This window comes from Oncorhynchus mykiss, chromosome 13 (assembly GCF_057628025.1).
Source record: "Oncorhynchus mykiss isolate SJ-2025 chromosome 13, ASM5762802v1, whole genome shotgun sequence".
NCBI lineage: Eukaryota > Metazoa > Chordata > Actinopteri > Salmoniformes > Salmonidae > Oncorhynchus > Oncorhynchus mykiss.
The window spans coordinates 23781519-23903154 of NC_143034.1; the positions used below are offsets into that span (position 1 = coordinate 23781519).

The 121636-nt window shown below is 42.8% G+C and overlaps 12 protein-coding genes across 15 annotated transcripts; 4 read left to right on the forward strand and 8 right to left on the reverse strand.

The window, feature by feature from the left end:
- Positions 1-528: 528 nt before the first annotated feature.
- LOC110487292 (girdin) lies at positions 529-31537 on the forward strand. 4 transcript variants are annotated; one of them, XM_036940399.2, is made up of 29 exons: positions 529-1333; positions 1441-1532; positions 3922-4027; positions 6267-6336; positions 7174-7232; positions 7468-7551; positions 9827-9946; positions 10572-10741; positions 12087-12168; positions 13345-13503; positions 13847-13993; positions 14340-14484; positions 14732-14916; positions 15094-15601; positions 15905-16178; positions 18022-18148; positions 18462-18592; positions 18843-18984; positions 19148-19321; positions 21201-21362; positions 21797-22074; positions 24045-24188; positions 24432-24618; positions 25346-25491; positions 26402-26494; positions 26669-26901; positions 28638-28883; positions 29183-29248; positions 29674-31537. In XM_036940399.2, the coding sequence occupies exons 1-29, from the start codon at positions 1271-1273 to the stop codon at positions 30852-30854; spliced, it is 5574 nt and encodes a 1857-aa protein (XP_036796294.2). In that variant the 5' UTR covers positions 529-1270; the 3' UTR covers positions 30855-31537. The 4 variants fall into 4 exon arrangements, with proteins under 4 accessions (XP_036796294.2, XP_090051934.1, XP_036796295.2 ...); XM_090195808.1 differs by having other exon boundaries at positions 18846-18984; XM_036940400.2 differs by lacking the exon at positions 28638-28883.
- Positions 31538-32913: 1376 nt separating this feature from the next.
- Positions 32914-35541, reverse strand: LOC149978786 (uncharacterized). Its single transcript, XM_090195810.1, has one exon. The coding sequence runs from the start codon at positions 34910-34912 to the stop codon at positions 33413-33415; it is 1500 nt and encodes a 499-aa protein (XP_090051936.1). The 5' UTR covers positions 34913-35541; the 3' UTR covers positions 32914-33412.
- Positions 35542-39255: 3714 nt separating this feature from the next.
- On the reverse strand, positions 39256-47033 carry LOC149978787 (uncharacterized). The gene is made up of 4 exons (XM_090194325.1): positions 45331-47033; positions 39792-40136; positions 39462-39761; positions 39256-39324 (listed from the first exon to the last, which is right to left on the reverse strand). The coding sequence occupies exons 1-4, from the start codon at positions 46402-46404 to the stop codon at positions 39256-39258; spliced, it is 1788 nt and encodes a 595-aa protein (XP_090050451.1). The 5' UTR covers positions 46405-47033.
- Positions 47034-50747: 3714 nt separating this feature from the next.
- Positions 50748-62672, reverse strand: LOC149978788 (uncharacterized). Its single transcript, XM_090194326.1, has 5 exons — positions 62546-62672; positions 56779-58315; positions 56117-56286; positions 51629-51879; positions 50748-50816 (listed from the first exon to the last, which is right to left on the reverse strand). The coding sequence occupies exons 1-5, from the start codon at positions 62670-62672 to the stop codon at positions 50748-50750; spliced, it is 2154 nt and encodes a 717-aa protein (XP_090050452.1).
- LOC149978789 (uncharacterized) lies at positions 62577-64262 on the reverse strand. The gene has a single exon (XM_090194327.1). The coding sequence runs from the start codon at positions 64260-64262 to the stop codon at positions 62832-62834; it is 1431 nt and encodes a 476-aa protein (XP_090050453.1). The 3' UTR covers positions 62577-62831.
- Positions 64263-68283: 4021 nt separating this feature from the next.
- On the reverse strand, positions 68284-74265 carry LOC149978790 (uncharacterized). Its single transcript, XM_090195811.1, has one exon. It carries the CDS (start codon positions 70142-70144, stop codon positions 68783-68785), a length of 1362 nt encoding a protein of 453 aa, XP_090051937.1. The 5' UTR covers positions 70145-74265; the 3' UTR covers positions 68284-68782.
- Positions 74266-75306: 1041 nt separating this feature from the next.
- LOC110485742 (methyltransferase-like 26) lies at positions 75307-77781 on the forward strand. Its single transcript, XM_021556899.3, has 6 exons — positions 75307-75679; positions 75933-76095; positions 76249-76308; positions 76694-76761; positions 76858-76936; positions 77170-77781. Exons 1-6 carry the CDS (start codon positions 75486-75488, stop codon positions 77224-77226), a joined length of 621 nt encoding a protein of 206 aa, XP_021412574.1. The 5' UTR covers positions 75307-75485; the 3' UTR covers positions 77227-77781.
- On the reverse strand, positions 77602-80690 carry LOC110485741 (WAP, Kazal, immunoglobulin, Kunitz and NTR domain-containing protein-like). The gene is made up of 2 exons (XM_021556898.3): positions 79985-80690; positions 77602-79766 (listed from the first exon to the last, which is right to left on the reverse strand). Exons 1-2 carry the CDS (start codon positions 80291-80293, stop codon positions 78219-78221), a joined length of 1857 nt encoding a protein of 618 aa, XP_021412573.3. The 5' UTR covers positions 80294-80690; the 3' UTR covers positions 77602-78218.
- Positions 80691-83530: 2840 nt separating this feature from the next.
- Positions 83531-91333, reverse strand: LOC110485744 (ras-related protein Rab-40C). The gene is made up of 6 exons (XM_021556900.3): positions 90610-91333; positions 90361-90421; positions 90209-90269; positions 89999-90076; positions 88197-88419; positions 83531-86319 (listed from the first exon to the last, which is right to left on the reverse strand). Exons 1-6 carry the CDS (start codon positions 90761-90763, stop codon positions 86012-86014), a joined length of 885 nt encoding a protein of 294 aa, XP_021412575.3. The 5' UTR covers positions 90764-91333; the 3' UTR covers positions 83531-86011.
- Positions 91334-99427: 8094 nt separating this feature from the next.
- On the forward strand, positions 99428-104698 carry LOC110485746 (zona pellucida sperm-binding protein 3). The gene is made up of 9 exons (XM_021556902.3): positions 99428-101476; positions 101659-101771; positions 101917-102017; positions 102096-102264; positions 103771-103882; positions 103992-104080; positions 104159-104238; positions 104434-104538; positions 104631-104698. The coding sequence occupies exons 1-9, from the start codon at positions 100931-100933 to the stop codon at positions 104648-104650; spliced, it is 1335 nt and encodes a 444-aa protein (XP_021412577.3). The 5' UTR covers positions 99428-100930; the 3' UTR covers positions 104651-104698.
- Positions 104699-105632: 934 nt separating this feature from the next.
- Positions 105633-108784, reverse strand: LOC110485745 (inositol 1,4,5-trisphosphate receptor-interacting protein). Its single transcript, XM_021556901.3, has 2 exons — positions 108544-108784; positions 105633-108127 (listed from the first exon to the last, which is right to left on the reverse strand). The coding sequence occupies exon 2, from the start codon at positions 108111-108113 to the stop codon at positions 105783-105785; it is 2331 nt and encodes a 776-aa protein (XP_021412576.3). The 5' UTR covers positions 108114-108127; positions 108544-108784; the 3' UTR covers positions 105633-105782.
- On the forward strand, positions 108702-118301 carry LOC110485747 (calcium homeostasis modulator 1). The gene is made up of 3 exons (XM_021556904.3): positions 108702-108841; positions 116571-117166; positions 117371-118301. The coding sequence occupies exons 2-3, from the start codon at positions 116615-116617 to the stop codon at positions 117896-117898; spliced, it is 1080 nt and encodes a 359-aa protein (XP_021412579.1). The 5' UTR covers positions 108702-108841; positions 116571-116614; the 3' UTR covers positions 117899-118301.
- The last annotated feature ends 3335 nt before the right edge of the window (positions 118302-121636 follow it).

Below are 121636 nucleotides of genomic sequence, written 5' to 3' on the forward strand. Positions count from 1 at the left end.
ATATCAACATTTTTAGTAAGTTTTATTATAGACTATTCAAGTTGAAATTACAGCCTAGGCTTAGTCGTGTGGTAAATTGTTATAAACATGTAATGGGGCCTATCGTTTGATAGTTTTTTCCCCTCAACTTGCATTATACAATGTTTTGCACTTTTTCTGTCCAAATTATATTTTGTTATAAGGGAATAGCCTTTATGTAGCCTATGGTGGTGATATGGAATGGGAAACGTGCTTTCCATTCCTGCTTCTTCTAGTGAAGAGTTGCGTGGCTTTAGCATTATCCCTGTGTTGTTTATGGTCGCTTTGTGATGAAAAAGGACCTGCCCCTCCCAGCGATGATGAGAGGAGGGGATGGAGAGGGTGGGGTGGGCGGGTGCCGTTGTCAGGGCAACAGATTAAGGTCAAAGATATTTTAGACAGCTCTATTAGCACTTTTTGCTCCTGCGGATTAGCACCAACTCAGGATTATTTGACATGGGTGGTGGCATCAGGGATGTGCGATGGTTTGACTGAGGTTAGTGTGTTATCAGTCTCGTTTTGTCATGACACAGATACGGACCGGTGCACAGATACGATGTATTCAGTGAGAGATCATTGTAACTTTTTTTGCACACTTAGTGTAGCTACTTTCCCGGCACTGCGTCACTCGTAGGTTGAGTGTCCCGCAACAGAACGTCAAATTGTAGCTGGTGGATACTGATACGCGCGTGCATGTGTTTTTGTACGGGAAAGAGAGTGAGGAGTGGAGAGAAAGAGGGAGGTAAGGTTAGGTATGTGCCACCTGACTGCCTGCAGATGCCTTTGCAGCAGCAGGGAATGGATCTTCCAAGGGATGTAGGTGACATAATACATTTGCGGGGGAAATGCCAATGGAATTTTTTTTGAACAATGCGTGTCCACGGCTACATATCGACATCTTTTCAAAACAAATGATGTAGCATGTTAGTTTGTGTACTAGCGACAAAAGTGCGTACGGGGTTATTATGCAGTCTCACTGCGGCTGCAGCAGGGAGCTACTTGAATTCTCAAATAGTTTTACTAAAGCGACGGGATCTTTGCCGACCACAAGAAATGCTGCAGGCTTTCCCACGGTGACAGTGGCTGTGTCCTGCGTTTCATTCACCTCTAGGGATAGGACGAATGTTTGAATAAAGAGTGTTCTCTGTTTATCAAGCAAACGATCTCTCTTTTGACGTCTACAGAAGTCATCATCAAATCCAATATGCTTTGCTGAATAAGGATCGATCAATCATCAAGGACACCGATCAAGATGGCAAGCGAGGTTTTTCTTCCCCATCTGGAGCAATTTATGCTCAGCCCGCTTGTCATTTGGGTAAGTACCCTTCTGCATGTTAAAAATGTAGCTATGATAAATGTCCGTGGCGTTGATTTTCCTATTAATAAGCAAATCATTCTGTTTTTTTTTATTTATTTTTTTAGGTGAAGACATTTGGGCAAAACGATGCGAACATGACATTGGATTATTCCGAGTTACTGGATGGGGTCATTTTGAACAAGATCATGATTCAAATGTAAGTTTAGTCTGTTTTTGTTTTGTTTAGTTGCACATTTTGCCCTATGCACTGCAGCCAATAAGGAAGTTGGCTCTATGCCGGCCTGGTGTAGCCTAATCCAAGCCAATGAGCAGCACTGTCCAGATAAAACAGTTAGTGTAGCTGGAATTTGACACATTTTGACCCAGTAGCCCACGTCAATGATTGGCTTATCACCCGCTTCTGTTCATCTGACCGCAAGCTACAGTGTTGCTCACAATGTTGCTGTGATCATCCATGCTAATAAGGAGAGACGTTACATAATAATAGGATATTTAACTTGGTTGTATTTTGACTATAATCTGAGTGCCAGTTTCTCTGCTATCATGCTAACTCCTTGTCAGTAGTGGTCATGTTTGGTGTGACAATGACATCAGTGGAGTTAAGAACAGATCTGGGACCAGGCTGTTTTGACACCATTTTGACTCCATTTTGACTCCATTCTGTACAAAGTGATATAACACTTAACTTGTTTGTACTCCAGTCCTCTCAGAATTTAGCTGCATTTTAGGAATGCTATTTTTAGAACTCTAAGTTGTGCTGGGTCGGTCAGGGTCATTCTGCCTGAAATTTTGTGTTTTCAGAATGAAGTTGTGTTCTTGTCTGTTTCTGCGTGTTGGCTAGTGGATACAGCTGTTACTAATACAGCACAGAGCTGCTGAAGTTCTTGTTAACTAGATGCTGTCACTCACTTGCGCTGAAGGAGTTCATTGTTGTCTGTCTGTCTGTCTCGGTCAAGAATATGTACTGTAACGTTTCTAATTGGTTTCCAGAAAAGGTTGAGTCTGAGTCCCAGATCACTTCGTGCCGTCTTTCCAGGTCCCATTGCTGATGTGACAATGACGGCGACGAAGTTGACAAGACATTACGAAACAGATCTGGGACAAAATAGGTCCATAACCATCAAAGTCTTAAAGGAAGTCTTCAAGAGCTTACTGAGTAGCTTATTGTTGGGGTACCTTATGGCTGGGAGAATTATCATCATCACCCACCTAATCATCACAAACTGATGTCCCCTCTGACAGACAGTCATCAGTGTGGCGGGGGGGGTTTGTTAGACCCAGGCTGTCCAATGAAAAGGCACTATAACCCCATAGAACAGCTTTTATTATGGGTAGACATAGCCTAGTTCTGAACCCGAGGTACATGCCTTTTTGGGTGTGTAATATCCATTTCTAGGACTAATGTGTTTTGTTTGAAGGGACCCAAATAACTAGAGGTTCAAACAAATATACATATCCTGTCTTCTTGGGGATAAGAGCGTCTGTCACAGTCTGGCTAAAAAACAATACACCTCACACACACACACACACACACACACACACACACACACACACACACACACACACATACATACATACACACACACACCACACGCATTAATTACACACACTCACATACACACACACACAATGCTGGGGCATGCCGGTGGGTTAGGTTTAGGATAATCCCTTGGATTGCATGGAGACCCTCTGGATTAGGGGCTTGTTGATAGTGTTTAGTTTTATGTGGAGAGCGAGACAGATGGCAGGGAGGGAGACAGTAGTGGCTCAGAGACCTACAGGAGACTGTGGGGTCATCCTCATTAGGGCTCACAGTAGTGAAACATTTTGCAACGGGAATCGAACATATGTGTTTCTTATTGGACCAGTTCAGGTAGTCCCTCCCTGTTTTGGAATGTTTGCTTCCATTTTCTACCTAATGAATACAGCCATGGACAGATACCAGGGTACATCCTACCTGTCACAGGAGGCTGAGGCCAAATAGGTTTAGGTCACTGTGTCAGTCAGATTGCCAGTCGTTGGGGAAATTGAAATGGCTGGGAAGGGAGTGGATGAGTGAAGGGAGGGCTCTTTTAGGTGCTAGAGTGGAGTGTTGCTAGCCTGGTCCCAGATCTGTTTGTGCTGTCTTTCCAACTCGCACGTGTCAAGGACCATAGGAGTTAGAAAAACTGAGCAAACAGATCTTGGACCAGGCTAGAGTGGAGCAGGCTGATGCTATGGCTAGAGAGCAGCTACCATTTGGCTGTGAATTCATCACGCCATGAGCCTGACAGAGGGAATGATGTAATGGGGCAGAAAAAGAGGGAGAAACAGAGAGAGCTAGAAGCAGGTTTGATGGGAGTTAAAGCCAAATTTAGTCAGATGTACTATATCTTTATAGCACCTGGCTTACCACATAACTCACCACCTCTTTGGCTGTAGAAATAGCATCTAATACATCTTAGAAATAGCATTTATATTTAATGTCATTTCATTTCCTTCAGAAATCACACGGGTAACACTTTACCATCTTTGTGGCTGTAGCTGAAATACGTTGTTGTAATTAAGTTGCTATAACGTTATTATAATGTTTTCATTCTCCCCAGAAATCCCAAAGCGACTCTTCAGAGCGTCAACAAAGTGAACAACGACCCCAGTCAGAGGATTCTGAACCTGACCGTTCTCATCCGTCAAATCAAAACCTATTACCTAGTGAGTTACAGTTATGGATGTTCCCACCATTAAACATTCCTCCCTTTTATACTGTGTGGAACATTTGAGTTTGAAAGATTGGCAAGTCAAACCACATTCATTCTAGGGAAGGGACACGCGCACACACACACTCACAGTCTCAAGAAATGCATGATGGGAAGGGTTAATACCCTCTAAGTGAGGAGAGCAGCTCTCTGCACATCTGGTCCACGGCCCTGGCCTGATCTGGTCGGCCACCAGGCCACCCACCAGACTGTCAACCAGGCTCTTCTTAAGACGACTGCCCTAAATATCACCACATCCATCATGTAAACATCTGTTCCATCAGTGTGTGTCGTTAGGTAGGCTACAGTAATGCCTGTGCCATCAGTGTGTGTCGTTAGGCAGTCTACAGTAATGCCTGTGCCAGACCTACAAGGCTTTGGAATGACCCATTTGGGTGGGATCACGACAGAGAGCGAGAGAGTCCCTTTCAGTCACGACTGTCTATCTGTCTAATGCTGCGGTTTGGATGTAAAAACAGAGCAATTATACAGACATAAGATCAGTAGGGATTGGGAAATAGAGAATTAAGGTTTTCTTCCGGTGGGTTAGAATATATAGTACAGTGTGAATGTGTGATAGCCCCGAGACATACTTTATATTGTTATATTTCCAGTAAGGAGATCATTTTGAAACCGAATGTATGTAGCTAGTTTGTTTGTATGAAACACAATTATTCTAGTGTGTATTTATTTACAGGGCATGCATTTGTACAAACCCTCATCACACAGCACACACAGTGTGTCATTACAGTACATCATCTAGAAAAATACATGAAGACTGATAGTCTTTTGAAATGATATTGTCGTAGTTTATACGTAAAAGGGTCTGTGGTGTGTTTACCAGCAATCTACTTTCCCAAGGGTTTGATTTGGATTCCGGAGGGAGAGTTCAATCACTTCTAATTCTTGCTCAGCAAAAAAAAAAAAGCAGGAAAGAAACACCAAGAACAATCAAGATATCTAATGAATTCCCCTCAGAATTCCCTATGGGCCCCGGTCAAAAAGGAGTGGATTGAAATTTGGGAGGTATGCTAAGATGGCAAATGAAGACGGCAGCTCTCCTCTCTCTGCAGTAATGTAGGCTACAATGCTTGATCAAGAGATCAAATGGAGTCTGTTTCCCAGACACTATCATTTCAGGACAGATTCAAATTCTGTCATATTTAAACATAATTATTTTGGGATGGAATTGGCCTAGTTTGTGTTAGTCTTAGATTTGTGCATTTTGTGACAGGATTTTTAAAGCTATATTATTTTTTGTCATATTCAGCTGCAATGTTGCAGCTGTAATCTCTATGTCAAATTGATCCAAGTCTTATTTTGTGTGTAGTGCACCAATCACTGGTTGAAGAGATGATTTTATCTCAACTCTGCTATAAACCGCAGTCAGAAAAATTGACTTCACTTCATAATCAGATTTTAGCTCGAGGGGGAAATCAAAGTGACCCCAGAGCCCAGTCCCTTGAACATTCCTCACTGGAAATGGGTCGCGGTCACTGGAAAAATTTACTGGTTGGTTGGATGGCAGTGGTTGATTTTACTGCATCACAGCTGCATGGCTCGCCAGACTGGAACTCTCTTACTAGGGACTTTACTAATTGTTTCCTGAACTGAAGAGGGGGCCTGGTTTTCCCAATGGGAAATTAAACACTGCATTACACATTCACACCACATTAGCCTAGCTAGCCACTGTAGCGACCAACAAACAGACATGGGTTCAAATAGTATTTAGTGTCTTTCCAATACTTTCGCTGTGCTCGATTGAGCTTACCCTGGAACCAATGGAATAGTCCCTAAAGTGCAAACCCCTCCCACCTGGCACTCGACGCAGGCTAAATAAAATGTGCTACATATTTGAAAGAAAATACAAAATATTTTATTTGAACTCCGGGTCTGGTCAACAATTCCCCAGACTGGAAAGTGCCTTGGCACCACTGGCATTATAGGCTGAAAGGTTTATGTATAAAGAACCACCAAAGAAACTGGCCATTTCTTACAGCCATTCTGGTCCCTCTCCGTCTGTTGGCACCAAGTCGACATATTTAAATGCCTGACTATACAATCCCAACCCTACTCATTCAGATAGCATTGGCCAGATCCCAACAGTGTTTTTTTTGTCCTCCTGTCTCACTCTTTCGTTGTCCTTTTCTGTACCCATACTCCCTCTTTCATCCCCCCTTTTCTCTCTTTCCTAGGAGACTCTGAGGCAGCTGATCATGATGCCCTTACCCAGCGTGTTGGTGCTTGGCAGGACTCCTCACTGTGGTGTGTTTACCCACCATGCCCACACCGTCTTACATTCTGTTGAGAAACCCAAAGAGATAACAGTACACCCTTTGAATTCTACCGGTGGCCGTTGAATTCTATAACTACAGTAGTACTATAGTTCCACAGATGTAGCATCTTGATTTAATCACCCTGTTGTTGCCGGAAATGTCAAACTTTTATTGTATTCAATGTTTAAAAAGGCTTTTAAAGTTGGTCATATCCACTTAAAATGTCCGACTTGATTTGCCCCAACATTTTTATCAACCCCTACAAAAATGTTCATAAATTATAATCCACACAATAATTCACATTTCCTGTTGCTGCAGGATTCTTTTCCTTCTATGAGTAAGTGGTCAAATGACGAACGTACCTGTAGACTTGGTTTGCCAGTCACACACGTCTGTTGAGAGACTAGAAATACCAACTGTATCTGTGCTGCATAGTTAAGTACAGTTTGTAAGATGATTGACACCATCTTAGCGTTTGCAGTATCATCCTTCCATTTGTTGTCCATGACATACCATGACATAATATAATTATTCAAATGAGTAAACTGAACTCAAACCAGACCAGTTAATTTGCAATGCTGCCCTATAAATTGACCTCAAAACTCTTATAAGACAGACTTTGAGGGCCTTCGCTGTCTGTATCTTCAGCAGATGTGTAATTCAATAGCACACCATCAGTCTGATAGATGTGCTAGCCTTGGTGACAGGCTCTGGCCTGATGAGTGACCCAAATTCACACAGCAGCCTGCATCAAGTTAGACTACATCTGAATCTCCTTTAATCTGAATTTAATGTAAGGGTTGTATTTTGGGGGTTTTCTCCTCAGAGCAAAGTTTGGAGGAAATGAAGAAATTACTTCTTCTCTTATTGGGATGTGCTGTCCAGGTAGGAGGAGTTGGAGGGGTGTGTGTAGTTGTGTGTCACTGTGTGTGTAGTTGTGTGTGTTTGCTTGCTTTTATTTGTCTGAAATTCAAATGGAAAGATGTTGTTTTAGCTGGCTCATAATTGAGGATTTGAGGGGGACCCCTGTTTCACCTCACCAACAGGATGTCCGTCCCCCAGGCTAGGCTACACACACTCATTAAGACCCTAATCTACTATACCCACTGTGTGTTTTCAGTGTGAGAAGAAAGAGGAGTACGTCGAACGCATCCAGACCCTCGACTTTGACACGAAAGCAGCAATAGCCGCTCATATCCAAGAGGTAGAGTATCTCGTTCCACGTTGCGCTTGTCCCTGGTCTGTGCGTGACAATGACAGCAGTAGAGTCGGCAAGACAGATCTGGGACTCAGGCTAGCTTGTTCCACATTCAGTAACATGCATGTTTCTCTTATGTGGAAGTATTAGTCATCGAGGCCATGATAAGGGCAGGCTAGCCATTTGCAAACTGTTTATAACAACATGCACCAAACTGTGTTGTGATTTAAATAATGATCCTTTTAAAAAAAGCATTACAAACATTCATTTTACAATAATCCATTAAAGGTCCTATATAACCACCAGGCTTTTAGTAATTAACAACAACATAATAAACCCATTTGGCATGTGTAAATACATTTTACATGTGGGTGGTCCCGGGAATCGAACTCAATACCCTGGCATCACAAGCACCACATACCAATTGAGCTACAAAGGACTACATGGTTAGCTTTTATATCACATTTATCCCACATGTATTTATTTAGGAGCACATTGTATTTAGTTCATATTAGAAATTACGTTATTATTTCCCCCAAGTAATAGAAGTTCACATGGAATTTAAGGTCATAGGTCATTTTGTAATTTTTATTAGGATCCCCATTAGCTAACCCCGTAACGCTAGCTAATCTTCCTGGGGTCCAACACCAATTAACAAGACATTACAAACAATCACAATCAAGTCTTCACAAACATTCAACAAGTAGACAATACAGACAATTCAAATACCTGACAGGAAACACATTTAACATTCAGTTGATGCTTTCTATTTCCTGTCCAGTCATATGGTCTATCACATTAGATGTTATTTTATTTTATTCTTGAAGGTGGATTTACTTTTTGCCTGAGAAATATGGATTGGTAAAGAGTTCCATTCAGCTATGGCTCTATATAAAACTGTAGAGTTAAGGCGATTTGTCCTTGGGTTAGGTTGTTTTAGCTGCCCTGAATTTGCCTGTCTGGTTTGGTGGTTATGCGTGTTGTTAGTATGTAATAACTGGACTGAAAAATGCAGTATGTTTTTAAAAAATAGAACATTCCTAAAGAAAATCAGAAGACTGGATAGTAATTTGTTTTGAACGTGAAGCCATGAGAGATTCTGATGCATTTGGATAATATTCATACGGTTAGATCAATGAAGAGAATCTGGCTGCCCTGTTAGGAGCCATTTGGATAATTTTTAGATCTTTCTTTGCTGCAGATGACCATATAACTGGACAGTACTCTAAGTGTGATAGGACCAGGGATTGACCATGTAACTGGACAGTATTCTAAGTGTGATAGGACCAGGGATTGACCATGTAACTGGACAGTACTCTAAGTGTGATAGGACCAGGGATTGACCATATAACCAGACAGTACTCTAAGTGTGATAGGATCAGGGATTGACCATATAACCAGACAGTACTCTAAGTGTGATAGGACCAGGGATTGACCATATAACTGGACAGTACTCTAAGTGTGATAGGATCAGGGATTGACCATATAACTGGACAGTAAGTGTGATAGGGGACCAGGGATTGACCATATAACTGGACAGTAAGTGTGATAGGGGACCAGGGATTGACCATAAAACTGGACAGTACTCTACGTGTGATAGGTTCAGGGATTGAATCACATGATTCAGTGTGCTAGATGTTACATACTCTGAACAGGTCACGAGCAATGCAAACTAAATGAAAAGGCTTTCGGATTCCCCAGGAACGAATACCAAAGGAACGTTCTAGCACGTGTTGTCTTGTCTGCGTGACAACAATACACAGTGTTCTGTCACTGTTACACAGCACGATCATCAAGCGCTTATTGGGTACAGTGTGCAATGAAAAATGAAAAACTGGCATTGCATTGCCAGTCTTCCATTGTAGCCAATCTAGTCACAGAGGCACTCCTACTTGGTTGCCAATAACATGGTCCAAACATTGTCATTTGAAACACATGTGCTGGGTGTTTCGCAACATTAGAGGATGTGTCTAATAACACACATAGATGCTGCTAAAAGACCTGCACAATATTTCACTATACTTGACTACACACACTAACATGTTTTTAGGGTAATTTATTATGGAGTGGTACCTATGTACAGTATCATTCCACGTACTGCTTTGAGGTACATATATAGGGAGAACGGAGTGAATGGAATGGCGTCAAACCATGTGTTTGATTTATTTGATCAAATTCCACTCGTTCTGCTGCAGCCTTTACCACGAGCCCGTCCTCACCAACCTACGCTGCTGTAAATCATTGTGACCGCAACTCTCTGTTCCTCCCTGTGATTGGTCAGGTTACCCACAGTCAGGACAGTGTACTGGACCTCCACTGGCTGGAGGCCAGCGAGCTCTGTGCTGAGGACCTGGAGACCCTGTTCAGGCGCCTGGTGGACCAGAGAGACACACAGCTGGAGGTAGGGGGTTATAAATGGGTTATGGAGGGGTTATGAAGGGTTATGAATGTGTTATGTTATCCTTATGTAGGCCTGGTGGGCCAGAGAGACACACAGCTGGAGGTAGGGGGTTATAAATGGGTTATGGAGGGGTTATGAAGGGTTATGAATGTGTTATGTTATCCTTATGTGGGCCTGGTGGGCCAGAGAGACACACAGCTGGAGGTAGGGGGTTATAAATGGGTTATGGAGGGGTTATGAAGGGTTATGAATGTGTTATGTTATCCTTATGTAGGCCGGGTGGGCCAGAGAGACACACAGCTGGAGGAAGGGGCCACTGTTGACACACTGCACAGTGTTTATAGGTTTGACCTTGCTGAGTCATACAAGATATTGCTGTGCCATAAAATTCTGTAATTTGACGATAATGTATTTCAATGGAATATCTTTGAGCATTGTCTTACTAGGCTTTTATAGCAGTAGTTACTGATTGACTTTTTATATTGATCTGTGATGAAATGGAGGAACTTGAAATGGAGGAACTTGAAAGGGAGGAAGTTGCACTTGAAATGACAGGTGAAGGAGTGTCATTTCCTGTCCTATTTTAATCTTTCCTCCCTCTGTTCTTTTCTCCTCCCCACCCCAGACTATTTTAGAGCTAATGCAGGAGAGAGAGTCCACCCCGTCACCTTCTCCGCCCAGCGCCCAGTCCCCCAGTGACTGTCCCAGCATGCAACAGCAGGCGGCCTCCCACCAGCACCTGTCTGTGGAGCTGGCCGACTCCAAGGCCAAGGTCAGACGGCTGCGCCAGGAGCTGTGAGTAGTCAGATAAGGACACTCCCAGTCCCAACCCTCCCACTCAGTGGTCATAAAGTAACCTGGGCATGACAATGACAGCAATGGGGTTGGCAAGACGACATAAACAGATCTTGAATGCAGGCTAAGCATAAATGTATTTGAAAGGCACAATCTGTCATTTCAACAGTAATGCAGTACTGCTTCAGGACTTTCTGAGTCATCTTCCACCCAACTGCTCATTGTGTTTAGAGGATACATATGTCATTTCCCTAACCCAGCGTTAGAGGATATACTGTATGTAAGCCTTCTTTAAATACCTCAAAAGCACCCTAGGGCACCTTAATTCCTTGTTTTATATTCTGTACATTTGAAATAGCATGAATAAGACCAACTCGTTTTTTAAGAATTAATTGAAAGCAAATTCTGTAAGTGCTTTTTTTTTTTCTCAGGTTGTCTCCACATATGTTTGGAGGTTAAACAGTTGAGCTGGGAGACAAGGCAAACGGTCGAGAGAGAGAGAGAGAAAGAGAGAGAGAGAGAGTCTTCCTGAACGGATACAGGAGAAGGTGTCTGGGGATAGTTTGGCCCAGATTCTCTCCCTGGCCTGCCTTGGCATGAACCTCCAGGGCCTTGCATCGCCATTGTCCCACATTCGCCCTCTGCCACCCCCCAGACCTGATTCAGCCCTCCATCTCTCCTCCTCTTCTCTCTTTTATCGCTTTCATTGTCTAACTGGGATATGCTGACTCAAGCCCCCAGACTGACAGCAGTATCCTCATAATGCAACCCAACACTATCTGTTCTGTCCCTAGAAATGCTTTAGGTTGTAGTGCATACTTGATGTCAACAAAGTGATAGGTTTGTGAGAAAACATGTACGAGAGAAGCTTTTCTCCTAGGGTTCTAAAAAATAGTAATGGATGGGATGCCGTAGTACTGGCCAGTATGTTGCTACTTCCCAGAGAAACTGGGGGTGGAGGAAGTGATGGTCTGCGTGCTGCAGTGTGTGGTGGAATGTGGCCAAGCAAGCAGGAGCCAGGCATCCCATATCTGCACTCTTTAAAAAAAAGGGTCCCAAAAGGGTTCTACAGGGAACCAAAAGGGGTTCTTCAAATGGTTCTCTTATATAATATTAAATTGAACATGTTAAATGTCTTCTCCAAGAGCTGTATATAATGGCTGTATGACTTGACCTACTGTATCTGTCTGAGTGGATGGGGGGTAGAAGTCGGGACTGTGCGTGTGGCGTGCATGCGTTTGTGCGGCATCATTAAGAAAAGCTCTGCATACTTACACCATCCCTCTCCATCTCTTTCCCTCCCTCCCTCCCTCCCTCCCTCCCTCCCTCCCTCCCTCCCACTCAGAGAGGAGAAGAGTGAGCAGGTACTGGACTGTAGACAGGAGCTGGAGAACATGGAGGCTGAGTTCAACAGGATTCAACAGGAGGTAGAGAGAAGTGACGCACGCACACACACACACACAGACACACACACACAGACACACACACACATACACGCACACAGACACACACACAGACACACACACATGGACCTCCTCTCTAACCCTCAGTAACATGACACACAGTATCCTTACTGCTATCAGAGATTATTCAGATGAATGTACACTGTGCTTTAGTGTAGATAAAGCCTTAGTGTTTAGCTAGTGACAGTTTTCTACAACAGTACGAAAGCTGCAGCTTGATCTCCTGAGTTCCTAAATCTGTTTTCCTGAAAGGAGAAAGAGAGATTTCCTATTTATTTCCATGCCTAAAACATGGTTCTACATCAACTGGGTTACATGGTCAGGGAAACCTCTCATACATTCAGTGAAATTCAAAGACTTTAATCTTCAAAAGATAAACACAGTGTAGATAGTTTTGTTTAAACTGTAGATTTATTATAAGGCAGGAGCTACTTCCCAGCATTTTCCTCTCCCCACTTGAGAGAACTTTTGCCGTATATTTACCTCACGACGGTGTCCCATGTATGCTAAAACCCTTTCCCGTGTCGGTGTCCGTATATTTACCTCACGACGGTGTCCCATGTATGTTAAAACCCTTTCCCGTGTCGGTGTCCGTATATTTACCTCACGACGGTGTCCCATGTATGTTAAAACCCTTTCCCGTGTCGGTGTCCGTATATTTACCTCACGACGGTGTCCCATGTATGCTAAAACCCTTTCCCGTGTCGGTGTCCGTATATTTACCTCACGACGGTGTCCCATGTATGTTAAAACCCTTTCCCGTGTCGGTGTCCGTATATTTACCTCACGACGGTGTCCCATGTATGCTAAAACCCTTTCCCGTGTCGGTGTCCGTATATTTACCTCATGACGGTGTCCCATGTATGTTAAAACCCTTTCCCGTGTCGGTGTCCGTATATTTACCTCACGACGGTGTCCCATGTATGCTAAAACCCTTTCCCGTGTCGGTGTCCGTATATTTACCTCACGACGGTGTCCCATGTATGTTAAAACCCTTTCCCGTGTCGGTGTCCGTATATTTACCTCACGACGGTGTCCCATGTATGCTAAAACCCTTTCCCGTGTCGGTGTCCGTATATTTACCTCACGACGGTGTCCCATGTATGTTAAAACCCTTTCCCGTGTCGGTGTCCGTATCAGAACTCTGTGTTGCTAGCGGAGGCCCGGTCAGCCCGTACGTACCGTGACGAGCTGGATGCCCTGAGAGAGAGGGCCACCAGGGCTGACAAGCTGGAGAGCGAGGTGGGACGATACCGCGAGAAGCTACACAACATGGAGTTCTACAAGGCCAAAGTGGAGGTACGGTAGCGTACGGAGAAACACATTCAATACTCAGACTATAGCATGATAAACAGCCACAATGAAAACAAAATGCGGTTTTACCTTCAAATGTGCATTTTGTCCACTGTTAAATTTATATCAGAACGTTTCAGAATGCAAAGCACCACAGCTACTAATATTTCAAATCAATTGTTAAGGTTTTACAAATGACTGTTATCGCACTTTGCAAAAAACTTAGCTAGATCTCAAACAATACTTCACGTATTTCATCATTTACCAATTGACATTAATCTGCTGTTATCATGTACCCGACAGGGGTTTCTTTGTTTGTAACAGCCTTGATTTGTATCTCATCTTGTAGGAGCTGAAGGAGGATAACTCTGTGTTGCTGGAGACCAAGGCTGTACTGCAGCAGCAGCTGGAGGGGTGGAGGGCCCGCTCTGATAAACTACACCAGCTAGAGAAACACAGTCTGCTGCTCAACGTCAGGGTCCACGTCATGGAACAGGTAGAAAACATGGAGTATTATGCAGTGGATTACATGTATGTAAACGGTGGTCAATATCAACATTGAGGGGAAACAGGTTAAAGGTTAAGGGAAGGATGGGAAAGGGACTGGTCTTAGTGCAGGGGAGGATGTGTATTGGAAGATACATGCGATGGAACAGGTTGATGGACAAAGAGGATCATACATGCTTGGATTATGTTGGGGACATGTGTGTGCCGTGGTCAAAAGGTCATACGTTCAACGAAGATCAGATCGAGAAATAGGAAGTTGAATATCTTTAGAATAACAACGTCATCTCCCCCTCGTCCTCTCTCTCTCTCTCTCTCTCTCTCTCGGCCCTTCCCAGGAGAAGGAGGTGGACAGGAGGCGCATGGAGGAGCTGCAGGAGGAGAACCTGGCCCTGGAGCTGGCCCAGAGAAGGAGCATGGAGGAGTCACAGCACCTGGGATGGGAGCTGGAGCAGCTGTCCAGGAGCCCCGACAACTCACAGGGTAAAGGCTGACAGACTCTTTCTACCCACTTCCTCTGCCCTGTGGGAGCTGTGGTTCTTATGGGAAGAAAAGTGACATGTGAAATATCATTCTAACGTTATGGGCTATTCTATATGGCACAAAAAGGATAACTTCAAATAGATTATTCAGTCAGTCAGTCATTATCTCACCTGTCTGTTCACAGTGGAGGTTATGTAACAGCTAGTTCGTATTCCTGTCATCCTTTCGGTCTGATGGTTGTGTTCAGGTCAGAAGTCTCTGGGTGAGGAGGTGGTTGACGGGACCAGGAGTCGTCTGCTGAGGCTGGAGAGAGAGAACCAAAGCCTGCTCAGGACCATAGAGGAACTGAGAGCTGCTGACCTCAGCCTGGGACCGCAGCACAACCATAACCATGAGCACACGCGGAGGGACGGCCAGCGACCCAAGAACACGGTAACTAGCCAGGGACCACGACACAAACATGAACACAATAGCCACACACAGCTGCTCAGGGAGCACACATACAACCATCAACCCACACATTCGGATTCCCGGCGACTCTATTGAACTATAGCAGTGAACGGTGCTATTTCCATGTGAAAATCTTGGTCGTGTTTCCTTGTTTATTAGGCTGAGGTGGTTAGAGAGTACCTTGGCAGTTTAGACAACACCTCCTGGGAGCAGTCTGAATTGGTCATCAAAGAGGATTGTGACATTGACATAGACACATCACATCACAGGGACCCAAAATGCAACGGAGTGTCGGATGACCTAGAGGGAGAGATTGACCGACTGGAGAGAGAGAGCGAGACCCTCAAGGAGAAGATGGATCTTCAGAAGCAAGAGAAAGGCCAACTCGAAGACGGAGAGTCTTGCGATCTGAGTGACCCCATGGCTGACCTGGAAGCAGAAGCTAAAGACAACACCCGCAATCTCCTTCAACCAGGCGCTTCAGTGTCTCTGACTCGTGATACCTCACCCTGCTCTAAGAACAAGAGTCCACGTCGGGAGAACAGAAGCACGGGGCTGCAGACGAGGGCTTCCTCTTCATCCACGAAGCACACAGAGCGTCTGGAAGCGAAGTGTAGAGCCCTGGACACAGAGAACCAGCGGCTTCAGGCTGCCCTGGACAACACAGGTTGGTCTTCTGGGAGAATGTTGTGGTACTGCTGTCTCTTTGTAGCGTTTGGCTCTGTTGCGTTAGATACAGGGGCATTGAATGGGCAATGTGATGCTCTTTATTTGTTCAGGGATCCATTTGCTTGTTGATTTTTGTGCTCTGTATGCCAGCTAACCTAATAATTGATGATTGGTGATGAATTATTTTTATTTTTTTATCCACCTACCCACGCGCATGCCCATCCATCCATCCATCCATCCAACCACCTATCCATCCACCCCACCTCCACACCCTTCCATCCATACATCCACTCACCTCCAGGCCGGAAGCTCCATCGGCTGGAGGCCGAGGTCCACGAGCTGGAGGCTGAGAACCAGAACCTGCAGGCTGGGCTGGAGGAGCTGAGGATCTCCTCGCGGCGCATGGAGCAGCTAGGTCAGGAGAAGCAGACCCTGGAGCAGGAGGCTTCTTGCCTGGAGAGAGACAAGAGGAGGCTGGAGAAGGAGAACCGCAGGCTGAGGCAACAGGCAGAGATCCAGGACTCTACCCTGGACGGGAGCAACCTGAGGGTGGCTAGTCTGGAGAGAGAGAACAGGTATGATGCTAATGGTCACCATGGTATGATCGGGGTGCTAGCAACGTCAGGGTTGTGGGTTTGATTCTCGCTAGGATCACATGTACAGTTGAAACTGGAAGTGTACATACACCAACTACTTTTAAACTCAGTTTTTCACAATTCCTGCCATTTAATCCGAGTAAAAATTCCCTGTCTTAGGTCAGTTAGGATCACCACTTTATTTTAGGAATGTTAAATGTCAGAATAATAGTTGAAAGAATGATTTATTTCAGCTTTTATTTATTTAATCACATTTCCAGTGGGTCAGAAGTTTACATACACTCAATTAGTATTTGGTAGCATTGCCTTTAAATTGTTTAACTTGGGTCAAATGTTTCAGGTAGCCTTCCACAAGCTTCCCACAATAAGTTGGGTGAATTTTGGCCCATGCCTCCTGACAGAGCTGGTATGACTGAGTCAGGTTTGTAGGCCTCCTTGCTCGCACACACTTTTTCAGTTCTGCCCACAAATTTTCTATAGGATTGAGGTCAGGGCTTTGTGATGGCCACTCCAATACCTTGACTTTGTTGTACTAAGCCATTTTGCCACAACTTTGGAAGTATGCTTGGGGTCATTGTTCATTTGGAAGACCCATTTGCAACAAAGCTATAACTGACTGATGTCTTCACTATATCTACAGAATTTTCCTCCCTCATGATTCCATCTATTTTGTGAAGTGCACCAGTCCCTCCTGCAACAAAGCACCCCCACAACAAGTTGATGCTGCCACCCCCGTGCTTCACGGTTGGGATGGTGTTCTTCGGCTTGCAAGCCTCCCGCTTTTTCCTCCAAACGTAACGATGGTCATTATAGCCAAACAGTTCCATTTTTGTTTCATCAGACTAGAGGACATTTCTCCAAAAAGTACGATCTTTGTCCACATGTGCAGTTGCAAACCGTAGTCTGGCTTTTTTATGGTGGTTTTAGAGCAGTGGCTTCTTCCCTGCTGAGCGGCCTTTCAGGTTACGTCGATATAGGACTTGTTTTACTGTGGATATAGATACTTTTGTACCGGTTTCCTCCAGCATCTTCACAAGGTCCTTTGCTGTTGTTCTGGGATTTATTTGCACTTTTCGCACCAAAGTACATTAACCTCTAGGAGACAGAACGCATCTCCTTCCTGAGCGGTATGGCGGCTGCGTGGTCCCATGGTGTTTATACTTGCGTACTATTGTTTGTACAGATGAACGTGGTACCTTCAGGCGTTTGGAAATTGCTCCCAAGGATGAACCAGATTTGTGCAGGTCTACAATTTTTTTTCTGAGGTCTTGGCTGATTTCTTTAGATTTTCCCATGATGTCAAGCAAAGAGGCACTGAGTTTGTAGGTAGGCCTTGGAATACATCCACAGGTACACCTCCAATTGACCCAGATGATGACAAATAGCCTATCAGAAGCTTCTAAAGCCATGACATCATTTTCTGGAATTTTCCAAGCTGTTTAAAGGCACAGTCAACTTAGTGTATGTAAACCTCTGACCCACTGGAATTGTGATACAGTGAATTATAAGTGAAATAATCTGTTTGTAAACCATTTTTGGAAAAATTACTTTTGTCATGCTCAAAGTAGATGTCCTAACAGACTTGCCAAAACAAGAGTTTGTTAACAAGAAATTTGTGGTGTGGTTGAAAAACAAGTTTTAATGAATACAACCTAAGTGTATGTAAACTTCTGACTTCAACTGTATAAAAAAGTATGCACTCGTATACAAATGTATCTAATATACAATATAATATACACAAATGTGTGCCCTGACTGTACTGTAAATTGCTTTGGATTAAAGCATCTGATAAATGGTTTATATTTCTATGAAATTATAACAGGGGGATGGGGAAGGAGGTGGAGAGGCTGAAGGAGGTGGAGGAGAGGGTCAAGGGGCTGGAGAGGGATAACAGAGAGCTGGCCAAGCAGGGAGCGATCAACCAGAGGGCCCTGGTCACCCTGAGAGAGGTGAAGCCACTCAGATCAGCATTAGCTTCTTATGTGTGATACTCATGTATTTCAGTGTGCCTGACATGACAGATTTGTACTTTTCCTTATGGAAAAATCAAGATAAGTGAGCTTGAAGTCGTGGAGATTTAGATCACATGTCATAAATATATATATATATAAATTGTTTTTGATTTAACAGCTCTCTGATAAAGAGGTAATTGATAAATAAGTAATTGGTCACAAGAGCTTTACATGGCAGCAAGAGGAGTCACTGAACTGAAATATGTGATGATACAAAAAGCGGATATGTCTGACCGTCGTTCCTCTGTAGGAGTTGGTGAGTGACAAGCTGAAGACCCAGCAGAGGGAGAATGAGCTGGAGAGGCTGGCCCACGAGCTGGAGATGAGAGTCCTCAACCAGGACACATCACCACAGAGTGACGAGGAAACTCCAGACAACAGGTAAAACACTGGACACAGCGAGGTTCATGCAACTGATTTAGTCTACCCCCCACAAACCAGGGTTAGGTGATAGTTACACAAATCTTCAATTAAGTTTGAATGGCTGTGTTATACATATGACAATAGATTGGTGAGTTATTTCTCAAGGAAATCAATTACAATCAGTGACAAAATACAGAAAAATATGTCTACTTTTCCCTCCCCCACGTGTTGTTCTAAATCCCCCTTTATTTTATTTCCCTCTCCCCAGTAGGTTCAAGATGTTGGAGTCTGAGCTGGAGTCGTCTCTGAAGAGGTCCCTGCAGATCAAAGAAGACAAGATGGCTGCCGTTGAGGCTCGTCTGCAGGAGTCCTCCACCCTCAACCAGCAGCTACGTCAAGAGCTCAAGACTGTGAGTCTGGCCTAAAGTTCCTCGGTTTCAAAGGGAAACTATACCTTGTCTACATTCATTCACTTTTAAATTGGAATTCTTTGTCAAAGCATATTGAAGTCCGAAGTTGAAAAATGGCCTCGCTCAGTAGCAATATCTGACCTTTGATCTTGACCCCCTACAGGTACGTCTGAACTACGAAGCCCTGCTGCAGAGGGAGGAGGAGGAGCATGCGGCCCGTAGCCCCACCCCTCAGAGGGAGAGTGACAGGGCGGTAAGCGAATGGCAGTGGGAGAGCCAGGAGGCCACCAGGGAGCTGCTGAGGGTCAAGGACCGCCTCATCGAGGTGGAGAGGAACGTGAGTGGAGAACTTTGTGTCATCATGTTGTGACTAAGCACTAAATTTGATGCTCTTAGCCTGGTTCCTCTCTAGGTTTCTTCCTAGGTTTTGGCCTTTCTAGGGAGTTTTTCCTAGCCACCGTGCTTCTTCACCTGCATTGCTTGCTGTTTGGGGTTTTAGGCTGGGTTTCTGTACAGCACTTTGAGATATCAGCTGATGTACGAAGGGCTATATAAAAATAAATTTGATTTGATTGATCTTATTTCAATTTGTATATTTTCTGACATGCATCTGCCTTGTTTAAAGGCCTCCCAATAATGATTATGGGATGATAGAAATCAAACCTACTTTACATTTTAGTCATTTAGCAGACGCTTCATTATTTCATTACATTACATTGTCACGTTAATACAAATGCTATCCATCTCAACTAGAGGTCGACCGACTAATCGGAATGGCCGATTAATTAGGGCCGATATCAAGTTTTCATAACAGCCGGAAATCTATTTTTTTTAATATATTTTTTTACACCTTTATTTAATCTTTATTTAACTAGGCAAGTCAGTTAAGAACACATTCTTATTTTCAATGACGGCCTAGGAACGGTGTGTTAACTGCCTCGTTCAGATTTTCACATTGTCAGCTCGGGGATCCAATCTTGCAACCTTACCGTTAACCTATCCAACGCATAACGACCTGCCTCTCTCTCGTTGCACTCCACAAGGAGACTGCCTGTTACGCGAATGCAGCAATCCAAGGTAAGTTGCTAGCTAGCATTAAACTTATCTTATAAAAAACAATCAATCAATCATAATCACTAGTTAACTACACATGGTTGATGATATTACTAGATATTATCTAGCGTGTCCTGCGTTGCATATAATCTGACTGAGCATACAAGTATCTAAGTATCTGACTGAGCGGTGGTAGGCAGAAGCAGGCGCGTAAACATTCATTCAAACAGCACTTTGTTGCGTTTTGCCAGCAGCTCTTCGTTGTGCGTCAAGCATTGAAATGACTATCCAGTTAGTGCGCGCTAATAGTGTTTCAAACTTCACTCGCTCTGAGCCTTGCAGTGGTTGTTTCCTTTGCTCTGCATGGGTAACGCTGATTTGAGGGTGGGTGTTGTCGTTGGTTCGAGCCCAGGGAGGAGCGAGGAGAGGGACGGAAGCTAAACTGTTACACTGGCAATACTAAAGTGCCAATACTAAAGTGCAGGTCGTTCTGCCCCTGAACAAGCAGTTAACCCACTGTTCCTAGGCCGTCATTGAAAATAAGAATTTGTTCTTAACTGACTTGCCTAGTAAAATAAAGGTAAAACATTTTTTTTTTATATAAAAAAAAATAAGAACGTCCAATAGTCAAAGGTTAATGAAATACAAATGGTATAGAGGGAAATAGTCCTATAATTCCTATAATAACTACAACCTAAAATTTCTTACCTGGGAATATTGAAGACTCATGTTAAAAGGAACCACCAGCTTTCATATGTTGTCATGTTCTGAGCAAGGAACTTAAACGTTAGCTTTCTTACATAGCACATATTGCACTTTTACTTTCTTCTCCAACATTTGTTTTTGCATTATTTAAACCAAATTAAAAATGTTTCATTATTTATTTGAGGTTAAATTGATTTTATTGATGTATTATATTAAGTTGAAGTAAGTGTTCATTCAGTATTGTTGTAATTGTCATTATTACAAATAAATAAATAAAAATCGGCCGATTAATCGGTATCGGCTTTTTTGGTCCTCCAATAATCGGTATCGGTATCGGCGTTGAAAAATCATAATCGGTCGACCTCTAATCTCAACCATACTGTTACTATGGATCAACACCAGCTTCACATTTTTTCTATGTATTATTGACTTGTCCCTCTTTTCCCCCCCTACTGCAGAATGCCACACTGCAGGCAGAGCGTCAGGCACTGCAGGCCCAGCTCAGACAGCTGGAGACCCAGTCAGACGGCCTGCAGGCTCAGATCCTGGCCCTGCAGAGACAGACCGCTTCCCTGCAGGAGAACAACACGGCTCTCCAGACACACAACGCTAACCTGCAGGTTAGAGGAGCAACATTCCTGATATACTAATATACTCCTAGTATACTGATAAGATACTCAAAATACAGAAATACCCACACACTGATTTAATGCTTCCAAAATATGAACTTTTTTTTTGAAATTAGTACTTTTATTTTGAAGTTAAATCTGTATGCAGATATCCATTCTGCATTGGATTTATCTTGTTTTTATACCTAGGACAGACCCCACTCAAGTTGCCTCCTATAATGCCATTCTAGTAGAACCTGATACTGTAAGGCTGGTGTTTACTTGAAGCAGTTTGAATGCAACTTTAGTTGATTTGTTAAATGTGAACTATAGAGTCCTTTCATACATGGTATGAGTAGTAGTTCATCTTATACAGTATAAACTCATACCTTTAAATTACAACCTTTTCATGCATAATAATCATCTCCACGCCTATCCATCCACAGGTGGAGAAGTCCACTCTGAACTCCCAGAGTGCATCACTCCTGGCCCAGAACGCTCAGCTCCAATGCCAACAATCCAGCACCGAGGGTGATAAGGAGGTGGCCATGCGTGAGCGAGAGGAGCTGCGCGGCATGCACGACCAGCTCCTGAGGGACCACGAGAGGCTGGCGGCGCTGCACGAGAGACAAGCCATGGACTACGAGGCCCTGATGGGAAAACAGGGCTGTCTGAAGAACGCCCACCGCACTTTGGAGCTGGAGCATAGAACGCTGGAGGACAGGTAGAGGAAGGGGACCAGAGACCATATATCATTGTTCATGATATACAATTTGAATGCTTGAGTAATGGTTGCTTAAATTCCACCTCTCAACATAAAAGTACATTTTTTTTGTGTAGCTATGTTATGTTCTCGTGCAACAATGAGGATGGATATCTGTTGTGCCACCAAGTCAAATGGATCTTGAAAAATCATGTGGATTTTAGAACTACAGTATATACAGTGCCTTGCGAAAGTATTCGCCCCCCTTGAACTTTGCAACCTTTTGCCACATTTCAGGCTTCAAACATAAAGATATAAAACTGTATTTTTTTGTGAAGAATCAACAACAAGTGGGACACAATCATGAAGTGGAACGACATTTATTGAATATTTCAAACTTTTTTAACAAATCAAAAACTGAAAAATTGGGCGTGCAAAATTATTCAGCCCCCTTAAGTTAATACTTTGTAGCGCCACCTTTTGCTGCGATTACAGCTGTAAGTCGCTTGGGGTATATCTCTATCAGTTTTGCACATCAAGAGACTGAAAATGCTTTCCATTCCTCCTTGCAAAACAGCTCGAGCTCAGTGAGGTTGGATGGAGAGCATTTGTGAACAGCAGTTTTCAGTTCTTTCCACAGATTCTCGATTGGATTCAGGTCTGGACTTTGACTTGGCCATTCTAACACCTGGATATGTTTATTTTTGAACCATTCCATTGTAGATTTTGCTTTATGTTTTGGATCATTGTCTTGTTGGAAGACAAATATCCGCCCCAGTCTCAGGTCTTTTGCAGACTCCATCAGGTTTTCTTCCAGAATGGTCCTGTATTTGGCTCCATCCATCTTCCCATCAATTTTAACCATCTTCCCTGTCCCTGCTGAAGAAAAGCAGGCCCAAACCATGATGCTGCCTCCACCATGTTTGACAGTGGGGATGGTGTGTTCAGCTGTGTTGCTTTTACGCCAAACATAACGTTTTGCATTGTTGCCAAAAAGTTCAATTTTGGTTTCATCTGACCAGAGCACCTTCTTCCACATGTTTGGTGTGTCTCCCAGGTGGCTTGTGGCAAACTTTAAACGACACTTTTTATGGATATCTTTAAGAAATGGCTTTCTTCTTGCCACTCTTCCATAAAGGCCAGATTTGTGCAATATACGACTGATTGTTGTCCTATGGACAGAGTCTCCCACCTCAGCTGTAGATCTCTGCAGTTCATCCAGAGTGATCATTGGCCTCTTGGCTGCATCTCTGATCAGTCTTCTCCTTGTATGAGCTGAAAGTTTAGAGGGACAGCCAGGTCTTGGTAGATTTGCAGTGGTCTGATACTCCTTCCATTTCAATATTATCGCTTGCACAGTGCTCCTTGGGATGTTTAAAGCTTGGGAAATCTTTTTGTATCCAAATCCGGCTTTAAACTTCTTCACAACAGTATCTCGGACCTGCCTGGTGTGTTCCTTGTTCTTCATGATGCTCTCTGCGCTTTTAACGGACCTCTGAGACTATCACAGTGCAGGTGCATTTATACGGAGACTTGATTACACACAGGTGGATTGTATTTATCATCATTAGTCATTTAGGTCAACATTGGATCATTCAGAGATCCTCACTGAACTTCTGGAGAGAGTTTGCTGCACTGAAAGTAAAGGGGCTGAATAATTTTGCACGCCCAATTTTTCAGTTTTTGATTTGTTAAAAAAGTTTGAAATATCCAATGAATGTCATTCCACTTCATGATTGTGTCCCACTTGTTGTTGATTCTTCACAAAAACAGTTTTATATCTTTATGTTTGAAGCCTGAAATGTGGCAAAAGGTCGCAAAGTTCAAGGGGGCCGAATACTTTCGCAAGGCACTGTAGGTTCTACCCGTTCATATTTTATCAAAGACACTCATCAATGGCTGTGACACTCATTTCCCATCCATGCAACAACAATGAAAACAGCAACCTAGAGGAAAGCTCTCTAAGTAACCACGATGGTGTGTTGCTGTAGGTACAAATTCCTGCTGCAGCAGAAGGCCAAACTAGAGGGTCTGGAGAAGGCTCTGAGAGAGGAGCAGGACAAGATGTCTGTGGAGAAGGAGCAGCACAGGACCACCGCCTCAGAGTGTCGACAGCTCCGGGATGAGAAGGACTGGTGAGGGGCGCACATAGCATAACATACACACACACACACAGCATCTCCTAAAGATGACAAAGACTCCCTCTACACACAGCATAGCTCACCACACACATAAGCTCACAATAAAGATAGTTACAGGCCGATAGCTTTTACCTAGAATTCAGAGAACTTTGCTTGTCTAACTGTTGTTCTTATCAATATGTTTTCGCCTTACTTTGTCAGACTGTTTCTTCTATGTATATTTCTATGTGCCCCCAGGCTGAACCAGACGTACCGTCAGCTGTTGAAGGATCAGGAGGAGCTCCAGGCGGACCATAAGAACATGAAGACCCTGCTGAACAGCACTAAGCTGGAGCAGACCAAGCTCGAGTCTGACTTCAGCAAGCTCAGAGAGCAGTACCAACAGCTAGACATCACCAGCACCAAGCTTACCAACCAGTGTGAGGTATGAAGGATATATTTAAGCAATAAGGCTCGAGGGGGTTTGGTAAATTACCAATATACCCACGGCTAAGGGCTCTTTCAACGCATGACGCAACGTGGAGTGCCTTGATACAGCCCTTAGCCGTGATATATTGGCCATATACCACAAACCCCCGAGGTGCCTTATTGCTATTATAAACTGGTTACAAACGTAATTAGACCAGTAAAATACCCGTGGTATGCGGTCTGATATACAACAGCTGTCAGCCAATCAAAGTTCAGGGCTCGAACCACCCAGTTTCTAATAATACTTTCACCATCCAGGTTAATTTTAGTTATAATTAAAAATATATTTACCTAAAAGCATCCATTTTAATCAATCAAACTTGATAACATATCCAATATGCTGTACAGTTGAAGGTGTTGTTGATCGTATTGTAATGAAACAGTCGGGGAGTGCGGCTCGAACCCTCCACCTTCTGACCCGAAGCCCAGTGCACCATCGACTGTGCCACAGAAGAATGCTCATGTGGCAAAGTCGATTCTCCACCCTTATTAACCCAGGGTCGTTACAGCATTGCTGGCAAAGTAATTGGATTCTGTATTCCCCAAGCACTATACGAAGAGGCTATGTGAGGATATACGCATTCGCATCTGCTCTCAAAGCAGTTTTAGTGCCAGATTGATGTGTTGTAGTGATTCTATCATTAAAGAAGTAATTGACATATACTATGTGCTCTTGTGTCTAGCTGCTGAGTCAGTTGAAGGGGAACCTGGAGGAGGAGAACCGGCACCTGCTGGACCAGATCCAGACCCTGATGCTGCAGAACCGCACCCTGCTAGAACAGACCATGGAGAGCAAGGACCTGTTCCACGTAGAACAGAGACAGCACATGTAAGGGACCCGTCTATCTGGCTGAAGGCCGAGTCGTAGAGCTTTAACCCCTTGCGGTTAATGGACTGAATTAGAAGTTAACTGAACCAAGTGAAATAGATGTTCTACCACAAGCAGCAGACTCTGTACAGTATATCTGCAGTATATAAGAGCAGAGTTTGTACAATAGTAGCTACAGCCACAGTATAGTTCTTCTCATAATGATCGACTTATGGAATGTATTCACATTATGCTAAAACAATGGGCTTCACATAGGACACAAGGCATTCCAGAGCAGCACAAAACAAAAGGCATTGATTCAGCTATAGAGCACCGTTGCACCAAAAACACAGTGCATCCCATCATATTTAGAGCACCAAAACCACTGGGCCTCTTGAGGTTGACAGAGCATGGATTATTGATGTCGTCTGCCATCTGTAGTGCCAGTTTAGAAAAAAAGTTGGCTGACCTAAAGAAAAATCCTCTCTCTGCTAGTGTAAACGTTGGCCTATATGGAATAAATTCCCCTCCATTTTGAGTTTATCTTCTGGACATATGGGGCATACTAAGCTATGTGTAATATGTAGGAAAGTATGGAAATATAACATTCACATTCTTTTAACTTGGGTCGTATTCATTGCGGCATGCAACGGAAAACGCTTTGCAACGGGAAATGGAAATGAGAGTTCCTTATTGGACGAGTACATGTAGTCCCTCACTGTTTCAGTCCATTTTCTTTCCGTTTGCTGCCTAATAAATACGACCTTGGGGTTTGATGGTGTTTAAAGGTGCCGGGTGCGACAGTGTGACGGTTGAGACAGTTCAGTCAGAGTTTATTCTGAGACGTAAACACACCAGCCATCTTTGCAGCAGCGACACCTCTTCTGTTGATGCTACCTCTCTGTGTTTTTCTCTCTCTCCTCTCTCTCAGAGACAAGCTGAATGAGCTGAGGAGACAGAAGGAGAAGTTGGAGGAGAAGATCATGGACCAGTACAAGTTCTATGACCCCTCACCCCCACGGAGGTACAGTGCCGTTTGGAGAGGAAATCAATTCACTTTGACAGTGACAAGATGTATTAGTTTGGATACAGTATTAGTTAGTTTTACCTGTTTATTTTTAAGACAGTTTTCCCATCAGGGATAATAAAGTGTATCCTATTCTATATCCATTTTAACATATCTATTATATTTCCCGAGGCGTGGGAACTGGATTGCCCTGAAGATGAGGAAGCTGATGAAGCCGAGGAGCCGTGAGCGTTGTGGCCCCGCCTCCTCTTCTGACCACCATCGCTCCCTCACCCCCACACGTTCCGGCTCCTTCGAGGCCCTCCCGCCCACCTCCCCCTCTGCTTCCTGTTGCCAGGACAACGGCTCCTTCGTGGGTTCGGACGGCTCGGGTGGGTCCACCACTTCCCCCCGGAGGAGCAGCAGTGAGTATGACCTCCTTATCCCCTCCCATTGGTCCCGTCTGAGAGCCCTGATAGGCCAGTCAGAAACAGGCTGTCCAATCACCCTCCACCATCACCGCAGGCCCATCCGCCCTGCTACGAGCTATAGGCCAAGAAGAGAGAGCGACAGCTAGGCCCCTTCCCCCGCCACGGCCAACCCCGCAGCCACGGCCATCAGGGATAGAACAGAAAGATTTGGGCGGAGCCAGTTACTGCAGGGAACCTCCCCCAGCCACCACTGATTGGACAGGGAGACAGAAGTCACTCAATTGCTACATCTTTATTTGACGGCCCTACAAGACAGACTCTTCCTATTTGTATCAAGATAGAACCGCCTCCCAGGCTCTTTACACAGAGATCTATGAGAAGGAATAAAAATAATCTGTTGGAAGCTCATCTGTTGCTGTGCCATTGTATAGGAGTCTCCTGGGTAGGAAATCATCATACACACTTGACTTCTCAAGTGGTAAGATGTAGGGCCGCTCTGTCTGTATCTACCCTGTATAGCAGGATAACTCACCTCTGACCCTACGAAGTCCCGGAGCCTGCTGGTTTTCTGTTCTACATAGTAATTAATTGCACACACCTGGTGTCCCAGGTCTAAATCAGTCCCTGATTAGAGGGGAACAATTAAAAAATGCAGTGGAACTGGCTTGGAGGGCCAGAGTGTAGTTTGAGGGCTGTGTAGTATACGTGGGTTTCTATGACAGACAGTGCATGCAGAAACACTTGTTACTTAGTGTTGCACTACGGATGTGTCTGCATGTTTCTTTATGTGGATCCTTCCCTCAATAAGGCCAAACTCGTGTTTTGTCTATTTCTGTCTATCCCCATGTCTGTTTTGTGTGTGTTAACGTGTTCTCCCCCCCCCCCCCCCCCCCTCATCCTCCCCTGTTTCTCCCTCCCCTGTCCCTTGTTGTCCCACACTGTGAAGTGTCCACTCTGAAAATCTTTCCACTTATGAGGAACAGACTGAAGGATAAGGACAAAGTCAAGTCCCTCTTTCGTCGTTCCGTGTGTAAGAAACATGATGGGTCGATGTCTCGTGACTACCTCATCTTGGCTGTGACCTGCCTATTTTCTCATCATTAGCGAACTATTAGCCTGGGTCCCAGATCTGTTTGTGCCATCTTGCCAACTTCTTAGGATTGACAATTCCATACGAAGTTGGCAAGACAGCACAAACAGATCTGGGACCCAGGCTAGTGAGCTATGCTTTACCTTATTCTTTAGTCTACCATTGTTTTAAAGAATGCAGCAGAAATCCTCCGAGACAATACTCATGGAATTACGTGTAGAGTTCTGCAAAGTGTGCAGCTTGGCATCCTTCCTATGATTGAGTTCAGCCAGAATATTGCTATATATTGCAATTTTGATACCCATACCCACTCTTTCTCGCTGTTAGCATAAGCATCCGCCACTCTTCTGTTCTCCATGCCGTTCTGCAGAGTTGCCCAAGAGGTCAGGGGAATGCTGCATTGCAGAACACTGGTACTGCAGAATGTTTTAGTTTCTCAGGACCACATTGCTGGAAGGCAGGAAGACTCTGACGGAGGTTGTGAGGCTTAAACCGTAGTTATTGATCAACGTCATACTTTTCAAGTGAAGCGTGTAGAATCTTCTCTCCTTTGAATGAAAGACAGGAAGGGAAAGAAAACATAGGACTTCCCCATTAACCAGAGGCAACTCAAGTCATCTCTCTCCACCTCCACCCCCAGCCCTGAATGACCTGGACAAACTGAATGACTTGGTGTACCCCTCAACCCTGTCTGAGGACCCTGAGCAGCTAGAGGGGTCAGGGGTCACAAATGACAGATCCAGGAAGGAGTCTATGACCTCATCCATGAGCGACTCCATCTTGTCCATCATCAACCATCAACACCAGCCCACCACCACTCCTTTGTTTTATCCCACCACCACGGCTGCTGCCGCTGCCACTGATGGCAATGAGCGATGTTTGACAGGTAGAGTGATTCCACCATCCATATTACGTCCTTCCATTTGACATCTTCATCTGCTATCTGCTAGTTTTAAGAATCATGCTACAAGGGTACATTTGCCAAGGGGTTTGAGCTACAACGTCTCTATAGGGATGTGTTGCTTCATACATCTGCAATTCCGTTTGCTTGAATGAACACTACCACTTCCCATATGCTTCTCTTGCTTTTAACCTGACCAGTTTGACCGCAAACACCCCCTCGCTCCTGGATACCCCATACAGCGTCGTCTCATTTTCTGTCCCCTGCCATTTTGTGTTGCACAGACAAGGATTGTAATGACAGTGCTGTGGCGGCTGACTTTGACGACGGGGATGAACTACAAAACCGCGGTAAGCAACATCCCGCTAACTCATTATTTGAGGGTTCCCAAATGGCACCCTGTTCAATACACAGTGCACTACTTTTGACCAGAGCCCTATAAAGAGAATAGGGTGCCATTTGGGATGCAGACTAATGTATGCAGGTGTATAAGGAGTTCAAATGAAGAGTAAATCGTGGCCTTTTTTCAAGTGAATCTCTTATTTTGCTCAAAGTAGGCATTATTCTGAACAGCTTGATAATACTGCCCTCTATAGGCAGAAATAATGTTACATGCATTTACTAGCTTGTATTGTCACTTATGCTATGTTTATTTGACATGGAAAATGTTTATAATACACTGTGAAAATGCATACATTTTCCAGACAGTTGTAATCAAGAGTGTAGCCTGCTATTGGTGTAACCTAAAGAGACGTTCTCTCTGCGGTTCCCCCAGGTCTGAATGGCGTGCCGAGCCGTGCCCAGAGCCAGAGCAGTGGAGAGTTCAGCCTCAGCCTAGACAACGAACCCTGGTCCAACGGCAGTAGTCCGGTCCAGCCGCCTCCGTCATCCCGCCGCTCCTCTTCCTCCTGCCTTCCGCCTAGCGATACCTCCACCCCGCGACATACACGGCAGAACCCCTCGCCGAACACACACACACAGCAGCGATCCACTTCCTTAACACACACCAGCAGCAACAAACACAGAGAGAGGGTAGGAGTAAAGAACTCCTCACCTATTGCAATAGCAAACACCCAGGGTTCAGTTCCCTATAGGGGGAGGGAGGTGGGTAGCACCCAGGACCCCTGGCCCAGAAGGAGTGTCCTCAGGAGGTGCGCCAGCGGCAGCAGAGCGCCCCAGCGCCCTTCCGATGGGAATGTCCCCAAAACAGCCGTACTACCTCGATCTGGATTAGGTCTGAACAAAGCTCCGGAGACCATCACCACCCGAGCCTCAGCCATGTCCCCGACCACGGTGCTCTATGTCCAGGGTGAATCTTCCTCTGTGTCTGGGTGTCTCAACTGTTTCTCCACCCCGTTGGGGAAGGAGGCGCGTCTGAGAGGGCCATGGTCTCCTGCCTCTCTACCCCGGGCCAGTAGCGTCATCTCAACAGCCGAGGGTTCCTCACGACGATCCAGTGTCAACAGTGACTCTAGGGTGATGGCGAAGGTAGATCCCTTACCTATCATGGAATCTGATGGGAGCCCGAATCAGGAGACGGACACGGTTAATCAGGTTCAGAACAAGCAGAACAATACAGAAGAACCAGACTCTGATAATCAACCACCACCACCGAGCAAACCCCCCAGAGACCCAGAGGTAGCCACCGATCGGCCCAAATCCACCTGCCAGGAATCCCTCTTCGGTGGCACCCCGTTCAATCTAGACTCTGTCTTCTCAGACACTATCTTTAGCGAGTCGGTAGTCACCACCACTACTAGTAACAACAGCAATAATAACGATAAGAACCAGACTTTCCTCTGTCTGAACCCAGAACTGGAGCGTACCGTCAGTTTCCCACCCCTGAGTCAGGAGTCCACTAACGGCACGGCACTGGGACGCATGGACAATGTACAGAGCCAAAATGGAGGACAAGAAGACTGTGAGAGTAATACTGTGGAAATCACTCCGTGCTGATTGCTGATGACAAGCAGTTTGTAGTTGCATGTATACGGTCCTGTATTGAGTTCTGCAATAAAAACAGGGAGTTGTGGATGTCAGTACCAACATAGTACCAACCATTACCAACGTAGAACTAATCATTACCAATGTAGTACCAACATTGTTTAAAAGAGATGCAAACATAATTATTTCCTATTGTGTTGATGCAATAACTGTTCTTCTTCTTATAGGTGCTTTTGAAGTAGTGATGTTTTGGTTTTAGGCACTTTTCACAAGTCATTATAACTCTGTGTTATACAGTATTATAAGATCTCTGTTTCTGGGCTGAGATTATAGACTGTATATAATGATAAGATGAACTGAAAACATACAAAGACACATTCACATACTACACTTGTTTCTCTAATGTACAGATTTTTTATATTTAGTCCAAATGAAGATATAAATAGAATGTACTTTTAGGGAATAAGTTGTTGTTTTCAAAAAAGCACATCGACAATCTTCCTTTGTTGTTTGACAAAAGTTTTCAGTATTATGTTTTTATTAGTATTTATATAAGTCTGTGTTGATATTTGTGTTTTAATTTGTTGTTAATAGGCCGTGTCAATCTACAAATGCTTAAACTCCCTATTCATATGTACTTTTTGTTGTCCCATACAGTAGATCTAGTTATACACATAAATCCTTCTACCGAAAAACCATAGCTCTCTGTCCAGAGTGTTGATATTACATACAGACTAGTAGACAACATGTACATTACATTACCATGTTAGTTCAGAACGTTGGACATTACAGTGAACTTATAATAACAAACACAATCAGTAATCATCTGATTAGGAAAAACGCACCAATATGGTTCTTCGGGTCATGTGTCATGTCACATATCATGTGGGGACTGAGTTTTTGTTTGGTTTGTTCAGTTTGTTAATTTGTTTGCTTTTCATTGTCTCTGCTTCATTGTCTCTGCTAAAATCCGATACTGAGACTGTCCTCAGTGAAGATGGAACCTTGTAAATGTAAATGTGTGCAGGGACTTCAGGAGCCACCGTTGAATAAAGCCCTTTTCATTCCTTTAATATATTACGTTGAGTCGGTTTTCATTTCTGATTCTAGAAGTAATGAGTGAGAACGCATGTCATTCTCAAGAAAATGTGCAGACAAAAATATAAACGCAACATGCAACAATTTGAAAGATTTGACTGAGGTGCAGTTCACATAAGGAAATCAAACAATTGAAATAAATTAATTAGGTCCTGGGCAGGGGTGCTGCCATGGGAGGGCCTTGGATGGCATAGGCCCACCCACCTGGCAGCCAGACCCACCCACTGGGGAGCTAGGCCCAGCTAATCAGAATGAGTTTTTCCCTACAAACGGGCTTTATTACAGACAGAAATACTCCTCAGCCCCTGGTGTGGTCTGACAAATTCGCTAAAACGACATTGGAAAGTTTATGGTAAAGAAATTAACATTGACTTCTCTAGTAATGGCTCTGGTGAACATTTCCGCAGTCAGCATGCCAATTGCACGCTCCCTCAAAACTTCTGACATCTGTGGCATTGTGTTGTGTGACAAAACTGCTCATTTTAAAGTGGCCTCTTCTTTTCCCCAGTACAAGATGCACCTGTGTAATGATCATGCAGTTTAATCAGCTTCTTGATATGCCACACCTGGCAGGTGGATGGATTATCTTGGCCAAGGAGAAATGCTCACTAACAGGGATGTAAACACAACATTTGAGAGAAATAACCTTTTTGTACATATGGAACACTTCTGGGATTTTATTTCAGCTCATGAAACATGGGACCAATACTTTACATGTTGCGTTAATATTTTTGTTCAGTGTAGTTACATTGTAACCAAATGTCAGCAAAAGTTTTCAGTTTTTCCACAATGTTACATGTTTCTGAAGGTCACAGTGCAGTTACTCATTGACAAGTACTGAAGTTGAACTGCTAAACCACTGCATTTGTTGTTGAATTCTACGATATTTGATGATAAATCTAGATGTGTAACATGAGTGACCCTCATTAGAGATGTATTGTGGGTTTTAATGAAGATCCAAAACACATTCAAATAAAATTCTACAAAGTTTACTGAAGATAGAAATGGATGGGGTGGGGGCTTAGGGATCAGGGTTGGGGTCAATTCATTTTCAATTCAGTCAATTCAGTAAGTAAACTGAAATTCCAATAGCAATTCAAATTTACCTCATTGCCTCCTATGAGAAACAATTGGAATTGGAATTTTAGTTGACTTGCTGAATTGACTGAATATATCTGGAATTCACCCCAACCCTGGTAGGGTTTGGTGTGGGGGAGAGGGGCAGGGGTGTAGGTGGCGTTGAGGAGAAACAGAAGCATCATTCTGGATGCCTTCAGCAGTGAGTGAGTGCCCTCAGTGGGTGACTTCAGCATTGAGGCGGTCAACCAAGTGAATGTGCTCCTTCTTGGAAGCCACTTTAGCCTGAAAACAGACAAGTAGACAACAGAGAAAAATATTTTAAAGACAACCATTAACACTGGATATTAGTATAACAATAGTTAATAAATGATAACATATTACAGTACAAAAGATTATATAAGTATATAAGTATTACTGACAGGCATCCTGTTCTTTCTTGTGAACAGTCTCCGTAGAGATGAGACGAATCCGCCCCTTGTTTCCTTCTGATTGGCTACAGCAGTGGATGAAACAATGTGGCCATCAGCGGTAGAGGTAGACATTTTCTCAGCAGAGTGCTCCAGGCTGGTAGCAATAGCATCAACCTCATGGACCGAAGCATTGCAACTCTCGGTTGAAAACATAGAAATAGTGATGACTAGTCTACTTCTCTTGGTTGAGACATCAGCCACATGGACCTCAGGTTGGTTGGAGTCTCTCAGTGTGGAATCATCACGATCCTTCACTCTAGCGTCACTGCTGGACAGAACCTGAGACACTAGGCCTGCAGCAGACTGGATCAGGTTGTCTTCCTCGATGGAAACACTGGTGGACAGAACCTGAGACACTAGGCCTGCAGCAGACTGGATCAGGTCATTCTCCACGATGGCAACACTGGTGGACAGAACCTGAGACACTAGGACTGCAGCAGACTGGATCAGGTCATTCTCCATGATGGTAACACTGGTAGACAGAAGCTGAGACACTAGGCCTACAGCAGACTGGATCAGGTCATTCTCCACGATGGTAACACTGGTAGACAGAACCTGAGACACTAGGACTGCAGCAGACTGGATCAGGTCATTCTCCACGATGGAAACACTGGTGGACAGAACCTGAGACACTAGGACTGCAGCAGACTGGATCAGGTCATTCTCCATGATGGTAACACTGGTGGACAGAACCTGAGACACTAGGACTGCAGCAGACTGGATCAGGTCATTCTCCATGATGGTAACACTGGTGGACAGAACCTGAGACACTAGGCCTGCAGCAGACTGGATCAGGTTGTCTTCCTCGATGGAAACACTGGTGGACAGAACCTGAGACACTAGGACTGCAGCAGACTGGATCAGGTCATTCTCCACGATGGAAACACTGGTGGACAGAACCTGAGACACTAGGCCTGCAGCAGACTGAATCAGGTCATTCTCCACGATGGAAACACTGGTGGACAGAACCTGAGACACTAGGACTGCAGCAGACTGGATCAGGTCATTCTCCACGATGGAAACACTGGTAGACAGAACCTGAGACACTAGGCCTGCAGCAGACTGGATCAGGTCATTCTCCACGATGGTAACACTGGTAGACAGAAGCTGAGACACTAGGCCTGCAGCAGACTGGATCCGGTTGTCTTCCTCGATGGAAACACTGGTGGACAGAACCTGAGAAGTCTGCAGGAGTGTCAGTGGCTCCCACTCATCCAGGAAGAAGCTCTCGACAGAAGGGAAGCTTCTTCCTTTCAGAGCTGGGGGAATGTAGGGGGTGTACCCAACAGTCCAGAGCAGAGAGCTGTCGATGGCATTCTCGTAGTGGTACTTGTCACCAAGTACCTCTGCAAAGCTCTGAACAATTTTCCGACTCTCTGACTCTGGACCACCAAGGGCGTTGAGTTGGGTCACCGTTGACATCCACCCTGACAGAAACACCAACACAGGGTTAACTAAACTGATTTCAGCATTACAATTAAGGGATATTCTTCATTGCATTCTTCATATTCTTCATGCATCCCAATAACATCTCATTTCTGCTGAAGTGTGCACTCATTCACCACTTCCCACAAATCTAAAAACATTCGGCTAGTAGGGGCTAGGTAGAGTTTTAGCCATATTTAATATACCAGTCATTTCCTTTCAAATCAGTAAAGGGAGGTGAACAAGTGCACATTTTGGGTGGAAGAGAGAGAGATAATTGGGACATAAAGCATTTTCATTGGCCAAAATAAAACCATTGTCAGCTGGAAAACTTCATTTCGCATGGTTACATTGTTTGGTAACTAACAACAAACCCCTAAAGCCGTATCTTCTATGTTGTTTTTTATTTCCTTTCCAGTAGGAATTACACCTTCAATTAATATTTGTATTTACAGACGGAAATGTATGTTATTGTTCATACCTGAATTGACTTCGTTGTCCTTAATGGAACAACGTCTGTCTTCAGGGAAGATGAATGAAAAGCTTGCCATAATAATGCTGTCTCTCTCGTTGTTTGTCGATCAAGAACTGACGATTTATTGAGAGTTCTGGACATATCTCTTGGGTTCTGGAGTTCCATGTGAAGCGTCGGCATTGTGACCCTCTCGGTCGCATAGAGATGGAACACGTCATTGCACATAGTTTCGAATCAGAATGGAATTCTAATTCGCTTTACCACAAGCTATAGCCATAAACAAAATGTAAACAAGTTTAATTTCTTATTTTTAATTGATTATAAAATATAGAGTAATCTAGTGTCATAACACCATAACAACGTTTATGCATTACTGCAAAGAGACCGTGCGTAAAAGCGCAGGACGTGCGCACTGTCACAGAAATGAGTGTCCTCAGCCCTGCACTTTTCCTCACCTGGGCAGTGTAGGCGTACCCGCGCCTATAGTCATTTTGCCCTATCTCTCCAGTTCAGTGCCTTGTACACACACTTGCACATGTGTACAAAGCATTCAGAAAACAATAAAAAAAAATTCACCATATTCGACTATTGAGTGAAATAGAGCTCTCAGAAAAGGATGCTACGAATAGAGAATTTAAAGAACTGTACAGGCAGTCTTCTATTACAATACACGGTTCTGGCTATAGGCATTATATGATGGTTAGACAAACAGAAGGACAATTTGATATACGCTTGAGTCCTATTGTCTGTTATTTATCAAACAAAACTGACATTCACCAAGAACAATCAGAAAATACTATTATTTTTGACGAAGGCTCAATACTTTCTGCCAATTCAATGGTACATGACTGAGGCTCCACACACATGTGTAGTAGAGTTTTTGTTCAGGTAACATTGTACTGTGATATATATGAACATTAGAGAGGCTGCAGTATGGAGCCAGTCATTTTTCCCGAGTTGTCCACTCACTGCTGATGATGTAACAGAGCATCTACATGATGTAGCCAGCACAACATTTCAGGTTTCAGGTTTCAATTTCAATACCATGACTCAGTCATGTCTCAAAGGAGATCACCGCAATAAGCCAGCAGAACAAGCAGAACAATTACAGAAGAACCAGACACTGAAAATCAACCACCACCACCAAGCAAACCCCAGGAGACCCAGAGGTAGCCACCGATCGGCCCAAATCCACCTGCCAGGAATCCCTCTTCGGTGGCACCTTGTTCAACCTAGACTCTGTCTTCTCAGACACTATCTTTAGCGAGTCGGTAGTCACCACCACTACTAGTAACAACAGCAATAATAACGATAAGAACCAGACTTTCCTCTGTCTGAACCCAGAACTGGAGCGTAACGTCCGTTTCCCGGCCCTGAGTCAGGAGTCCACTAACGGCACGGCACTGGGACGCATGGACAATGTACAGAGCCAAAATGGAGGACAAGAAGACTGTGAGAGTAATACTGTGGAAATCACTCCGTGCTGATTGCTGATGACAAGCAGTTTGTAGTTGCATGTATACGGTCCTGTATTGAGTTCTGCAATAGAAACAGGGAGTTGTGGATGTCAGTACCAACATAGTACCAACCATTACCAACGTAGAACTAATCATTACCAATGTAGTACCAACATTGTTTAAAAGAGATGCAAACATAATTATTTCCTATTGTGTTGATGCAATAACTGTTCTTCTTCTTATAGGTGCTTTTGAAGTAGTGATGTTTTGGTTTTAGGCACTTTTCACAAGTCATTATAACTCTGTGTTATACAGTATTATAAGATCTCTGTTTCTGGGCTGAGATTATAGACTGTATATAATGATAAGATGAACTGAAAACATACAAAGACACATTCACATACTACACTTGTTTCTCTAATGTACAGATTTTTTATATTTAGTCCAAATGAAGATATAAATAGAATGTACTTTTAGGGAATAAGTTGTTGTTTTCAAAAAAGCACATCGACAATCTTCCTTTGTTGTTTGACAAAAGTTTTCAGTATTATGTTTTTATTAGTATTTATATAAGTCTGTGTTGATATTTGTGTTTTAATTTGTGTTAATAGGCCGTGTCACTCTACAAATGCTTCAACGCCCTATTCATATGTACTTTTTGTTGTCCCATACAGTAGATCTAGTTATAAACATAAATCCTTCAACCGAAAAACCATAGCTCTCTGTCCAGAGTGTTGATATCACATACAGACTAGTAGACAACATGTACATTACATTACCATGTTAGTTCAGAACGTTGGACATTACAGTGAACTTATAATAACAAACACAATCAGTAATCATCTGATTAGGAAAAACGCACCAATATGGTTCTTCGGGTCATGTGTCATGTCACATATCATGTGGGGACTGAGTTTTTGTTTGGTTTGTTCAGTTTGTTAATTTGTTTGCTTTTCATTGTCTCTGCTTCATTGTCTCTGCTAAAATCCGATACTGAGACTGTCCTCAGTGAAGATGGAACCTTGTAAATGTAAATGTGTGCAGGGACTTCAGGAGCCACCGTTGAATAAAGCCCTTTTCATTCCTTTAATATATTACGTTGAGTCGGTTTTCATTTCTGATTCTAGAAGTAATGAGTGAGAACGCATGTCATTCTCAAGAAAATGTGCAGACAAAAATATAAACGCAACATGCAACAATTTGAAAGATTTGACTGAGGTGCAGTTCACATAAGGAAATCAAACAATTGAAATAAATTAATTAGGTCCTGGGCAGGGGTGCTGCCATGGGAGGGCCTTGGATGGCATAGGCCCACCCACCTGGCAGCCAGACCCACCCACTGGGGAGCTAGGCCCAGCTAATCAGAATGAGTTTTTCCCTACAAACGGGCTTTATTACAGACAGAAATACTTCTCAGCCCCTGGTGTGGTCTGCCAAATTCGCTAAAACGACATTGGAAAGTTTATGGTAAAGAAATTAACATTGACTTCTCTAGTAATGGCTCTGGTGAACATTTCCGCAGTCAGCATGCCAATTGCACGCTCCCTCAAAACTTCTGACATCTGTGGCATTGTGTTGTGTGACAAAACTGCTCATTTTAAAGTGGCCTCTTCTTTTCCCCAGTACAAGATGCACCTGTGTAATGATCATGCAGTTTAATCAGCTTCTTGATATGCCACACCTGGCAGGTGGATGGATTATCTTGGCCAAGGAGAAATGCTCACTAACAGGGATGTAAACACAACATTTGAGAGAAATAACCTTTTTGTACATATGGAACACTTCTGGGATTTTATTTCAGCTCATGAAACATGGGACCAATACTTTACATGTTGCGTTAATATTTTTGTTCAGTGTAGTTACATTGTAACCAAATGTCAGCAAAAGTTTTCAGTTTTTCCACAATGTTACATGTTTCTGAAGGTCACAGTGCAGTTACTCATTGACAAGTACTGAAGTTGAACTGCTAAACCACTGCATTTGTTGTTGAATTCTACGATATTTGATGATAAATCTAGATGTGTAACATGACTGACCCTCATTAGAGATGTATTGTGGGTTTTAATGAAGATCCAAAACACATTCAAATAAAATTCTACAAAGTTTACTGAAGATAGAAATGGATGGGGTGGGGGCTTAGGGATCAGGGTTGGGGTCAATTCATTTTCAATTCAGTCAATTCAGTAAGTAAACTGAAATTCCAATAGCAATTCAAATTTACCTCATTGCCTCCTATGAGAAACAATTGGAATTGGAATTTTAGTTGACTTGCTGAATTGACTGAATATATCTGGAATTCACCCCAACCCTGGTAGGGTTTGGTGTGGGGGAGAGGGGCAGGGGTGTAGGTGGCGTTGAGGAGAAACAGAAGCATCATTCTGGATGCCTTCAGCAGTGAGTGAGTGCCCTCAGTGGGTGACTTCAGCATTGAGGCGGTCAACCAAGTGAATGTGCTCCTTCTTGGAAGCCACTTTATCCTGAAAACAGACAAGTAGACAACAGAGAAAAATATTTTAAAGACAACCATTAACACTGGATATTAGTATAACAATAGTTAATAAATGATAACATATTACAGTACAAAAGATTATATAAGTATATAAGTATTACTGACAGGCATCCTGTTCTTTCTTGTGAACAGTCTCCGTAGAGATGAGACGAATCCGCCCCTTGTTTCCTTCTGATTGGCTACAGCAGTGGATGAAACAATGTGGCCATCAGCGGTAGAGGTAGACATTTTCTCAGCAGAGTGCTCCAGGCTGGTAGCAATAGCATCAACCTCATGGACCGAAGCATTGCAACTCTCGGGTGAAAACATAGAAATAGTGATGACTAGTCTACTTCTCTTGGTTGAGACATCAGCCACATGGACCTCAGGTTGGTTGGAGTCTCTCAGTGTGGAATCATCACGATCCTTCACTCTAGCGTCACTGCTGGACAGAACCTGAGACACTAGGCCTGCAGCAGACTGGATCAGGTCATTCTCCACGATGGTAACACTGGTGGACAGAACCTGAGACACTAGGCCTGCAGCAGACTGGATCAGGTTGTCTTCCTCGATGGAAACACTGGTGGACAGAACCTGAGACACTAGGCCTGCAGCAGACTGGATCAGGTCATTCTCCACGATGGTAACACTGGTGGACAGAACCTGAGACACTAGACCTGCAGCAGACTGGATCAGGTCATTCTCCACGATGGAAACACTGGTGGACAGAACCTGAGACACTAGGACTGCAGCAGACTGGATCAGGTCATTCTCCACGATGGAAACACTGGTGGACAGAACCTGAGAAGTCTGCAGGAGTGTCAGTGGCTCCCACTCATCCAGGAAGAAGCTCTCGACAGAAGGGAAGCTTCTTCCTTTCAGAGCTGGGGGAATGTAGGGGGTGTACCCAACAGTCCAGAGCAGAGAGCTGTCGATGGCATTCTCGTAGTGGTACTTGTCACCAAGTACCTCTGCAAAGCTCTGAACAATTTTCCGACTCTCTGACTCTGGACCACCAAGGGCGTTGAGTTGGGTCACCGTTGACATCCACCCTGACAGAAACACCAACACAGGGTTAACTAAACTGATTTCAGCATTACAATTAAGGGATATTCTTCATTGCATTCTTCATATTCTTCATGCATCCCAATAACATCTCATTTCTGCTGAAGTGTGCACTCATTCACCACTTCCCACAAATCTAAAAACATTCGGCTAGTAGGGGCTAGGTAGAGTTTTAGCCATATTTAATATACCAGTCATTTCCTTTCAAATCAGTAAAGGGAGGTGAACAAGTGCACATTTTGGGTGGAAGAGAGAGAGATAATTGGGACATAAAGCATTTTCATTGGCCAAAATAAAACCATTGTCAGCTGGAAAACTTCATTTCGCATGGTTACATTGTTTGGTAACTAACAACAAACCCCTAAAGCCGTATCTTCTATGTTGTTTTTTATTTCCTTTCCAGTAGGAATTACACCTTCAATTAATATTTGTATTTACAGACGGAAATGTATGTTATTGTTCATACCTGAATTGACTTCGTTGTCCTTAATGGAACAACGTCTGTCTTCAGGGAAGATGAATGAAAAGCTTGCCATAATAATGCTGTCTCTCTCGTTGTTTGTCGATCAAGAACTGACGATTTATTGAGAGTTCTGGACATATCTCTTGGGTTCTGGAGTTCCATGTGAAGCGTCGGCATTGTGACCCTCTCGGTCGCATAGAGATGGAACACGTCATTGCACATTGTTTCGAATCAGAATGGAATTCTAATTCGCTTTACCACAAGCTATAGCCATAAACAAAATGTAAACAAGTTTAATTTCTTATTTTTAATTGATTATAAAATATAGAGTAATCTAGTGTCATAACACCATAACAACGTTTATGCATTACTGCAAAGAGACCGTGCGTAAAAGCGCAGGACGTGCGCACTGTCACAGAAATGAGTGTCCTCAGCCCTGCACTTTTCCTCACCTGGGCAGTGTAGGCGTACCCGCGCCTATAGTCATTTTGCCCTATCTCTCCAGTTCAGTGCCTTGTACACACACTTGCACATGTGTACAAAGCATTCAGAAAACAATAAAAAAAATTTCACCATATTCGACTATTGAGTGAAATAGAGCTCTCAGAAAAGGATGCTACGAATAGAGAATTTAAAGAACTGTACAGGCAGTCTTCTATTACAATACACGGTTCTGGCTATAGGCATTATATGATGGTTAGACAAACAGAAGGACAATTTGATATACGCTTGAGTCCTATTGTCTGTTATTTATCAAACAAAACTGACATTCACCAAGAACAATCAGAAAACACTATTATTTTTGACGAAGGCTCAATACTTTCTGCCAATTCAATGGTACATGACTGAGGCTCCACACACATGTGTAGTAGAGTTTTTGTTCAGGTAACATTGTACTGTGATATATATGAACATTAGAGAGGCTGCAGTATGGAGCCAGTCATTTTTCCCGAGTTGTCCACTCACTGCTGATGATGTAACAGAGCATCTACATGATGTAGCCAGCACAACATTTCAGGTTTCAGGTTTCAATTTCAATACCATGACTCAGTCATGTCACAAAGGAGATCACCGCAATAAGCCAGCAGAACAAGCAGAACAATACAGAAGAACCAGACACTGAAAATCAACCACCACCACCAAGCAAACCCCCCAGAGACCCAGAGGTAGCCACCGATCGACCCAAATCCACCTGCCAGGAATCCCTCTTCGGTGGCACCTTGTTCAACCTAGACTCTGTCTTCTCAGACACTATCTTTAGCGAGTCGGTAGTCACCACCACTACTAGTAACAACAGCAATAATAACGATAAGAACCAGACTTTCCTCTGTCTGAACCCAGAACTGGAGCGTAACGTCCGTTTCCCGGCCCTGAGTCAGGAGTCCACTAACGGCACGGCACTGGGACGCATGGACAATGTACAGAGCCAAAATGGAGGACAAGAAGACTGTGAGAGTAATACTGTGGAAATCACTCCGTGCTGATTGCTGATGACAAGCAGTTTGTAGTTGCATGTATACGGTCCTGTATTGAGTTCTGCAATAGAAACAGGGAGTTGTGGATGTCAGTACCAACATAGTACCAACCATTACCAACGTAGAACTAATCATTACCAATGTAGTACCAACATTGTTTAAAAGAGATGCAAACATAATTATTTCCTATTGTGTTGATGCAATAACTGTTCTTCTTCTTATAGGTGCTTTTGAAGTAGTGATGTTTTGGTTTTAGGCACTTTTCACAAGTCATTATAACTCTGTGTTATACAGTATTATAAGATCTCTGTTTCTGGGCTGAGATTATAGACTGTATATAATGATAAGATGAACTGAAAACATACAAAGACACATTCACATACTACACTTGTTTCTCTAATGTACAGATTTTTTATATTTAGTCCAAATGAAGATATAAATAGAATGTACTTTTAGGGAATAAGTTGTTGTTTTCAAAAAAGCACATTGACAATCTTCCTTTGTTGTTTGACAAAAGTTTTCAGTATTATGTTTTTATTAGTATTTATATAAGTCTGTGTTGATATTTGTGTTTTAATTTGTGTTAATAGGCCGTGTCACTCTACAAATGCTTCAACTCCCTATTCATATGTACTTTTTGTTGTCCCATACAGTAGATCTAGTTATAAACATAAATCCTTCAACCGAAAAACCATAGCTCTCTGTCCAGAGTGTTGATATCACATACAGACTAGTAGACAACATGTACATTACATTACCATGTTAGTTCAGAACGTTGGACATTACAGTGAACTTATAATAACAAACACAATCAGTAATCATCTGATTAGGAAAAACGCACCAATATGGTTCTTCGGGTCATGTGTCATGTCACATATCATGTGGGGACTGAGTTTTTGTTTGGTTTGTTCAGTTTGTTAATTTGTTTGCTTTTCATTGTCTCTGCTTCATTGTCTCTGCTAAAATCCGATACTGAGACTGTCCTCAGTGAAGATGGAACCTTGTAAATGTAAATGTGTGCAGGGACTTCAGGAGCCACCGTTGAATAAAGCCCTTTTCATTCCTTTAATATATTACGTTGAGTCGGTTTTCATTTCTGATTCTAGAAGTAATGAGTGAGAACGCATGTCATTCTCAAGAAAATGTGCAGACAAAAATATAAACGCAACATGCAACAATTTGAAAGATTTGACTGAGGTGCAGTTCACATAAGGAAATCAAACAATTGAAATAAATTAATTAGGTCCTGGGCAGGGGTGCTGCCATGGGAGGGCCTTGGATGGCATAGGCCCACCCACCTGGCAGCCAGACCCACCCACTGGGGAGCTAGGCCCAGCTAATCAGAATGAGTTTTTCCCTACAAACGGGCTTTATTACAGACAGAAATACTCCTCAGCCCCTGGTGTGGTCTGCCAAATTCGCTAAAACGACATTGGAAAGTTTATGGTAAAGAAATTAACATTGACTTCTCTAGTAATGGCTCTGGTGAACATTTCCGCAGTCAGCATGCCAATTGCACGCTCCCTCAAAACTTCTGACATCTGTGGCATTGTGTTGTGTGACAAAACTGCTCATTTTAAAGTGGCCTCTTCTTTTCCCCAGTACAAGATGCACCTGTGTAATGATCATGCAGTTTAATCAGCTTCTTGATATGCCACACCTGGCAGGTGGATGGATTATCTTGGCCAAGGAGAAATGCTCACTAACAGGGATGTAAACACAACATTTGAGAGAAATAACCTTTTTGTACATATGGAACACTTCTGGGATTTTATTTCAGCTCATGAAACATGGGACCAATACTTTACATGTTGCGCTAATATTTTTGTTCAGTGTAGTTACATTGTAACCAAATGTCAGCAAAAGTTTTCAGTTTTTCCACAATGTTACATGTTTCTGAAGGTCACAGTGCAGTTACTCATTGACAAGTACTGAAGTTGAACTGCTAAACCACTGCATTTGTTGTTGAATTCTACGATATTTGATGATAAATCTAGATGTGTAACATGAGTGACCCTCATTAGAGATGTATTGTGGGTTTTAATGAAGATCCAAAACACATTCAAATAAAATTCTACAAAGTTTACTGAAGATAGAAATGGATGGGGTGGGGGCTTAGGGATCAGGGTTGGGGTCAATTCATTTTCAATTCAGTCAATTCAGTAAGTAAACTGAAATTCCAATAGCAATTCAAATTTACCTCATTGCCTCCTATGAGAAACAATTGGAATTGGAATTTTAGTTGACTTGCTGAATTGACTGAATATATCTGGAATTCACCCCAACCCTGGTAGGGTTTGGTGTGGGGGAGAGGGGCAGGGGTGTAGGTGGCGTTGAGGAGAAACAGAAGCATCATTCTGGATGCCTTCAGCAGTGAGTGAGTGCCCTCAGTGGGTGACTTCAGCATTGAGGCGGTCAACCAAGTGAATGTGCTCCTTCTTGGAAGCCACTTTAGCCTGAAAACAGACAAGTAGACAACAGAGAAAAATATTTTAAAGACAACCATTAACACTGGATATTAGTATAACAATAGTTAATAAATGATAACATATTACAGTACAAAAGATTATATAAGTATATAAGTATTACTGACAGGCATCCTGTTCTTTCTTGTGAACAGTCTCCGTAGAGATGAGACGAATCCGCCCCTTGTTTCCTTCTGATTGGCTACAGCAGTGGATGAAACAATGTGGCCATCAGCGGTAGAGGTAGACATTTTCTCAGCAGAGTGCTCCAGGCTGGTAGCAATAGCATCAACCTCATGGACCGAAGCATTGCAACTCTCGGTTGAAAACATAGAAATAGTGATGACTAGTCTACTTCTCTTGGTTGAGACATCAGCCACATGGACCTCAGGTTGGTTGGAGTCTCTCAGTGTGGAATCATCACGATCCTTCACTCTAGCGTCACTGCTGGACAGAACCTGAGACACTAGGCCTGCAGCAGACTGGATCAGGTTGTCTTCCTCGATGGAAACACTGGTGGACAGAACCTGAGACACTAGGCCTGCAGCAGACTGGATCAGGTCATTCTCCACGATGGCAACACTGGTGGACAGAACCTGAGACACTAGGACTGCAGCAGACTGGATCAGGTCATTCTCCATGATGGTAACACTGGTAGACAGAAGCTGAGACACTAGGCCTACAGCAGACTGGATCAGGTCATTCTCCACGATGGTAACACTGGTAGACAGAACCTGAGACACTAGGACTGCAGCAGACTGGATCAGGTCATTCTCCACGATGGAAACACTGGTGGACAGAACCTGAGACACTAGGACTGCAGCAGACTGGATCAGGTCATTCTCCATGATGGTAACACTGGTGGACAGAACCTGAGACACTAGGACTGCAGCAGACTGGATCAGGTCATTCTCCATGATGGTAACACTGGTGGACAGAACCTGAGACACTAGGCCTGCAGCAGACTGGATCAGGTTGTCTTCCTCGATGGAAACACTGGTGGACAGAACCTGAGACACTAGGACTGCAGCAGACTGGATCAGGTCATTCTCCACGATGGAAACACTGGTGGACAGAACCTGAGACACTAGGCCTGCAGCAGACTGAATCAGGTCATTCTCCACGATGGAAACACTGGTGGACAGAACCTGAGACACTAGGACTGCAGCAGACTGGATCAGGTCATTCTCCACGATGGAAACACTGGTAGACAGAACCTGAGACACTAGGCCTGCAGCAGACTGGATCAGGTCATTCTCCACGATGGTAACACTGGTAGACAGAAGCTGAGACACTAGGCCTGCAGCAGACTGGATCCGGTTGTCTTCCTCGATGGAAACACTGGTGGACAGAACCTGAGAAGTCTGCAGGAGTGTCAGTGGCTCCCACTCATCCAGGAAGAAGCTCTCGACAGAAGGGAAGCTTCTTCCTTTCAGAGCTGGGGGAATGTAGGGGGTGTACCCAACAGTCCAGAGCAGAGAGCTGTCGATGGCATTCTCGTAGTGGTACTTGTCACCAAGTACCTCTGCAAAGCTCTGAACAATTTTCCGACTCTCTGACTCTGGACCACCAAGGGCGTTGAGTTGGGTCACCGTTGACATCCACCCTGACAGAAACACCAACACAGGGTTAACTAAACTGATTTCAGCATTACAATTAAGGGATATTCTTCATTGCATTCTTCATATTCTTCATGCATCCCAATAACATCTCATTTCTGCTGAAGTGTGCACTCATTCACCACTTCCCACAAATCTAAAAACATTCGGCTAGTAGGGGCTAGGTAGAGTTTTAGCCATATTTAATATACCAGTCATTTCCTTTCAAATCAGTAAAGGGAGGTGAACAAGTGCACATTTTGGGTGGAAGAGAGAGAGATAATTGGGACATAAAGCATTTTCATTGGCCAAAATAAAACCATTGTCAGCTGGAAAACTTCATTTCGCATGGTTACATTGTTTGGTAACTAACAACAAACCCCTAAAGCCGTATCTTCTATGTTGTTTTTTATTTCCTTTCCAGTAGGAATTACACCTTCAATTAATATTTGTATTTACAGACGGAAATGTATGTTATTGTTCATACCTGAATTGACTTCGTTGTCCTTAATGGAACAACGTCTGTCTTCAGGGAAGATGAATGAAAAGCTTGCCATAATAATGCTGTCTCTCTCGTTGTTTGTCGATCAAGAACTGACGATTTATTGAGAGTTCTGGACATATCTCTTGGGTTCTGGAGTTCCATGTGAAGCGTCGGCATTGTGACCCTCTCGGTCGCATAGAGATGGAACACGTCATTGCACATAGTTTCGAATCAGAATGGAATTCTAATTCGCTTTACCACAAGCTATAGCCATAAACAAAATGTAAACAAGTTTAATTTCTTATTTTTAATTGATTATAAAATATAGAGTAATCTAGTGTCATAACACCATAACAACGTTTATGCATTACTGCAAAGAGACCGTGCGTAAAAGCGCAGGACGTGCGCACTGTCACAGAAATGAGTGTCCTCAGCCCTGCACTTTTCCTCACCTGGGCAGTGTAGGCGTACCCGCGCCTATAGTCATTTTGCCCTATCTCTCCAGTTCAGTGCCTTGTACACACACTTGCACATGTGTACAAAGCATTCAGAAAACAATAAAAAAAAATTCACCATATTCGACTATTGAGTGAAATAGAGCTCTCAGAAAAGGATGCTACGAATAGAGAATTTAAAGAACTGTACAGGCAGTCTTCTATTACAATACACGGTTCTGGCTATAGGCATTATATGATGGTTAGACAAACAGAAGGACAATTTGATATACGCTTGAGTCCTATTGTCTGTTATTTATCAAACAAAACTGACATTCACCAAGAACAATCAGAAAATACTATTATTTTTGACGAAGGCTCAATACTTTCTGCCAATTCAATGGTACATGACTGAGGCTCCACACACATGTGTAGTAGAGTTTTTGTTCAGGTAACATTGTACTGTGATATATATGAACATTAGAGAGGCTGCAGTATGGAGCCAGTCATTTTTCCCGAGTTGTCCACTCACTGCTGATGATGTAACAGAGCATCTACATGATGTAGCCAGCACAACATTTCAGGTTTCAGGTTTCAATTTCAATACCATGACTCAGTCATGTCTCAAAGGAGATCACCACAATAAGCCAGCAGAACAAGCAGAACAATTACAGAAGAACCAGACACTGAAAATCAACCACCACCACCAAGCAAACCCCAGGAGACCCAGAGGTAGCCACCGATCGGCCCAAATCCACCTGCCAGGAATCCCTCTTCGGTGGCACCTTGTTCAACCTAGACTCTGTCTTCTCAGACACTATCTTTAGCGAGTCGGTAGTCACCACCACTACTAGTAACAACAGCAATAATAACGATAAGAACCAGACTTTCCTCTGTCTGAACCCAGAACTGGAGCGTAACGTCCGTTTCCCGGCCCTGAGTCAGGAGTCCACTAACGGCACGGCACTGGGACGCATGGACAATGTACAGAGCCAAAATGGAGGACAAGAAGACTGTGAGAGTAATACTGTGGAAATCACTCCGTGCTGATTGCTGATGACAAGCAGTTTGTAGTTGCATGTATATGGTCCTGTATTGAGTTCTGCAATAGAAACAGGGAGTTGTGGATGTCAGTACCAACATAGTACCAACCATTACCAACGTAGAACTAATCATTACCAATGTAGTACCAACATTGTTTAAAAGAGATGCAAACATAATTATTTCCTATTGTGTTGATGCAATAACTGTTCTTCTTCTTATAGGTGCTTTTGAAGTAGTGATGTTTTGGTTTTAGGCACTTTTCACAAGTCATTATAACTCTGTGTTATACAGTATTATAAGATCTCTGTTTCTGGGCTGAGATTATAGACTGTATATAATGATAAGATGAACTGAAAACATACAAAGACACATTCACATACTACACTTGTTTCTCTAATGTACAGATTTTTTATATTTAGTCCAAATGAAGATATAAATAGAATGTACTTTTAGGGAATAAGTTGTTGTTTTCAAAAAAGCACATCGACAATTTTCCTTTGTTGTTTGACAAAAGTTTTCAGTATTATGTTTTTATTAGTATTTATATAAGTCTGTGTTGATATTTGTGTTTTAATTTGTGTTAATAGGCCGTGTCACTCTACAAATGCTTCAACTCCCTATTCATATGTACTTTTTGTTGTCCCATACAGTAGATCTAGTTATAAACATAAATCCTTCAACCGAAAAACCATAGCTCTCTGTCCAGAGTGTTGATATCACATACAGACTAGTAGACAACATGTACATTACATTACCATGTTAGTTCAGAACGTTGGACATTACAGTGAACTTATAATAACAAACACAATCAGTAATCATCTGATTAGGAAAAACGCACCAATATGGTTCTTCGGGTCATGTGTCATGTCACATATCATGTGGGGACTGAGTTTTTGTTTGGTTTGTTCAGTTTGTTAATTTGTTTGCTTTTCATTGTCTCTGCTTCATTGTCTCTGCTAAAATCCGATACTGAGACTGTCCTCAGTGAAGATGGAACCTTGTAAATGTAAATGTGTGCAGGGACTTCAGGAGCCACCGTTGAATAAAGCCCTTTTCATTCCTTTAATATATTACGTTGAGTCGGTTTTCATTTCTGATTCTAGAAGTAATGAGTGAGAACGCATGTCATTCTCAAGAAAATGTGCAGACAAAAATATAAACGCAACATGCAACAATTTGAAAGATTTGACTGAGGTGCAGTTCACATAAGGAAATCAAACAATTGAAATAAATTAATTAGGTCCTGGGCAGGGGTGCTGCCATGGGAGGGCCTTGGATGGCATAGGCCCACCCACCTGGCAGCCAGACCCACCCACTGGGGAGCTAGGCCCAGCTAATCAGAATGAGTTTTTCCCTACAAACGGGCTTTATTACAGACAGAAATACTTCTCAGCCCCTGGTGTGGTCTGCCAAATTCGCTAAAACGACATTGGAAAGTTTATGGTAAAGAAATTAACATTGACTTCTCTAGTAATGGCTCTGGTGAACATTTCCGCAGTCAGCATGCCAATTGCACGCTCCCTCAAAACTTCTGACATCTGTGGCATTGTGTTGTGTGACAAAACTGCTCATTTTAAAGTGGCCTCTTCTTTTCCCCAGTACAAGATGCACCTGTGTAATGATCATGCAGTTTAATCAGCTTCTTGATATGCCACACCTGGCAGGTGGATGGATTATCTTGGCCAAGGAGAAATGCTCACTAACAGGGATGTAAACACAACATTTGAGAGAAATAACCTTTTTGTACATATGGAACACTTCTGGGATTTTATTTCAGCTCATGAAACATGGGACCAATACTTTACATGTTGCGTTAATATTTTTGTTCAGTGTAGTTACATTGTAACCAAATGTCAGCAAAAGTTTTCAGTTTTTCCACAATGTTACATGTTTCTGAAGGTCACAGTGCAGTTACTCATTGACAAGTACTGAAGTTGAACTGCTAAACCACTGCATTTGTTGTTGAATTCTACGATATTTGATGATAAATCTAGATGTGTAACATGAGTGACCCTCATTAGAGATGTATTGTGGGTTTTAATGAAGATCCAAAACACATTCAAATAAAATTCTACAAAGTTTACTGAAGATAGAAATGGATGGGGTGGGGGCTTAGGGATCAGGGTTGGGGTCAATTCATTTTCAATTCAGTCAATTCAGTAAGTAAACTGAAATTCCAATAGCAATTCAAATTTACCTCATTGCCTCCTATGAGAAACAATTGGAATTGGAATTTTAGTTGACTTGCTGAATTGACTGAATATATCTGGAATTCACCCCAACCCTGGTAGGGTTTGGTGTGGGGGAGAGGGGCAGGGGTGTAGGTGGCGTTGAGGAGAAACAGAAGCATCATTCTGGATGCCTTCAGCAGTGAGTGAGTGCCCTCAGTGGGTGACTTCAGCATTGAGGCGGTCAACCAAGTGAATGTGCTCCTTCTTGGAAGCCACTTTAGCCTGAAAACAGACAAGTAGACAACAGAGAAAAATATTTTAAAGACAACCATTAACACTGGATATTAGTATAACAATAGTTAATAAATGATAACATATTACAGTACAAAAGATTATATAAGTATATAAGTATTACTGACAGGCATCCTGTTCTTTCTTGTGAACAGTCTCCGTAGAGATGAGACGAATCCGCCCCTTGTTTCCTTCTGATTGGCTACAGCAGTGGATGAAACAATGTGGCCATCAGCGGTAGAGGTAGACATTTTCTCAGCAGAGTGCTCCAGGCTGGTAGCAATAGCATCAACCTCATGGACCGAAGCATTGCAACTCTCGGTTGAAAACATAGAAATAGTGATGACTAGTCTACTTCTCTTGGTTGAGACATCAGCCACATGGACCTCAGGTTGGTTGGAGTCTCTCAGTGTGGAATCATCACGATCCTTCACTCTAGCGTCACTGCTGGACAGAACCTGAGACACTAGGCCTGCAGCAGACTGGATCAGGTCATTCTCCACGATGGTAACACTGGTGGACAGAACCTGAGACACTAGGCCTGCAGCAGACTGGATCAGGTTGTCTTCCTCGATGGAAACACTGGTGGACAGAACCTGAGACACTAGGCCTGCAGCAGACTGGATCAGGTCATTCTCCACGATGGTAACACTGGTGGACAGAACCTGAGACACTAGACCTGCAGCAGACTGGATCAGGTCATTCTCCACGATGGAAACACTGGTGGACAGAACCTGAGACACTAGGACTGCAGCAGACTGGATCAGGTCATTCTCCACGATGGAAACACTGGTGGACAGAACCTGAGAAGTCTGCAGGAGTGTCAGTGGCTCCCACTCATCCAGGAAGAAGCTCTCGACAGAAGGGAAGCTTCTTCCTTTCAGAGCTGGGGGAATGTAGGGGGTGTACCCAACAGTCCAGAGCAGAGAGCTGTCGATGGCATTCTCGTAGTGGTACTTGTCACCAAGTACCTCTGCAAAGCTCTGAACAATTTTCCGACTCTCTGACTCTGGACCACCAAGGGCGTTGAGTTGGGTCACCGTTGACATCCACCCTGACAGAAACACCAACACAGGGTTAACTAAACTGATTTCAGCATTACAATTAAGGGATATTCTTCATTGCATTCTTCATATTCTTCATGCATCCCAATAACATCTCATTTCTGCTGAAGTGTGCACTCATTCACCACTTCCCACAAATCTAAAAACATTCGGCTAGTAGGGGCTAGGTAGAGTTTTAGCCATATTTAATATACCAGTCATTTCCTTTCAAATCAGTAAAGGGAGGTGAACAAGTGCACATTTTGGGTGGAAGAGAGAGAGATAATTGGGACATAAAGCATTTTCATTGGCCAAAATAAAACCATTGTCAGCTGGAAAACTTCATTTCGCATGGTTACATTGTTTGGTAACTAACAACAAACCCCTAAAGCCGTATCTTCTATGTTGTTTTTTATTTCCTTTCCAGTAGGAATTACACCTTCAATTAATATTTGTATTTACAGACGGAAATGTATGTTATTGTTCATACCTGAATTGACTTCGTTGTCCTTAATGGAACAACGTCTGTCTTCAGGGAAGATGAATGAAAAGCTTGCCATAATAATGCTGTCTCTCTCGTTGTTTGTCGATCAAGAACTGACGATTTATTGAGAGTTCTGGACATATCTCTTGGGTTCTGGAGTTCCATGTGAAGCGTCGGCATTGTGACCCTCTCGGTCGCATAGAGATGGAACACGTCATTGCACATTGTTTCGAATCAGAATGGAATTCTAATTCGCTTTACCACAAGCTATAGCCATAAACAAAATGTAAACAAGTTTAATTTCTTATTTTTAATTGATTATAAAATATAGAGTAATCTAGTGTCATAACACCATAACAACGTTTATGCATTACTGCAAAGAGACCGTGCGTAAAAGCGCAGGACGTGCGCACTGTCACAGAAATGAGTGTCCTCAGCCCTGCACTTTTCCTCACCTGGGCAGTGTAGGCGTACCCGCGCCTATAGTCATTTTGCCCTATCTCTCCAGTTCAGTGCCTTGTACACACACTTGCACATGTGTACAAAGCATTCAGAAAACAATAAAAAAAAATTCACCATATTCGACTATTGAGTGAAATAGAGCTCTCAGAAAAGGATGCTACGAATAGAGAATTTAAAGAACTGTACAGGCAGTCTTCTATTACAATACACGGTTCTGGCTATAGGCATTATATGATGGTTAGACAAACAGAAGGACAATTTGATATACGCTTGAGTCCTATTGTCTGTTATTTATCAAACAAAACTGACATTCACCAAGAACAATCAGAAAACACTATTATTTTTGACGAAGGCTCAATACTTTCTGCCAATTCAATGGTACATGACTGAGGCTCCACACACATGTGTAGTAGAGTTTTTGTTCAGGTAACATTGTACTGTGATATATATGAACATTAGAGAGGCTGCAGTATGGAGCCAGTCATTTTTCCCGAGTTGTCCACTCACTGCTGATGATGTAACAGAGCATCTACATGATGTAGCCAGCACAACATTTCAGGTTTCAGGTTTCAATTTCAATACCATGACTCAGTCATGTCACAAAGGAGATCACCGCAATAAGCCAGCAGAACAAGCAGAACAATACAGAAGAACCAGACACTGAAAATCAACCACCACCACCAAGCAAACCCCCCAGAGACCCAGAGGTAGCCACCGATCGACCCAAATCCACCTGCCAGGAATCCCTCTTCGGTGGCACCTTGTTCAACCTAGACTCTGTCTTCTCAGACACTATCTTTAGCGAGTCGGTAGTCACCACCACTACTAGTAACAACAGCAATAATAACGATAAGAACCAGACTTTCCTCTGTCTGAACCCAGAACTGGAACGTAACGTCCGTTTCCCGGCCCTGAGTCAGGAGTCCACTAACGGCACGGCACTGGGACGCATGGACAATGTACAGAGCCAAAATGGAGGACAAGAAGACTGTGAGAGTAATACTGTGGAAATCACTCCGTGCTGATTGCTGATGACAAGCAGTTTGTAGTTGCATGTATACGGTCCTGTATTGAGTTCTGCAATAGAAACAGGGAGTTGTGGATGTCAGTACCAACATAGTACCAACCATTACCAACGTAGAACTAATCATTACCAATGTAGTACCAACATTGTTTAAAAGAGATGCAAACATAATTATTTCCTATTGTGTTGATGCAATAACTGTTATTCTTCTTATAGGTGCTTTTGAAGTAGTGATGTTTTGGTTTTAGGCACTTTTCACAAGTCATTATAACTCTGTGTTATACAGTATTATAAGATCTCTGTTTCTGGGCTGAGATTATAGACTGTATATAATGATAAGATGAACTGAAAACATACAAAGACACATTCACATACTACACTTGTTTCTCTAATGTACAGATTTTTTATATTTAGTCCAAATGAAGATATAAATAGAATGTACTTTTAGGGAATAAGTTGTTGTTTTCAAAAAAGCACATTGACAATCTTCCTTTGTTGTTTGACAAAAGTTTTCAGTATTATGTTTTTATTAGTATTTATATAAGTCTGTGTTGATATTTGTGTTTTAATTTGTGTTAATAGGCCGTGTCACTCTACAAACGCTTCAACTCCCTATTCATATGTACTTTTTGTTGTCCCATACAGTAGATCTAGTTATAAACATAAATCCTTCAACCGAAAAACCATAGCTCTCTGTCCAGAGTGTTGATATCACATACAGACTAGTAGACAACATGTACATTACATTACCATGTTAGTTCAGAACGTTGGACATTACAGTGAACTTATAATAACAAACACAATCAGTAATCATCTGATTAGGAAAAACGCACCAATATGGTTCTTCGGGTCATGTGTCATGTCACATATCATGTGGGGACTGAGTTTTTGTTTGGTTTGTTCAGTTTGTTAATTTGTTTGCTTTTCATTGTCTCTGCTTCATTGTCTCTGCTAAAATCCGATACTGAGATTGTCCTCAGTGAAGATGGAACCTTGTAAATGTAAATGTGTGCAGGGACTTCAGGAGCCACCGTTGAATAAAGCCCTTTTCATTCCTTTAATATATTACGTTGAGTCGGTTTTCATTTCTGATTCTAGAAGTAATGAGTGAGAACGCATGTCATTCTCAAGAAAATGTGCAGACAAAAATATAAACGCAACATGCAACAATTTGAAAGATTTGACTGAGGTGCAGTTCACATAAGGAAATCAAACAATTGAAATAAATTAATTAGGTCCTGGGCAGGGGTGCTGCCATGGGAGGGCCTTGGATGGCATAGGCCCACCCACCTGGCAGCCAGACCCACCCACTGGGGAGCTAGGCCCAGCTAATCAGAATGAGTTTTTCCCTACAAACGGGCTTTATTACAGACAGAAATACTCCTCAGCCCCTGGTGTGGTCTGCCAAATTCGCTAAAACGACATTGGAAAGTTTATGGTAAAGAAATTAACATTGACTTCTCTAGTAATGGCTCTGGTGAACATTTCCGCAGTCAGCATGCCAATTGCACGCTCCCTCAAAACTTCTGACATCTGTGGCATTGTGTTGTGTGACAAAACTGCTCATTTTAAAGTGGCCTCTTCTTTTCCCCAGTACAAGATGCACCTGTGTAATGATCATGCAGTTTAATCAGCTTCTTGATATGCCACACCTGGCAGGTGGATGGATTATCTTGGCCAAGGAGAAATGCTCACTAACAGGGATGTAAACACAACATTTCAGAGAAATAACCTTTTTGTACATATGGAACACTTCTGGGATTTTATTTCAGCTCATGAAACATGGGACCAATACTTTACATGTTGCGCTTATATTTTTGTTCAGTGTAGTTACATTGTAACCAAATGTCAGCAAAAGTTTTCAGTTTTTCCACAATGTTACATGTTTCTGAAGGTCACAGTGCAGTTACTCATTGACAAGTACTGAAGTTGAACTGCTAAACCACTGCATTTGTTGTTGAATTCTACGATATTTGATGATAAATCTAGATGTGTAACATGAGTGACCCTCATTAGAGATGTATTGTGGGTTTTAATGAAGATCCAAAACACATTCAAATAAAATTCTACAAAGTTTACTGAAGATAGAAATGGATGGGGTGGGGGCTTAGGGATCAGGGTTGGGGTCAATTCATTTTCAATTCAGTCAATTCAGTAAGTAAACTGAAATTCCAATAGCAATTCAAATTTACCTCATTGCCTCCTATGAGAAACAATTGGAATTGGAATTTTAGTTGACTTGCTGAATTGACTGAATATATCTGGAATTCACCCCAACCCTGGTAGGGTTTGGTGTGGGGGAGAGGGGCAGGGGTGTAGGTGGCGTTGAGGAGAAACAGAAGCATCATTCTGGATGCCTTCAGCAGTGAGTGAGTGCCCTCAGTGGGTGACTTCAGCATTGAGGCGGTCAACCAAGTGAATGTGCTCCTTCTTGGAAGCCACTTTAGCCTGAAAACAGACAAGTAGACAACAGAGAAAAATATTTTAAAGACAACCATTAACACTGGATATTAGTATAACAATAGTTAATAAATGATAACATATTACAGTACAAAAGATTATATAAGTATATAAGTATTACTGACAGGCATCCTGTTCTTTCTTGTGAACAGTCTCCGTAGAGATGAGACGAATCCGCCCCTTGTTTCCTTCTGATTGGCTACAGCAGTGGATGAAACAATGTGGCCATCAGCGGTAGAGGTAGACATTTTCTCAGCAGAGTGCTCCAGGCTGGTAGCAATAGCATCAACCTCATGGACCGAAGCATTGCAACTCTCGGTTGAAAACATAGAAATAGTGATGACTAGTCTACTTCTCTTGGTTGAGACATCAGCCACATGGACCTCAGGTTGGTTGGAGTCTCTCAGTGTGGAATCATCACGATCCTTCACTCTAGCGTCACTGCTGGACAGAACCTGAGACACTAGGCCTGCAGCAGACTGGATCAGGTCATTCTCCACGATGGTAACACTGGTGGACAGAACCTGAGACACTAGGCCTGCAGCAGACTGGATCAGGTCATTCTCCACGATGGAAACACTGGTGGACAGAACCTGAGACACTAGGCCTGCAGCAGACTGGATCAGGTTGTCTTCCTCGATGGAAACACTGGTGGACAGAACCTGAGACACTAGGTCTGCAGCAGACTGAATCAGGTCATTCTCCACGATGGAAACACTGGTGGACAGAACCTGAGACACTAGGACTGCAGCAGACTGGATCAGGTCATTCTCCACGATGGAAACACTGGTGGACAGAACCTGAGACACTAGGCCTGCAGCAGACTGGATCAGGTCATTCTCCACGATGGAAACACTGGTGGACAGAACCTGAGACACTAGGCCTGCAGCAGACTGGATCAGGTCATTCTCCACGATGGAAACACTGGTGGACAGAACCTGAGACACTAGGACTGCAGCAGACTGGATCAGGTCATTCTCCATGATGGTAACACTGGTGGACAGAACCTGAGACACTAGGCCTGCAGCAGACTGGATCAGGTTGTCTTCCTCGATGGAAACACTGGTGGACAGAACCTGAGACACTAGGACTGCAGCAGACTGGATCAGGTCATTCTCCACGATGGAAACACTGGTGGACAGAACCTGAGACACTAGGCCTGCAGCAGACTGGATCAGGTTGTCTTCCTCGATGGAAACACTGGTGGACAGAACCTGAGACACTAGGACTGCAGCAGACTGGATCAGGTCATTCTCCACGATGGAAACACTGGTGGACAGAACCTGAGACACTAGGCCTGCAGCAGACTGGATCAGGTTGTCTTCCTCGATGGAAACACTGGTGGACAGAACCTGAGACACTAGGTCTGCAGCAGACTGAATCAGGTCATTCTCCACGATGGAAACACTGGTGGACAGAACCTGAGACACTAGGCCTGCAGCAGACTGGATCAGGTTGTCTTCCTCGATGGCAACACTGGTGCACAGAACCTGAGACACTAGGACTGCAGCAGACTGGATCAGGTCATTCTCCATGATGGTAACACTGGTGGACAGAACCTGAGACACTAGGACTGCAGCAGACTGGATCAGGTCATTCTCCACGATGGCAACACTGGTAGACAGAACCTGAGACACTAGGCCTGCAGCAGACTGGATCAGGTCATTCTCCACGATGGTAACACTGGTAGACAGAAGCTGAGACACTAGGCCTGCAGCAGACTGGATCCGGTTGTCTTCCTCGATGGAAACACTGGTGGACAGAACCTGAGAAGTCTGCAGGAGTGTCAGTGGCTCCCACTCATCCAGGAAGAAGCTCTCGACAGAAGGGAAGCTTCTTCCTTTCAGAGCTGGGGGAATGTAGGGGGTGTACCCAACAGTCCAGAGCAGAGAGCTGTCGATGGCATTCTCGTAGTGGTACTTGTCACCAAGTACCTCTGCAAAGCTCTGAACAATTTTCCGACTCTCTGACTCTGGACCACCAAGGGCGTTGAGTTGGGTCACCGTTGACATCCACCCTGACAGAAACACCAACACAGGGTTAACTAAACTGATTTCAGCATTACAATTAAGGGATATTCTTCATTGCATTCTTCATATTCTTCATGCATCCCAATAACATCTCATTTCTGCTGAAGTGTGCACTCATTCACCACTTCCCACAAATCTAAAAACATTCGGCTAGTAGGGGCTAGGTAGAGTTTTAGCCATATTTAATATACCAGTCATTTCCTTTCAAATCAGTAAAGGGAGGTGAACAAGTGGACATTTTGGGTGGAAGAGAGAGAGATAATTGGGACATAAAGCATTTTCATTGGCCAAAATAAAACCATTGTCAGCTGGAAAACTTCATTTCGCATGGTTACATTGTTTGGTAACTAACAACAAACCCCTAAAGCCGTATCTTCTATGTTGTTTTTTATTTCCTTTCCAGTAGGAATTACACCTTCAATTAATATTTGTATTTACAGACGGAAATGTATGTTATTGTTCATACCTGAATTGACTTCGTTGTCCTTAATGGAACAACGTCTGTCTTCAGGGAAGATGAATGAAAAGCTTGCCATAATAATGCTGTCTCTCTCGTTGTTTGTCGATCAAGAACTGACGATTTATTGAGAGTTCTGGACATATCTCTTGGGTTCTGGAGTTCCATGTGAAGCGTCGGCATTGTGACCCTCTCGGTCGCATAGAGATGGAACACGTCATTGCACATTGTTTCGAATCAGAATGGAATTCTAATTCGCTTTACCACAAGCTATAGCCATAAACAAAATGTAAACAAGTTTAATTTCTTATTTTTAATTGATTATAAAATATAGAGTAATCTAGTGTCATAACACCATAACAACGTTTATGCATTACTGCAAAGAGACCGTGCGTAAAAGCGCAGGACGTGCGCACTGTCACAGAAATGAGTGTCCTCAGCCCTGCACTTTTCCTCACCTGGGCAGTGTAGGCGTACCCGCGCCTATAGTCATTTTGCCCTATCTCTCCAGTTCAGTGCCTTGTACACACACTTGCACATGTGTACAAAGCATTCAGAAAACAATAAAAAAAAAATCACCATATTCGACTATTGAGTGAAATAGAGCTCTCAGAAAAGGATGCTACGAATAGAGAATTTAAAGAACTGTACAGGCAGTCTTCTATTACAATACACGGTTCTGGCTATAGGCATTATATGATGGTTAGACAAACAGAAGGACAATTTGATATACGCTTGAGTCCTATTGTCTGTTATTTATCAAACAAAACTGACATTCACCAAGAACAATCAGAAAACACTATTATTTTTGACGAAGGCTCAATACTTTCTGCCAATTCAATGGTATATGACTGAGGCTCCACACACATGTGTAGTAGAGTTTTTGTTCAAGTAACATTGTACTGTGATATATATGAACATTAGAGAGGCTGCAGTATGGAGCCAGTCATTTTTCCCGAGTTGTCCACTCACTGCTGATGATGTAACAGAGCATCTACATGATGTAGCCAGCACAACATTTCAGGTTTCAGGTTTCAATTTCAATACCATGACTCAGTCATGTCTCAAAGGAGATCACCGCAATAAGCCAGCAGAACAAGCAGAACAATACAGAAGAACCAGACACTGAAAATCAACCACCACCACCAAGCAAACCCCAGGAGACCCAGAGGTAGCCACCGATCGGCCCAAATCCACCTGCCAGGAATCCCTCTTCGGTGGCACCTTGTTCAACCTAGACTCTGTCTTCTCAGACACTATCTTTAGCGAGTCGGTAGTCACCACCACTACTAGTAACAACAGCAATAATAACGATAAGAACCAGACTTTCCTCTGTCTGAACCCAGAACTGGAGCGTAACGTCCGTTTCCCGGCCCTGAGTCAGGAGTCCACTAACGGCACGGCACTGGGACGCATGGACAATGTACAGAGCCAAAATGGAGGACAAGAAGACTGTGAGAGTAATACTGTGGAAATCACTCCATGCTGATTGCTGATGACAAGCAGTTTGTAGTTGCATGTATACGGTCCTGTATTGAGTTCTGCAATAGAAACAGGGAGTTGTGGATGTCAGTACCAACATAGTACCAACCATTACCAACGTAGAACTAATCATTACCAATGTAGTACCAACATTGTTTAAAAGAGATGCAAACATAATTATTTCCTATTGTGTTGATGCAATAACTGTTCTTCTTCTTATAGGTGCTTTTGAAGTAGTGATGTTTTGGTTTTAGGCACTTTTCACAAGTCATTATAACTCTGTGTTATACAGTATTATAAGATCTCTGTTTCTGGGCTGAGATTATAGACTGTATATAATGATAAGATGAACTGAAAACATACAAAGACACATTCACATACTACACTTGTTTCTCTAATGTACAGATTTTTTATATTTAGTCCAAATGAAGATATAAATAGAATGTACTTTTAGGGAATAAGTTGTTGTTTTCAAAAAAGCACATTGACAATCTTCCTTTGTTGTTTGACAAAAGTTTTCAGTATTATGTTTTTATTAGTATTTATATAAGTCTGTGTTGATATTTGTGTTTTAATTTGTGTTAATAGGCCGTGTCACTCTACAAATGCTTCAACTCCCTATTCATATGTACTTTTTGTTGTCCCATACAGTAGATCTAGTTATAAACATAAATCCTTCAACCGAAAAACCATAGCTCTCTGTCCAGAGTGTTGATATCACATACAGACTAGTAGACAACATGTACATTACATTACCATGTTAGTTCAGAACGTTGGACATTACAGTGAACTTATAATAACAAACACAATCAGTAATCATCTGATTAGGAAAAACGCACCAATATGGTTCTTCGGGTCATGTGTCATGTCACATATCATGTGGGGACTGAGTTTTTGTTTGGTTTGTTCAGTTTGTTAATTTGTTTGCTTTTCATTGTCTCTGCTTCATTGTCTCTGCTAAAATCCGATACTGAGACTGTCCTCAGTGAAGATGGAACCTTGTAAATGTAAATGTGTGCAGGGACTTCAGGAGCCACCGTTGAATAAAGCCCTTTTCATTCCTTTAATATATTACGTTGAGTCGGTTTTCATTTCTGATTCTAGAAGTAATGAGTGAGAACGCATGTCATTCTCAAGAAAATGTGCAGACAAAAATATAAACGCAACATGCAACAATTTGAAAGATTTGACTGAGGTGCAGTTCACATAAGGAAATCAAACAATTGAAATAAATTAATTAGGTCCTGGGCAGGGGTGCTGCCATGGGAGGGCCTTGGATGGCATAGGCCCACCCACCTGGCAGCCAGACCCACCCACTGGGGAGCTAGGCCCAGCTAATCAGAATGAGTTTTTCCCTACAAACGGGCTTTATTACAGACAGAAATACTCCTCAGCCCCTGGTGTGGTCTGCCAAATTCGCTAAAACGACATTGGAAAGTTTATGGTAAAGAAATTAACATTGACTTCTCTAGTAATGGCTCTGGTGAACATTTCCGCAGTCAGCATGCCAATTGCACGCTCCCTCAAAACTTCTGACATCTGTGGCATTGTGTTGTGTGACAAAACTGCTCATTTTAAAGTGGCCTCTTCTTTTCCCCAGTACAAGATGCACCTGTGTAATGATCATGCAGTTTAATCAGCTTCTTGATATGCCACACCTGGCAGGTGGATGGATTATCTTGGCCAAGGAGAAATGCTCACTAACAGGGATGTAAACACAACATTTGAGAGAAATAACCTTTTTGTACATATGGAACACTTCTGGGATTTTATTTCAGCTCATGAAACATGGGACCAATACTTTACATGTTGCGCTAATATTTTTGTTCAGTGTAGTTACATTGTAACCAAATGTCAGCAAAAGTTTTCAGTTTTTCCACAATGTTACATGTTTCTGAAGGTCACAGTGCAGTTACTCATTGACAAGTACTGAAGTTGAACTGCTAAACCACTGCATTTGTTGTTGAATTCTACGATATTTGATGATAAATCTAGATGTGTAACATGAGTGACCCTCATTAGAGATGTATTGTGGGTTTTAATGAAGATCCAAAACACATTCAAATAAAATTCTACAAAGTTTACTGAAGATAGAAATGGATGGGGTGGGGGCTTAGGGATCAGGGTTGGGGTCAATTCATTTTCAATTCAGTCAATTCAGTAAGTAAACTGAAATTCCAATAGCAATTCAAATTTACCTCATTGCCTCCTATGAGAAACAATTGGAATTGGAATTTTAGTTGACTTGCTGAATTGACTGAATATATCTGGAATTCACCCCAACTCTGGTAGGGTTTGGTGTGGGGGAGAGGGGCAGGGGTGTAGGTGGCGTTGAGGAGAAACAGAAGCATCATTCTGGATGCCTTCAGCAGTGAGTGAGTGCCCTCAGTGGGTGACTTCAGCATTGAGGCGGTCAACCAAGTGAATGTGCTCCTTCTTGGAAGCCACTTTAGCCTGAAAACAGACAAGTAGACAACAGAGAAAAATATTTTAAAGACAACCATTAACACTGGATATTAGTATAACAATAGTTAATAAATGATAACATATTACAGTACAAAAGATTATATAAGTATATAAGTATTACTGACAGGCATCCTGTTCTTTCTTGTGAACAGTCTCCGTAGAGATGAGACGAATCCGCCCCTTGTTTCCTTCTGATTGGCAACAGCAGTGGATGAAACAATGTGGCCATCAGCGGTAGAGGTAGACATTTTCTCAGCAGAGTGCTCCAGGCTGGTAGCAATAGCATCAACCTCATGGACCGAAGCATTGCAACTCTCGGTTGAAAACATAGAAATAGTGATGACTAGTCTACTTCTCTTGGTTGAGACATCAGCCACATGGACCTCAGGTTGGTTGGAGTCTCTCAGTGTGGAATCATCACGATCCTTCACTCTAGCGTCACTGCTGGACAGAACCTGAGACACTAGGCCTGCAGCAGACTGGATCAGGTCATTCTCCACGATGGAAACACTGGTGGACAGAACCTGAGACACTAGGCCTGCAGCAGACTGGATCAGGTTGTCTTCCTCGATGGAAACACTGGTGGACAGAACCTGAGACACTAGGCCTGCAGCAGACTGGATCAGGTCATTCTCCACGATGGTAACACTGGTGGACAGAACCTGAGATACTAGGACTGCAGCAGACTGGATCAGGTCATTCTCCACGATGGAAACACTGGTGGACAGAACCTGAGATACTAGGACTGCAGCAGACTGGATCAGGTCATTCTCCATGATGACAACACTGGTGGACAGAACCTGAGACACTAGGACTGCAGCAGACTGGATCAGGTCATTCTCCACGATGGTAACACTGGTGGACAGAACCTGAGATACTAGGCCTGCAGCAGACTGGATCAGGTCATTCTCCACGATGGCAACACTGGTGGACAGAACCTGAGACACTAGGCCTGCAGCAGACTGGATCAGGTTGTCTTCCTCGATGGAAACACTGGTGGACAGAACCTGAGACACTAGGACTGCAGCAGACTGGATCAGGTCATTCTCCACAATGGAAACACTGGTGGACAGAACCTGAGACACTAGGCCTGTGTCAGACTGGATCAGGTCATTCTCCACGATGGAAACACTGGTGGACAGAACCTGAGACACTAGGCCTGCAGCAGACTGGATCAGGTCATTCTCCACGATGGTAACACTGGTAGACAGAAGCTGAGACACTAGGCCTGCAGCAGACTGGATCCGGTTCTCTTCCTCGATTGAAACACTGGTGTACAGAACCTGAGAAGTCTGCAGGAGTGTCAGTGGCTCCCACTCATCCAGGAAGAAGCTCTCGACAGAAGGGAAGCTTCTTCCTTTCAGAGCTGGGGGAATGTAGGGGGTGTACCCAACAGTCCAGAGCAGAGAGCTGTCGATGGCATTCTCGTAGTGGTACTTGTCACCAAGTACCTCTGCAAAGCTCTGAACAATTTTCCGACTCTCTGACTCTGGACCACCAAGGGCGTTGAGTTGGGTCACCGTTGACATCCACCCTGACAGAAACACCAACACAGGGTTAACTAAACTGATTTCAGCATTACAATTAAGGGATATTCTTCATTGCATTCTTCATATTCTTCATGCATCCCAATAACATCTCATTTCTGCTGAAGTGTGCACTCATTCACCACTTCCCACAAATCTAAAAACATTCGGCTAGTAGGGGCTAGGTAGAGTTTTAGCCATATTTAATATACCAGTCATTTCCTTTCAAATCAGTAAAGGGAGGTGAACAAGTGCACATTTTGGGTGGAAGAGAGAGAGATAATTGGGACATAAAGCATTTTCATTGGCCAAAATAAAACCATTGTCAGCTGGAAAACGTCATTTCGCATGGTTACATTGTTTGGTAACTAACAACAAACCCCTAAAGCCGTATCTTCTATGTTGTTTTTTATTTCCTTTCCAGTAGGAATTACACCTTCAATTAATATTTGTATTTACAGACGGAAATGTATGTTATTGTTCATACCTGAATTGACTTCGTTGTCCTTAATGGAACAACGTCTGTCTTCAGGGAAGATGAATGAAAAGCTTGCCATAATAATGCTGTCTCTCTCGTTGTTTGTCGATCAAGAACTGACGATTTATTGAGAGTTCTGGACATATCTCTTGGGTTCTGGAGTTCCATGTGAAGCGTCGGCATTGTGACCCTCTCGGTCGCATAGAGATGGAACACGTCATTGCACATTGTTTCGAATCAGAATGGAATTCTAATTCGCTTTACCACAAGCTATAGCCATAAACAAAATGTAAACAAGTTGAATTTCTTATTTTTAATTGATTATAAAATATAGAGTAATCTAGTGTCATAACACCATAACAACGTTTATGCATTACTACAAAGAGACCGTGCGTAAAAGCGCAGGACGTGCGCACTGTCACAGAAATGAGTGTCCTCAGCCCTGCACTTTTCCTCACCTGGGCAGTGTAGGCGTACCCGCGCCTATAGTCATTTTGCCCTATCTCTCCAGTTCAGTGCCTTGTACACACACTTGCATATGTGTACAAAGCATTCAGAAAACAATTAAAAAAATTCACCATATTCGACTATTGAGTGAAATAGAGCTCTCAGAAAAGGATGCTACGAATAGAGAATTTAAAGAACTGTACAGGCAGTCTTCTATTACAATACACGGTTCTGGCTATAGGCATTATATGATGGTTAGACAAACAGAAGGACAATTTGATATACGCTTGAGTCCTATTGTCTGTTATTTATCAAACAAAACTGACATTCACCAAGAACAATCAGAAAATACTATTATTTTTGACGAAGGCTCAATACTTTCTGCCAATTCAATGGTACATGACTGAGGCTCCACACACATGTGTAGTAGAGTTTTTGTTCAGGTAACATTGTACTGTGATATATATGAACATTAGAGAGGCTGCAGTATGGAGCCAGTCATTTTTCCCGAGTTGTCCACTCACTGCTGATGATGTAACAGAGCATCTACATGATGTAGCCAGCACAACATTTCAGGTTTCAGGTTTCAATTTCAATACCATGACTCAGTCATGTCTCAAAGGAGATCACCGCAATAAGCCAGCAGAACAAGCAGAACAATACAGAAGAACCAGACACTGAAAATCAACCACCACCACCAAGCAAACCCCAGGAGACCCAGAGGTAGCCACCGATCGGCCCAAATCCACCTGCCAGGAATCCCTCTTCGGTGGCACCTTGTTCAACCTAGACTCTGTCTTCTCAGACACTATCTTTAGCGAGTCGGTAGTCACCACCACTACTAGTAACAACAGCAATAATAACGATAAGAACCAGACTTTCCTCTGTCTGAACCCAGAACTGGAGCGTAACGTCCGTTTCCCGGCCCTGAGTCAGGAGTCCACTAACGGCACGGCACTGGGACGCATGGACAATGTACAGAGCCAAAATGGAGGACAAGAAGACTGTGAGAGTAATACTGTGGAAATCACTCCGTGCTGATTGCTGATGACAAGCAGTTTGTAGTTGCATGTATACGGTCCTGTATTGAGTTCTGCAATAGAAACAGGGAGTTGTGGATGTCAGTACCAACATAGTACCAACCATTACCAACGTAGAACTAATCATTACCAATGTAGTACCAACATTGTTTAAAAGAGATGCAAACATAATTATTTCCTATTGTGTTGATGCAATAACTGTTCTTCTTCTTATAGGTGCTTTTGAAGTAGTGATGTTTTGGTTTTAGGCACTTTTCACAAGTCATTATAACTCTGTGTTATACAGTATTATAAGATCTCTGTTTCTGGGCTGAGATTATAGACTGTATATAATGATAAGATGAACTGAAAACATACAAAGACACATTCACATACTACACTTGTTTCTCTAATGTACAGATTTGTTATATTTAGTCCAAATGAAGATATAAATAGAATGTACTTTTAGGGAATAAGTTGTTGTTTTCAAAAAAGCACATTGACAATCTTCCTTTGTTGTTTGACAAAAGTTTTCAGTATTATGTTTTTATTAGTATTTATATAAGTCTGTGTTGATATTTGTGTTTTAATTTGTGTTAATAGGCCGTGTCACTCTACAAATGCTTCAACTCCCTATTCATATGTACTTTTTGTTGTCCCATACAGTAGATCTAGTTATAAACATAAATCCTTCAACCGAAAAACCATAGCTCTCTGTCCAGAGTGTTGATATCACATACAGACTAGTAGACAACATGTACATTACATTACCATGTTAGTTCAGAACGTTGGACATTACAGTGAACTTATAATAACAAACACAATCAGTAATCATCTGATTAGGAAAAACGCACCAATATGGTTCTTCGGGTCATGTGTCATGTCACATATCATGTGGGGACTGAGTTTTTGTTTGGTTTGTTCAGTTTGTTTATTTGTTTGCTTTTCATTGTCTCTGCTTCATTGTCTCTGCTAAAATCCGATACTGAGATTGTCCTCAGTGAAGATGGAACCTTGTAAATGTAAATGTGTGCAGGGACTTCAGGAGCCACCGTTGAATAAAGCCCTTTTCATTCCTTTAATATATTACGTTGAGTCGGTTTTCATTTCTGATTCTAGAAGTAATGAGTGAGAACGCATGTCATTCTCAAGAAAATGTGCAGACAAAAATATAAACGCAACATGCAACAATTTGAAAGATTTGACTGAGGTGCAGTTCACATAAGGAAATCAAACAATTGAAATAAATTAATTAGGTCCTGGGCAGGGGTGCTGCCATGGGAGGGCCTTGGATGGCATAGGCCCACCCACCTGGCAGCCAGACCCACCCACTGGGGAGCTAGGCCCAGCTAATCAGAATGAGTTTTTCCCTACAAACGGGCTTTATTACAGACAGAAATACTCCTCAGCCCCTGGTGTGGTCTGCCAAATTCGCTAAAACGACATTGGAAAGTTTATGGTAAAGAAATTAACATTGACTTCTCTAGTAATGGCTCTGGTGAACATTTCCGCAGTCAGCATGCCAATTGCACGCTCCCTCAAAACTTCTGACATCTGTGGCATTGTGTTGTGTGACAAAACTGCTCATTTTAAAGTGGCCTCTTCTTTTCCCCAGTACAAGATGCACCTGTGTAATGATCATGCAGTTTAATCAGCTTCTTGATATGCCACACCTGGCAGGTGGATGGATTATCTTGGCCAAGGAGAAATGCTCACTAACAGGGATGTAAACACAACATTTGAGAGAAATAACCTTTTTGTACATATGGAACACTTCTGGGATTTTATTTCAGCTCATGAAACATGGGACCAATACTTTACATGTTGCGCTAATATTTTTGTTCAGTGTAGTTACATTGTAACCAAATGTCAGCAAAAGTTTTCAGTTTTTCCACAATGTTACATGTTTCTGAAGGTCACAGTGCAGTTACTCATTGACAAGTACTGAAGTTGAACTGCTAAACCACTGCATTTGTTGTTGAATTCTACGATATTTGATGATAAATCTAGATGTGTAACATGAGTGACCCTCATTAGAGATGTATTGTGGGTTTTAATGAAGATCCAAAACACATTCAAATAAAATTCTACAAAGTTTACTGAAGATAGAAATGGATGGGGTGGGGGCTTAGGGATCAGGGTTGGGGTCAATTCATTTTCAATTCAGTCAATTCAGTAAGTAAACTGAAATTCCAATAGCAATTCAAATTTACCTCATTGCCTCCTATGAGAAACAATTGGAATTGGAATTTTAGTTGACTTGCTGAATTGACTGAATATATCTGGAATTCACCCCAACCCTGGTAGGGTTTGGTGTGGGGGAGAGGGGCAGGGGTGTAGGTGGCGTTGAGGAGAAACAGAAGCATCATTCTGGATGCCTTCAGCAGTGAGTGAGTGCCCTCAGTGGGTGACTTCAGCATTGAGGCGGTCAACCAAGTGAATGTGCTCCTTCTTGGAAGCCACTTTATCCTGAAAACAGACAAGTAGACAACAGAGAAAAATATTTTAAAGACAACCATTAACACTGGATATTAGTATAACAATAGTTAATAAATGATAACATATTACAGTACAAAAGATTATATAAGTATATAAGTATTACTGACAGGCATCCTGTTCTTTCTTGTGAACAGTCTCCGTAGAGATGAGACGAATCCGCCCCTTGTTTCCTTCTGATTGGCTACAGCAGTGGATGAAACAATGTGGCCATCAGCGGTAGAGGTAGACATTTTCTCAGCAGAGTGCTCCAGGCTGGTAGCAATAGCATCAACCTCATGGACCGAAGCATTGCAACTCTCGGTTGAAAACATAGAAATAGTGATGACTAGTCTACTTCTCTTGGTTGAGACATCAGCCACATGGACCTCAGGTTGGTTGGAGTCTCTCAGTGTGGAATCATCACGATCCTTCACTCTAGCGTCACTGCTGGACAGAACCTGAGACACTAGGCCTGCAGCAGACTGGATCTGGTCATTCTCCACGATGGAAACACTGGTGGACAGAACCTGAGACACTAGGCCTGCAGCAGACTGGATCAGGTCATTCTCCACGATGGAAACACTGGTGGACAGAACCTGAGACACTAGGACTGCAGCAGACTGGATCAGGTCATTCTCCATGATGGTAACACTGGTGGACAGAACCTGAGACACTAGGACTGCAGCAGACTGAATCAGGTCATTCCCCACGATGGAAACACTGGTGGACAGAACCTGAGACACTAGGACTGCAGCAGACTGGATCAGGTCATTCTCCATGATGGTAACACTGGTGGACAGAACCTGAGACACTAGGCCTGCAGCAGACTGGATCAGGTTGTCTTCCTCGATGGAAACACTGGTGGACAGAACCTGAGACACTAGGCCTGCAGCAGACTGAATCAGGTCATTCTCCACGATGGAAACACTGGTGGACAGAACCTGAGACACTAGGCCTGCAGCAGACTGGATCAGGTCATTCTCCACGATGGCAACACTGGTGGACAGAACCTGAGACACTAGGACTGCAGCAGACTGGATCAGGTCATTCTCCACGATGGAAACACTGGTGGACAGAACCTGAGACACTAGGACTGCAGCAGACTGGATCAGGTCATTCTCCACGATGGAAACACTGGTAGACAGAAGCTGAGACACTAGGCCTGCAGCAGACTGGATCCGGTTGTCTTCCTCGATGGAAACACTGGTGGACAGAACCTGAGAAGTCTGCAGGAGTGTCAGTGGCTCCCACTCATCCAGGAAGAAGCTCTCGACAGAAGGGAAGCTTCTTCCTTTCAGAGCTGGGGGAATGTAGGGGGTGTACCCAACAGTCCAGAGCAGAGAGCTGTCGATGGCATTCTCGTAGTGGTACTTGTCACCAAGTACCTCTGCAAAGCTCTGAACAATTTTCCGACTCTCTGACTCTGGACCACCAAGGGCGTTGAGTTGGGTCACCGTTGACATCCACCCTGACAGAAACACCAACACAGGGTTAACTAAACTGATTTCAGCATTACAATTAAGGGATATTCTTCATTGCATTCTTCATATTCTTCATGCATCCCAATAACATCTCATTTCTGCTGAAGTGTGCACTCATTCACCACTTCCCACAAATCTAAAAACATTCGGCTAGTAGGGGCTAGGTAGAGTTTTAGCCATATTTAATATACCAGTCATTTCCTTTCAAATCAGTAAAGGGAGGTGAACAAGTGGACATTTTGGGTGGAAGAGAGAGAGATAATTGGGACATAAAGCATTTTCATTGGCCAAAATAAAACCATTGTCAGCTGGAAAACTTCATTTCGCATGGTTACATTGTTTGGTAACTAACAACAAACCCCTAAAGCCGTATCTTCTATGTTGTTTTTTATTTCCTTTCCAGTAGGAATTACACCTTCAATTAATATTTGTATTTACAGACGGAAATGTATGTTATTGTTCATACCTGAATTGACTTCGTTGTCCTTAATGGAACAACGTCTGTCTTCAGGGAAGATGAATGAAAAGCTTGCCATAATAATGCTGTCTCTCTCGTTGTTTGTCGATCAAGAACTGACGATTTATTGAGAGTTCTGGACATATCTCTTGGGTTCTGGAGTTCCATGTGAAGCGTCGGCATTGTGACCCTCTCGGTCGCATAGAGATGGAACACGTCATTGCACATTGTTTCGAATCAGAATGGAATTCTAATTCGCTTTACCACAAGCTATAGCCATAAACAAAATGTAAACAAGTTTAATTTCTTATTTTTAATTGATTATAAAATATAGAGTAATCTAGTGTCATAACACCATAACAACGTTTATGCATTACTGCAAAGAGACCGTGCGTAAAAGCGCAGGACGTGCGCACTGTCACAGAAATGAGTGTCCTCAGCCCTGCACTTTTCCTCACCTGGGCAGTGTAGGCGTACCCGCGCCTATAGTCATTTTGCCCTATCTCTCCAGTTCAGTGCCTTGTACACACACTTGCACATGTGTACAAAGCATTCAGAAAACAATTAAAAAAAAAATCACCATATTCGACTATTGAGTGAAATAGAGCTCTCAGAAAAGGATGCTACGAATAGAGAATTTAAAGAACTGTACAGGCAGTCTTCTATTACAATACACGGTTCTGGCTATAGGCATTATATGATGGTTAGACAAACAGAAGGACAATTTGATATATGCTTGAGTCCTATTGTCTGTTATTTATCAAACAAAACTGACATTCACCAAGAACAATCAGAAAATACTATTATTTTTGACGAAGGCTCAATCCTTTCTGCCAATTCAATGGTATATGACTGAGGCTCCACACACATGTGTAGTAGAGTTTTTGTTCAGGTAACATTGTACTGTGATATATATGAACATCAGAGAGGCTGCAGTGTGGAGCCAGTCGTTTCCCCCGAGTTGTCCACTCACTGCTGATGATGTAACAGAGCATCTACATGATGTAGCCAGCACAACATTTCAGGTTTCAGGTTTCAATTTCAATACCATGACTCAGTCATGTCTCAAAGGAGATCATCGCAATAAGCCAGCAGAACAAGCAGAACAATACAGAAGAACCAGACACTGATAATCAACCACCACCACCGAGCAAACCCCCCAGAGACCCAGAGGTAGCCACCGATCGACCCAAATCCACCTGCCAGGAATCCCTCTTCGGTGGCACCTTGTTCAACCTAGACTCTGTCTTCTCAGACACTATCTTTAGCGAGTCGGTAGTCACCACCACTACTAGTAACAACAGCAATAATAACGATAAGAACCAGACTTTCCTCTGTCTGAACCCAGAACTGGAGCGTTCAGTTTCCCACCCCTGAGGCAGGGGTCCACTAACGGCACGGCACCGGGACACATGGACAATGTACAGAGCCAAAATGGAGGACATGAAGACTGTGGAAATCACTCAGTGCTGATGACAAGCAGTTTGTAGTTACGTGTATATAGTCCTGTATTGAGTTCTGCAATAGAAACAGGGAGTTGTGGATGTCAGTACCAACGTAATACCAACCATTACCAACGTAGAACTAACCATTACCAACGTAGTACCAACATTGTTTAAAAGAGAAGCAAACATCAGAATGATTTCCTATTGTCTTAATGCAATAACTGTTCTTCTACTTATAGGTGCTTTTGAAGTTTTCAAGTCTTAATTTCAATACCATGACTCAAAGGCAAGTACAATAATCACCATCTCACTATTTCATAACCCACATTTAAATCAAATCCAATTTTATTGTTCACATACACATATTTAGCAGATGTTACTGTGGGTGTAGCGAAATGCTTGTGCTCCTAGCTCCAACGGTGCAGTAATTTAAATGAGATGGTAGACTTACTTTGCCATAGACGCCTACACATGAAATATCAAATGATTATTCATGAAATAGGATAGGAATTCCTACAGGGATTCCTAAAATGGGCATCCCCTCGAATTCAACACCTGATAAAATAGTGAGCAAAGGGGAACTGTATCATTTGTAGTATATCCAACACAGGTGTGGAGGGTCACCTGATTGTGAGAATCATCAAAGTGAACTGCCTGGATTTCACTGGTGTATTTACACAGGTAGTTCTCTGCCAAGTCAATCTGCACGATGATCTCCTCTTTCCGCAGATTCTCTTTTAATTCTCTCAGTTTGGAGTATTGGTGTGGAATGTTGTACACCTGTTTCCCCAACTTCTCTTTCAATCCTTTGAAGAAGTCCTCCAGTAGAATCTGCAGTGCCACACTCCCTTTCTTTTACTGTCAAATGCACTGTGAACTTCTCCATGTTTCCCTAATTGTTGTTCTTCTTCTTCTCTCTCTTCAGCTTTGTTTTCCCAAACCAAGCCACCATTGTCTGCTCAACAACATCAAAGTCAGATGTTTTATGCTCTTTGGCTTGACAAAGGGAGCACTCTGTGTACATGCACTCTTTCTTCAGGTTCTCACAGCACAAAGACTCAATAACTTTCTCAATGTTGCTGCAGCTGATCCCTTTGTGATGCTGTAGTTTGTCTGACATGAACTGGAGGTTGGCGTGGGGTTTTGCAGAGGCATGTGTCCCCATCTTGGACTGTTGGCTTGACAACCCAAAAGAGGACATATTTTGCAGAATTCATAGTAGGACATTTTAATCTCTGAATATTCCCTCTTAAATGTCTGAAAAGAAGCGCATCTGCTTTTTTTTTCTTGTTCCTCGTTAGTGTGTCCTTTTCCCCCTGTTGTTGCTCTGCTGTTGTCATCCCGTTGATAGAATCGAGTGGTTTTCTCTTCTGTGGCTGTGCTAATTCTGTTCCACTACTTTTTCTTGGAGTATTAAAGACTTGTTGGCCTGTTTTCATTTGCCTTCATTGCTTTTGCTGAAAATCAAAATTGTCTGTTTGAGGCTTTGGCCAGGCCATACTTTCTCAGGATGTTGCCTCTGAGCATTTTTGAAGCCACTTGTTTGTCCTTGGCACTGCACGTTTTTTTATACTTTGGCTTTAACTCTGCAATGATGGCATTTTGAAACAATAAAATCCTTCTCAAGTTCTTCGGAGTTCCCGCCATTAGCTGTTTAGTCTTTGTCTTTGGGGAATCTTGTCTCTCCATTTTCTTCATCAGTTGATCATACCTTGTTTGGTATTTCTCAGCTTTCCTTGAAGCTTTATCAAGTTTGACATTTGCCATGCAAAGATCTTTGTATGTTTTTGAGCAACCTTTTCCAACCTTTTTCCTTGCAGCAATTATTCGACTTCTCATTCCTGTTGAGGACAATGAGGAAGGGGTATCAGGGCATGCATCAGGGGCAGATAAGGCAAGAGCAGGTATGTTGGCCTCATGTTCTGGCTGCAAGTCATCTGGTGACGGAGGTGGTGTGTTGGCTGATAGGTTGGTCTCCCATTGCAACTGTTCTCTTTAAAGTCTGTCTTCTATTCCATTGGTTGCATTTTCATTGCCATCTCTTACTTCTTTGTTGTCACTTTGTAAGCTCAGAGAGAGATTTCACTTCTCCCTTCTCTTTTTTCTTCCAGTATCTCTCCCTGTCTTTTTGCAGATGTTACTGGTATCATATAGGATCATTTTTTATTTTGTTTCTATGTCTGTGTCCTCTGTGCTGTTTTATGTGGCATCTTCTAAAAACAATTAATACATCTATTATTTTAATGGCTAACTACTTAAGTTCTCAACTTGTGCACACCTTGGAGGCTTGTCTAGAATAAACTAATTTATAACATTATTAAATAAGCCTAAAGTAAAAAATAAAATAAAAATACAATTAATAACATAATGGACTTTAGTCATTTCCACCACAGTTAAGTTTGTGATCGAAATGACTGTGATGGAAATGAGCTTCTACAGTTATTGGAGAAAAATGGCAGGCTGCTCAGCATGCTTTGGCTAGTATTACAGCTAACATATAGCTAACACTAAATACATCAAATATACAAAAAACATCTAAATTCTACCACGAATTAAATCAATTATAGCTTGTTTGGAAATGGCTGACAATAAATAACATTCTCTACACAAGCAATATTTACCTAGATTTTTCTTCAACTTCTGGACATCACATCAGGAACAATTGTCTGCTGCAGTCATGTGCTTCAGTGGCCCAATACGTTTCCATGGTAACTAAATTAACATTATCTTGAAAAAACATTATTAAATGAGGAATTTGCCCCCAGTGGTGGACATTTTTGTGTAAAAAAAAAACAATATAAAGGCATACTCACAATAAATATTGATATATATATTTCATTTAATTGACTCTTTCTCGAGTAGATAACCTTATAATGTGTAATTATTAATGATTTCTAATAGCAAAACATAGTAGAAGCACAAAAATCTGCGTCAGGGACAAGGGCAAAACAGTGAAATTGAGGTATAAATTGCATATGAAAAGAAGCTAAAATACTTGACAGAGAGGTGTTAAAAAAATCTGGAGTGATTGTAGTGTGAATTTAATATAATACTTAAAAAGAACAACAATATATATATATATATATATGTATATTTTTTTTAATAAAATTCACAAAATGTACCAAGAGGACATAGAAGTGCCCTGTAGTTGAAGAATCACCCTGCTACTCCATCCTAAGGTACTGCAATCTCAGGAAAAATGCACATTGTGCAGCTTTTTATAACGTTGCAGTTATTACACTAGGCCGGGTGACGTGTTAATCACGCGACACATCGCGGAAGTCGATTACTATTGTTATAGTCCTGAGGCGATATTGTTCAGAGCTCTGTTGTGACTAACTTGCACAGCCAACTAGTTCAACTGGAGTGGTGGAAACAATTGCATCTTTTAGCGCGGAGAGTGTATCCAGGAGTTGCCCAAATGCTCAATGCACCTGCCGCCGAGAGAAATAAGGAACCCATCCTTGCGGTGCTCCGTGAGAGTGTGGATACGGCGAAACCGTTGAATGCACTGGAGATATCGTCTGGTACGGGGCAACATGTCACCCACTTCGCACAGGGATTACGAAATATTACCTGGCAGCCGTCAGAATTTGACCGACAATCTTTAGCCAGGTGAGTTTAAAGAGTTTTTTTTTTAGCTTGCAAATTAATACATAATGTGGTAACGTTAGGCATAACGGTTCAGTGAGTCCAGATCTGAGTTGTTTTTCCCAAAATCCAAAGCTGCCTGTTATTCAAAATAGGTTACTAGGAATTCATGTTGATAATAATAGTAGGCCTAACTCTTTCTTTAGGCCTATATCAGCAGCTATTATTTGTTGTTGATGCTTACAATGAGAATTATCTATTTTGTCCCCGCCACCAGTATAGACGCATACAGAGCGCATCACAACCTGCCGAACGTGAAGCCTGCCATCCACCTTGACGCCTCTCTACCCTGTGAAAACTGGGGTGGGATCCAGCCCGAGTCCTTGGACCTGGTACTCAACATCAACATGATCCATATCTCCCCAATGGCCTGCACTGAGGTGAATACTGTCTTGGCCTACATATTGTCTATACAGATGCTCTTATAAATACACAGTTAATGGTCCACTAACCGATGATACATGATACTTTTATTGCAAACTAGTCATTATTACACTACTCATTATCGTGTGATGTTATGTTTTTACCCACAGGGTTTGTTCAAAGGAGCGGGAACCATCCTGAAACCACAAGGAGTACTGCTGACATACGGGGTATATTATAATGGTGTTACAAGCAGTGTTGACTATATCCTCAACCTGATGTTGGCAGTAAATAAGCATGTAGAAGAAAGGATGTTGGAAGCGATATTTGTGTATTTCCCATATTTAGAACTGGGACTCCCTAAAAATATGCAACTTTGATATACCTTTTCGCTGCAGGTTAGCAGAACTTACGCAGCAGGTTTCAAACATGTAGGTAGCAAGTTAGGAGAATTAGGTTAAGGTTAGGGAAAGGATTGGGGAAAATGCTCTCCTAAACTGCTACTAAAAGCCACTTGTATCGAAGTGGCGTGTTTTTAGGGAGTCCAATTTCGAACTCACTGTGAAAAATTGCCCTCATGAACTTGTCTTACGTCTTCTAATATTGTCTCTCTAGCCCTATGCGCTAAATGGACAGATCACTCCACAAAGCAACATCGACTTTGACCTCAGTCTAAGGTCGAGGTAAGTGAGAACTACAATAATGCCGGAATCTGAATATATCTGCTATTTGACCACACATTATCGAAGCAAATAACTCAAACTGTTGATGTCTTATAGAAATCCAGAGTGGGGCCTAAGGGACGTCACCCTGCTCAGGTCTGTGGCAGAGAGGAGTGGCTTGTTCCTGGAGAAAATGGTAAGAAGCGATACTCCAAATATCAGTCATTTAGGATTTTCATAACGATGTGAATGAAACCCAATGATCTGCGTAAGTAACACAAACATGTTAAATTAACTGTCAGACCAAATTTATTCTAATAGCAAAAGATGCCACATTGAAACATCCATGACCCATTTCTTACTTCAAAATGTGTGAAATACTTTGTGATGTCGGCTTATAACCACTCTCTCTTGTCATTGTAACGTTAGGTTGACATGCCAGCTAACAACAAGTGCCTTCTGTTCCGGAAGGAGAGTCTGGTGTGAAGTCCACTGCCCTCTCTGGGGTTCCATTCCAACATCACAAATGCACCATTGCGCTCCTGTCTGTACAGGGTATAACATGGATAGTAATGGATATTTAACACTTGGTTGAAAATGTAATGGATATTTAACACTTGGTTGAAAATGACCTGAACTGATACCTTATTTGAATCAATGCCAAATCCAATAATTCCCTCACCTTCCAACTCCGATCTACACAAGTCATTTCCTCATAGGTGATTTGTTTGGTAACTTCAAAATGTATGGCGCTCGCTTTTATTGATTAAAATGAATAGGATTGTTGTAGGAAGGTGCTTTTGCATGACACCCACATCAGAAAAGTGTAGGAAAAAAGTATAACATTTTTTTCAATCAACTTGGAGTATTAATTTACCTTTAAGAAGTATGCATTGAAGTTATGGGATTTCAAAAAAGGAGAAACATTACACCACTTCAGCATATAATTATCACTAGAAAACAGTACGGCACGTTACACTGAATACAAGTTATCTTACACATGAAACATTACATTTGAATAAACCTATTTGAATAATGGTATTTACACATCTCGATTTGATTGTGTTATGTACAACATTGGCATTGTTTGAAAAGTCAGTGCTTGATTTTTCTGGACAATGAAAACAGTGTCAGAAAGAAATGCACTGTAATTTGATACAGGACATCATGGCACAAACTCCACCGAAGAGTTACTCACAACCTGTAGGGTGCGTTCCATTTCAGAAAATGTCATTGTAGGGCTATGCCATTGTATATTAGCCTTGCTATGACAGCCCAAGTTGGGGTGATCAGTTCTAGGGCTCTATTCAATCTGTCTCGCTGAAGCATTAGATTGCGTGATAGAAATGTGAAGGTAATTTCCTATTGAGCCGACATTTGCAGTGTTTACCGTGAATGCAGTCTCCTCTAATGCGGGATAATTGCCTTTAAATCGCACTGCAACGCTGAACTTCCGAGATACGAATCGAATAGAGCCCCTAGTCCCGGAACCTCTGCAGCATCTCACAGGTCCTCTTCTCCAAGACTTCATGAATCCTCTTCAGCCTCTTATCGGAGATGGGTCTGACGTAGCTGTCGGGATGTATCACGGCCATGCCGTCCTGTACATCCCCCATGACCAATAGGGGGCCCTCCTCCATGGTGATGTTGGGGCAGGGGCAGCTCCAGTCCATCTTAGCCAGGGTCACCTCCAGGTGGCGGGTGTTAAAGAATGCCAAGCCCATCTTCTCGTCGCGGAGGATCTTCTCTAGACTGAACCGGGCGATCCCAGAATCGAGGTCCTCGATCAGTTCCGTCAATCGACCGACAATGGCAAAATCGCTCCGACACAGGCTCGGGACGATTTTACCTTTGACCCGGCATGTTTTGCAGACTCGTCGTTTGGACTGCGGACAGTTTGCCTCGCACTCCTTCTTGGATCGAAAGCGATTGCTGTTGCCCTGGCAACCGCCATAAGCAAAGGCCTGGCATTGTTTCAAGAGGGAGTTCCAGGCCCAGTGGGCCTCCCAGCTCTTGCAGGGGCCCTGGACCGCAGGTAAGGAACAGATCCCCATCCCCTCCCTCTGGCAGGATGCCTGGCACTCTTCGTAGGTTTCGAAGCGGTTGCGGCTGTCATCGCAGCCCCCGTTGGAGAAGGCCAGGCAGGTACCTTGCTCGGCGTCGTAGTACCAGTCAACGTAGCGCTCGGCAGAGCACTCCCGCCGGTCCAGCTCCGCCAGGCAGTCGGTGGGCGAAAACGGGGGCCCCATGGGCATTCCCGCCATCTCGGGGTCCTCTGAGAAGATGTCGTCCTCGGTCCGACGGATGACAGAGAGAGGGTAGTCGGCACGGAGGACACCAGCTGCATTTCGGGCGACGCAAGTGTAGATGCCTGTGTCCCACACCTGGGCGTTGTAGACGACTAGCTGGCCAATGTTGGTGATGACCACGTTGCCGTACATCCGGTCGGGCCGCATTACCAGGCTCTCGTGGCGTTCGCTCTGCTTCTCCCAGGTCACGACGGGCCGCGGGACACCCATTACATCGCAGTGGAAACTCACCGTGCCGCCTATGTAGACCGACTGGTGGCTGGGGTTGGAGAAGAGCGTTGGGGGAATGGGGTCTTCCAGGAAGGACGTCAGCGTCGGATTGGCTGTTGTGTCCTGGGGGAGTGGACTTGTTTGAGGCCCAGATAGATGAAACCGGCAGGTCACCACAGTTAGTGTCACACCCTGTGTACACGCCTCAGCATCCATGTAACACTTGTTGAAGTAGGTGAGTCCGTCGGAGGCACAGGTGAAGCTGGGATCCTTCTCGCAGTGGTCCTGGCACTTGCAGATGGGCTGGTCCTCCCAGATGTCGCAGGTGGCCCCCTGTTGGCTGCAGATGAAGCCCTGGCAGGTGGCGATGGAGCCCTGGCCCCCGGGGCCCTTCTCTCCTCCGCCCTGGCCATCCGGCTGAGCAGGGGTGCCATCAGAGAAACGGGCGGCCACACAGCTGAAGAGTCCACACACATTGGTGCAGCATTTCTCAAAGCCAGCACAGTCCTGGAGAATAACAACAGGCATTTACTGAGGTAAAAATACATAGTATATTTTAAAAACAACAAACACCAAGTGGTAGGCCTAATAAAATAAAAAGAAAATGTAATGGATGTGTAGTCACACAGTATAACACATTTCCTTACAACTGTTTAAGTTCGTCATAAACAAATGACAGACAATGGATTGTGAAATTAAATATTGAATACATATAAATGCCTCACCTCGTCAACTTCACATTCCCGTTCGCAGGTGCTTTGTGCATCAACCCAAAGGTTAGCATTCAGCTTGTTGGGACAAACTCCTGGATGTTCCACTTTGGAACCAGCTAGACTTGCACTCCACGTCTGTTGTGGGAAGACGCAGAGGCAAACCAAAAACACAAGAGAGGACCAACCAACGCGTCCTGATAAGAGTCCTTTTGGGCATATAAGTGCTTTTGGCTGGTTTGTGTCCACGTTCTTTCCACCCCCAACCCCTCGACAGCTGAGGGAAGATATATTCATTTTAAAAGGAACTTTCATGAAAGTCATCCATCAACAAGTTCCATAACTTCCGTGCAGCCCCTCAGGAAAATACGTCCATTTTGTTCAAATGCAGCCATCCAGTTTGTGCGTAACCAATCTGGGTACAAGTGCCAATTTGTCGCTCGCCACGCAAGAGAAACGGTTCTCAAATTTCAGATGAATAAACCATTGTCCAACAAAAAGATCTCCCTCTGCGCTGTACATTGATTCAACAAGTAGCCTCGAATAAGAGGACAAAAATAACATCTGTGATAAAAATCGCAAAACCGTTAGACTAAAACAGAAAACTGCAACAACAAAAAAATCTGGCTATATCTACGCTGACTTCCAATGCGTGCGGAGTCAACTCACTACACAAAGAGATAGAGAGAGAGAGAGTCGCAATATCGGTTTTGGTGTGACTAGAGGTAGGAAGGGCAGCGCCTCTGACCGCCCCCATGGTTGTCCAGTGTCTGAAACTTTTATGAAGCAGCACCATGCGCTAAGCAACTGGACAAACATTGTAAAGACATCAAAGGAATCTTGATAGGGCGGTGTTGTCAAGCTGTCCCAACAACAGTACGCACTGGGCCAAACATTCCGGTGAGAAATCCATCAATGTTTCATGCGTCCAGACAAAAACTCTAGAAGTGTTGCTCATAATGCTCATATAAATGGGCATTGATTGAGAAGTTTCCTAACAGGAGGTACTTCTTGTTTGCTAGTGAACCCATGCACTGGCTTTATCTTGGCCAGGTCGCAGTTGTAAATGAGAACTTGTTCTCAACTGGCCTATCTGGTTAAATGAAGGTGAAATAAAACAAATAAAATAAATGCACACTGATAAATAAGTTGACATAAGTGTCTAATTCCGTTTTTTTACGCAATCGACTTTTACGCAATGAGTAGACTATGGTGTAATTCTAGTTTATCTAGAACGTGTAAAATGTTGATATTAAATATTGAATATGTCATGAACATAGACAACTTTTTAAATGTGGGATTAATAAGACTAGATAGGCTATTTGAATGAGAAAGAATCACATTTTGAGGAGGCGCGCACAGCAGAACTGGCAAGAAATATGCGCAACTTGACACTGATAGCGCATGCATAGAAACATGTTGTTTACGTTTGGTTGTGTTCAAGTCGAAGTCTAGACGCGTCGGTCAGTTTACACCCATCATTCACACAAAGCTCAGAGATGCCACGGTCAGGTGGCAAGACGTAAAGCGACACATTTTCAATGGTGTGTGACTCATCTTTGTCTCCACACGGCTCAAAGGGCTATGAGAAGCAAACTCCCTTCGCTTTCATTGAACGTGACCCTTCAACCTTCGCGTGACTTTTGACCGCCGGCATTCAGAGCTGCTGCGGAGAGGCCGCGAGCTAGGGGCTGCGGAGCCAATAACCCCGGGGCGACTAATCAATTCAGACCCCCCACCGTTTTACTTCACTTGAGCTTGATACCGACAGCCAAGGGGTCGGAGAGGACAAAGACAAACAAAAAATTCCCACCGCTCGCGCACTGACATTGCCAAAGCTTTGAATAGCCAATAATATCACCCCAAAACTCAAGCTAGCAATAAAACCAGATAAAATATCACATTATGGCACAACGGGGACTGTGAAGAGAGACATATTTTTTAATATATTTTGTATTGTAATTTGCACAGTATTATGTAGGTATGTCGGTATTATGTTGGTGCGAGCCAGAACGGCTCATAGGGCAGGCGCCAGAACGGCTTATGGGGCAGGAGCCATCTCCTGTTTACTGAAGCATGAGGCAGAAACAGGTGACATGGTATTATGTACACTGCTCAAAAAAATAAACGGAACACTTAAACAACACAATGTAACTCCAAGTCAATCACACCAAGTCAATCACAAATCAAACTGTCCACTTAGGAAGCAACACTGATTGACAATACATTTCACATGCTGTTGTGCAAATGGAATAGACAACAGGTGGAAATTATATGCATTTAGCAAGTCACCCTCAGTAAAGGAGTAGTTCTGCAGGTGGTGACTACAGACCACTTCTCAGTTCCTATGCTTCCTGGCTGATGTTTTGGTCACTTTTGAATGCTGGCGGTGCTTTCACTCTAGTGGTAGCATGAGACGGAGTCTACAACCCACACAAGTGGCTCAGGTAGTGCAGATTATCCAGGATGGGACATCAATGCGAGCTGTGGCAAGAAGGTTTGCTGTGTCTGTCAGCGTAGTGTCCAGAGCATGGAGGCGCTACCAGGAGACAGGCCAGTACATCAGGAGACGTGGAGGAGGCCCTGGAGGGCAACAACCTAGCAGCAGGACCGCTACCTACACCTTTGCGCAAGGAGGAGCAGGAGGAGCACTGCCAGAGCCCTGCAAAATGACCTCCAGCAGGCCACAAATGTGCATGTGTCTGCTCAAACGGTCAGAAACAGACTCCATGAGGGTGGTATGAGGGCCCGACGTCCACAGGTCGGGGTTGTGCTTACAGCCCAACACCGTGCAGGACGTTTGGCATTTGCCAGAGAACACCAAGATTGGCAAATTCGCCACTGGCGCCCTGTGCTATTCACAGATGAAAGCAGGTTCACACTGAGCACGTGACAGACGTGACAGTCTGGAGACGCCGTGGAGAACGTTCTGCTGCCTGCAACATCCTCCAGCATGACCGGTTTGGCGGTGGGTCAGTCATGGTGTGGAGTGGCTTTTCTTTGGGGGGCCGCACAGCCCTCCATGTGCTCGCCAGAGGTAGCCTGACTGCCATTAGGTACCGAGATGAGATCCTCAGACCCCTTGTGAGACCATATTCTGGTGTGGTTGGCCCTGGGTTCCTCCTAATGCAAGACAATGCTAGACCTCATGTGGCTGGAGTGTGTCAGCAGTTCCTGCAAGAGGAAGGCATTGATGCTATGGACTGGCCCGCCCGTTCCCCAGACCTGAATCCAATTGAGCATTTGAGTGTGACTTCAAATCCAGACCTCCATGGGTTGATAAATTTGATAATGTGTGATTTTGTTGTCAGCACATTCAACTATGTAAAGAAAAGTATTTAATAAGAATATTTCATTCATTCAGAACTAGGATGTGTTATTTTAGTGTTCCCTTTATTTTTTTGAGCAGTGTATATTATTTGTTGTGTTTTGTGTTTGTTTCCTGTTTGGTTCCCAGGAAGAGTAGGGTAAGTACTAAATATACACAACTTAATCAACTAATCAAAAGTATACAATACAGTTATTCAGTAATAAATCATTTTGAATAAAAAGGTACACCAGTTTAATTTCCATGGCAACTATGCAGCCACATTTATTTGCAAAACCGTTCATCATCCTTACAATCAACTCAGCAGCTTATACCACATACAGGTAGTGCTTATAATACCCTGAATAATGATTATTTTCCTTGACCTTTTATTTAATAAAATGGTGTAGAAACAGAAATGTCATGCATTGGTTTTCATCTCTCTTGCAGTGAGCATAGGGAATGTCTGTGTAAATACATTCTAAGAATTTTGTCCTTTACAAAAATATAAGACAACAAAAAACAGAATATTATTTACAAACAAATGGGTATAAATAAAATTGTGAATATGAACTTTTTTTTATTAAGGCTGTATGGAATTTGCTTTATCTGGATACATTTAAAGTTTACTGGAGTCCAAAGTTAGTAAGTCACAAGTTAACATAACCACTTATCAAAGTGATTCAGATGAAAGATATTTTAGCCCTTTGCGGCATTCCCCCAAAAATCCTACTGATACTTCAAGATAAATCATGATACCGGTAAAAAGCCAGGCACATATTGGTTACTCATAGGGTCACTCAGGGCAAAGGGCCATGAATGAGCAAACAGACTTGGATCAACACACCATTGGCTCTCTGATCAGCATTAAAAGGTAGACTCAGCTAAATGACATTGCCACGAGCAGCACGGCAGACATGGAGATGATCATGATGCAAGACTTCACTCTCACACTTCACTTCACACTGTTCACAGCCTGGTAGCCACGGGACAATAACAGCATAGAAGTAGAGCCTCACGCTTAGTTGTTATGGAAGTCCCTCCCCCCCCCCCCCCCCCCATGCGGTTTACTTTCTGCATCTACGTCATATTGCTGAGTATACCTTTAAACTGCAAAGTGAGGGAGAGCAGTTTGATATTGCACCCATTACGGTATTCTGAAATGAAACCAGTGTAATCTACAATGACTCTTTGCTATAACAGCTTGACCCCATTTGCTTTTAAATCAATCATATGAGCACAGACCAGACTGGTGTTATACATTCTGGTGCCAAACAGGACAAGGACCCAAGTCAACAGACAGAGCAACACACAGAAGAAGACCAACAGATGGATGATCGGCAGGTAGCCGCGTGGTTAGAGCGTTGGACTAGTAACCGAAAGGTTGCAAGATCGAATCCCCGAGCTGTCAAGGTCAAATCAAGGTCAAATCTGTCGTTCGACCCCTGAACAAGGCTGTTAACCCACTGTTCCTAGGCTGTCATTGAAAATAAGACTTTGTTCTTAACTAACCTTCCTAATAAAATCATTAAAACAGACACACAAATACTTTGCCAGAGTGCAGAGAGCTAATAATAAAATGTTAAAAATTAGCTGCAGTTTCAATATTTTACATTTGTTGGCAAATCTGTGTGAGATTTGAAAATAATAATCACTCAATGTGTTTCTGAGCCATATCAAACCAGGGTCATGTTCAGTAAGCAGCAAATAAAAATAAAAAAGACAAACAAGAAAGGACAACATGAGCTTGTTCAAGAAAAAAAAAAAACTCAAATTTTCGGTTTCCGCTGCAAAACGTTTTCCATCGCATGCCCTAATGAACACAACCCAGACATAGGCTATAAGTATTGAAGAGGGACAAAGTCAACGGACAGGCATAATAACACAATCCCAAACACAAACTCCCAAAACATTAAAGACAAATCACGTAAGAGGTCAGTGCAAAAAAAATCCGCTGGAAAAAAAAGCTGACCTATTAACACGTATGTACAATAAGTCCTGACTTAAATATACCCAGTGAATCTGTTCAGAGTCCTCATACTCTCTTGTAGTGTTGACAGTAAGGTGAGTGATGAAGTCACAGCTTGAAGTCCAAGAGGCTGTATGGAGAAATAGTCATGTCTTCTTGTAGGCACTAACTCCGCCACGGTTCGATGAACAAAGCCTATGGGGAAATGACTGTCGTTTTTAGATAAACACTGAAAATAAGGTCTGTGGTAAACACAGGGTTAGGAGATCTTGTTTGTTTTGTTCTAGGAGTTAATCTTCATCAGCTAATGTCACTTTGTGAATTTTGAAGCATTTATGTAATAAAAAAAGCACATGAATAAAGGTCATGTTAACTGACTGATATTATCTCATAGAACAAAGTGTACTGTATAAGATCTCCTAAGCCTGTGTTAAACACTGAAAATAAGGTCAGAGGTTATCCCAAAACCCCATTCCTTCCCCATAGGAAAGGCTGAACGAACCAGAGGTAACTCACTTCCGGGATTTAGGACTACAAGCTAGCGAGCTCTACTGGTCACAGTGGGTGGTAGCTATGGGTTTTAACAGCGACCCACAAGATGGCGATGGGGGGCTATGAAAGAGTGAAAGCCATATTGGACTCCCTCACAGCTCTTACAGTTCCTGTTGTGCATTTATGCATCTCCAAATTGGGAACCCTGAGCGCCCCATACAGCGCTAGCATTAAGCCCAATGGGAGGCCTCAGAAGTTCCTCCTTTGCCCCTCACTAGGTGATGTTACAGTTACTTTTGCTGCTACTAGTCTTGGGGGGGCTCGGAGGCGGTTTAAAGGACTTGGAGCGTTTGAGACTGTTTCCCTTGCTGCTGCTGCTGTTGTTGCCGCTCACGCCGCCGCCCGCCGCATTGGTGGCCACGGAGTAGGAGCGTCCATGCATCATGACAGCATTCATTCCGTTGGCCATGGAGAAGGACTTGAGGTGGGACTTGATGGCCACGGGGAGAGGCAGCTTGTCAATGAGGTGGACGGGGGTGCATGAGACGATGGAGCGGCAACACAGGTCCTGGAGGCTGAACACTGGTGGGGAGGGGGATGGACAGGGAAGGACATAGTCAAGTTGTATTACATTCTATAACTGTATAGCATAGGACATGACAACAATCTAGTTGTGTTGCTGGTTTATTTTGCAGGTGGGACAGCTGCTGTTGCGTCAATGACGAGGAGAGCCCAGTGCGCTTTGACCCATCAAATGAGAACCCAGCAAGCAAGAGACAACCCCCTTTCATTATTCCAAATAAACTCTGCAAAAAAATAAACGTCCTCTCACTGTCAACTGCGTTTATTTTCAGCAAAGTTAACATGTGTAAATATTTGTATGAACATAACAAGATTCAACAGCTGACACGCAAACTGAACAAGTTCCACAAATATGTGACTAACAGAAATGGAATGTGTCCCTGAACAAAGGGGGGGTCAAAATCAAAAGTAACAGTCAGTATCTGGTGTGGCCACCAGCTGCATTAAGTACTGCAGTGCATCTCCTCCTCATGGACTGCAACAGATTTGCCCGTTCTTGCTATGAGATGTTACCCAACTCTTCCACCAAGGCACCTGCAAGTTCCCTGACATTTCTGGGGGGGAATGGCCCTAGCCCTCACCCTCTGATCCAACAGGTCACAGACGTGCTCAATGGGATTGAGATCCGGGCTTTTCGCTGGCAATGGCAGAACACTGACATTCCTGTCTTGCAAGGATTCACGCACAGAACGAGCAGTATGGCTGGTGACATTGTCATGCTGGAGGGTAATTTCAGGATGAGCCTGCAGGAAGGGTACGACATGAGGGAGGAGGATGTCTTCCCTGTAACGCACAGCGTTGAGATTGCCTGCAATGACAACAAGCTCAGTCCGATGATGCTGTGACACACCGCCCCAGTCCATGACGGACCCTCCACCTCCAAATCGATCCCACTCCAGAGTACAGGTTTCGGTGTAACGCTCATTCCTTCGACTAAAAGCGAATCTGACCATCACCCCTGGTGAGACAAAACCGTGATTCATCAGTGAAGAGCACTTTTTGCCAGTCCTGCCAGTGACGATGGGTTTGTGTCCATAAGCGACGTTGTTGCCGGTGATGTCTGGTGAGGAACTGCCTTACAACAGGCCTTCAAGCCCTCAGTCCTACCTCTCTCACGCTACTACGGACAGTCTGAGCCCTGATGGAGGGATTGTGTGTTCCTGGTGTACCTCGGGCAGTTGTTGCCATCCTGTACCTGTCCCGCAGGTGTGATGTACAGATGTACCGATCCCGTTCAGGTGTTGTTACATGTGGTCTGCCACTGCGAGGACGATCAGCTGTCCATCCTGTCTCCCTGTAGCGCTGTCTTAGGAGTCTCACAGTACGGACATTGCAATTTATTGCCCTGGCCACATCTGTAGTCCTCATGCCTACATTTGCAGCATGCCTAAGGCACGTTCACGCAGATGAGCAGGGACCCTGGGCATCTTACTTTTGGTGTTTTTCAGAGTCAGTAGAAAGGCCACTTTAGTGTCCTACGTTTTCATAACTGTGACCTTAATTGCCTACCGTCTGTAAGCTGTTAGTGTCTTAACGACCATTCCACAGGTGCATGTTCATTAATTGTTTATGGTTCATTGAACAAACATGGGAAATAGTGTTTAAACCCTTTACAATGAATATCTGTGAAGTTATTTGGATTTTTACAAATTATCTTTGAAAGACAGGGACGTTTCTTTTTTTGCTGAGTTTAGATATATTCCATATATCAATCAAATCAAAGAATTGAAGGGTAGCAACATAAAATAACAAATAAGCCCAAGTTTCCTCACACCAACAATAACCTTTGACCTTTCCCATTTTTTTAATACACCCTAAGACTTACCAACCCAATACCCTACAATGGCTGTAACTTTAGTCTTCCCTGTACTCCTCACCTCGGTTTGGTCTCCAGAACTTCTCCATGCCGTGCCTCATCAGCACGATGCGCGACAGCTCCGTGAACGACTCGATGACGTTGAAGTTGCACAGAGGGCTGACCTCAAAGAAGGTCATGCCGTTCTTCTCGGCGTAGGCGCGGGCCTGCTCCGTGGGCACCTGCCTCTTATAGGCCAGGTGGAGCCGGTTGCCTACTAGGATGCGGGGCACCCCCGGGGCATGCTGGGGGAAAGGAGAGAAAGCAATAGGGGGATGATATTGAGAGAAGGGGTTGTTTTGTTAACAACTCCCATCTTGTTTACGATTCCTTGAATCAAATCACACACAAACCCTGTTCGAACAGGAAACACACCGGCCTTCTCAAAGCAGGAAAGGAAACAGGAAGAGCATAAATCACCTTTATTCTGTAAATACATTTATCAGGCATATGCATGCTACCTTTGAAGCATCTATCCTTTTTCCAGTGCCATCCAAATGTGTGCACAGACAAGGTACCATGATGCTAGCTAGCCAGCCAGGTAGCATGGCTAAACAAGGTTGTTTGTTATCAAACCAAAAACTTGCGGCCGCAAGTAGTTTAAAATGGCCGGCTACAATGGTTGAAAATATGATATAAAAATGTGCACCAATTCACAGGAGAGAGGGGAGAAGGTAGCTCCGGTAACATGGGGCATAACTTTTGAGTGGCTTTCAGTGTTGTAAAGGCGCAAGCATGACTGTCACTTCGCTCTGTTTTTCCTCTCTGGCAGTGGCACTCAAGAGGCTGCGTGACAGAGAAGCCTAGTCAGACTGGCCCTGCTTGTTCTTACTGGAGAAATTAAACCATGCCGCTCCAATAACTAAACAAATGTAACAACAAACTTCATCACTGTCTGCACACCCCAGCTCGCCATCACGGCTTAATAACATTTATAAACTGATGAAGAAGATGGAGAGGAGCTAATGGCTGGTTAGGGGATGTGGCTTGCTGCTCACAGCTGTCGCACGTGACATATGGTGAAGTACTCATTCTGATATGACGTCACACTCTTAACTCTGTTTAATATTTTATTTGTAGGGAAGCATTCTGTGCTCAGTCATTCGTTTCTAAATGAGAAACGCACCATCATTTACTGATCACACAGGGAGAAGATATTTTCGGCCTCTCCGGATATACACGATTCACGTGGACAACCTATTTTGAAGTGAAAATGGCAAATATCTCCAAAAAGTGATGAGTTTGCAACCTTGCAGATTTTGTTTGTTTGTATTTATCCTTTATTTAACTAGGCAAGTCAGTTAAGAACAAATTATTATTTACAATGACGGCCTTGGAACAGTGGGTTAACTGCCTTGTTCAGGAGCAGTACGACAGATTTTTACCTTGTCAGCTCGGGGGTTCGATCTGGCAACCTTTCAGTTACTGGCCTAACGCTCTAACCACTAGGCTACCTGCTGCCACAATAGTGCAGAGTGTAAAGTCTATGAGCGGGAAGATAAAAGGTTTACCAGTGGCCAGTTGGTGAAGGACACAGCACAGAGGGAAAAGCTATTCAGGTTGTGGGAGGTTTTGGTCGTGACTGACCTAAACTGTTTGCCTGAGGGGAGTCTCTTGATAACAACAGCAGATCCTCAGACTACAGCCTGCCTGCCTGGCAATAGCTCTACATGGCTAGTGATTCTACCATCTACAAACCGGTATGGTGGATTTCATTTGAGCTGTTACTGCAGCATGATGAGGCAGATATGCTGTTTAGAATGAAGACTTGAGTCACATCGTCAGACATGCAGTGTTAAATGATGAGTCAGCAAACTAGCTTACCTCATCGATCTCCCGGATCCAGCGGTCAATGCCATCAAACGACCAGCCATTTGTGATATCATAAACTAGCAGGATTCCCTGTGGGTTGGGGGAGTGGGGGGACATGAACAAGCAATACATCTTTAATCAGTAAACAGCCCACTTGTCCCTGAACACACAGATGATATAGCCTAGAACCTGAAGCATTTGGAATTAAGGGGTCTAACCCACCTGTGCCCCACGTGAATATGACCGGAAGATTGTGCAGAATCGTCCCTGTCCAGACGTATCCCTGTTGAACAAAGAATGACCCTGTTAGATTCCATTTAGCTTTCTGTCAATGAGTTTTCTACAAGTATTAGACAAGTATTTTCTACATGTACCACAACTCTAACTTGACTCTTCTCCCATCCAACAGGATTGTGGTAGTCTTGTAGTCAATCCCTGAGAAAACAAACATGATTATAGCAGACAGCCAGCCCAACCTTAACCTCAAACTACATGGGATTGATTTGAGAGTACAATGGCAAATGGCCAGTTTGATTCCAGAGTAAAAATAAACACTGACTAGTATGTTTATACTTCATATAATGTATACACTTGATGTATTCTAACTAGTTACATACACTCACCACTGCTGTAGGGATAGGGAGACTCTGCTGATCCGTCCTGCAGACTGTCTAGGATCTCTCCTTTCCCCACATCACTGTCTCCAACCAGCAAGAATTTCAGGAGGTAGTCGTAACTCTTGACAGGACTGCCCTGTGTAGCCATCATCCCACGCATTGGTATCAAGTTAAGACCGAGTTTTGGAGATTCTCGACTGCGGGTGGGATAAGTTGTGTGTGGAATGCCTTGTCGAACACTTAGGTGCGAACGACGTTGTTTACTAGCTAAAGATACTGTTAGCCACAGAGAAATGAAGGTTACTAGCTAGCAGTGTCGCACACAACTAGCTACAAAATATACAATGAGCGTTGAGAACGAATTATCTCCAATTCCATCATGTTTTCTTTGAAAATCCATTACCTAGCTAACGTTAGTTAGCTATCTAACGTTAGTAACTTATGTGAAATAAAAATACCCCGTGCTAACGTTAGCTACCTAAACATGGTTACGAAAACATTAATTAATCTGGGCCATTCTGCCTCCAAAACCAAATGCCCTCTACAAGGTAAAACATTGTTTTTGAAATGTTAATTCAAAACGAAAATTGTACTTTATTTAAGAGTCCATAAATAACAATTAGTTGCCTTCGTGTGCGTGTCAGCAGCTAAGCAATGCAAATAACATCACCCAAGATTTTGCTTTTGCCAGCATCAACATCCGGTTTGCCGGTGCCTCTTCTTCTTTGATGAAGTTTAATAGCGGTTGGCATCCAAAATATGTTGCATTACCGCCACCTGAGTTCAACTCCAGCAAAAAAAAAAGCGTCCTCTCACTGTCAACTGCGTTTATTTTCAGCAAACTTAATAAATATTTGTATGAACATAACAATATTCAACAACTGAGACATAAACCGAACAAATTCCACATACATGTGACTGACATTAATGGAATAATGTGTCCTTGAACAAAGGGAGGGTAAAAATCAAAAGTAACAGTCAGTATCTGGTGTGGCCACCAGCTACATTAAGTACTGCAGCGCATCTCCTCCTCATGGACTGCACCAGATTTGCCAGGTCTTGCTGTGAGATGTTACCCCACTCTTCCACCAAGGCACCTGTACGTTCCAAGACATTTCTGGGGGGAATGGCCCTAGCCATGACACCACCCTACTCCACTATTTAAATATATTTAGTCCTACCTCAGGCCAACAACCTGAAAGGATGGGACACCACCACTTAACACACCCTGTAACTCTTCAGATGTCAAGTCTCGCACACCCAAATACTTCTCTGTAGCTGCCACAACAACCAAATTTTTCTGCGACTTACGTTCCATCCCTGCAGAACAGTTGATAACCATTGCTATAAATGATAAAGATCCAATCTTACTAAAACATATATCACTTGTTGGCCTATCCCTCTGTACTGGTACAGATCTACTACTCTCAGCACTCCTCTCAGCATCCCTCCCTCTTGACCCATCTTCCTCTACTTTCTTCACCAGCTCAGCATATGACAACTTCTGCATTACTCTAACCCTGGAAACCTCAACCTGCCTCGCACAAGACATTTCTGATCCCCAGCCCCATGGGCACCACTACAATTAACACATACATTTGAAGTCGGAAGTTTACATACAACTTAGCCAAATACATTTAAACTCAGTTTCTCACAATTGCTGACATTTAATCCTTGTAAAAATGCTATAGGTCAGTTAGGATCACCACTTTATTTTAAGAATGTGAAATGTCAGAATAAGTTGAGAGAATGATTTATTTCAGTGTTTATTTATTTCATCACATTCCCAGTGGGTCAGAAGTTTACATACACTAAATTAGAATTTGGTAGCATTGCCTTTAAATTGTTTAATTTGGGTCAAATGTTTCAGGTAGCCTTCCAGGAGCTTCCCACAATAAGTTGGTTTTGAAGGTAGGCCTTGAAATTCATCCACAGGTACACCTCCTATTGACTCAAATTATGTCAATTTGCCAATCAGAAGCTTCTAAAGCCATGACATCATTTTCTGGAATTTTCCAAGGCACAGTCAAGTTAGTGTATGTAAACCTCTGACCCACTGGAATTGTGATACAGTGAGTTTTGAAATAACTGTAAACAATTGTTGGTAAACAATTGTTGGAAAAAAGACTTATGTCATGCACAAAGTAGATGTCCTAACCGACTTTCCAAAATTATAGTTTGTTAACAAGAAATTTGTGGAGTGGTTGAAAAACAAGTTTTAATTACTCCAACCTAAGTGTATGTAAACTTCCTACTTCAAGTGTACCACTACTTTCTCCAATGCTACACATTCCTTTGTCTCATGCCCTTCTGGTCACTTCTCACACCTAGGAACCTCCCTCCTACACACTGCTGCCACATGCCCATATGCTTGACACCTGTAACAACGTAATGTATTCGGCACAAAAGTTCCTACAGGATACTTATATATCCTTACATCCAGTTTGCCGGTTTTCTTCTTCTTCTTCTTCTTCTTTTTTTTCTTCTTCTTCTCTGGTATAATGGCGTTCGCAACAATTTGATTTGCATAAAGCTACCTACTGTGCGGGTGGATAATAAGGATCCCTAAAAGGAAACAAAGTGGGGTGAAAAAAATCATACAAATTATCAACATTTTTTAAAATATAAACAAAATCACCCTGCTTTTCTATCCTATTCAACTATTGCTGTACATATACTATTCTATCCCAGGTATACTACATATTCTATTCATATACTGTCCATAATATTTATACATCTCATCATATATTTATTGGTAGTCCTAATATTTAAATATTTCTTAATTCCATTCTTTAACTTTTTAGATTTGTGTTTATTGTCGTGTACTTGTATTGTAAGATATTACTGCACTGTTGGAGCTAGGAACACAATCATTTCGCTACACCCACAATAACAACTGCTAAATATGTGTATGTGACAGATACAAGTTTATTTGAATAGCTCGTTTTGTTTCCATTCTTTGATTTCACCATGTTCCACTCATTGTCACACACTTCACTTGCCGCACTTTCAAATTCATGTAACAATTCCATGGATGCTTTGGCCAAGACTTCTTCTTCTTCTTCTCGTACTGTATATAAATCCATGCACCAAGATGCAATTCGATGCGCAGTACAATTACTGTTGAAGAAATAGCCCCTTTATAATAAAACTATAACAACATTTGCGCTGTGGCGTAGGCTACAGTTGAGCTGAGGTGTTTTTAGGATTTTCACACATGGGGAACATTATAGGCTACAGCAGGCTACTAAATAACATTTCCAATGGCACACTGACTCACCTAATAATGAAGACGAAGCCATATGCTACTACTCACGGTGATGGCCGATGCACGAGTCTTGGCAATAGCCTGTCTCAAGATGAGGTCACCTACTTTGAAAAACAGTGCTGCTGTTTGCAAAATAACGGGAGTTGTTGAGAAACATTTTTTACTATTAGTTCTACAGACAGGTTAGTCTTCTCTTGTCAAAAGTAGGCATTTGCTTTCCAAACTGTACGTTTTTTTTATATTTTTAAATTTGCAAAAGGCAAACAGCTATACCCAACCATATAAATATTATCCACAGATGGCAGTTCCCATTCAAGTCAGGACTGGCAGCCATTGCTAGTGTACCCATGAGATGAATAGTCAAGTTGCCAGGGTGAGAGGTTCCATAACCCTTCTATGGATTATATGTATATAGCCCCGATGCAACAAGCCGTATACAGTGCATTCTGAAAGTTTTCAGACCCCTTGACTTTTTCCACATTTTGTTACGTTACAGTCTTATTCTAAAATTGATCAAATTATTTTCCCCCCTCAACAATTTACAGACAATACCCCATAATGACAAAGCAAAAACTGTTTTTTTTGCCATTTTTGCCAATTTATAAAAAAAACAAAAAACAGAAATACCTTATTTACATAAGTATTCAGACCCTTTGCTATGAGACTCGAATTGAGCTCAGGTGCATCCTGTTTCCATGGATAATTCTTGAGATGTTTCTACAACTTGATTGGAGTCCACCTGTGGTAAACTCAATTGATTGGACATGATTTGGAAAGGCACACACCTGTCGATATAAGGTCCCATAGTTGATGTGCATGTCATAGCAAAAACCAAGCCATGAGGTCGAAGGAGTTGTCCATAGAGCTCAGAGACAGGATCGTGTCGAGGCATAGATCTGGGGAAGGACATAGCTCCAGAGTTCCTCTGTGGAGATGGGAGAACCTTCCAGAAGGACAATCATCTCTGCAGCACTCCACCAATCAGGCCTTTATGGTAGAGTAGCCAGACAGAAGCCACTCCTCAGTAAAAGGCACAAAACCCGCTTGGAGTTTGCCAAAAGGCACCTAAAGACTCTGACCACGAGAAACAAGATTCTCTGGTCAGATGAAATCAAGATTGAACTATTTGGCATGAGTGCCAAGTGTCACATCTGGACCATCCTTATGGTGAAGCATGGTGGTGGCAGCATCATGCTGTGGGGATGTTTTTCAGTGGCAAGGACTGGGAGACTAGTCAGGATAGAGGGAAAGATGAATGGAGCAAAATACAGAGAACCTTGATGAAAACCTGCTCCAGAGCACTCAGGACCTCAGACTGGGGCAAAAGTTTAGCTTCCAACAGGACAATGTCCCTAAGCACACAGCCAAGACAATACAGGAGTGGCTTCAGGACAAGTCTCTGAATGTCCTTGAGTGGCCCAGCCAGAGCCCGGACTTGAACCCCATCGAAACTCTCTGGAGAGACCTGAAAATAGCTGTGCAGCAACGCTCCCCATCCAACCTGACAGAGCTTGAGAGGATCTGCAGAGAAGATGGGAGAAACTCCCAAAATACAGGTGTGCCAAGCTTGTAACGTCATACCCAAGAAAATTCGAGGCTGTAATCACTGCCAAAGGTGCTTCAACAAAGTACTGAATAAAGGGTCTGAATACTACTGTAAATGTGATATTTCAGTTTTAAACATTTTCATAAATTAGCAAAAATTGTTATTATGGGGTATTGTGTGTAGATTGATGAGGAAAAAAATACAACTTAATCCATTTTAGAGTAAGGCTGTAACGTAACAAAACGTGGAAAAAGTCAAGGGGTCTGAATACTTTCTGAATACACTGTATACGCTCAGACCAGTCCAAGCTCTTTTCTTTCCTGACCCCCGAATAGTGGAACCAACTGAAGCTAGGACAGCAGAGTCCCTACCCATCTCCTGAAAACATCTGAAACCCTACCTCTTCAAACAGTATCTTAAAAGGATCCACCCCTTTTTTTACATTTTCACCTAAAATGACATACCCAAATCTAACTGCCTGTAGCTCAGGTCCTGAAGCAAGGATATGCATATTCTTGATACCATTTGAAAGGAAACACTTTGAAGTTTGTGGAAATGTGAAAGGAATGTAGGAGAATACAACGCAATAGATCTGGTAAAAGATAATACAAAGAAAAAACCAACCATTCTTTTGTATTTTTTTTGTACCGTCATCTTTGAAATGCAAAATAAAGGCCATAATGTATTATTCCAGTTAAGTTGCTATTTAGATTTTGGCCACTAGATGGCAGCAGTGTATGTGCAAAGGTTTAGACTGATATTAGTATGTTCCAGAGATTTCTGTAAGTCTTTAGCTGACACTCTACGATTCTTCTTAACCTCATTGAGCATTCTGCACTGTGCTCTTGCAGTCATCTTTGCAGGACGGCCATTCCTAGGGAGAGTAGCAACAGTGCTGAACATTCTCCATTTATAGACGATTTGTCTTACAGTGGACTGATGAACATCAAGGCTAACCCTTTCCAGATTTATGCAAGTCAACAATTCTTAATCTTAGGTCTTCTGAGATCTATTTTGTTCGAAGCATGGCTCACATCAGGCCATGCTTCTTGTGAATAGCAAACTCACATTTTATGAGTGTTTTTTTCTAGGGCAAGGCAGCTCTTACCAACATCTCCAATCTCTTCTCATTGATTGGACTCCAGGTTAGCTGACTCCTGACTCGAAATAGCTTTTAGAGAAGCCATTAGCCTAAGGGGGTTCACATACTTTTTCCAACCTACACTGTGAATGTTTAAATTATGTATTCAATATAGATATCTGTTATTAGTTTAAGCAAACTGTGTTTGCAAACTATGTTTGTCTATTGTTGTGACTTAGAGAAGTGATTAAGATCACTTCAAATTTGATGATCAATTTATGCAGAAATCCAGGTAATTCCAAAGGGTTCACATACCTTTTCTTGTTACTGTATGTTAAGATGAATGCACTAACTGTAAGTCGCTCTGGAAAAGAGCATCTGCTAAATGACTAAAATGTGAAAAATGTTAAATGTTGGTAATTCAGTCCCAGTAAACCCCTGCATTAATCCGTCCCGGCTCCCTGAGAAATGTTTTAGTCCCAGCATCCACAATAATGTCCATCCTCCTGGACTTTCCCTCCACTTTAGCCGTGCCATTGATCACCATTGCAATACAAATCAGGTCACGAAAACATCCAGCCAACTTGACACAACTGTGGGAAGCATTGGAGTCAACGTGGGCCAGCATCCTTGTAAAACGCTTTTGACACCTCGTAGAGTCCATGCCCCGACGAATTGAGGCTGTTCTGAGGGCAAAGGGGGTGCAACTGAACTTCAGAAACTGTTGCAGATGCACCTCCGCCGACTTCACTCCTGCATCACCGCTTGCCAAAGCCATAGACTGTTCTCACTGCTACTGCACGACAAGCGGTACCAGGGTGCCAAGTCTGGAACCAACAGGACCCTGAACAGCTTCTACCCCAAGCCATAAAACTGCTAATCAAGACTGCTAAATAGCTAATCAAATGGCTAACCTAACACACACACAAAACACGTACATAAATGCATATTGACGCTACACACACACACACACACACACACACACACACACACACACACACACACGCACACACACACACACACACACACACACACACACTTTTACACTCATCACATATGTTGCTGCTGTCTATTATCTATTATGTTGCCTAGTCACTTTACCCCTACCTATATGTACAGTTGAAGTCGGAAGTTTACATACACTTAGGTTGGAGTCATTAAAACTCATTTTTCAACCACTCCACAAATTTATTGTTAACAAACTATAGTTTTGGAAAGTCGGTTAGGAAATCTACTTTGTTCTTGACACAAGTAATTTTTTAAACAATTGTTTAGAGACAGATTATTTCACTTATAATTAAATTGTATCACAATTCCAGTGGGTCAGAAGTTTACATACACTAAGTTGACTGTGCCTTTAAAAAGAATGGACAATTCCAGAAAATGATGTCATGGCTTTAGAAGCTTCTGAAGCTAATTGTCATCATTTGAGTCAATTGGAGGTGTACCTGTGGATGTATTTCAAGGCCTACCTTCAAACTCAATGCCTCTTTGCTTGACATCATGGGAAAAATCAAAAGAAATCATCCAAGACCTCAGGAAAAGAATTGTAGACCTCCACAAGTCTGATTCATCCTTGGGAGCAATTTCCAAACACCTGAAGGTACAAACAATAGTACGCAAGTATAAACACCATGGGACCACACAGCCTTCATACCGCTCAGGAAGGAGATGCGTTGTCTCCTAGAGATGAACGTACTTTGGTGCGAAAAGTGCAAATCAATCACAGAACAACAGAAAATGACCTTGTGAAGATGCTGGAGGAAACAGGTACAAAATTACCTATATCCACAGTAAAAATGAGTCCTATATCGACAGCAAGGAAGAAGCCACTGCTCCAAAACTGCCATAAAAAAAGACAGACTACGGTTTGCAACTGCACATGGGAAGAAAGATCGTACTTTTTGGAGAAATGTCCTCTGGTCTGATGAAACAAAAATAGAACTGTTTGTCCATAATGACCATGGTTACGTTTGGAGGAAAAAGCAGGATGCTTGCAAGCCGAAGAACACCATCCCAACCGTGAAGCACAGGGGTGGCAGCATCATGTTTTGGTGGTGCTTTGCTGCAGGAGGGACTGTGCACTTCACAAAATAGATGGTATCATGAGGTAGGAAATGTATGTAGATATATTGAAGCAACATCTCAATACATCAGTACAAGTTAAAGCTTGGTCGCAAATGGGTCTTCCAAATGGACATTGACCTCAAGCATACTTCCAAAGTTGTGGCAAAATGGCTTAAGGACAACCTAGTCAAGGTATTGGAGTGGCCATCACAAAGCCCTGACCTCAATCGCACAGAAAATTTGTGAGCAGAACTGAAAAATCGTGTGCGAGCAAGGAGGCCTACAAACCTGACTCAGTTACACCAGCTCTGTCAGGAGGTATGTTCCAAGAGTTCACCCAACTAATTGTGGGAAGCTCCTGGAAGGCTACCTGAAATGTTTGACTGAAGTTAAACAATTTAAAGGCAATGCTACCAAATTCTAATTGAGTGTATGTAAACTTCTGACTCACTGGGAATGTGATGAAAGAAATAAAATCTGAAATGAATCATTCTCTCTGCTATTATTCTTATATTTCACATTCTTAAAATTAAGTGGTGTTCCTGACTGACCTAAAACATGGCATTTTTACAAGGATTAAATGTCAGGAATTGTGAGAAACTGAGTTTAAATGTATTTGGCTAAGGTATTTGTAAACGTCTGACTTCAACTGTACATAGCTACCTCAGTTACCTCGTACCCCTGCACATCGATTAGGTACTGGTACTCCCTGTATATACTCATGTTATTTTTACTCGTTATTGTTATTCACTGTGCATTTATACCTCATGCCACTATTTCTATATATATTTTTTCTTCTACTGGAGTCCAGTTGGGGGCGGTAATGCAACATATTGGATGACAACCGCCATTAAACCCCACGGAAGAAGAAGACAAAGAAGAAGAGAGTGCCTTCTCTGTGAAGTGTGCGATAACTAAATTCGATGTAAACAATGTAATTTTTTAAAACTTTGGCAAAGGGTCACATCTACAAAACGTAGTGTACTCTGTTCATAACAGATCATAGTTTTGGGAACAGAAAACTGTATTGAGATCGGGCTTTTCTTCGATGAGAAAATCAGCCAAATGTCGGCCCAGTTCCATCTCGCTCCCACTGCCGGCCACTTGGCCTCCTCTCCCCACCAAGCGGAAATTCCAACCAGATGCTTAAGATTTTATGGTGAAACATCTGGCTCCTTGTTCTCTCTGTGACGCAACATTGTGGCACCATTGAGGCCATCTCATCTCCATTTTGAAGTAGCCCATTTTCTTCTTCTACTACTTCTTTGAGTTGGTAAACAAACTGAAAGGGTGCACACTGCCACCTGGAGTTTATGGTCTGTACAGGTATAAAGCCAAGGTTGACGATTTACTTCTTCCAGCATTTGGGTCATTCCACGAAATGAGTGCCATTTGCTTCCGTTTGATATTTTAAGTAGGGTGAAAATTGTGCACCAATATTGAATTTTAAAAGCCTGTTCTATTAATTGAATTGCCCTTTAATATAGACCACATGGATAATTTAATAAGCAGATTTTTTTATATGGATAATGACTTGCTAAAGTGCCAAAATTCCTAATTTTGACATGTGACTGTGCACCCTCTGACTTGTATGAAAGATTTTAAGATATTGTTTGAGGAGGTAGGGTTTCAGATGTTTTCGGAAGATGTGTAGGGACTCTGCTGTCCTAGCTTCAGTTGGTTCCCACTTAATACCAACATTTCTCCAAGAGTCCACCATCATTGTAAAGCCCTAGTTATTTTGTTGCTTTGTTATTTTGTTGCTTTGACAAATTAATTTCTGAAGATTATTATTCATTTAATGTGATTTAATATGCATCTGTCCCTCATTTTAAGGTCAACTCTGAACTGAGCTCTCGTTTCAACGTAGTGAAACAATTTATTTTAAAATATTTATTTCATAAGAAACATTTAACAACTTATAGTCAAACTATAGTATAAAAGCAGGTGGGCTGGTTCTACTCTTTTGGCCCATTTTGTGGTGGAAACGTCAGTGGGTCAAACATGACGTCAACCCTGTCACCCATAGATAGACAGGCTAGAAAGGTTTCAACAATAAAACCTTTTATTGTGAATCTTACTTTCAACTGCCCCTCCCTGTTGAACATAATAAACGTCCATTCCCCGTCACAAGGCGATTTATGGCTGCTTTAAAATGAAACTATGATCATACAACTTTTGAAAAACTGGGCTCTGGTGACTGCTGATTGGTTGATTCTGCTACTGATTAAAGTCAGCACCAGGTGTTGCAATTACTTGGGTGCTGTAGCTAGTATATAAAACACACAAGCAAATGGTGGTTCTCTCATGCACCTTGCCACTGTTCTGGATTAGTTGAGAGAGAGATTTGGTGGTGAAGGGCAAGATGGTGGTGAAATTGGTGCTTTTGCTCCTGAGTTACTCCTCTGTGTATTGTTTGTCAGGTAAGGGCTTCCCTTTAGCTGTTGATGATGGGAATGACTCTGAAGTTCTGTGGGATGAGACAGAGCGATTGAGGTTTGATGACGACTCTGAACCCAAGGTCAGATCTCGTTCCCAAATCGTGGCCAGTCCCATGTTGGAGCATTCTCGTAAGCCAGACTATCTGAAGCTACCAGTATACATCCCTATTCGTGCTTCTGAGGACCAAGCGAATGTCTTCAAGCCTGAAGGGAAGTTCAGGCCGCTGCCCCCCTCAGTCAAGCACATCCTGCTGCCCACCGCCTCTCCTCCCACCACTCCTCCAGCTCACTCTAAGAAGGTTGAGGTCCTGTGCCACCTCGACAGGATTTATGTGAGAATCAGAAAGGACGCCTTCACCAACCCCGACGCCTGCAAGTACCTCAAACTCCACAAATGCAAAGTCAACAAATCCACCGCGGAACACTACTACATGCTCTACAACATCAAAAGCTGTAGCTTCCATAGAAAGGTTGGCTACCAATGCCATCAGAAATACAATCCCCTGTCACTCAGACATCAAATGTATGCCCTGAGTGATCCAGTCCAATTGCGACTGTCTGAAGGGATTGTATTTCCATGGCTGTAGTGATTGAGTATGTTTAAATGTATTGGTGGTTTTTAGAGTTTGTTTTTTTTCCCCTCCTATTCCAGTGTACCGCTGATTATATTTCCTACTCCAACGTGCTGAAGTACGAGCCAGAGGCCATAGGCGGTATTGTGAGGGAGTTGCCATTCTCGGTTCACATCGAATGCCGCTACAATCGGTGAACCACTTCATCATGATTTCACATTTGGTGGCTACGTTCCAATGTCCACACTAGCATATCCTACACATGGCTCCATACTAGGTAGTATGCTAGTCTGGATATTATTTGAGTGTCTGACTGCACTAACGGCCATTTTCTACAGGATCCACCACTCTTACAAGTTTGGCTTTCATCCTCGTTTGTTGGGGAAAGTCTTCAAGGTCCTTAAATCAAAGGTTGGCGTCACCCTCACATCTTATGATGGTGAGTTGACTTGACAGATGTCACCCAAATCAGAATACACTTGCAGTATTAAACTTTAACTCTATTCTTTCTCTTCAGAATCATGGAACAAGCTCGCTGGAAATAAAACCTATATCATTGGACAACCAATGTACTTTGAGGCCAAAGTTCCCACTATTTCTTTGCATCGGCGGGTGTATATTAACAACTGTTACGTGACTGCTAGCCCCAACTCCACTCTCAAATACACTGTGGTCGACAACTATGGGTAAAACCTCTTTGTAATAGAACTACAATTTATCTTGTTCCTGGTGGTTAATTTCTTGTTAATTGGCTAGATTCCACAGCTGGGCAGTTTACACAGGCAGTCTAACTCTATTTTGTCCACTAATTTGGTTGAAAGACCAATCACGTCTTTTTCAGAACTTATCTGATTGGTGAAATTGAAGTTTGCAGTGGGAGTACAGAGCTTAGCATGTCTCCCAAAGCCTGAAGACATTTCAGCTTGGGAAAATGTAGGATTTTCAGGAGTCGGGTAATTGGTTAAGGGAAGAGGATTGGAAGGAAAGGTTTTAAAGGCAAATGGTGGCAGAGGATGGTTTTGAATTACTCTAGCAATAACAGGGAAAGGGATATGTTGAGGAAGACTGTCAAGTTGAAAGTGGGCCAGATGCCAGTTCGAGTTATGGAGGTGAAATTGAAGGGGTAAAGGTTTGTGAGGAGCATGAGCCTTGTGTTGAGGGCATGGTTATGATAAAGATGCATTTTGGTCCAGTAGAACAGATTTTAAGAGGATGGAACCAGGTCTTTTGGCTGATCCATGGGTGGGAAAGAGGGTGTGCTTTTGAGTAGGTGAAGTGGACTTGTGATTGTGTTTCTTTAGATCAGAGGAAGCAGGCGCTCTGTGTGACAACTAGTATAGTCTGTCTTTGCGCACCATTGAAGGGAGTGAATTCTGGGTTAGTGTTAAGTGTAGAGGTGGCGCAATGGAAGTTGACGATTCCTGTGAAGTTTGGTGCGATGCAGACCCGGGGGCGACACGGTGTCACTCAGTCCTTTTGAGTTGTCAGTCTTTACCTGACAAGATCATGTTAGGATGTATCACTTATCCTGTTGGCGCTTTTGTGGCAAATCCACTGCTGTTTCAGCTGCAACATTTATGGTCCTGTCAGTGTGTAGGAGGGAGATTCCAAGATGTGGAAGTGTGCAGAAGGGCAAGGGAGATAAGTGTAGTTTCGTTGGATAAAGTGGTCAACTGTAGGGTGCACATGTTGCTGGGGATCAAGTGTTCGGTGGCTAGTCAGAGCGGTGTCGAATGCTGAGGGAGTGAAGTAGAGAATGGGTCAAGGGTGAGCAAATCTGAGGATTCCTGTGAATGGGATGTCCGACAGCACAGAGGGATAGGCCATTGAGTTGCATGTGCTTCAGTAAGGTGGCGGGGACACGTGTAGCATGGTAGTGTCCTGTCCTCTCAGCCCACTGTCCTGGGGAAGGCTCAGATGAGGTTAAAATTGTGTAATCAGTGTTTTTGGTTCCCATTTTGTATCAGTGTACTGGACCTATAATTCGGTTGGGGGTGGTAACGCAATATATTGGATGCCAACGGCTGTTAAACCTCAACCAAGAGAACTCAGAACTGTCTGCCTGTGTAACACAGCCCTAGTGTCTTTTGTAACTCAGTCCCTGGTTTACAAGGTGAGAATAAGAACCAGCGGGTGAACCTTGTCCCACATTGGAGGGATTAGATTTAAGTGCATAATCTTCTCTTCACTAGATGCATGGTGGATGGCAAGAATACTGTCCAGTCAAAGTTCCTGTCACACACAACCAACAATGCTTTGAGGTTCACTGTTGGAGCTTTCATCTTCCAGGGCCTGGACAATCAGGTCTGACTCATGTGTGAATCTCCAAACAACTAATCATGATGGTTTGCTTCTTTAATACTATAGTCCTACAGTAATGCACCTTAAAGAACATACTTTTATTTTCTTCCAGAAACTCCACTTGCACTGTGAAATAAGTACGGGAAATGTCACTCCAACTCCAAGTTCCAAGTCCTGCAACTATGACACAAAGACTAAAAAGTAGGTTCACCTGATTGATTGAGTTCTGAGGGACTCCTTGCTATGAGGGTTAACTAATATTGGCTGTGATTGTCCTAGGTGGGTGGAACTGTATGGTGAAGCTGCGGTTTGCTCATGCTGTGTCGGTTCTTGTCCTTCTCCTTCTCTACAACCCTCCGGTGAGCATAGGCCTGGTTCATGACCAGTAATGTCTTGTCTCATTGTCACCAACCCTTTCATCTGAGCACATTAGGGAATGGGAAGCCATTTTTGAGGACTTAACCCGGGCATTCATACCACCATTGTTATTTTACTTTCTGGTTTGTTTGACCGTAATCTGGAAATGCAATACTGATCTGATAATGCTCTCATAGCTCACGCACAAACTGTGACCAGTCATTTTATGACGATGGCCCATGACGAACATGCTAAAAATAAAACGTGGAGCATGGAAACCTTCAACGATGGGGCTACTGAAGGTACTCAGTCCCTCTGCTTAATTCTTAAGAATGTTTCATGTTAATATAAGAACATTTCTGAAAGTAATAGTGTTTTTCCCTCATGGTTTCAGGTGCTGTTGGGAGGGTTTGATGAGCAGTGGACAATGCTTTTGATAAAATAAACTTTTTAAACTATCATGTGTATTGAGTTCATTCAAAATGGCTGCAGAGGTCCAGGCAGAACTAGGTTCAAATATTACTTTCAGACATATTTGGTGATATTTATTTTGAAGTAGTTGAATATTGGAATGCATTTGGAAATTATTGGTATATAATTTTTAAAATCCCCAAATATATAAATCCAACATGTGAACTTAATTTCATGAGCTGAAATGAAAGAACCCAGGAATGTTCCATACGTATAAAGCTTAGTTCAAGTGTTCACATTTGTTGAAATCCATGTTTGAGCATTTCTCCTTTGCTAAGGTACTCCATCACCCTGGCAGGTGTGGCAAATCAAGAAGCTGATTAAATGGCATGATCATCACACAGGTGGACCTTGTGATGGGAACAAAAAAACACTCATAAATATGCAGTTGTCACACGACCACAATGTTTAAATTGTGTCCAGAGCGTTTGCCAGAGTTTTGTTAATTTCACTACCATAAACTACCGCACATTTTAGAACACTGGGCATTGTCTAACTGGCCTCAACTGCAGACCATGAGTAACTATACCAGCCCGGGACCTTAACATCCAGCTTCATCTGTAGGGTCATTGGAGACCAGCCACTCAGACAGCTGATAAATGGCGTACTTCTGTGTAATGAAGCCCTCTTGTGGGGGGAAACTCATTGCTACTGGCTTGGCCTGGCTCTGCCTAGCTCCCAAGTTGGTGGGTGTGGGAATGCCCACCATGGCTGTGCTCCTGCCCAGTCCTGTGAAATATGTAGCTTGGGGCCTAATGTATTTCAATTTACTGATCTATGATCTAACTATTGTGTTCAGTGTATATACTACCACGCAGTTGACCCCAGGTCTGTTTGGTATTTGGAAATATTTTTACTTTTTCAATTGGACTATAGGAAATCACTTAAATGTAGTTTTGGCCCACGTTGGAAAAATTCTAAAGTATTTCGGGTAACTTCAAAAGCATTTATTTGGGTCTTGGTGGTGGGGTGGAACTTTTCAGTTGCATTTCAATAACATGAAATCACTGTTTCCTCATGTCATTTTAGATTTGGCATCTTTACAGTTAATTGTCCAGTATAAACCTTAAATTGTTCAACACTCTATGCCAGTTGAAGTTTTGTCCAGACCATTGCATTCCTTTGGCTTTGGCAAATACTCCTGTATCAGCATGGAAGAGTTCCTGAGCATCTCTTGCAAGTGCTTTACAGTCTTGGTGTAGCTGCCATTTTGTACCCCAAGAGGGCGGAAGAGGTTTACAGGCTCTGCATCACTAAATACAGCAGGGAGTCCAATCTCACTTGGAACCAGAGGCTTTCCAATAAAGCTGTGAAGCAACTTCCTGCCCTGAAGGCTATTTTCTAGGAAGCTCAATGCATCACGTAACCTGCTAGCCAAGTGTTCAGGGTACCAGTCAGAAGGCTCTTTACTCAAAAGCAAGTGAATTAACACTGTTTTGAAGTGATGATCTGTCAGGATACTTCTGCCTGTGAGGCCCGTTTGCTTTTTGTGAAGGAACGCTACAATTCCAAGGCAGTGAATGTGGCAGGAGTTTTCAGGCAGGTGATTGGTCAGATACTTCAGGAAGTGGTCCTCGTAAGTGGTCAACGAGAGGCTCCAGTATGTGTCCAAGGATTTGTTCGTAGTTGGGGTGGAAGGAGAAATGGTGAAATAAGCTTCAGTGTCTTTGAGTTTCACCACGGGAGCCATATCGAAGGCTATCACCTTCCCTGATCTGAATCGAACCATCAGAGCTCCTGGGGCGTCCATATTGCGAAATGTCAGCTCAAATTCGTATTTGTGGGATATCTGTCCCCAAGCTTTTCTAATCGTGGTCTGGAACCATTTGGTAACCTGGGTTTTGGCCAGGTAAGGGGTGTGTTTTGAGCAAAGGGCATTATCCAATACATCAGTGACTTTCACCACTTTGACTTTCTCATTGCCACAACACAGCAGGCATAGCATATCATCATCTCCTATGGCAGCTGTGTGACATGGGCAGCCATTTTGGTTCACACCACCATCCACCATTTTGACTCTACCACAGCCCTCCATTTCAGGTGGCATATCATCAATAGCCTGGTTACACCAGAGTTGAAACTGGAAACTGTATGGCTCTAACGGGGCAATGGGGACTATGATGTCACACACAAGGGAACTGATCCTGCTCTCCACCACAAAGTCTTCAATCACCATGCCAACCTCCACATCACTCATGCTCCTCATGGCTTCTAATAGGTCATTAGCAAAACCCTCCACAAACTCAGTCACCCTCCAGCTCTCATTGGGTGAGACTTTGACACATTTGTCGTAAAAACGGTTGAGTGTATCACGGTCCGGTAGAGGAACGTCAGCCGAGAGGTTTTTCACGACAGAAATGTCTTCCATATCCTCCTGAATGATCTCTCCTGGATGGGGCTTCTTCTGTGAACGTCTTCTGAAGAATTTAATGGAGAAATGAACAAAAGAGATGAGGGAGTATGCGTTCCATAGGTACCAGGTGTAGTCGCTCTCCGAGTCTATGATATTAGTGACATGCTCCTGCTGCTGGTCATCCTTTGATGCTTCGCTGAGAATCGGTGTCTCTTCCTGGTTTGTGTTATATTGTTCTGTGAGATGTTGCTGGTCGTCTGACTTTCTGAGGCTGGGTGGTACTTTTACTTCCTGATGTGTGTTAGACGGCTGGTCTGTGAGATGCTCTTGCTGGTTCCCCTCTGATGATGTACTGAAGATAGGTGACACCTCCTGTTCTGCTTCCTGGTCTGTTTTAGATTGCTGCTGGTCGACCTGAGACTCTTCCTGACGCTCTCGTGATGTCTGTTGGTCACTATTGCAACTACCAGTCTGGACCACTTGTGGCCACTGTTGATTGACATTCGCCATGTCCTTGTCCAAGTGGTACAGCTTCTTGTCATTGTGAAATGCCTCTGTGTCCGAAGCATGCTGCTCTTGGTCGTGTCCTTGTGAAAGGGTTAATGATAGGTTGAGGCCAACGGTAGACTGTTTCTTGTCCTCTGGTGATTGGTTTTGCTCTGTCTTAGGTACAGCTTGGTGTACTTGTGAAAGCTTATGGTCAATGTGAGATCCCTCCTCTTTCTCTTCATCTTTCTCTTTGTTCTCTTGAGAATGTTTCTGTTCGATGAGAGTCTCTTCCAAGCCCTTTTGATAATGGTTCTGGTCAATTTGATCGGCCTGTTGTACTTCAAGTTGTAAGGGTTTTTGGTCGATGGGCCCTTCCTCTTGGGTTACCAGTGGTGACACTTCCTGTTCTAGCTTTGCCCTCTCCCTCAGCAGCCAATCTTCACGCTCCTGCATGCCCATTATGTGATCATCCTGCTCCTGAACCTGTCCTGTTCTGTCCTCTCTGGGGATGGGATACAGTAGACTAACTGCCAGCACAAACACCCGAAGAATGGTATCTTGCATCCTTAACGTTGTCTCTGTGGAGTAGAATAAGACATTTGAAAAATGTGGTTTCTATTCTATGATATCCATGTTGATATATATCTATTTTTCCATCCTTCTCATTCAAAACGCATGTGAAGTCCAATATGAGATTTTAACACACAGTACGATAAATTATACCAAACCTTCGATGGGTGCATCAGTGTGTGCAATGAAATCAAAGGTGCAGGTAGGTTCTGTGAAATTCCGATTTAGCAGAAATCCATAACGATGTATCATATCAGTTGAGAAACTACAATGCTAAGCATAAAGAACAGTGAGTGGATGAGAGACCGAGATGGGGACTTCCTTGTTGGCTCGAAAGCATCTAACTTTTGGTCAATTCCTTCAGTATGCACACAAAACAGCATTATTTCTCAATCAAAATAAAAGTTGCAATAATAACACTTACCTGACTGGAATAAGTAGTCTAGTTGTACATTTAGTTGTACCCGGCAATTGTCGTTATGGACGTACCGTAGAGGAGGAAACGAAAAAGAGATCCTTGCACAGCAACACTGCTATCTCTTCCTATTTTAGATGCAGTTGTAGGTTGACTTATTTCCTGAGTGAGTACCCTGCCCATGTGCTGTGGCTGTGCGACACTTTCCTCTGCAATACACAGAGCAAACCGGATAGCGCACACTTCCTGTACTGTTCAGATAAGAATCAGGGTCATCAGACACAACACAGCGGGGACAAATATAGAGGTACTGTACATACAGTCGCTTGTGAAGGATTCACATTTTGCAATCTACACAACCTACTCCACATTTTCAAATTGAATTACAGAACATTTTCCAAATAGTTATATATATATTTATATATATTTTTTAAACACCCCAAGCACTTTTGGCAGCCATTACAGCTGTGAATTGTTTTGAAGAAGATTCTACCAACTTTAAACAACTCCTAGGGCAGTGTTTCCCAAACTAGGGGTACACGTTTGGGTTTTTGCACTAGCGCTACACAGCTGCTTCAAATAATCAAAGCTTGATGATAAGTTGATTATTTGAATCAGCTGTGTAATGCTAAGAAAAAAACCCAAACGTGCACCCCTTGGGTTCCCCGGGACCGAGTTTGGGAAAAGCTGTCTTAGGGCAACATTTATCCATTGTCAAAATTGCTCCAGCTCAGTAAATTTAGTTGTAATTCATTCATGGACAGCAATATTCATACCTTGTCTCTGAAATGTAAGTCAGGACTGAGGCTGGAACACTCAACACCTCTTGGAAAGCTAATCTGGCGTGTCTTTTGCATAGAACATTGTGTAATTTCCCCACTGAATGATACAACTCTATTCCTATTCCTATAACTTTTTACCTGGGTTTTGCTCCTTTCATATTTCTTTTGATCCTGACAAACTCCCCAGCCCCTGCCGGTGGCAAGCATACACATAACATGATGCTGCCAACACAAAAATGGAAAATATAATGGCACACAGAGGCAGATCTGACTCGTTATCTCAATGTCAATGACATCAGCATGCTTTTATATGTTAGTGTCAACATTATTTTTGTATACATATATTATCCGTTGACGGCAAAGTATTTGAATATGCACAAAAGGGGAGATATCAAAATAAATAATGAGTTTGCTTTTAAATGCAGTACTCCCTCCCAAAATTTGGAAAATGTTTTATAATTGTTCTTTCACTTTGGAAATAGATTGTGGAGTAGATTGTGTACATTGGTAGGAAAAAAATCCTATGTAATATAATTTAAACATTTTTTGAGAGTACAATCTGAAGACTTTGACTTGGCATTCACTGTAAGGTAGAATGGTTCAACTTGTCACTGGTGTGACAATGAGCCTCCATGGATTATTATCAATGCTTCTACCTTGCTAATTGAATTGATTATTATGAATGCTTCTACCTTGCTAATTGAATTGATTATTATGAATGCTTCTACATTGCTAATTGAATTGAGAGGATGGCTGCCGTTTCATTGGCTCTTAACCAACCATGCTATTTTTTTTTCTCACATTTTTTATAACTTATTTTGTACATAATGTTGCTGCTACCGTCTCTTATGACCGAAAATAACTTCTGGAAATCAGAACAGCGATTACTCACCTTGAACTGGGTGAAGAATTTCTCTTTAATGAGTCGGACGAGAGAGATTTACTCCAGACACGCAAACAGGCCCTCGTCCCCATCATTCGCACGAGGAAGAGGCGGCAAAGATATTGCGGAAAGAGTTAGGGGTGCCTTGTGAGGATCCGCCGACGAGTGGCTAATCTGCCCTTGCCATCCGTATTACTGGAAAATAAATTGGACGAGCTAAAAGCACATTCATCCTACCAACCGGACATTAATAACTGTGATATCTTATGTTTCACCGAGTCGTGGCTGAACTACGACATGAATAGAAGAGTATTTCATGATAAGCTGTAGACCACACTATCTACCTAGAGAGTTTTCATCTGTATTTTTCATAGCTGTCAAAATACCACTACAGACCGATGCTGGCACTAAGACCAAACAGGAAACCACTCACCCAGAAGTGGCACTCCTAGTGGCTGGGGACTTTATTGCAGGAAAACTTAAATTTGTTTTACCTCATTTCTATCAACATGTTAAATGTGCAACCAGAGGGAAAATAACTCTAGACCACCTTTACTCCACACACAGAGAAACGTACAAAGCTCTCCCTCGCCCCCCATTTGGCAAATCTGACCATAACTCTAAATTAAAGCAGGAAGCACCAGTGACTCTGTCAATAAGAAAGTGGTCAGATGAAGCAGATGCTAAGCTACAGGACTGTTTTGCTAGTACAGACTGGAATATGTTCCGGGATTCTCCCTATGGCATTGAGGAGTACACCACATCAGTCACTAGCTTCATCAATAAGTGCCTCGATGACATCATCCCCACAGTGACCGTACAAACATACGTCGCTTCTGGTTGGGGTATTACAGGCAACAGCCACACTGAGCTAAAGAGTAGAGCTGCCACTTTCAAGGAGCGGGACTCTGGAAATCTGGAAATGTATAAGAAATTCTGCTATGTCCTCCGACGAACCATCAAACAGGCAAAGCGTCAACACAGGACTAAGATCGAACCATACTACACCGGCTCTGATGCTCATCGGATGTGGCAGGGCTTGCAAACTATCACAGACTACAAAGGGAAGCACAGCTGAGAGCTGCCCAGTGACACCTGCCTACCAGACAAGCTAAAATACTTCTATGCTCACTTCAAGGCATGAGAGCACCAGCTTTTCCGAACAACTGTGTGATTACACTCTCCGCAGCCGATGTGAGTAAGACCATTAAACAGGGCAACATTCACAAAGCCGCAGGGCCAGACGGATTACTAGGACGTGTACTCCGAGCATGCGCTGATCAAGTGTCTTCACTGACATTTTCAACCTCTCCCTGTCTGAGTCTGTAATACCAACATGTTTCAAGAAGACCACCATCGTCCCTGTGCCCAAGAACACTAAGGTAACCTGCCTGAATGACTACTGACCCGTAGCACTCACGTCTTTAGCCATGGAGTACTTTGAAAGGCTGGTCATGGCTCACATCAACACCATCATCTCAGAAACCTCAGACCCACTCCAATTTTCATACCACCCTGACAGATCCACAGATGATGCAGTCTTTATTGCACTCCACACTGCCCTTTCACACATGGACCAAAGGAACACCTATGTGAAAATGCTATTCATTGCCTACAGCTCAGTGTTCAAAACCATAGTACCCTCAAAGCTCATCACTAAGCTAAGGACCCTGGGTCTAAACACTTCCCTTTGACTTTCTGACGGCCACCCCCAGGTGGTAAGGGTAGGTAACAATTCATCCGCCACGCTGATCCTTAACACTGGGGCCCCTCAGGGGTGCGTGCTCAGTCCCCTCCTGTACCCCCTGTTCACTCATGACTGCATGACCAGGCATGACTCCAACACCATCATTAAGTTTGCGGATGACACAACAGCAGTAGGTCTGATCACCAGCAACGACGAGACAGCATATAGGGAGGAGGTCAGAGACCTGGTCGTGTGGTGCTAGGACAACAACCTCTCCCTCAACGCGATCAAGACTAAGGAGATGATTGTGGACTACAGGAAAAGGAGGACAGAGCACGCCCCCATTCTCATCGACGGGGCTGTGTGAAGCAGGTTGAGAGCTTCAAGTTCCTTGGTGTCCACATCAACAACAAACTAGAATGGTCCAGTTCCATCACTGGGGCCAAGCTTCCTGCCATCCAGGACCTCTATACCAGGCGGTGTCAGAGGAAGGCCCTAAAAATTGTCAAAGACACCAGCCACCCTAGTCATTGACTGTTCTCTCTGCTACCGCACGGCAAGCGGTACCGGAGCGCCAAATCTAGTTCCAAGAGGCTTCTGAACAGCTTCTACCCCCAAGACATAAGACTACTGAACATCTAATCAAATGGCTACCCAGACTACTTGCATTGCCCCTCCCCCCTCCCTCTTTTACGCTGCTGCTACTTTCTGTTATTATCTATGCATAAGTCACTTTAACCCACGTGTGTGTATATATTACCTCAATGTGCCCCCGCACATTGACTGTACCGGTACCCCCTGTATATAGCCTCGCTATTGTTATTTTACTGCTGTTCTTTAATTATTTGTTACTTTATTTCTTATTTCTTTAGGTATTTTTCTTAACTGCATTGTTGGTTAAGGGCTTGTAAGTATGCATTTCACTGTAAGGTCTACACCTGTTGTATTCGGCGCATGAGACAAATATAGTTTGATTTAATTTCAGTGGTTGACTGTTTCTTTAAATAGTGTCTCTTTTTTTTAAGGTATGGCTGCATAGGGGAAAGGTGCTGTTAAGTGGAAATTGCCTTGTGGCATTTTAGTGTTTGACTGACTCAGTTGTTAGAGAATATATTTGATGCATCTTGATTTGAAATTGAATTAGTTTAGGTAGTGATCCCCTTGACCCTGCACCAAAACCTGTTTTTGTTTGTATATTTCACTGTGTTACCCTGTGTACTCTTTGACCTGGCTTAAAAGATAGTCTGAGGTTTTGACTAACGGTGAAGGAGAAAATAATACAACACTTTGACTTTATTTATCCACTCAACCCAAACTTTAAGAACCTGAATGTGTGTTAGGCATAGCTCCCCATGTGTTTGTTTAAACCTGGAGTGGTGTAGGTTCTGCTAAACGTATTTCTCTACTGCCTCACAGAACTTTCACTTTGTATGTACTTTTGACCTTGAGCTTCATGTACATGAGGAAGCAGAGCCAACTAAAGACGTATCTCAGGTAGGATACGATAGGAACAGGAGCTCAAGCAGTAGAACATGTGAGGTGCCGGTACTCCAGTGAGCTCCTGCCCAAGTTAGGCACTGCAGATGATACAGGTATGATGATGGGAATTCACATGACGATACTGGCATTCAGTAGATTTGTCCTTCGCCTGTGTTATCACCAGTTTATGTCTAGGCGCTCTTGCTCGGGCACAGATCGACGTCTGTGCGATGCGCATGCGAGCAAACCTTCTAGCTGTGGAAAAACCAGACAACTGGCTAACGTCAACATGACACGCTCAATTATCAACGCACATTCGTGCATACAGAATGTGCACAGTAGAACACGTGGCTATACCATCTGCACTACAGTATTCTAAAACCGAATGTTCTTCCTGCCTTATCGTCACAGTAGCTATTCTGAGTGAGACGTAATGGTTGTAGCATGTTATTGTTACCATGTTTAGCCTATTGTCCTTTTTATTGTTATTCGCTGTTATCATTGTATCTTTTAATTTTTATTTTATTACAACCATCATTTAAAAAGCCAGGGAGAAGACACAGTCTGCTACATCCTTCTGTGTCTATCAGAGTAAATTCAGAGTAAACTGAACTTCGTTTGAGTAAATTCCTTTGCCTTCTGTACAGAAAGATTCTACTACTGATATACATCTAAAGCTACTGGCAGTGGTGGGAAAAGTACTCAAATGTCATACTTGAGTAGAAGTAAAGATACTTTAATAGAAAATGACTCAAGTAAAAGTGAAGTCACCCAGTAAAATACTACTCGAGTAGTAAGTATTTGGTTTTAAATATACATAAGTATCAAAAGTAAATGTACTTTATCAAAAGTAAAAGTATAAACCATTTCAAATGTCTTATATTATTAAGCTAACCAGACAGCACCATTTTTATTTTTATTGGTGGATATCCAGGGGGACGCTCAGACATAATTTACAAATGAAGCATTTGTGTTTAGAGAGCCAGATCAAAGGCAGTATAGATGACCTCTGTTCTCTTGATATGTGTGCGAATTGGACCGTTTTTCCTTTCAAAATGTTATGAGTACTTTTGGGTGTCAGGGAAAATGTATGGTGTAAAAAGTACATTATTTTCTTTAGGAATGTAGTAAAGTAAAAATTGGCAAAAAAATAAATAGTACAGTACAGATACCCCAAAAAACTACTTAAGTAGTACTTTCAAGTATTTTTACTTAAGTACTTTACACTACTGGATAGCAGGACAACACCAGATATTAGTAATATATCATTATGTGATGTCATGAGTAGAATACTAGAATATTCCATGTTTTTGATCATACCCTCACATTAACAATGCTGTTCAAACAAAAGCTAACAATGTATGGAAAATGACTTGCTTTTATATGGTCGTGTGGGGTATGAACTGGTATTAGCTAGCTTTGACTGGTTTGTCCGGCTGTGCCTCATTCTCCTAGGTGCAGTTGGATGCCACGTAAAGCCCATTACTATTGTATAGGTAAGACTCAACACAGGAAGGCAGGACAGAGGATGCCTAAACCTTGTGTAATATGGTTTACGAGGTGGCAGGGTAGCCTAGTGGTTAGAGTGGTGGACTAGTGACCGAAAAGGTGCAAGTTCAAATCCCCAAGCTGACAAGGTACAAGGTACAAATCTGTCGTTCTGCCCCTGAACAAGGCTGTTCTGTTCCTAGAAAATAAGAATTTGTTCTTAACTGACTTTGTAAAATAAAAGTCACGTGACTAAGGGTATGTATATAAGATGACAGCAGTATGTGTACTGGTATAATTAATTATAAAGTAATGGATTTGGTGTATAAATAATATTGTTAAATACAGAGATACCAGTCACATCACTGTGATTCCCAAGTGGAAACAGTGACTCATTAATCTGTGAACAAATATTTCAGAGAGAATAACCCAGATCATTTGAATGGGCTGAAACTATTTTTGCATCTCAGCTGTGGGAATTTCAGCTGTGTCACTCTGGTTAGAGACAGAAAACCACCTCATCTTGTCCAGACAACTGCAAGTAGACGTATCAAACCTCTTCTTTATATGAATATACGCATATAAAGGTAGACCAAAAAAATGCATTTCACAGACCGACATATAGTAGAATAACAATACAATAAATATTAGTTGCTCTAGTTTGAGGTGGTTCTCACCTCTTCTTGAAAGTCATGAGTCATTACTGTCTAATGTCAGACTAACGTCTGCAAAGCAGTACCCGTAGCCCAATTGTTTTTTAGGGCCTGTAACATGTTTGCTCTTGGGACAATGGAGAGGGGGAGATGGGAAACCTGTTACATCAGTACAACAGAGAAAGGAGTTTAGGTGCCTTCACAGGGAGGGGCCTAGCTGATGGCAGATGACGTGACCTTGCCTTTGCTTTCTACCATTCCACATCCCCATAGACTGTTCTTGAAGGGTTGAATGAGCATCAGAATCAACAATATTCCAAAAGTACCTGGAGAACTATTTGCCATACATTTTCAGCCTTATCATCATTTGAGCTCATTGAACTTGGAACTTGATTTAATCAAAGACTGCCTACTAGAAAGAGGAGAGTTAGTATACCAAGAGGTTTGGCAACGCTGGAGTGTAGTATCAAGGGAAGTTGAAGACATATTTGTGATCGTCCATTTGTTGCCTTATCATCATTTGAGATTATTTCACCACCTGCATACTTGAAAGAGGAGAAAAGCCTATTGTGACGTAAGTAGGCCTTTTTTTCAGTTACTTAGATGATTGATTTCTGACGGTCTATTTTGTTAAGTCTCTTTTTCAGACACTCAAACCATTTCTGACTTGCTGGAATGAAACTGAACATTGATTTACCAGTTGTTCAATAAATAAGTCATTCTTCAATGATTTGTGAGCTCTTCAGACGCTCAAACCATTGATGTTTCATTATAAAGCAGTGTGAGATTGATTCAATTGTTTAGTCAGTACTACTTGTAAACAACATCTTCATTTACTTCTTTGTCTACATTTTATGAGTTGCAAATTTACACAGACACAGGGCTACAAGATTTCTCCAACATCAAATGACTGAGTGCCTTTCACATTTTGGGCCCCGTCACATGTTTTGTTGTTGTTGTTGAATTCTAACATCTGCCTCTGTGTTTTCCCACCGATTTGAATACTTCAGAGGCACCACTATCAAATTGATTTCAAACAACTGGATCCATCTTTTTTTCTACAGATCTCAGTACATTTAAAAAAGGCGCCACCAGCAGACCATTCGAGATGGATAAGTTCCGTATGATGTTCCAGTTCCTCCAATCCAACCAGGAGTCCTTCATGAATGGCATCTGTGGTATCATGGCCCTAGCTAGCGCCCAGCTCTACTCAGCCTTCGAGTTTAGCTGCCCTTGTATCCCGGAGTACAACTACGCCTACGGGATTGGACTGCTGGTTATCCCACCTATATGGTTCTTCCTACTAGGGTTCGTGTTGAATAACAATGTTTCGATGTTAGCTGAGGAGTGGAAAAGACCGACGGGGAAGAGGGTGAAGGATCCGACGATCCTTCGTTACATGTTCGTTTCGATCACGCAGCGGTCCTTGATCGCGCCCATGGTGTGGATATCTGTGACTCTTATGGACGGGAAGAGCTTCCTGTGTGCGTTCAGCGTCAACTTGGACATTCGTCAGTTTGGGAATTCGACCCTCATTGAGGGAATGACGGAAGTGGAGATTGTTAAAATGTTAGCGAAGATTCCATGCAAGAATATCTTCGATCAGCCCGAGGTGATATCGAGAGAAGCGGCATCGAGATATATCAAGTGTATATCCCAGGTAAGTTGTCGTTGGTAGTTTCCATATTCACCTAGTTCACATTTAGGTGCAGACAATCTCTTTCAAAATAACTGTTGTGTTCAATCCATTGTACATCAGTTGTCCCAACCTAAGTGTAAACCGGGCCATTGGTTCAAAGTAAGTTAGTTGTAGTGGTAAAGCAAGGTCTTTGTTTACGTATTATCATCATGTGTTTCCCTGTAGGCGTTTGGCTGGGTATTCCTGCTGCTGATGACCTTAGCAGCCTTCATGATACGAGCCATCCGACCCTGCTTCACCCAAGCTGCCTTCCTCAAGACCAAATACTGGTCTCACTACGTCGACATCGAACGCAAGCTCTTCGACGAGACGTGCAAGGAGCACGCCAAGACCTTCGCCAAGGTCTGCATCCAGCAGTACTTTGAGAGCATCAGCGGCGACATGCGCAGCTTCCACAAGCACCGGTCAAGCAAAGACGATAGCGACGATGATGATGATGACAAGAAGAAGAGCGACGAGGACAAGCTTCTCGGGATCCGCGACCAGGACGATATGAATAAAGTTCTGTGGAATTGGCACACGTGTAAGCCGCCTCTGGCACTGAGGAAGGAACAACCGGATGGAGAATCCCATGAAGGGCTCATACCAAATGGAGACGTCCATGGAGTCAGCGGAGGGCCAAATGGATATACTAACCATCACGCTCCCGATTTGCCTAAGAGGGAATGGGCGGTATACTACAGCAAAGTTTGAACATTTCAAGAGGAAAAAGCACCATTCACTGTGGCATGGATATTTTTGATTGACTATTTAGACTGATAAGACTGATTGTCCTTTAAGATTTAGACTGTGGTTTAAAGATAGAATTGAAGTCCTTTTTGTGGTGTGATCTTATTTTGATGGAGGGCTTAGTTGGAAATGATTCCTGGCATCCAACATCAAACACTCCCAAATTGGCACTTTTGTTGCTCCTTGGTTTCAGAGTGGTTAACTGTATTTTTTGTTAGAGTACCCAAAGGGGGGAACCTTACTTGAGTTGTTGTACATAATGTGTCAGATATGTCATGAGGATGTACAGTCTGCTTCTTGTTATTACTGCTATGTGTAGACTTTTGAAAATTCTTTATCAATTAAACCAAACATCAAATGGCTCCTTGTAGAATCTTGATGAAATGTTTCCTTTAGCCTAACGCTACTGTGGAAGCCTAAATGCATAACTTTTTTATTCATCCTAGCTTACATAAAAAGCATAATTCTGAGATCCCCCCCTCCCCCTAAAACGTGTTTGTAATATTTTATTTTGTTTTCCTACCAGGAAATAAAGTTGAAGTCAGAAGTTTACATACACCGTAGCCAGATACATTTCAACTCAGTTTCTCACAATTCCTGACATTTAATACCAGTAAAAATTCCCTGTCGTAGGTCAGTTAGGATCACCACTTTACTTTAAGAATGTGAAATGTCAGAATAATAGTAGAGAGAATGATTTATTTCAGATTTTATTTCTTTCATCACATTCCCAGTGGGTCAGAAGTTTACATACACTCAAATAGTATTTGGTTGAATTGCCTTGAAATTGTTTAACTTTGGTCAAACGTTTTGGGTAGCCTTCCAGGAGCTTCCCACACTAAGTTGGGTGAATTTTGGCCCATTCCTTCTGACAGAGCTGGTGTAACTGAGTCAGGTTTGTAGGCCTCCTTGCTCGCACACACTTTTTCAGTTCTTGATTGAGGTCAGGGCTTTGTGAGGGCCACTCCAATACCTTGACTATGTTGTCCTTAAGCCATTTTGCCAGAACTTTGGAAGTATGCTTGGTGTCAATGTCCATTTGGAAGACCCATTTGCGACCAAGCTTTAACTTCCTGACTGATGTCTTGAGATGTTGCTTCAAGATATCCAATTAATTTTCCTCCTCATGATGCCATCTATTTTGTGAAGTGCACCAGTTCCTCCTGCAGCAAAGCACCCCACAACATGATGCTGCCACCCCAGTGCTTCACAGTTGGGATGGTGTTCTTTGGCTTGCAAGCCTCCCCCTTTGTTCTCCAAACATAATGATGGGCATTATGGCCAAACAGTTCAATTTTTGTTTCATCAGACCAGAGGACATTTCTCCAAAAAGTACGATCTTTGTCCCCATGTGCAGTTGCAAACTGTAGTCTGGCTTTTTGATGGTGGTTTTGGAGCAGTGGCTTCTTCCTTGTAGACCGGCCTTTCAGGTTATGTCGATATAGGACTTGTTTTACTGTGGATATAGATACTTTTTTTACCTGTTTCCTCCAGCATCTTCACTAGGTCCTTTGCTGTTGTTCTGGGATTGATTTGCACTTTTCGCACCAAAGTACATTCATCTCTAGGAGACAGAGCGGTTCCTGACCGGTATGATGGCTGCGTGGTCCCATGGTGTTTATACTTGCGTACTATTGTTTGTACAGATGAATGTGGTACCTTCAGGTGTTTGGAAATTTATCTCAAGGATGAACCAGACTTGTGGTGGTCCACACATTTTTTTCTGAGGTCTTGGCTGATTTCTTTTGATTTTCCCATGATGTCAAGCAGAGGCATTGAGTTTGAAGGTAGGCCTTGAAATAATAGATCCACAGGTACACCTCCAATTGACTCAAATGATGACAAATAGCCTATCAGAAGCTTCTCAAGCTATGACATCATTTTCTGGAATTTTCCAAGCTGTTTAAAGGCACAGTCATCTTAGTGTATGTAAACTTCTGACCCACTGGAATTGTGATACAGTGAATTGTAAGTGAAATAATCTGTCTGTAACAATTGTTGGAAAAATTACTTGTGTCATGCACAAAGTAGATAAAGTAGTCCTAACCGACTTGACAAAACTATAGTTTGTTAACAATACATTTGTGGAGTTGTTGAAAAATGAGTTTTAATGACTCCAACCTAAGTGTATGTAAACTTTCGACTTCAACTGTATGTATGCAGCATTGGTGTGATCAACTTGGTTCTGAGAAGTTCCACGACAAAGTTATTGTAATTCCAAAACCAATGAACCTTCGAGTCAGAATTATGCTGTTGGGTGCGCCTCATGCTTGTGGAATCAACTTTTGTCTTCCTTAAAAGCATTGTTGTTTCTTTGCTAAACCTGTTGTAGAATACCAAACAAAGCTCAGAATGCCCTGAATGCTGGTTTAAAAGCTACCATGAGTAGTAATGTTTGTATTAGTGACATTTTGCAAACAATCAATGATTTAAACTTACTTTCATACTCTAATGCTGACCGATAGTGTTAGATTGTTGTTCTGGAATGTTCTTTGACACACTCAAAATTAACTTTTATTGATTAGGTGTCACAATTCGGTCAAACAGAATTTACAAATTGAAAAACATCTGTCAACTGTAACCCAGATACTAAAACATCAGCATACTGTATGTAATTTCATATGGTATTTACAGTTGTGACTCAGTCTAAACCTTCTCTCAACCATGACAAGTGTCCTCATGACCTGATATTCCATCTCACTCAGTAATTGCATGTAAACTGGACACACACATACACACGCACACACACACCCAGCCATAACAATTTACATGATGGGATAGAAACAAGGTCAGGATTTGCATCTCTCTCTCGTTTCATCCTATCCCCAAGCTTTCAGGTAAAGTGCTTTTTAATCAGTCAGGTAGCCTTTTGGCAATCAATGTTTACTTCACTTCATCTGTCATAAAGCTTTTACAATAACATTTCTTAAAACGCCATTTATTTATTTCATTACATATGCATGGCGATAGATTACATTTATCCTCATATATCAGTGAGTTGTTGACTGTTTGACACAACACTGCTCTCCCATAGCATACCACTAGAGGGTAGAAAAATTACAAATACCAAATCTAACCTCCCAAAGCTGCTTGTCAACACCATTGAGGTGTAAAAGAATGGTCAACGCCCTGCTCATTTTTAAGTCACAGGACACCCGATACAAGCATTTCGCTACACCCACAATAACATCTGCTAAACATGTGTATGTGTATGTGTATGCCCTCCAGGACACCTACACCACCCGATGTCACAGGAAGGCCATAAAGATCATCAAGGACATCAACCACCCGAGCCACTGCCTGTTCACCCCGCTATCATCCAGAAGGCGAGGTCAGTACAGGTGCATCAAAGCTGGGACCGAGAGACTGAAAAACAGCTTCTATCTCAAGGCCATCAGACTGTTAAACAGCCACCACTAACACTGAGTGGCTGCTGCCAACACACTGACACTGACTCAACTCCAGCCACTTTAATAATGGGAATTGATGGGAAATGATGTAAATATATCACTAGCCACTTTAAACAATGCTACCTTATATAATGTTACTTACCCTACATTATTCATCTCATATGCATACGTATATACTGTACTCTATATCATCGACTGTATCCTTATGTAATACATGTATCACTAGCCACTTTAAACTATGCCACTTTGTTTACATACTCATCTCATTTGTACATACTGTACTCGATACCAT

What these genes read in the sequence shown, in the direction of transcription:
- LOC110487292 (XM_036940399.2), top strand. Translation starts at nt 1,271, where the DNA reads ATGGCAAGCGAGGTTTTTCTTCCCCATCTGGAGCAATTTATGCTCAGC. An exon ending in GCCAGCGACCCAAGAACACG is followed by an intron (nt 14,917 to 15,093) that starts GTAACTAGCCAG and finishes CTTGTTTATTAG; the next exon opens with GCTGAGGTGGTTAGAGAGTA. An exon ending in CTCCGGGATGAGAAGGACTG is followed by an intron (nt 24,189 to 24,431) that starts GTGAGGGGCGCA and finishes ATGTGCCCCCAG; the next exon opens with GCTGAACCAGACGTACCGTC.
- LOC149978786 (XM_090195810.1), bottom strand. Translation starts at nt 34,912, where the DNA reads ATGTCAACGGTGACCCAACTCAACGCCCTTGGTGGTCCAGAGTCAGAG.
- LOC149978787 (XM_090194325.1), bottom strand. Translation starts at nt 46,404, where the DNA reads ATGTCAACGGTGACCCAACTCAACGCCCTTGGTGGTCCAGAGTCAGAG. An exon ending in CTGCAGGCCTAGTGTCTCAG is followed by an intron (nt 40,137 to 45,330) that starts GTTCTGTCCACC and finishes CAGACTTCTCAG; the next exon opens with GTTCTGTCCACCAGTGTTTC. An exon ending in CAAGAAAGAACAGGATGCCT is followed by an intron (nt 39,325 to 39,461) that starts GTCAGTAATACT and finishes GTCTGTTTTCAG; the next exon opens with GATAAAGTGGCTTCCAAGAA.
- LOC149978788 (XM_090194326.1), bottom strand. Translation starts at nt 62,672, where the DNA reads ATGCTGAAGTCACCCACTGAGGGCACTCACTCACTGCTGAAGGCATCC. An exon ending in CAAACCCTACCAGAGTTGGG is followed by an intron (nt 58,316 to 62,545) that starts GTGAATTCCAGA and finishes TGTTTCTGTCAG; the next exon opens with GGTGGATGTCAACGGTGACC. An exon ending in CACTCCTGCAGACTTCTCAG is followed by an intron (nt 50,817 to 51,628) that starts GTTCTGTCCACC and finishes GTCTGTTTTCAG; the next exon opens with GCTAAAGTGGCTTCCAAGAA.
- LOC149978789 (XM_090194327.1), bottom strand. Translation starts at nt 64,262, where the DNA reads ATGTCAACGGTGACCCAACTCAACGCCCTTGGTGGTCCAGAGTCAGAG.
- LOC149978790 (XM_090195811.1), bottom strand. Translation starts at nt 70,144, where the DNA reads ATGTCAACGGTGACCCAACTCAACGCCCTTGGTGGTCCAGAGTCAGAG.
- LOC110485742 (XM_021556899.3), top strand. Translation starts at nt 75,486, where the DNA reads ATGCTCAATGCACCTGCCGCCGAGAGAAATAAGGAACCCATCCTTGCG. An exon ending in CCCCAATGGCCTGCACTGAG is followed by an intron (nt 76,096 to 76,248) that starts GTGAATACTGTC and finishes TTTTACCCACAG; the next exon opens with GGTTTGTTCAAAGGAGCGGG. An exon ending in GAGTACTGCTGACATACGGG is followed by an intron (nt 76,309 to 76,693) that starts GTATATTATAAT and finishes TTGTCTCTCTAG; the next exon opens with CCCTATGCGCTAAATGGACA.
- LOC110485741 (XM_021556898.3), bottom strand. Translation starts at nt 80,293, where the DNA reads ATGACTTTCATGAAAGTTCCTTTTAAAATGAATATATCTTCCCTCAGC. An exon ending in GGGAATGTGAAGTTGACGAG is followed by an intron (nt 79,767 to 79,984) that starts GTGAGGCATTTA and finishes GTTATTCTCCAG; the next exon opens with GACTGTGCTGGCTTTGAGAA.
- LOC110485744 (XM_021556900.3), bottom strand. Translation starts at nt 90,763, where the DNA reads ATGCGTGGGATGATGGCTACACAGGGCAGTCCTGTCAAGAGTTACGAC. An exon ending in TCCCTATCCCTACAGCAGTG is followed by an intron (nt 90,422 to 90,609) that starts GTGAGTGTATGT and finishes TTGTTTTCTCAG; the next exon opens with GGATTGACTACAAGACTACC. An exon ending in GTTCTGGAGACCAAACCGAG is followed by an intron (nt 86,320 to 88,196) that starts GTGAGGAGTACA and finishes CCTCCCCACCAG; the next exon opens with TGTTCAGCCTCCAGGACCTG.
- LOC110485746 (XM_021556902.3), top strand. Translation starts at nt 100,931, where the DNA reads ATGGTGGTGAAATTGGTGCTTTTGCTCCTGAGTTACTCCTCTGTGTAT. An exon ending in ATCGAATGCCGCTACAATCG is followed by an intron (nt 101,772 to 101,916) that starts GTGAACCACTTC and finishes CATTTTCTACAG; the next exon opens with GATCCACCACTCTTACAAGT. An exon ending in TCCAGGGCCTGGACAATCAG is followed by an intron (nt 103,883 to 103,991) that starts GTCTGACTCATG and finishes ATTTTCTTCCAG; the next exon opens with AAACTCCACTTGCACTGTGA.
- LOC110485745 (XM_021556901.3), bottom strand. Translation starts at nt 108,113, where the DNA reads ATGCAAGATACCATTCTTCGGGTGTTTGTGCTGGCAGTTAGTCTACTG.
- LOC110485747 (XM_021556904.3), top strand. Translation starts at nt 116,615, where the DNA reads ATGGATAAGTTCCGTATGATGTTCCAGTTCCTCCAATCCAACCAGGAG. An exon ending in ATATCAAGTGTATATCCCAG is followed by an intron (nt 117,167 to 117,370) that starts GTAAGTTGTCGT and finishes GTTTCCCTGTAG; the next exon opens with GCGTTTGGCTGGGTATTCCT.